Raw genomic sequence first — 144,179 nt, 5'->3', positions numbered from 1 at the left:
TACTATTGGGTGGATGTCTTCTACCACTTGATTAATAGCTCTTAAGCCTTACACAAATCTCTACTCTTGTGTGCCAGGTTTCAGGACTGGGAAGGAGTATATATGGATTAGGTACTATTGGGTGGATGTCTTCTACCACTTGATTAATAGCTCTTAAGCCTTACACAAATCTCTACTCTTGTGTGCCAGGTTTCAGGACTGGAAAGATGGACATGTTAAAATCTGACAAGCTAGGTCTGATTAGGTCCCAACTGAGGAACTTTTTTTTCTTTCTCAAGCACAGATAGCTCATCAATTACAACTACTAAGTTGTTCCTCTAGAGTTCAGAAAGATACATAGGTGAACACAGATTCATTAAATGACATAGAACAGGTCTCCTTATTAATAAAAAGAAGAGAAAAAAAGGCTTAGTAATATTCATACCTGACAAAACCTAGCCCCATATTCTTTTTTTAACTTTAGAATTAATATAGTACTTACTTCGCTTTTGCTACAAAAACATTAAATTATTGTTAACAATAGTCCATAAAATACTTAGTTGTATTTTTCCCATGTACCACGACATTCTTAACACCTTGAAGTAAAATATTCCTGTATTTAAATTATTAAGTACAATCTTCATCTACTTCCAAAATCGTTGCTATACATTCCCAACATTTTCCCCTATGTATTCTCCAGCTAACATGAATCTTCTTAGACTACAGATTTCAGCCACAATCACATCCATAAACCAAGTGTTTGTTACATTCATTATGTGTTACTATCATTTCCAACCAATACATATTTACATTTGACCTTATTAAACATACTACATACATCCAGTATCTTCTCTCCCTTCTTATCCCATTCCATATCTGACCAACCTTCATTTCATAGTCCAACTCCATAAGTCTACACGTTGTATTTAGTTCATTTCAGTGAGACCATGCTATTCCTCTTTTTGAGTCTGCCCTGTTTCTTTTATATAATATCTTCAAGGTTACTCCATATTTTCATGTGCCTTCCCAATTGATTTTTTCTTTGAGTTGAATGATATCCCATCATATGAATACACCACATCTTGTTTATCCATTTATCAGTTGGAGGACACTTAGGTTGTTTCCCTCTTTTAGCAGTTCTGAATAATGCCATATGAATATCAGTGTGCAAATATCTGTTCAAGTCATTGCTTTCAGTTCTTCTGAATATATTCCTAGTAGTGGGATTGCTGGATCATATGACATTTCTATATTTTGTTTCCAGATGAACTACCAGGTCATCTTCCACAGAGGTTGAGCCATTTTATACTCCCATCAACAGTGAAGGAATGTTCCTATTTCTCCACATCCTCTGCAGCACTTGTAGATTTCTGTTCTTTTCTTAAAAAACTGGTGTTTTTTTGTTCTTTTGAATTGAAAATAACTCACAATTCTTACCTTATGATTTTGGCCCATCAGCTTTTGTTCAACTGTATTTTCTTTCCCAATGCATAAATGGAAAAAATACTGTAATGCCATTAGCATTTTTTTAAAATCCAGTTATCATATTTAACCCTTCTTTACATTTCATAGTATCTAATAGGCACTTAAAAACATATGCTGGTGCATGCACCTCCTAATCTCTCCTGCAAAGAAGTGGCTGAGTAGGGTTGCAGTCCTGCTGGACTGGGCAGTTTCCATTGTTTGCAGGGAAGGAGGCGTCTGGATGATGATTTGGTGGAACAGTGACAGAGGAGATTCCTGCAAGAGTGAACTTAGCCAGCAACAAGAAAATAGAGTAAGAAGAACAAAGTGACAAAGAGAAGACATAACACATATGCATGAACAACAACTAATTAATCCCCAAGACTAGACAAAGAAGCTAAGGAACTGATTAAACCCATCAAGATAAAATGATGACCAGACAGCAACAAAAAACTACAAACCAAACCAATAATCAGGAAAACATGGCTGAATCCAATGAACAAACTAAAAACCATGAGGAGAAACAGAACATAGGACAAAGAATTAAAGAACTCAAAACATATATTAGACACCAACTTAATGAAGTAAAGTAAGAGATTAACAATATGAAGAAAATACTTGGAGAGAAAATTGCAGACATACGCAAAAAGATAAAAAGATATGATGGTGATGAATACCACAATTTGAGAAATCAAAAATAGGGGGCAGAGGACTTGGCCCAGTGGTTAGGGCATCCATCTACCACATGGGAGGTCTACAGTTCAAACCCTGGGTCTCCTTGACCCGTATGGAGCTGGCCCATGCACAGTGCTGATGCACGCAAGGAGTGCCATGCCACACAGGGGTGTCCCCCACATAGGGGAGCCCCATGCACAAGGAGTGCACCCCAGAAGGAGAGCCATTACTGTGAAAGAAAGTGCAGCCTGCACAGGAATGGTACCATACACACAGAGAGCTGACACAACAAGACAACTCAACAAAAAGAAACACAGATTCCCATGCCACTGACAACAACAGAAGCAGACAAAGAAGATGCAGCAAATAGATACAGAGAACAGACAACTGGCATGGGGGGGAGGGGTGAAATAAAAGAAATAAAAGAAATAAAAAGTACACTCTCAGCAAATAGCAGCAAATTAGAAGAGGCAGAGGAGAGAATTAGCGACGTGGAAAACAGTACATCTGAAATCAAACAGATAGTAGAACTGATTGATAAAAAGATAGAAAAAATCCAGCTAGGACTTAGGGACCTGAATGACAATGCAAAACACACAAACATGCATATTATAGGCATCCAAGAAGGAGAAGAGAAGGGAAAGGGGACAGAAGGGGTGTTGGAGGAAATAATGGCTGAAAATTTCCCAAATCTACTGAGAGAGATGGATGTACATATCCAGGAAGCACAATGCACCCCAAACACCATAAATTCCAACAGGCCTACCCCAAGACATATACTTATCAAATTATCCAATGCTCAAGACAAAGAGAAAATTCTAAAAGCAGCAAGAGAAAAGAGAACCATCACATACAAGGAAGGCTCCATAATATTAAGTGCTGATTTCTCATCTGAAACCATGCAGGTAAGAAGGCAGTGGTATGATATAGTCAAGGTACTAAAAGAAAAAAATTTCCAACCAAGAATACTCTACCCAGCTAAACTAGCATTCAAAAATGATGGAAAGTACAAAATATTCACAGACAAACAGAAATTAAAAGAGTATGCCAGAGAGGAGAGAGAAGATGGTGGCTGCGTGAGCTTGCCTGGTAGTGTCTCTGCAGGGGGCGGCTGGGCAGCGTTGAAGGCTCTTTGGGACCGCGCTGTTTCGGGGATTTTTGCTGGTTGGAAAGTGTCTGGACGTCAATTCGGTGGGAAGGTAACAGAGAGGATATGTCTATAATATATAAACGGAGGTCCCAGCTGGGCGCGGGAAGTTCACTCCTTGGGTGGGCGGAGACGCGGTAGCGGGCGCTCCGGCAGCTCCGGAGCCGCGGCGGCCAGGGTTTTTGTTTTGTTTTTTGTTTTTTTTTCCTTATTCTAGAGGCTTTGTGGTGCTGAGAAATTCGCGGATACTGGGCTGGCTGGTGAGGGATTGTTGGGACAAGACTCCTTTGCAGATTGATTTGCGGAGACAGACGGTGTTTCCCTGTGAAGCGGGGACGTTTTTGGTCTCCGGACAGGGGGGGAGTAGCGCTTCCGCCTGGAGCCCCATCCCCACAGGTCCGGCTGCCGATCTGCAACGGAATTGGATTTTGGACAATAAGGGGACACAATTGGGAGACTGTTGTAGGGTGCAGTGAGGGAGGAAGACACGTCTAGAAGCTGATTGGGGAATATTTTGCGAAGTTTGGGATTTCGGATCTTAGAGTCTGTTTTCGGCGATTCCAGCTGAAGCCCACCCCACCCGGCGGGGCTTGGGATCTGGGTCATTGAACTGGCCGTGGTGTAGAGGCGCCCTCAAGTGGCTGTTGCGTGGGAGCACAGGGAGGGAGCTGTCCAAAGGCTGATACCCTGAGGAATTAGGTGAATTTCAGAGATCAGACATTCAATATAGAATTCGCCGATCTATCTTCCCCCACGGGGCTGGCACCCAGCTACGGGGATCCCTGAGGGCTGTGTTGCACTGTGGGGCTCCTAAGCTTTCTGTGGACCAGATTTGAGGTTGCCAGGTCTGGGTCCCCTGGACTCTGGCGGTCCACACCCCAGACTCACACCTCTTGAGTCTTCAGTGTCTCAGACTTTCCACCCCCAAATCCATCACGCCCTGGGGTCTACCTGGGGTCCTTGAATGCTCTGGACCTTAACGTTTGCGTTTTATCTTTATTGGTTCATATTGTTTTGTTTTTATTTTCACTTTATCTTATTTTTTACTCTTTTTGACGCCCTGATTGCTAATATTGCATTATCCCCTAGTCTTTTCTCCTAGCGTGCCACCCAAAGTCCCTTTTTTTTTTTTATACAGTTATTTAGGGGTTTTTTGCTTGTTGTTTTAGATAGTGTTGTAATTGTGACACTTGTATACCTGTATCTCTCTTCCCCCTATCTGTTCCCCACCGTGTACCTATCCTCTTTTTCTTTCTTCCTTTCTTCTTGTCTTTCTTTTTTTCTTTATTATAATTAGTGTTTTTTTTTTCGGTTTTCTCTTTCCCTCTTGTCCCTCATTTTCCACTTATTTTATTTTAATTCAAGTACACAATAGGTGCTACAGGGAACACCTCATATTTGCTGGATTTTCCCATCCTCCACTGCCTCATTTCTGTGTGAACTGATTTAGCCTACCTGCACTATCCTCTTTCCCCTACATCTTGATATCCGCCACCATCTACTGGCTCTCCCATATTCCACCTCCCACCTCCCTTTCTTTGATCCATGAAGGGTCTAAGTCTTAATTTCTAATACCTATGTTTTGTTTTCTGTCTGTTATCCACGCTTGAAACTATTACCACTTTTTTTTTCTCTTTCCCTCTCTCACGAAATCAATAGCTTTTTAGCTCATACCATAATCCTCCTATATTCAATCACCTACCTCATAATAGGTACTCTACCTACTGCTATAACTCTACACAATTTACATAAATCTAACCTCCATCCTCCCAGATCTCATATTCTTGCTTTGTTAACATATATCACCAATATTACTTTACACTTTTCCCTTGCTTACACAATTGCCTTCCCCCAACACTAATACTTTCCTTTAAAGTGAACTTAACCAACAACAAGAAACTAGAATAAGAAGAAAAAAGTGACAAAGAGAAGATATAACACCGATGCAAAAATAACAGCTAATTAACCTCCAAGAGCAGACAAAGAAGCTAAGGAACTGATTAAATCCGTCAAGATAAAGAGATGACCAGAAAGCAACAAAAATCTACAAACCAAACCAGTAATCAGGAAAACATGGCTGAATCCAATCAACAAACCAATAATCACGAAGGGGAGCAAAACTTGGCACAAGCAATGAAAGATCTCAGAACATTTATCACCGACAAATTTGACGAAGTAATGAAAGAGGTTAACAACATGAAGACATCACTTGGAGGGGAAATTGCAGACATACGAAAAAACATAATAGATATGATGGGAATGAACACCACAGTTCAAGAAATCAAAAATACACTAGCAGCAAATATCAACAGACTAGAAGAGACAGAGCAGAGAATTAGTGATGTGGAAGACAGTACTTCAGAAATCAAACAGATAGTAGAAGGGGTCAATAAGAAGATAGAAAAAATCCAATTAGGATTTAGGGACCTGAATGACAATGCAAAACGCTCAAACATACGTATTATAGGCATTCCAGAAGGTGAAGAGAAGGGAAAGGGGTCAGAAGGAGTGCTGCAGGAAATAATGGCTGAAAACTTCCCAAATCTACTGAAAGAGACAGATGTACATATCCAAGAAGCACAGCGCACTCCACAAGTCATAAACCCCAACAGGCCCACCCCAAGACATATACTTGTCAAATTATCCAAGGCTCAAGACAAAGAGAAAATCCTAAAAGCAGCAAGAGAAAAGAAAACCATCACATATAAGGGAAGCTCAATTAGATTAAGTGCTGATTTCTCTTCTGAAACCATGGAGGCAAGAAGGCAGTGGTATGATATAGTCAAGGTACTAAAGGAAAGAAATTTCCAACCAAGAATACTCTATCCAGCTAAATTAGCATTCAAACATGATGGAGAGTTCAAAATATTCGCAGACAAACAGAAACTGAAAGAGTATACCAACAAGAAACCTCCCCTTCAAGAAATTCTAAAGGGAGTTCTGCAAGAAGAAAGGAAAAAACAGGAAAGGCAAAGTTGGAGGAGAGTATAAGACCAACAACAACAACAAAAAAGACAAAAAAATATATACAAACAAAATATGACAAACACAAATCCAATCAAAATATGGCTAACACAAATAATTCCTTGATAGTAATAACACTGAATGTCAACGGATTAAACTCACCTATCAAAAGATTCAGACTGGGACATTGGATAAGGAAATATGACCCATCCATATGCTGTCTACAAGAGACACATCTTAGACCCAGAGACGCATGGAGATTGAAAGTGAATGGCTGGAAAACAATCATACAAGCTAACAATAACCAAAAAAAGGCAGGAGTAGCTATATTAATATCAGACAAAATAGACTTTAAATGTGAAACAATTGTGAGAGACAAAGAAGGATACTACATTTTAGTGAAAGGGAAAATCTGGCAAGAAGATCGAACAATCATAAATATCTATGCCCCTAACAAGGGTGCCTCTAAATACGTCAGGCAAACGCTGGAAAAACTAAGTGAAAGAATAGATACATCTACAATTATAGTGGGGGATTTTAATACACCACTATCAACGCTGGACAGAACATCTCAAAAGAGAATCACCAAAGAAACAAAACATCTGAATAGTATATTAGAGGAGCTGGATCTAATAGATATATATAGATCGCTACACCCAAACACAGCAGGATATACATTTTTCTCAAGCGCACATGGATCATTCTCCAAGATAGATCATATGCTAGGCCACAAAGAAAGGCTGAACGAATTCAGAAAGATTGAAATCATACAAAATATTATCTCTGACCACAGTGGAGTCAAGCTGGAGATTTGCAAGGGACAGAAGCCCAGATTTCACCCCACGATTTGGAAATTAAACAGCACACTCTTAGAAAAACAGTGGGTCAAAGAGGAAATCTCAAAAGAAATCAATGACTACCTTGAAACAAATGATAATGATAACACAACATACCAAAATTTATGGGATACAGCAAAAGCAGTACTGAGAGGGAAGTTTATAGCCATAAATTCATATATCAAAAAAGAAGAAAGAGCAAAAATTGAAGAACTAACTGCACATTTGAAGGAATTAGAAAAACAACAACAAAGTGACCCAACAGGAAGAAGAAGGAAGGAAATAACAAAGATAAGAGCAGAACTAAATGAAATAGAAAATAAGAAAGCACTTGAACAGATAAACAAGACCAAGAGCTGGTTTTTTGAGAAGATTAACAAAATTGACAAACCTTTAGCAACACTAACAAAGAAAAAAAGAGAGAAGATGCAAATACACAAAATAAGAAATGAGAAAGGCGATATCACCACTGACCCCACAGAAATAAAGACTATCATAAGAGGATATTTTGAAAAACTATATTCCAACAAAAATGACAATCTAGAGGAAATGGACAAATTCCTAGAAACACATAAGCAGCCCATATTGACGAAAGAAGAAATTGATGATCTTAACAAACTAATCACAAGCAGAGAGATAGAATCAGTTATTAAAAATCTCCCAACTAAGAAGAGCCCAGGGCCAGATGGCTTCACAAGTGAATTCTACAAAACATTCCGGAAAGAACTGACACCAATCCTGCTGAAACTATTCCAAAAAATCGAAACAGAAAGAACATTACCCAACTCCTTCTATGATGCCAACATTACCCTAGTACCAAAGCCAAACAAAGACATCACAAGAAAGGAAAATTACAGACTAATTTCTCTAATGAACCTAGACGCAAAAATACTTAACAAAATACTTGCTAATCGTATTCAACAACACATTAAACGTATTATACACCACGACCAAGTGGGATTCATCCCAGGTATGCAAGGATGGTTTAACATAAGAAAATCAATCAACGTAATACACCATATAAACAGATTGAAGGAAAAAAATCACATGATTATATCTATTGATGCAGAAAAAGCATTTGACAAAATACAGCACCCTTTCTTGATAAAAACACTCCAAAAGATTGGAATACAAGGGAATTTTTTGAACATGATAAAGACTATATATGAAAAACCTAAAGCCAATATTGTTTACAATGGAGAAATCCTAGACTCCTTCCCTCTAAACTCAGGAACAAGACAAGGATGCCCACTGTCTCCGCTCCTATTTAACATTGTCTTAGAAGTACTTGCTCGAGCACTGAGGCAAGAACCAGAAATAAAAGGCATTCAAATTGGAAAGGAAGAAGTCAAAATTTCATTATTTGCAGATGACATGATCCTATACATAGAAAACCCTGAGAGATCTACAACGAAGATTCTAGAACTCATAAATGAGTTTAGTAAAGTCGCAGGTTATAAGATCAATGCGCAAAAATCAGTAGCATTTCTGTACACTAATAATGAGCAAGATCAGGAGGAAATCAAGAAACAAATACCATTCACAATAGTAAATAAAAAAATCAAATACTTAGGAATAAATCTAACTAAAGAGGTAAAGAACTTATACACCGAGAACTATACAAGATTGTTCAAGGAAATCAAAGAAGACCTAAATAAATGGAAGACTATTCCTTGTTCATGGATAGGAAGACTGAATATTATTAAGATGTCTATCCTACCAAAACTGATCTACACATTCAATGCAATCCCAATAAAAATCAATGCAGCCTTCTTTAAGGAACTAGAAAAACTAACTATGAAATTTATTTGGAAAGGAAAGAGACCCCGAATAGCCAAAGACATACTGAAAAAGAAAAACGAAATTGGAGGAATCACACTACCTGACTTCAAAACATACTACAAAGCTACGGTGGTGAAAATAGCATGGTATTGGCATAAGGAGAGACACATAGACCAATGGAATCGAATTGAAAGCTCTGAAATAGAACCTCACATATACAGCCACATAATATTTGATAAAGCCACCAAACCCTCTCAACTGGGAGAGAGTGGCCTATTCAACAAATGGTGTCTGGAGAACTGGATAGCCATATGTAGAAGAATGAAAGAGGATTACCATCTTACACCTTATACAAAGATCAACTCAAGATGGATCAAAGACCTAAATATAAGAGCCAAGACCATAAAAACCTTAGAAAGCAGTGTAGGGAAACATCTACAGGACCTTGTAATAGGAAATGGATTTATGAATATCTCACCAAAAGCACGAGCAGCAAAAGAACTAATAGATAAATGGGACTACCTCAAAATAAAAGCCTTCTGCACCTCAAAGGAGTTTGTCAAGAAAGTAAAAAGGGAGCCCACACAGTGGGAGAAAATATTTGGCAATCATATATCTGATAAGAAACTTATAACGTGCATATATAAAGAACTTCTATATCTTGAAAATAAAAAGATAAACAACCCATTCAAAAAATGGGAAAAAGACTTAAACAGACACTTCTCTGAAGAAGAAATACAAATGGCAAAAAAGCACATGAAAAAATGTTCCAAATCTCTAGCTATCAGGGAAATGCAAATCAAAACTACAATGAGATACCATCTTACACCCATAAGATTGGCAGCTATGAAAAAAGCAGAAGAATACAAGTGCTGGAGAGGATGTGAAGGAAGGGGAACACTCATCCACTGCTGGTGGGAATGCAGAAGGATCCAACCGTTCTGGAAGACAGTATGGCGTTTTCTCAAAAAACTAGCCATAGATTTGCCATATGACCCAGCAATACCACTGCTGGGTATATACCCAGCAGAACTGAAAACAAGGACACAAACAGATATATGTACACCAATGTTCATAGCAGCATTGTTCACTATTGCCAAAAGTTGGAATCAACCCAAATGCCCATCAACAGATGAGTGGATCAATAAAATGTGGTATATACACACAATGGAATACTACTCGGCTGTAAGAACAAACACACTACAAACACATGTGATAACATGGATGAATCTTGAGAATCTTATGTTGAGTGAAGCAACCCAGACATTGAAGGACAAATACTACATGACCTCAATGATATGAAATAAACAAGCTGCCTTAGATAGCAAGAGACTGAACGATAGGCTTACAGGAAATCAGAGGGTGGAGGAAGGATATGAGCCGATGTCTGCAGGGGTGGAATTTAAGACGAGATGGTGGTAAGTATGAACACAAAGAAGAGATAAAAGGGGGGCAAGGGGTTGCCTTTGGTTGGGGCTTTGCGGGTTTGAGGGTGGCTGGGGAGGGACGGATGGGTGACATTGCCCAAAAGTGGGGGGAGGGAGGGGTAGCATACGAACACAGGAGAGGGTTAGGTGTTGGTGGAGAGTAAAATGCCGAGAAAATCATATCAAAATATAATAAAGAGGGTTACCTGTTTAGAATGCTCGGAGGGGAGGGTCTGATGCAGGACGGGCTCCTGGGGAATGTCTAAATGCTCATTCTGCCAGAGTGGGTGTCACCATGGGGTAGAAACCCAAGTAGTGAGAGTGGGGGTGGACCCACATCCTGGGGAGGACTGATGCCACCAAATAGAGGGAACTGTATCCCTCGAGAGAAAGGGTGGCTCCCAGGGCATTGGGGCAGTTGAGCAAGTTAGGCCCTGAACACTATTCCATCTATCTCTGGAAGTGGCTCCTCAGGAAACGGAGGATGGCTGTCACTGTGGGCACCAAGGTGGAAGGGAAAATGGACGTTAAATGTGTGGAACCAAGGTAAATGGGGGGTAAGAGAGGAGTTTCTTGAGAGTACACAAGGATGGATATAAAACATGTAATATTACACCATAACATATAGGAGATGACAGACTGATAATGTAAACCATAATGTAAAACATAGGATAACTAAGAATGTAAAGAACTGTGTATCCTAAAGTATGCACCATAATGTAAGCACAGATGTCACCTTGTTAGAAACCTAATGTCTCAGACTCTGTACATCACGTTAAGTAAATATGATGTGAATAGGGTGTAAGTGGATTGCTCTGGAAGGAAAAAGGTTTTTGTGGGGGATGTATGGGAGTGCTGTATATTATATATATGCATTGCTGTGGTCTAGGACTCCTGTGAAGAGAAGCTGAATAATTAGGGGGGGAAAAAAAAAAAAAAAGATAGGATGTAGAATTTTTTCAAGTCAACATTCTTTATCTAAGTTCTATATCTAACTTTATCCAAGTTCTTTATCTAACCTTTAAATCCCTCGCTATATGCCATTCCCTAGTAAGGGACCATGACATTATATTGGGCTTCAAATTTCGGGGAGTTCTGGATCACAGAGTGTTTCAACAATGGCAATGGAGGGATACTGGTATGGGATACCAATGACAGGTGATATATGGCTGACAGGGAGCTGTACAGAACATATGTCCAGGGTGCATGGTAATGTTTGGATATACTCATAGTGGCAACAATTAAAAACCACAGCAGGGGGGGTACTGGGTTCCTGGCCAGTGGTGCTCTGTCGTGGTCCCTAGGGGAGCAGCAACAGTCTCCCAGGTACAGCGGTGGGGACCGGGAGGGAGTGAGGGTTCAACGGTGAGCCCCTGATGCTAATGACTATGCTTGTGAGCTGATAAGCCTAAAATAAGAACAAGGCCTAGAGCAACATTGTGCCTGGGAATTTCCTCCTGTCAGCCTTCATGTTACTCAAATGTGGCCAGTCTCGAAGCCAAACTCAGCATGTAAATGTAATGCCTTCCCCCCAGCGTGGGACATGACACCCGGGGATGAGCCTCCCTGGCACCGAGGGACCACTATCAACTACCAACTGATGATGCAACTGGAAAATGACCTTATACGGAAGGTTCAATGTGGATCAGCAGAATATCCCTGTCTACATAAAATAACATGACTTTAAAATGCTGTTTGAACTAAAGTAAGGGGGAAATGGAAAAGAGAAATGAGTTTATATGGCTACGAGTTTCTAAAAAAGAGTCTGGAGGCTGGCAGAAGGATTGCCCTCATGCACAACTGAGCAGAGTCAGAGAGAAAGATAAAGCAGATACAACCCCCAGATATCGGTTCCTTCGAGGGCTAAAGAGACCCATGGGAGTTATGGTCATGGCCGATGGGGTTAACTACCAGGTCAGATGGCCCCTTTTTGGAACTGGTGTTTATGTGTGATGAATCTGGACTCAGATGGGATCTTCCTTCATAAGACTTTCATGCTAATGTGCTGGAGGTGCAGTTAACGTTGGGGTTTAAGATATATTTAGGGGATTTGAATCTCTGGACTGACAATGTGATAGCCAGGTCCTGAGCCTCAACAGACTCCAGCACCTACAATATGATTTATTGGACTTACCACACTCAGCTAAGATGGAGTTGAAGAAGGACAACCACCACACCATGGAGCCTAGAGTGATTACAACTGAAAGTGGGAGGATTGCATCCAACATCCATGTGGAATCTGAGCCTCCTCTTGACATAGAGGTGCAATGGACACAACCAATCCAATGTCCACATAGAAGAGGAGGCATTGGATTGGGAAAAGTGGACATGGTGGCTGATGGGTATGGGGAAAGGCAGGAAGAGATGAGAGGTGGAGGCTTTGGGACATGGAGCTGCCCTGGATGGTGCTTCAGAGGCAATCACCGGACATTGGAAATCCTCACAGGGCCCACTGGATGGAATGGAGGAGAATATGGGCCATGATGTGGACCATTGACTATGAGGTGCAGAGGTGCCCAAAGATGTACTTACCAAATCCAATGGATGTGTCATGATGATGGGAACGAGTGTTGCTGGGGGGGGGGGGGAGAGGTGGGGTGGGGGGGTGGGGTTGAATGGGACCTCACATATATATTTTTAATGTAATATTATTACAAAGTCAATAAAATAAATAAATAAATAAATAAATAAATAAATAATAAAAAAAAGAGTATGCCAATAAGAACCCTGCCCATCAAGAAATACTAAAGGGATTTCTGAAGGAGGAAAGAAAAAAACAGGAGAGGCAGAGTTGGAGGAGAGTGTAAGAGCAACAAAAAAGACAAAAAGAGAAGGAAAAAAGAAACACAAATTGACAAACAAAATATGGCTGATATAAATAATTCCTTGAAAGTAATAACACTGAATGTCAATGGATTAAACTCACCTGTCAAAAGATTCAGACTGGAAGACTGGATAAGGATATGTGACCCATCTATATGCTGTCTACAAGAAACACATCTTAGACCCAGAGATTCAAGGAGGTTGAAAGTGAATGGCTGGAAAACACTCTTATAAGCAAACAATAACCAAAAAGGCTATATTATATAAAAGCTGCTATATTAATATTAGACAAAATAGACTTTAAATGTGAAGTGGTTGAGAGAGACAAAGATGGAAACCACATAGTAGTGAAAGGGATAATCTTTAAAGAAGAACAAACAATCATAAATATTTATGCTCTAACAAGGGCGCCTCCAAATACCTGAGGCAAACACTGGGAAAACTAAGTGAAAGAATAGATGCCTCCACAATTATAGTGGGAGACTTTAATACACCACTATCAACTTTGGACAGAACATCTTGAAAGAGACTCAATAAAAAAACACAAACTCTGAACAGTATATTAGAAGAGCTGGACCTAATACACATATACAGATCATTACACCTGAATACAGCAGGATATACATTTTTCTCAAGTGCACATGGATCATTCTCCAAGATAGACCAAATCCTAGGCTACAAAGAAAGGCTCAATGAATTCAGAAAGATCGAAATCATACAAAATAATATCTCTGACCACAGTGGAGGGAAACTGGAAATCTGCAAGGGCCAGAGGCCCAGATTTCACATCAAGATATGGAAATTAAACAGTACACTCTTAGAAAAACAGTAGGTCATAAAATAACATGACTTTAAAATGCTGTTTGACCTAATCTAAGGGGGAAATGGAAAGGAGAAATGAGTTTATACGGCTATGAGTCTCTACAAAAGAGTCTGGAGGCTGTCAGAAGGATTGCCCTTATGCACAACTGAGCAGAGTCTAAGAGACAGATAAAGTAGATACAACCCCCAGGTATTGGTTCCTTTGAGGGCTAAAGAGGCCCATGGGTGCTATGGTCATGGCAGATGGGGTTGACTGCCATGTCAGATGGCCCTTCTTTGGAGCTGGTGTTTATGCGTGATGAATCTGGACTCAGATGGGATCTCTCTTCTTAAGACTTTCATGCTACTGTGCTGGAGTTGTAGTTGGTGTCGGGGTTTAAAATATATTTAGGGGATCTGAATCTCTGGACTGACAATGTGATGGCCAGGCCCTGAGCCTCAACAGACTCCAGCACCTACAATCTGATTTATTGGACTCACCTCACTCAGCTAAGATGGAGTTGAAGAAGGACAACCACCAAACCATGGAGCCTAGAGTGCCTATAACTGAAAGCAGGAGGATTGCATCCAGTAACCATGTGGAATCTGAGCCTCCTCTTGACATAGAGGTGCAACGGACACAACCAATCCAAGGACCACAGAGAAAAGGTGGCATTGGAGTGGGAAAAGTGGACATGGTGGCTGATGGGTATGGGGAAAGGCAGGAAGAGATGAGATGTGGAGGCACCTTTGGGACTTGGAGTTGCCCTGGATGGTGCTTCAGGGGCAATCACCAGACATTGTAAATCCTCCCAGGGCTCCCTGGATGGAATGGGGGAGAGTGTGGGCCATGATGTGGACCAATGACCATGAGGTGCAGAGACACCCAGAGATGTACTTACCAAATGCAATGGATGTGTCATGATGATGGGAGTGAGTGTTGCTGGGGGGGGAGTGGTGGGGTGGGGGTGGTGGGGTTGAAGGGGTCCTCATATATTTTTTAATGTAATATTTTTACAAAATCAATTTTAAAAAATAAATAAATAAAAATCAAAAAAAAGAAAAACAGTAGGTCAAAAAGAAAATCTCAAAAGAAATTCATAACTACCTCAAAAACAATGAAAATGATAACACAACATTCCAAGACCTTTCAGACATAGCAAAAGCAGTAATGAAAAGGAAATTTATAGCCATAAATTCATACATCAAAAAAGAAGAAAGAGCAAAAATTGAAGAACGAACCACACATTTGGAGAAATTAGTAAAAAAAAAACAAACCAAAGTAACCCCACAGGAAGAAGAAGAAAGAAAAAAAAAAGGTAAGAGCAGAACTAAATGAAATAGAAAATAAGAAAGCACTTGAAAAGATAAACAAAACCAAGAGCTGGTTCTTTGAGAAGATCAATAAAATTGACAAACCCTTACATACACTAACAAAGAAAAAAAGAGGGAGGATGCAAATATACAAAATAAGAAATGAGAAAGGAGATATCACCACTGACCCCACAGAAATAAAGACTATCAAAGGAGGATACTTTGAAAAACTACATTCCAACAAAAATGACAATTCACAGGAAATAGACAAATTCCTAGAAACACATAAGCAGCCTATATTGATGAAAGAAGAGATGGACAATCTCAACAAACCAATCACAAGAAAAGAGATAGAATCAGTCATTAAAAACCTCCCAACTAAGAAGAGCCCAGGGCCAGATGGCTTCACAGGTGAATTCTACAAAACATTCCAGAAAGAACTAACGCCAATCTTGCTGAAAGTCTTCCAAAAAAATTTAAACAGAAGGAACATTACCTAACTCATTCTATGATGCGGATATTACCCTAGTACCAAAGCTGAACACACCACAAGAAAGGAAAATATAGAACAATTTCTCTAATGAAACTAGATGCAAAAATCCTAAACAAAATACTTGCTAATGGTAGTCAACAACACATTAAACAAATTATACACCATGACCAAGTGGGATTCATTCCAGGGATGCAAGGATGGTTCAACATAAGAAAATCAATGTAATACACCATATAAATAGATTGTAGGGGAAAAAATCACATGATTATATCTATAGATGCAGAAAAAGCATTTGACAAAAAACAGCACCATTTCTTGATAAAAACACTGCAAAAGATTGGAATACAAGGAAATTTTCTGAACATGATAAAGAGTATATATGAAAAAACCCACAGCCAACATCATTTACAATGGTGAAATCCTAAAATCTCTCCCTCTAAAATCAAGAACAAGACTAGGATGCCCACTCTCACCCCTTCTACTTAACATTGTCTTAGAAGTACTTGCTCGAGCACTGAGGCAAGAACCAGATATAAAAGGCATTCAAATTGGAAAGGAAGAAGTCAAAATTTCATTATTTACAGATGACATGATCCTATACATAGAAAACCCTGAGAGGTCCACAACAAAGCTTCTACAACTCATAAATGAGTTTAGTAAAGTCGCATATTATAAGATCAATGTGCAAAAACCAGTAGCATTTCTGTACACTAATAATGAGCAAGCTCAGGAGGAAATCAAGAAACAAATACCATTTACAATAGTCAATAAAAAACCAAATGCCTAGGAATAAAGTTAACTAAAGATGTAAAAAACTTATACACAGAGAACTACACAACACTTTCCAAGGAAGTCAAAGACCTAAATAAATGGAAGGATATTCCCTGTTCATGGATAGGAAGACTAAATATTATTAAGAGATCTATACTACCAAAACTGATCTACACATTCAATGCAATCCCAATAAAAATCGACACAGCCTTCTTTAAGGAACTAGAAAAACTAACTATGAAATTTATTTCGAAAGGAAAGAGGTCCCGAATAGCCAAAGATATATTGAAAAAGAAAACGAAATTGGAGGAATCACACTACCTGACTTCAAAACATACTACAAAGCTACAGTAGTGAAAACAGCATGGTATTGGCACAAGGAGAGACACACTGACCAATGGAACAGAATTGAGAGTTCTGATATAGATCCTGATATACATAGTCATATAATATTCCATAAAGCCACCAAACCCTCTCAACTGGGAGAGAATGGCATATTCAAAAAATGGTGCCTGGAGAACTGAATATCCATATGTAAAAGAATGAAAAAGGATTACCAACTCACACCTTATGCAAAAATCAACTCAAGATGGATCAAAGACATAAATATAAGAGCCAAGACCAAACAGACTTTGGAAAGCAGTGTAGGGAGGCATCTACAGGACCTTGAAATAGGAAATGGCTTCATGAACTTCACACAAAAAGCACGAGCAGCAAAAGAACAAATGGATATATGGGAATTCATCAAAATTAAAGCCTTCTGCACCTCTAAGGAGTTTGTCAAGAAAGTGAAAAGAGAGCCTACGCAATGGGAGAAAATATTTGGTAACCATATATCTGATAGGAGACTTATAACCTGCATATATAAAGAACTCCTATATCTTGAAAATAAAGAGACAAACAACCCATTTTAAAAATGGGAAAAAGATTTAAACAGACACTTCTCCAAAGAAGAAATACAAATGGCTAAAAAGCACATGAAAAAATGCTCCAAATCTCTAGCTATCAGAGAAATGCAAATCAAAACCACAATGAGATACGATCTTACACCTATAAGATTGGCAGCTATGGAAAAAACAGAAGACTACGAATGCTGTAGAGGATGTGGAGGAATCAGAACACTCATCCACTGCTGGTGGGAATGCAGAAGGACCCAACCATTCTGGAGGACAGTTTGGCGGTTCCTCAAAAAACTAACCAGAGATTTGCCATATGACCAAGCATTCCACTACTAGGTATATATCCAGTAGAACTGAAAACAAGGACACAAACCGATATATGCACACCAACGTTCATAGCAGCATTGTTCACTATTGCCAAAAGTTGGAATCAACCCAAATTCCCATCAACAGATGAATAGATAAATAAAATGTGGTATATACATACAATGGAATACTACTCGGCTTTAAGAACAAATACACTACAAACACACATGATAACATGGATGAATCTTGAGAACCTTATGTTGAGTGAAGCAACTGAGGCATTGAAGGACAAATACTACATGACCTCAATGATATTGAAATAAGTACACCAAGCTGCCTCAGAGAGCTAGAGATTGGATGATAGGGTTACAGGAAATCTTGGGGTAGAGGAAGGATGCAAGCTGACACCTATATGGGTGAAATCTCTGATAAGCTGGAGGTAAGTATTTGTACAAGGAAGAGATAAAATGGGGGAATAGGGTTACCTTTGGGTGGGGCAAAGCAGGCTTGAGGCAGGCTAGGGATGGGAGGATGGGTAATATTGCCCAAGAAATTGGGGGGAGGGTGGGGCAATGTACAAACATAGGAGATTGTCAGGTATTTGGTTGAAAGCTAATGCTGAGAAAAACTTTTCAAAAATATAATAAGAAAAGTTACCCATTTAAGATGCTTAAAGGGGACAATCTGATTCAGGACAGTTTCCTAGGGAATATGTGAATGCTCATTTTGCCATAGTGGGTTATATCATTGGATAGAGACCCATATAATGAGAGTGAAGGTATACCCACATCCTAGGGAGGACTGATGCCATCAAATAGAGGGAACTGTATCTCTCAAGAGAAATGGTGGCTCCCAGGGCATTAGGGCAGTTGACACTGTTGCAAGCCCTTGACACTGTTGCAAGTATCTCTGAACATGGCCCTTCAAGCAATGAAGATTGACTGTCACTGTGGGCCCTAAGGGGAGGGGGAAATAGGTATTGAATAGAGGGAACCAATGTAACTGTGTGGGCAATAGAAGTGTTTCACAAGATTATGCAAAGATGGATATAAAACATGTAAAATTACACCAAAAATATTTAGGGGCTGATAGCCTGAAATTTAAATCATAATGTAAAACATAAGATAACTAAAAATTTAGAAAATTGTATAGTCTAAAATATAAACCACAATGTAAACACAAAATGTTACCTTGTTTGAAAGCCAATGTCACATTATCTGTACATCAGTTTCAGTAAATATAGTGTGAATATGTCAAAAGATTATTGCTGTGGAAGGGAAAAGGTTTTATGTTGGATATATGGGAGTACTGTATATTGTATATATGAATTAATGTGATCTAAGACTCTTGTGAAGATAAGCTTAATAATTAGAAAAAAGAAAAGAAAAAGATAGGATGTAGAAGTTTTCCAAATTAATATGTATTCTATATCTAACCTTAAAGCTCATCGCTATATTCCATTTTACTATTAAGGGAACCTGGCAATATTTTGTGCTTCACTTTTCAGGAAGTTTTGCATCACAGAGAGGTCCAACAAGGGCAGCAGAGGAATACTAGTGTGGGATGTTATTGACAGAGGACACATGGGTGGCAGGGAGTTCTACAGGGCATATATCCAGGGAACATTAAAATGTTTGGATATTTTCATAGTGGAAACAGTTAAAAACAATAACTGAGGGAGATTCTAGCCAGGGGAGCTCTATCACAGTCCCTAAAGGAACAGGAACAATCCCCCAAGTGCAATGGCAAAGACCAAAAAAGAATGAAGGTCCAACAATGAGCCCCTGATGCTAATGGCTATGCTTGTGAGCCTGTGCATCTGACATAAGAACAAGGCCTAGAGCAGCAGGGTGCCTAAGAGTTACCTCCTAAATGAGTTTATATGGCTACGAGTTTCTAAAAAAGAGTCTGGAGGCTGGCAGAAGGTTTGCCCTCATGCACAACTGTGCAGAGTCAGAGAGACAGATAAAGCAGATACAACCCCCAGATATTGGTTCCTTTGAGGGCTAAAGAGACCCACGGGAGTTACGGTCATGGCCGATGGGGTTAACTACCAGGGCAGATGGCCCCTCTTTGGAAATGGTGTTTATGTGTGATGAATCTGGACTCAGATGGGATCTCCCTTCATAAGACATTCATGCCAATGTGCTGGAGGTGCAGTTAATGTTGGGGTTTAAGATATATTTAGGGGATTTGAATCTCTGGACTGACAATGTGATAGCCAGATCCTGAGCCTCAACAGACTCCAGCACCTACAATCTGATTTATTGGACTTACCACACTCAGCTAAGATGGAGTTGAAGAAGGACAACCACCACACCATGGAGCCTAGAGTGATTACAACTGAAAATGGGAGGATTGCATCCAGCATCCAGGTGGAATCTGACCCTCCTCTTGACATAGAGGTGCAATGGACACAACCAATCCAATGTCCACATAGAAGAGGTGGCATTGGAATGGGAAAAGTGGACATAGTGGACGAAGGGTATGGGGAAAGGCAGGAAGAGATGAGAGGTGGAGGCGTCTTTGGGACATGGAGCTGCCCTGGATGGTACTTCAGAGGCAATCACCGGACATTGTAAATCCTCACAGGGCCCACTGGATGGAATGGAGGAGAGTATGGGCTATGATGTGAACCAATGTATATGAGGTGCAGAGGTGCCCAAAGATGTACTTACCAAATCCAATGGATGTGTCATGATGATGAGAACGAGTGTTGTTGGGGGGGGGGAGAGGGGGGGTGGGGGGATGGGGTTGAATGGGACCTCACATATATATTTTTAATGTAATATTATTACAAAGTCAATAAAAAATAAAAAAATAAAAAAAAAAAAAAGAAACACACACACACAAAAAAAAGTTACCTCCTGAGAGCCTCCATGTTGCTCAAATATGGCCAGTCTCAAAGCCAAACTCAGCATGTAAATGCGTTCCCTTCCCCCCAGTGTGGGACATGACTCCCGGGGATGACCCTCCCTGGTGCTGAGGGATCACTACCAAGTACCAACTGATGACATAACTAGAAAATAACTTTGAATAAAAGGTTCAACTTGGACCAGCAGAATATCTCTGTGTACATATAATAACAGAAGTAAAAAATGCTTTTTGACCTAAATCAAGGGGGAAATGGAAAGGACAAATGAGTTTATATGGCTATGAGTCTCTAAAAAAGAGCTGGGAGGTTACCAGAGGGGTTGCCCTTATGCACACCTGAGCAGAGTCTCAGAGACAGATACTAAATAGATACAACCCCAGGTATTGGTTCTTCTGAGGGCTACAGAGACCCACAGGTTTTATGGTCATGGCAGATGTCCCTTCTTTGGAGTTAGTGTTTCTGTGTGATGGAGCTGGACTCAGATGTGATCTCTTTTCACAAGCCTTTCCTGTTACTTTACTAGAATTGTAGTTGGTCCTGGGGTTTAAGATATACCCAGGGGATCTGAATCTCTGGATTGACCATATGATAGCCAGGCCCTGAGCCTCAACAGACTTCAGCTCCTACACTCTGGTTTATTGGACTTACCCCACTCAGCCAACATGGAGTTGAAGAATGTCAACCACCACACCATGGAGCCAAGATTGGCTATAACTGAAAGCAGGAGGATTGCATCCAGCATCCAGGTGGAATCTAAGCCCCCTCTTGACATAGATGTGGAATGGACACAACCAATCCAAAGTCCACAGGATGGACGAATAGAGTATGGATTAGAGTGGACTTACTGATATTCTATTCATCAACTATTGTGATTAGTAGTAATCAAAATGTGGCAATGTTGTGGAGAAAGTGGCCATGGTGGCTGCTGGGGGTAGGGAGTGCGAGGAAGAGATGCGATGTGGGGGCATTTTCAGGGGTTGGAGTTGTCCTGGGTGGTGCTGCAGGGACAGTTACTGGACATTGTATGTCCTCCCATGGCCCACTGGGTGGAATGTGGGAGTGTGTGGTCTATGGTGTGGACCATTGACCATGAGGTGCAGCGGTGCTCAGAGATATATTCACCAAGAGCAATGAATGTCTCATGATGGAGGAGGTTCCTGTTATGGGCAGAGTGGGGTGAGGGGGGTGGGGGATGTATGGGGACCTCATATTTTTTTAATGTAGTATTTAAAAAATAAAGACAAAGAATAAATAAATTTTTTTTAAAATGGAAAAAAAAAAAAAGATGAATACGGTTAAGCAGAAATTATCATTTTCCCAGTTTGGCAGGTAAGGGTGTCTCAGCTTTCTTCATTTTTTAAAGATTTGTTTTATTTATTTATTTATTTATTTCCCTGCATCCCCTCATTGTTTGCACTGGCTTTGTCTCTTTCCCTTCACTGTTTCTTTCATAGGCACTGGGAAACAAACCCTGGAACTCTAATGTGGGAGGGAGGTGCCTAATCACCCCATTCCCTGCTTTGTTGTGTCTCTCATTGTTTTCCTTATTTGTCTCTTCTTGCATCTTCTTGTGTCAGCTTGCCACACCTACCTGTCATTCCAGCTCACTGTCTTCTTTAGGAGGCACCAGGAGCCAAGCAAGGGACCACCTATGTGGTAGGTGGGAGCCCAATTGTTTGAGTCACATCATTTCCCTCAGCTTTCTCCTTTATCCAACCTAGAGTTTGTAATTTTTTACATCATTCCCTCAGTTTTTGTAATAGCTTTCTAAAGCTATCATTGCATTTTAACATTACTACTTTTTAACATATTTGTATTGTTTTTAATAGTTTTCCAGTTTTTCCAAACATTTACTTATTCAGTAACTCTAAGTAACTTAAATCCTTACTATAATTATCAGACAAAGAGAAATGTCAGAATAAGACACAGGAGTTTATTCCATCTTGTGTGTACACTGGTAACTAGGTAAGTAGTACGGATTGCTAGCTCTACAACCCAAAAGATATTTGCCATCTGTCAGAAATGTAATCTTACATTTTCAAAGAAGAGTGGGTATATATCAAATAGAGGTGAAGAACTAAGGTTTGTTTCTTTCCAGCAACTATGCTACAAATATGAGAATAATCCAAAAACAGTCCACCCATCTCACAAACTATCAGTAAATACAGTAATCTCCACTTCTGGCAAGAATATATGGGGGTATTGGTTTAAGTACCAGGCTTATGCACAAGGGCACAGGTGACTCTCACATAAGTTATATACCATAAATTACACAAATTGTGCCCTCAAAAAAGATATCAATATTGCCCTGAGATATAGATTTTGAAATACAAAATTAATTTTCCTACAATCTCATCTATTTGGTTGCAACTTATCCTTATGATAAAGGTATTCTTTGCTCTTCTGTATGAATCCCAGCCATTTAAGTGAAAGGTCCTAGATAGTGTCTTACCCTCAGCTTTCCCTCCCTATCATTTCTGGTTCTGAATTCAGTAAGGGCTTCAATGATATTCAATCTAATGATCTGGGAATCTACTTTAAACCCACGGCACAAGTAACCAAAAGTGCTTCATAAACCAGGATGGGCTGTGAGTAACATTTCTCCAATCACTCAACTTCTGACCTTGTGCTACTAGTCTTTCACCTCTTATTTCTTGTGCCAACTCAACTAAACTTCCCCAAAGGATCTACTCATTTTTTAAATATTTTTTCTTTATTTTTTTCTTGTTTATACAGCATTTTTTGTCTTTATTTTTTTAATATTACATTAAAAAAATATGAGGTCCCCATACACCCCCCGTCCCCCTCACCCCACTCCTCCCACCATAACAACAATCTCCGCCATCATCATGAGACATTCATTGCATTTGGTGAATACATCTCTGAGCACCGCTGCACCTCATGGTCAATGGTCCACATCATAGCCCACACTCTCCCACATTCCACCCAGTGGGCCATGGGAGGACATACAACGTCTGGTAACTGTCCCTGCAGCACCACCCAGGACAACTCCAAGTCCCGAAAATGCCCCCACATCTCATCTCTTCCTCCCATTCCCTACCATTTTCTTTTAAATATTACATTCAAAAAATATGAGGTCTCATATACCCCCCACCCCCACCCACCCGACTCCTCCCACATCAACAACCTCTTCCATCATTGTGGCACATTCACTGCACCTGCTGAATACATTTTGGAGCACTGCTGCACCACATGGACAGAGGTCTACATTGTAGTCTACACTCTCTCCCATTCCACACAGTGGGCCACAGCAGGACACACAATGTCCAGCATCCGTCCCTGCAACACCACCCAGGACAACTCCAAATCATGAAAATGTGCCCACATCACATCTCTTCCTCCCTCTCCCTACCATCAGCAGCCACCGTGGCCACTTTCCCCACAGCAATATTACAATTTCTTCCCTTACTAATTACAACAGGATCTACTCATTTTTAACTATAAAGCTTACTTCCAGGACTTCTCTCTCCAAAACATGACCTTGAGCTGTAAAATTTAACCAATTTGAGCTCTCTGAGAAGAGATCAAAGGCATACAATAATCTTAGTACCATTTTTGCTTCTAAGAAACCTGGAAGTCTGTGGCATCTGATCTGAGTTTGCTCCCATTCACTCTCCCACTCCAGCTTGGTCATTGTAGAAGTGCTATGAAGGCAGGATAGGCAAAGAGACCAGGAGCACCTCTCACACAGTCAAAAAGGACTCATTCAGTGCAGATGAAGCTCAGTGGCTGAGTAACTCCCTCCCATGTTTGAGGTCCCAGTTTCAATCCCTGGTAACTCCTAAAAAAGGGGGGTCTCATTAAATATGGAGTAGGCACACCCATTCCTAGCAGCATAATCAGTTGACATGACAATCTCAGAAGGAAGAAATTGGGGAGGGCCTAGGGATGTGTTGTAGGGAAGTACAGGTTCAGATAGGGCTCCATGCAGGAAAAGTAGAAGGCAGATAGGGCCCTGCAGCAGTTTGATCTAGTTATTAATTCTAAAAATAGATACTGGGTTATATTTGTAAACTGGTCTATACTGAAATTATGACTAGGGTTTTGATTGGGCTACATAAATAGGGTGTTGGGTCCCCACCTATTGGTGGGTGAGGACTCACAGGTAAAAGACATGACAAAGGACAGAGTTAGGGTTTTTCTTTCTCTTTTTTTTAAAGATACATAGATCACAAAAAAGTTACATTAAAAAATATAAAAGGTTTCCACATACCACACACACCTCCCACTACTCCCACATCATCAACCTCTTTCATCATTGTAGCACATTCATTGCATTTGGTGAATACGTTTTGGAGCACTGTTGCACTGCATGGATTATACTTTACATTGTAGTTTACACTCTCCCCCAGTATATTCAGTGGGTTATGGCAGGATATATAAAGTCCGGTATCTGTCCTGCAATATCATGTAGGACAACCAAGTCCCAAAAATGCCCCACCACATCTCTTCTTCCCTCTCCATGCCCTCAGCAACTAACATGGCCACTGTCTCCACATAATGCTACAACTTCTTCCATTGCTAAAGGAACAAAAGATCTATACCAGAATACCAATAAGTCCATTCTAACCCATATTTTATTCCTCCATCCTGTGGACCCTGCAATGTTGATGTCCACTCTACTTCTAAATCGAGAGGGGTCTTAGGCCCCACATGGATGATGGATGTGATTCTCCTGCTTGCAATTGTAGGCACTCTGGGTTCCCTGATGTGGTGGTGGACCATCTTCACCTCCCTGTTAGGTGACCTGGGTAAGTCCAATTAACTGAAGAGTAGTTATTGCAACTCTGCTGAGGCTTAGGGCCCAGCTGGCACATGGCCAGTCCAGGGATTCAAGTCTCCTGAGTATACACCAATCCCAGTGCCAACCACAGGTTCAGTAAAAGGGAGAGAAGAGGCATGTGTAGAAAGGTCATATTTGAGTCCATCTCCATCACACTCAGGAACACAAATTCCAAAGTAGGACTCACTGGCAAGGCACTGAACTCCAGAGCCATCTGCCATGACCATAGAACCTGTGTATCTTTGTAGCCTTTAGGAGCACCAGTACCTGGGGTTGTATCTACTTTGTCTCTGGGATCCTGCTGAGATGTGTGTAAGCACAACCCCTCTGATGACCTCCCAACTTATTCTGAAGTCTCTTAGCCATATAAACTCATTTGTCTTCACCATTTCCCCCCTTTTATTCAAGGCCTTTTTCTAGTTGCATCACCAGCTGGTGATTTAGTAATCCCTCAGTGCCAGGGAGGCTCATCCCCAGGAGTAATGTCCCATGCTGGTGGGAAGGTAATGCATTTATTTACATGCTGAGTTGGGCTTAGAGAGTGGCCACATTTGAGCAACATGGAGGCTCTCAGGAGGTAACTCTTAGGTAACCTGCAGCTCTAATTGAAATTTTAGGCACACAGGCTCATAAGCATAGTGTTCCACAAGATCATTTAATGATGGATATAGGACATGTTAAATTTCACCAAAAATATAGTGAAGTATATAGTCTAAAATGTAAATCATAATGTAAACCATAATGTGACTAAAAATTTAGAAAAGTGTACAGTCTAAAATATAAACCATAATGTAAACAAAAATGGAACCATGTGTGGTAGCTATTTTCTTTATATTTTTATTTTATTTTATTTTTTGGTAGCTATTTTCAATATTGGTACATCAGCTGTAGCAAATATAACATATGAACATATAAAAAGATCGTTGCTGCAGAAGTAGGAAAAAGGTTTGATGTTGGATATATGGGCGTCCCCAAGATTGTATATGTGACTTTACTATGATCTAAAACTTTTTTGAAGACAAAATTTAAAGAGTTCAGGGTTTTGCTGTTGGAGTTTGATACTGAAGTCTTAAGTTGGAGCCCTGGTAAGTAAGCACACAGTAGAAAAAGAAGCAATCCCCAGGAAGAGAGGAACCCTGAATTCAGAGAGAAGCCCTGAGAAGAAAGGAATCCTGGTCCTGGAGAAAAGCAAGACCTGGGAAGAGAGGAACCCAGGAAGCATGAACCCTGCAGATGTCAGCAGCCATCTTGCTCCAACACATGAAAACAGACTTTGGTGAGGGAAGTAAATTATGCTCTATGGCCTGGTGTCTGTAAATTCCTACCCCAATTAAATACCTTTTTAAAAAGCCAACAGACTTCTGATATTTTGCATCAGTACCCTTTGGATGACTAATATAGGCCCCATCATCCATATATAATCCTAGCTGATCCTGAGGCTGCACACATGCACTTAGGAGAACTGAAAGGGCACAGCAGAAAGGAAACATACAGCAGATACAAAAATTTCAGGGAACTTTTTTTTTAACTAGGGCTTCTTAATATAAGGTTTAACCCACATTCAAACACTTCTTGCAAAGTAGTGTTATTGGGTGAACAAAGTATTTTCAAATGTAAATATACTGCTTTAGTACTACATTTTAATTTGAGATAACATTTGTCAGGACATAAAATGGAAATAGGAGCTCAAGAAGAAATAGAAACACACATTTGTTTGATTATGAAAAGTCAGTTTGTGTATTTTTAAACAAATGAAGAGTGATATGAACTCTATATATTTAGATGATAGTATATTCACTTAAAAGAATGATATAGAAGTTTTATTTTAAAACTGCAGTAAATCCTGTCTACATATAATAACAGGAGTTTAAAATGCTGTTTGACCTAAAGTAAGGGGGAAATGGAAAGGACAAATGAGTTCATATGGCTATGAGTCTCTAAAAAAGAATCTGGAGGCTGTCAGAAGGATTGCCCTTATGCACACCTGAGCAGAGCCTCAGAGACAGATAAAGTAGATATAACCCCAGGTATTGGTTCTTTTGAGGGCTAAAGAGACCTACAGGTTCTATGGTCATGGCAGATGGAGTTCACTGCCATTCCAGTTGGCCCTTCTTTGGAGCTGGTGTTTCTGCATGATGGAGCTGGACTCAGATGGGATCTCTTTTCACAAGCCTTTCATGCTACTTTACTGGAATTGTAGTTGGTGCTGGGGTTTAAGACATATCTAGGGGATTTGAATCTCTGGACTGACAATATGATAGCCAGGCCCTGAGCCTCAACAGACTTCGGCTCCTACACTCTGATTTATTGGACTTACCCCACTCAGCTAACGTGGAGTTGAAGAATGTCAACCACCACACCATGGAGCCTAGAGTGCCTACAACTGAAAGCAGGAGGATTGCATTCAGTATCCATGTGGAATCTAAGCCCCCTCTTGACATAGATGTGGAATGGACACAACCAAGCCAAGGTCCACAGGAAGGAGGAATACAGTAAGGATTAGAGTGGACTTAATGATATCCTATTCATCAACTATTGTGGTTAATAATCGAGAAAATGTGGCATTGGTGTGGAAAAAGTGGCCATGGTGGCTGCTGGGTGCGAGGAATGGGAGGAAGAGATGAGATGTGGAGGCATTTTCGGGACTAGGAGTTGTCCTGAGTGGTGCTGCAGGGACAATTGCCAGACATTGTATGTCCTCCCATGGCCCACTGGATGGAACATGGGAGAGTGTGGGCTTTGGTGTGAACCACAGGCCATTGGGTGCAGCAATGCCCAGAGATGTACTCGCAGATGCAATGGATGTGTCATGATGATGAGGGAGAGTGTTACTGTTGGAGGAGTGGTGGGGTTGGGGCGGTGGGGGTGGATGGGGAACTCATATTTTTTGAATGTAATATTTTTTTTAAATGAATAAAATAAAAAATTTTTAAAAACTGCAGTAAATGCAGTGTATTAGATATATCATTTGGAGCTATGTAAATTTATGAGAAAAATGTTAGGAAGTCAAGCTGAAAATGTGCTGGGGTTATAAAACTTTTTAAATGTCTTTTGTAAGTAGAGAAGCAAAATCTTTGGAAATAATTTATATAGCTTATGAAGGATTATTTTCTCCAGTTGTCTCCAAGATAAAGTTTCTGAAACTATCCTAAACTTCTTATTCTCTGTTTCATTAAATTTCATCTTGTACCTGCCTAAGTCAATGGGGGATGTTGAATGACAGATATCATTCTAGACTCATCAATACTATATTAGTTTTCCAGGGATGCTTTAAGAGTACCATATACTGGCTGGCTTAAGCAAGAGGAATTTGCTATCTCAGTTTTGGAGGCTACAGTACTAATCCAAGGTACCAGCAGGCCATACTTTTTCCAAAGTCTGCAGTGTTCTGGTGGTGGCTTGGTGGTAATAAATCTTTGCCTCAATTACATGGTGATCTGCTTACTTATGCCTCCTCCTATTCTTTCTACTACTACTGTGTGGTAGTGTTAAGATCAAGAAGATGAAGATGATCACTTGCAGTATCTGTTATAACTAACTCCAATAACACAGAACTCTCTCTTTCCTATATAACATTTTCATTCTTGGATATCTCAGATTTATTATTGTTTCGGGTTTTTTCACACTTTTTAAATTAAAGCTTCTAGATCACAGAGAATGTAACATTAAAAAACATTTTAAAAAACAAAAAACCTAAGAGGTTCCCACATACCCCACTCCCCAACCCCCCACTCCATCATTTTTGTAAATTGTATTTTTGAAGATATATACATCACAAAAAAAAGTTAAATTAAAAAATATGAGGTTCCTGTATACCCCCGACCTCCCCAACCCATTCCTCCCACACCAACAACCTCCTCCATCATTGTGGCACACTCTTCACACGGTGAACACATTTTGGAGCACTACAGCACTGCATACATAATAGTTTACCCTGTGGTTCACACTCTCCCCTAGTACATTCAGTTGGTTATGGCAGGATATATAAAGTCCTGCAGCTGATCCTGCAATATCATTTAGGACAATTCAAGGTCCCAAAATTACCCCACATCACATCTCCTCTTCCCTCTTCCTGCCCTCAGCAGCCACTGTGGCCACTTTCTCTACCTCAGAGCTACAACTTCTATTACTAGTCACAACAGTTTTATACTAGAATATCAGTGTGTCCACTCTAATCCATATTTTATTCCTCCATTCTGTGGACCCTGGGATGGTGATGTCCACTCCATCTCTAGATCAAGAGGGGGCTTAGATTCCACATAGATGATGGATGCAATTCTCCTGCTTGCAGTTGTTGGCACTCTTGATTCCCCGTGTGGTGGTTGACCATCTTCACCTCCCTGTTAGATGTGGATAAGTCCAATGAGCCACAGAGTAGGAGTCACAACTCTGCTGAGGTTCAGGGCCCAGCTGGCACATGGACAGTCCAGAGAGTCAAGTCCCCTGAGTATGCACCATCCCTAGTGCCAACCACAGGTTCAGCAATAGTGAGAGAAGAGGCATGTGTATGAAGATCACATCTGAGTCCAGCTCCATCACAATTAGGAGCACAAATTCCAAAGTAGGACCCTCTGACATGGCACAGAACTCCAAATCCATCTGCCATGACCATATACCCTGTGGATCTCCATAGCCTTCAGGGGAACCAGCACCTAGGGCTGTATCTACTTTGTCTCTCTCTGGGGTCCTGCTGAAGTGTGCATATGCATGACCCTTCTGATGACCTCCTAACTTTTTGGAAGACTCAGCCATATAAACTCATTTGTCTTTGCCATTTCCCCTTTTATTCAAAGTCAAAAAGCAGTTTTTAACACATGATCCAACATGGAGGCTGAGATATTCTGCTGGTCTGATTGACCCTTTTATTCAAGGTCTCTTTCTAGTTGCATCACCAGTTAGTGATTGGTAGTAATCTCAGGGAACTTTCAATAATTTTCTTCCTATATAGACTGATGCGCAAAGGATTGAAGCCTTAGTGATCCAATGTGGTTAAAAACAATCTCTGCCCATTTATTAGCTGACAGTGAATCTACACAGAAACAGGTACAACCAACAGGCCAGCAAGAATCATGTAATATAGGCTATATAAAATATATTACAAATTTGTGAGTTTATGCATATATACATGCACACATATATCAAGAAGAGACATATATTGCTGTATAGTACAGAGGAGAGAGAAGTCATATAGTCCAAGCAAGACCAAAATAAAAACATTAATTAAAAAATTAGCAACAGCAGCCATAGTAAGCACCATAACAATTAAAAATAAGAATCCAAACATGGTAAAATATTTTAAGTCATCCAGAATGATCAGTTTTCAGAAAATGAAAAGTGTTTCATACACAGGGGGAAATGCAGTGAAGAGGATTGGTTCATAACTATCTCCAGAAGTCTTTTAAATGAAGATATCAAATGGTTATTATAAATACACTCCAAGAACTAAAGAAGATATTCAATGAATGAAAAGAAAGTATGGCTACAATGAAAAAAAAAAAAAGGAATTTCTAAGAGGGAGATAAAAATTATTTTAAAAAGGGAAATTTTAGTGTTGGTGAAACAACTCATGAAAAATTCTGTAGAGGAATGCCACAGATAATTCAAGATGGCAAAAGTATGAATCTTGAACTTATATAATCCCTTCTTCAGAACCCAACTAAAACTTACTGACGGAAAATTATAAATTGTCAGTCATCTGTGAGAAACATCAAATAAACCAACTTCCATGTAATAGGACTCCTAGAAGGAGAGAAGAGAAAGGGGAAGAAAAATATTTGAAAAAATAAAGACCAACAATGACCTAGATTTAATGATAAACAATATTCATACCTAGGAAGTTAAAAACAAACCCTGCTACAATATATACAAAGAGATCCACATATCATAGGGAAACAATGAAAAATACAAGGACCCCTACAGGGAACCAATGTCTAGAAGAGAGACATTAACTCTAAGTTTCAGGACCCTCAGCTCAGCCTATATCAAACTAACAACGGCTCATTTGAAAAGCAGGAATTAAAAATATTCTGTAACGCATTTCACTTGTGGCTGCAGCCAGATGATCACAGCAAGGAAGAAATTATTTCTCAATTGCTCCCGGATGGACACTGCAAAAACTGGCCCACTTTGAGAGGGAACTGGCATTCATGTAGAAGAATCCTGGAGAAACTCATGGAAGATTTGACCAATGATTGCACGAGGCCACCTGATTTTGTTCATGTCCTCATGCAGGGACAGGAAGCCCACTTCTCAGAGAATATGACCTTAAGGGAGGTATTCATCTCATGGAAAAACATGTCAGCAGGAACCCCAAGAGGAGTGAGCATGAGGACACCCTTCCATGGCCCCAAAAACATTCCTTCAAACAGGACAAGCAGAGGAATATCAACAGTTCTGTGATATTCCAATGAAGTAAATAATGGTATTACTAATTGAGTCAATCAATTACCTACCCTGGTTATTATTCAGGAAGATAATAGCCCTAAGCCTGAAGAGGGGTGTGGAACTTGGGAGAACCTGCATAACTCCAGAAGAGCAGAGCTTGGTTCCTCCATATCCCAGAAAGGATCCCTAGGAGGACCATCTTCTCAAGATGTCCCTATGGAGGTGGAACCACAGTTTCTTCCCAGGATAGATCTAGCCAGCTCTAAGCCTGTCCCTACCAACCAAAACAATTATAGAATATCCAGACATGGAATAAATCAAGAAAAGTGTCCATAGTCCCCCAAAATCATACAAGTGTGAGAACTGCCCCAGGATCTTTAGGTACCAGCTCAGCTAGACATCTACCAGAGAAGACACAGAAATGTGAGACCATTTGTTTGTGCCATGTGTCAGAAAGTTTTCTTCCAGACATCAGACGTCAATGTGCATCAGAAGATTCACAAAGTGGAGAAGCCCTTCAAGTGCAGCACATGTGAAAAGTTCTTCAGTCAACAAACTTGTGAGCTCATGAAAGTACTGGAGAAGCTACTGCCAGTCTTCTACATATCTCTGCCATGTGAGGGCCCACGAGAAAATTAATCTCAAAACAGATTCCGCCACATCAAAAGCCTATCCTGCTACTGTCCCCACATAAGATATATTTTTTAATTATCCAGTATGCCTAATCATTCCTGCAAAATATTAATTATTTTAGTAGGTAGATCGTTTAAATATTGGTTACTTGTGTAGAATTATTCTGTCTTCTCCCTTCCTTTATTAATATTACTCAAAATTTAATTCAGAAGAAAAAGAAAATCAAAATCAAGTACAATGAGAAAATCGTGAAAGCAACAAGAGAAAAATAATGCATTACATAAAGTGGAGTATCAATAAAATTAATGGACATTGGTCACAAAGCAGTGGAATGACACTGTCAAAGCACTGCAAGAAAAACATTCAAGCATGAATTCTATATCTAGCAAAATGAAAGTCAAATAAAAGACAATCCAAGATAGACGAATACCAAATATTTAAGTTGTTGGCTTAAATAACAAGAATTATTGACTCACAATTTCAGAAACTAGCCATTTAAAATGAAAATGTCAGCAAGGCTGTGCTTTCTCAAGTCAGTCATTCTGGTGATAGCAGAGCTTTATCACATGATGATGTCTTATATCTATTCCTCTGACTTTCCCCTGCTGGTGTTTGCCAAATTAATTCTGCTTATAAAGTATCCAGTAATAAGATTCTATTTACCAGTAGGTTCATACCCAAATTAATTGAGGTTAAGAAGAACTTGGCATTTCTGAGGACAAATCATTTCAACTACCATACATGCCTTACAAGAAAACTGAAAGAAGTACACCACACTGAAAAGAACTTACTCCATTTGGGAAGCAATGAAGAGCACAAGAAAATGATAAATATGTGGGTTAATATAAAAGCTTCTATAGGTATAAATTTTCTTATTTTTTAATTTATGAGAAGGAAAATTGTATAAATCATTATTACATGGAGCATTTGTAACATAAAAAAATATATATCATAACAACCTAAAGAAAAGGGAAAAGAACTGAAGGTACATTGGAGAAAAGTGTCTGTATTTCTAGATTGATCTGAAGTAGATTGCATAAAATAAGCTGTATTCCAATCTTTCAATTAGAATCTGAAAGGAATAACTAAACTAAATGTTAAAAGTAAACAAATCAATTTAAATGGTTCACTGAATAATAACTTACACAAAGCAGAACAAACAAGAGAGGAGACATAGAAAATAAATTACTAATATAGATTTATAATTCCAGAAATGCCAACAACCCATTGAATGTGAACTGCCTAAACAGCCCAATCAAAGTTAGAGATCATCATACTGGATGAATTTACAAGATCCAACTATGTATTGTCTACAAGAGACCCACATTAGATTAAAGACACAAAGAGAGTGAAAATAAAATGATGGGCAAAGACATATCATTCAAGCAGAAACCAATAGAGAACTGGAGTAATTATATTAGTATTAGACAAAACAGACTTTACAAGAAATATTACTAGAGACAATGATGGATATTTAATAACAAAAGAATCAATACAGGAAGAAAATATAGCTTTAAATATATGCACACTTAATACCTATGCCTCAAAATACCTAAAATAAAACCCTGACACTTACCTCAGAGATAGGAGCTCTGTGAAGAAGGATGGGGCAAGGTAACTGTCTCATGATCTTCCCCAGGTCAGTTCCTCATACTTTATACAGCCAAGTTCATAACATTCAGCCTGATTTTTTTAAGTATATCTTTTCTAATTTGGCTTATGTAGATAATTTTCTCCCTCTGAATGTCCAACCTACACTAGTTTTAGTATATACAGTTGATGTACAGTGTTTTTGCACTAAAAAACAAAGGAGTAAATGAATGAATGGATGGTATCCCACACTGAGATGGAGAAGCAAGGGAGCATAGCATATTCTAGGAACTAAGTTGTTCCAAATGCCTTCAGTAGCATTTTCTAAACTGAACTCCTAAGGATGTTAATGGGTTTTCAATGAAAAACAGGGGTTCAGTACTCAAAATCTACATTCTGTTCTTTTCATGGATATTCTTGGTGCCCATTACTGTGTTTAAACCAATTTCCCCACTTTCACAAATTAAAATTATTTGTTCAGAATTTTATTAATAACTTGTGACTATCTCCTCAGAACCCTTTTTAGAATATCTTGACCTCTAGTGTAACATAACTCTGATGAGATCATAGGGGTGAGCCTGGAGAGATGAACTGTGGTCAGACCATGAGATTTTTGGTAAGAAATGTTGAGGAATTTGGACTTTACTGTGGAGATCACATAAACAAGTGAAAGATTTTTTATAAGGTTGTTATATTTTTAACAGCATCAACATAGAGAATGAATTGGAGAAAGTCCCATCAAGAGGCAGAGCAACTAGTAGAAAACTTGTGATAAAGAGCCAGTCTACAAGTAATGAAGACTTAGGCTAAGTCTATGGCAAGAAAAACAGGGTAGAGGGAAATTAAGAAAATATATTTAGGGAGTAGAGTTGACATATCATCACGAAGTGCATTAATGAGTTGACATATCATCACGAAGTGCATTAATGAATGAGAGAGCAGGACATGTCAAGGAAATCTTCCATCTTCTGGCTTAGAGCATTAGTGGTGACTGCACCCAGACAGGGAAGGGGGGAAGAACATTGAATGAAGAGCTTTAGTTTGAGATGTCCATGAGAGTTCAACTGGAAATTCAGATGTGAGGCTGAGGAGACAGTTCTCATTAGATGTGAAGAGCTGGGTTCAATTGTATTTTGATTCCGATGAATCCATAATCTGGAAGTGATCACTCCAAATTGTATTAGAGTGAGGGGGTATATGGGCAGGAGTTTGAAACTTTGGGCATCAACAGGAAAGGGATAAATGGTGGAAGACTACACTGAGAAGGAAGAAACCAAGGGGTAGGAAGGAAGTTGAAAAGGATGATATGGGTAAGCCAAGGTGGGAGTAGGGAAAAATATAATCAAACCTATAAGGAGAAATCAGGAAGAAATGATCAAGAAGATAAAGAAAGGAATGTGCCCTTTACAGTTGAGAACTTGAATGTAAATGGTCCTTAGAAGAACAGTTTCAGTGGAGTAGTTGGCTGAAATATGACAAAATCACAGTTAGTTGAATTGGAAATGAGTGAGTAGTGTCAAGTAATGACCTAACAAAGCAGATGGAGTTCAATGCCATGTCAGTTGGCCCTTCTTTGGAGTTTGTGTTTCTGTGTGATGGAGCTGGACTCAAATGTGATCTTTTTTCACAAGCCTCTCCTGTTACGTTTACCAGAACTGTAGTTGGTGCTGGGGTTTAATATATACCCAGAGGATCTGAATCTCTGCACTGACCATATAGCCAGGCCCTGAGCCTCAACAGACTTCAGCTCCTACACTCTGGTTTATTGGGCTTAGCCCATTCAGCCAACATGGAGTTGAAGAAAGTCAATCACCACACCATGAAGCCAAGAGTGGCTACAAATGAAAGCAGGAGGATTGCATCCAGCATCCAGGTGGAATCTAAGCTCCCTCTTGATATAGATGTGGAGTGGACACAACCAATCCAAGGTCAACAGGATGGAGGAATAGACTATGGATTAGAGTAGACTGATATTCTAATCATGAACTCTTGTGATTAGTAATCAAAGGAAGTGTGGCATTGGTGTGGAGAAAGTGGCCATGGTGGCTGCTGGGCGTGGGGAATGGGAGGAAGAGATGTGATGTGGAGGCATTTTCGGGACTTGGAGTTGTCCTGGATGGTGCTGCAGGGACAATTACCAGATATTGTGTGTCCTTCCATGGCCCACTGGAAGGAACGTGGGAGAGTGTGGGCTATGATGTGGACCACTGACCATGAGGTGCAGTGGTGCTCAGAGATGTATTCACCAAATGCAATGATGTCTCATGATGATGGAGGAGATTGTTGCTGTGGGGGAAGGAGTGGGGTGAGAGGGGTGGGGAGTATATAGGGACCTCATATTTTCTGAATGTAATAAAGAAATAAATTAATTTGTTAAAAAAAGTAATGACCTAAGAATCATCTAAGAATCTTAGCTCTGAGAGGAGACTGAGGGAGCAGTACTTAAAAATAGTGAAGGCCTTCAGCAAAGCTGATATCTTAGTTTTGGATGAGATATAAAGAGAGGGGAGAGCATGTTTATGTGCCAAGGGAAAGCCAGAGAAAGGGAGGAGAGACATCTGAAGGGATTGAGCAAGGTTGTTGGGGCAAGATGAGAAGAAGTATAGCCAAGGCCACCTGAAATAGACCTATTAATATTTTCTTATTCAAGTATATTGCTCATCAATTGGCATATTTTCCTAGAGCCCAATATTTAGGGTAGATTCAATAAGTTAGGCAGAAATATCTCGGCACACATTTGAGTATTCCTTATCATAATAGGTTAGAACAAATAAGGGTTAATTTGCTCAGAAACATGCCATGTCTTCCTGTTGCTTCTACTTTGCTCCCACCACTCTCCGTACAGATTCCAAAGACCCATGTGATCTGCTTTCTTCTCAGCTCTCTATTGCATTCCCAACCAATTTTCCCCACTCCCTCTTCTGTTCCTTGAACTGGGGAACTTCTTTCCCCATTTAAAGCATTTGCCCTTCCTGTGACTTCTGTCAGGAAAGCTCTTTCCTTAGTACTTTGAATGTCTGCCTCCTTCAAATTCTTCATAACTAATTTTGAAGCTCACTTCATCTCTTTACATGAAAGGATATCTCTGTAACCACCTACTTTATTAGTGATCACAGTAGTCTTTTTTAATTTATTTTTTCTTTAGTGTGATTATGTTTTAACTTTATATTTAGAGATGTTTAGATTCATATTTACAGAAAAATTACAAAATATAGGGAATTCCAATACAACATCCTGGCACCCACACATGGTTACCACTACTACTGACATTGCAGATTAGTGTGGTCCATTTGTTAAAACTGATGAACCAATAGTGAAGCATTGCTATTAATCAAAGTCTATAGATGATAATTCTCTTTTTAATTCCTTCAAATCAGTGCATGAAACACTTGCTATCTTTACTGGCATTTAATTAGGCCCGCTGTGAATAAAGCACTATCAAGGTGACAGTGATTTACCATAATGCCAGTTTTTCAGTGTTTAATGCACAACATTCCAAATTGTGAAATCAGTAAGATCAAACATGTCAAGATTTATTGTCCTCTTCCCTCTGAGTGTTTATTGTCCTCTTCCCTCTGAGTGTATACTCAACACTGAAACAGTAGAGTCACTGCTCTTCTAACCAACTCTGGCCTGAGTAGTAGGCCTGTCTGGGAGATTGGCTATGATTGAATCTTTCCCCCTCCTCTTTTGGTCATTTGTGCTAATAAACTGTTCATTTACTAGAAGATTTCTTGTGCCTGAGTCTATGTTTCCAAGATGCACTACAGATCAACTTGTTCCACTGATTTAGGGAGCTGCAAGCAGAGTACCTTGCAAATTATGGAATGGAATTGGTTGACTTTTTGACAATTATTTTAAACTTTCTTTCATATCTTTTGTATGGTGGTATCTTCAGCAATACAGGACTGAAGCATTTGTGTAGTAAACTGTCTACAGCTGATCACTGATCACAGTTTTTGATTACTGAATTCAGATCACTGAGTAATGGCTCTGGGGGAAGTTATTACTTCAACCTGCTCTGCACAAAGTTGGTGGCAGCCAATGTTTCAACCTTGTCTACAATCCTGGGTAGAGGAAAAGCCCCACATTTCAGGTACCTATGACATGATGTCTACATCCTCTTGAGGAAGAGTTCAATATATGGGACTTTAAGAATCCCCCATGAATACCAGGGAGCTGTCAAACTGGTTTAATCCTGAGATCAATGAGGTTGGGGCTACCAGTAACTGGCTCATGGTTTCTTATATCTCTTTTCATTCTGGAACCAGGATTACAATCTGGTCCCCAAGAATAACACTGTGGTATGAGGCCATTCATTGTTCAGGAGATTATGAGAATTGAAGGTGGAGACCTGGAGGTGAAATCAAAATTATGAGACATTAGAAAGATAACAGAGTAGGGAGTTCCAGTACTCAATCCTTCCACAACAACTATAAAACAGGCAGGGAACAGCTGAAACACCTATTTCAAATGTCCAAGTCCAGTATAACACTGTACAACATCCATGAAGAACAGGAGGAAGAGGCCAATAAACTATCATTTAAAAAACTGTAATTACAGTCTCTGAGCGGTAGCTACTGGTGCCCATCATACAATCTCACAAAAGGCCACACCCATGGGGTACAGACCCAGGCCAGCTGCCACTGGCAGAAAAGTATTTAAAAATCCTCTTCCCCAAGAACAGGAGAGGCACAGCTGATCACTGATCACAGCTTTTGATTACTGAGTTCAGATCAATGGGTAATGGCTCTGGAGGAAGTTATTGTTTCAACCTGCTCTGCACAAAGGTGGTGGCATCTACCAACCTTTCCTGGAAAGAGGCAGAGGCAGTTGTGATTTAAAGAAGCAGTAGTTTCCCAGGGTTGTCAGGGAGAGTAAGCTGAAGTGCTGCATTTGCTTGCCAGGCTAGAAAAGTTCAGCATTAGGAAGGCATTCAAGTTTTGCTGTTCTTACTGTCCTCTTCCACAGGACACACTGGAGGAAGTCTGCAACCCTTCATTACTCCCTGGCTCTGTTATGGCTAGGAAACAATTCATCCCTGGGGTGACCTTCCTACCAGAATTTGCACTCTACACAAAAGCAGCATGAGACAATGAAATGAGTATAAAAACTATAGAAGTGGACAGTCTGAGACAAAGGCCTGCAGCTTCAAATACTCAGGAGAGGGCAATCTATATACCAGGAAAAGAGCAGAAAACCAAACTCCTGTAAACAGTGAAACTCCAAAACAACTAACAAAGCCACAGGACAAGACAGAGGCCCAGAAGGACAAGGAAAACCCTGTACAGTGCATTTGCCTTGACAAGCCTTCCTGATAAGAGGGCTGAAGCCCAAGAAAATCTTTGTCTTCTCACCAGCTGTTTACAAATTTTTAAAAATCCATCCCAGGCATAAATCCAAGAATTGACATTTAAAATATTAACTCATAGAATGTGCAAGAAAAAAAAAAAAAGAACTGAGAAACAGGAAATAATGGTCCATCCAAAGGAAGCATTTAAAAATAAACTCTAAAGAGCGTGAATGAAAGTCCAGGTAAAGAACTAAAGTATATGAGAAAAACAATAAGTGATCCATATAAAAGTTTAAGTAAAGAGAAAAACGTAAGCAATTTAAGTAAAAGTAAGGAAACAATAGTACTGGAGTTAAAGATCACAATAACTGGTATGAGAAATTTTCAGGAGGGTTTCAAGAGTAGATGGGAGCTGGCAGTGATCTTGAATAAAAACATTTGAAGTGAGTTAGGCTGAGGAGGACAAAGAGAAAAGAAATATTGAAAGTGAAAATAGCCTAAAATGCCTATCGTGTACCAATATATCTGGCTCTGCCAGATGGAGAAGATAAAAAGGGCAAGAAGGATATTTAAAAAAATAAGAGAAATTCACAAACTTTTAAGGAGGTGTGAATATGCAAATCTAAGAAGCTCAGTGATCACCAAATGGGATAACCATGAAAAAATATACTCCACCATATATTGATTACACTATCAAATGCAAAGGACAGTGAGAGTTCTGAGAGTTGCAACAGAAAAGTAACATTTTACATACAAGGGAGTCCCAATTAGATTGAGAAGTGATTGATTTCTCACCAGAACTCAATGGAGGCAAGAGGGCAGAGGATTGAAATACTAAAAGTTCTGAAGAAAAACAAATGCCAGACAAAAATTTATATACTGAGTTGCTCTTTAAAAAATGAGGGAAAGGGAAGCAGATGTGGCTCAAGTGACTGAGCTTCCATCTACCAAATGGGAGGACCCAGGTTTGATCCTTGGGGCCTCCTGGTAAAGGCATGCCCATGTGGTGAGCCAGGCCCTTGCAGTGAAACAGGCCCATGTGGCAAGTCACTGACTGTGCAGTGACCTACATGGTGTGTCAGTGCCTGTGTGGCAAGCCAGTGCCTGCATGGTGAGCCAGTGCCCATGTGGCAACCCACGTGGTAAGCCAGTGCCCATGTGATGAGCAAGTGCTCACATAGTGAGCCAGGCAGCAAGATAATGATGCAAAAAAAAAAAAAAAGAGAGATGAAGGGGAGAGTCAAGGCAAGACACAACAGAAACCAGGAACTGGGGTGGAGAAAGTGACAGGGAACCATATCAGAAGTCTCCAGGATCAAATCCCAATGAATCCTAGAGGAGAAAATGAGAAGCAAAAACATAAAAAGAGAAATAGACACAAAAGATCACACAGCAAATGGACACAAACAGCAAAAAGAGCAGGGAGGGAGAAAAATATGAGGGAGAAATTAAGACATTCTCTGTTAAACAAAAGCTGAGAGAATTCATAGTTACTAGACCTGCCTCACAAGCAATGCCAATGGGACTTTTTCATACCGAAATTGAAATAAACTAGATAGTACTTCAAAACAGCCTAAAGAAACAATGGTCTGCAGTACAGGTAACCATTTGGGTCATTGTAAATGCCAGCATTATTGTATTATATTGTTTGGTATGTAACTCCACATCTTGCTTCCTACAAATGCCTAAATGCAAATGTAAAAACGGTAGTGATAAATAAAGCCTTTCATACATTCAACACACAAATATATAAGTGATAAGTAAAAAATAGTGGAGGTTCAGAGGCTTATAGTATACATGCAAGCTACTGAAGTAGTATGGATGACTACAGGAACTACTGAATAGATTTAAAACAGTGTTTATTCACTATGTGACTTTTTGGAATGTTTAAAGGTTAAATGTATGGGTGAAGTCTCTTTCATACCCAAAACTATTATACTGCGAGTTTTTACATTTAAAGTAAGAATATTGACTGACGGCTTTCTCAAATTTTTGGCATTCATAGGGATTCTCTCCAGTTTGATTAATCCCCTCTTGTCCAAGGCTAGAATAATTGTTTTCTCATACATATATTACGATTTCTGTCCAGCATGAATCCTCTCATGTTTCCTGAGGGCAGAACTAAATGTGAAAGTTTTCCCACATAGACAACATTCATAGGGTTTCTCTCCAGTGTGAATTCTCACATGTTGTTGAAGACTACCATACTGACTGAAGGCTTTCCCACAAAAATGACATTCATGGGGTTTCTCTCCAGTGTGAGTTCTCACATGTTGTTGAAGATTACCATATCGACTGAAGGCTTTCCCACAAAGATGACATTCATGGGGTTTCTCTCCAGTGTGATTTCTCACATGTTGTTGAAGAGAGTAATGTTGACTGAAAGCTTTCCCACATAGATGACATTCATGGGGTTTCTCTCCAGTGTGAGTTCTCTCATGTCGTTTTAGGTTAGATAGTTGAATGAAGGCTTTTCCACAAAGATGACATTCATGAGGTTTCTCTCCAGTGTGAGTTCTCACATGTTGCTGAAGATTACCATATAGACTGAAGGCTTTCCCACAAAGATGACATTCATGGGGTTTCTCTCCAGTGTGAGTTCTCACGTGTTGTTGAAGATTAAAATATTGACTGAAGGCTTTCCCACAAAGATGACATTCATGGGGTTTCTCTCCAGTGTGAGTTCTCTCATGTTGTTGAAGGGAGTAATGTTGACTGAAAGCTTTCCCACATAGATGACATTCGTGGGGTTTCTCTCCAGTGTGAGTCCTTTCATGTTGTTTTAAGTTAGACATTTTAATGAAGGCTTTCCCACAAAGATGACATTCATGAGGTTTCTCTCCAGTGTGAGTTCTTACATGTTGTTGAAGATTACCATGTAGACTGAAGGCTTTCCCACAAAGATGACATTCATGGGGTTTCTCTCCAGTGTGAGTTCTCACATGTTGCTGAAGATTAGCATACTGACGGAAGTCTTTCCCACAAACATTACATTCATGGGGTTTCTCTCCAGTGTGAGTTCTCTCATGTTGTTGAAGAGAGAAGTGTTGACTGAAAGCTTTCCCACAAAGATGACATTCATGAGGTTTCTCTCCAGTGTGAGTTCTTTCATGCTGTTTTAGGTTAGATAGTTGAATGAAGGCTTTCCCACAAAGATGACATTCATGGGGTTTCTCCCCAGTGTGAGTTCTCTCATGTTGTTCAAGAGTGTAAAGGCGACTAAAAGCTTTCCCACAAAGATGACATTCATGGGGTTTCTCTCCAGTGTGAGTTCTTTCATGTTGTTTTAGGTTAGACAGTTGAATGAAGGTTTTCCCACAAAGACGACATTCATAAAGTTTCTCTCTAGTGTGAGTTCTCTCATGATATTTAAGGGAAGTATAACGACTATAGGCTTTCCCACACAGATGACATTCATGCAGTTTTCCTCCAGTGTGACATGTCTCATGTTGCTTAAGGGAAGATAAAGTAGTGAAGGCTTTCCCACAGAGATGACATTCATGGGTTTTCCCTCTACTGTGAGTTCTTTCATGTTGCTTGAGGGAAGATGACTGAGTGAAGGCTTTCCCATAAAGATGACATTCTTGCAGTTTTTCTCCAGTGTGACATCTCTCACGCTGTTTAAGGGAAGAGAATATAGTGAAGGCTTTCCCACCTAGAAAGCATTCATGGGTTTTCTCTCCAATGGGAGTTACACTGTATTGCCTGAGGTCAGAACATTGGATACAATTTTTATCACTTTGGTAGCATACATATGATTTGTATGGTGAAGAGGCTTATGTTGTTTAAAATACGAATAGTCACTGAGTACTGCTGGAGGTAGTTTCCTGAAATAGGATTTCTTTGTTATGTGAATCAATGAATATTGGTTCACTATGGATGTGTGAGAGGGATCTTCTTGCAAAGAATTACATTTAAAGGAATTCTTTTGGGTGTGAAAACTATGCTGTGGGTAATTAGATGAAATACTATAAAACTTTTGTCCATTTAGATGAATTTCTGCATTTCCCTATATACGAAACCTAGACTAATCCACTAGCAGTAGTCTCCAATTAAAATATCTGCCATGCTGGTTTCATAGATTTTCTCTATTATAACAATCTAATTGCAGAGGTTTCTGATCAATTTTGAGCTTCATGGTGTTTCAAAGATTACATTCATGAAACCTCCTTATACAATTTGATTTTTATGTGAACTCAGGTTAGAGTCTGTGTTTAGGTTTTTACCAAAAATTCAAACTATCACAAATTTTTGCTGAATTAGCACTTAATCCTAACAATTATAATTTCATGATTTACTGATTTCCTAATTTATTCTATCCTTTGGTATCTATTTGGAACACTGGGGTACACAAAATTGAACTTACCAACGACAAGATTTTAGAAGTGTCTTTCCTACAGGTAGATTGACTGAATATCATTTCTATCATTTCCCATGTTTTAAAGGCACATTTCCTCCCTGTAGTAATTGGAAAAAAGGCAGAATAAATTGTTAGAATAGTATTAGTGGAAGAAAAATTTAGAAAGTTCCAAACATCCCTTTCAGTATGTTTCCCACATTCACAATTAGCTGGGAAAAAATATCAAAGTAATGAATATTTTAGGGATAAGTACTCATAAAGAAGATAATTCTAGGATATTACAGTCAGAAAGGATTTTTGAGACATGGAATGTGAGAAAAAAGTTGGGATGTCAGCAAGGTAAAAAAGTGGAAAAAAATCTTTCAAGAATAGGAACAGGACAAGGATTATTATGTGACAATTACAATAACAAATGAATATCCCTTTCCCAATGCCAATGACACTCAATAAAACTTGAGAAATGCATGGAACAAACACATGTGACTAAAATTTCCCCAATATCTTCAACTACATTTTAGAAATCATAACTCATGTAAAGGAAACTGAAGAAATCATTACACTCTTAAGGAATCCTGAAGTTAAAATATTCAAGCACATACTATATCATGAGACCCCTCTTCTAATGCAGAGGTCTTTAGAGCTCACCTGGATTCTGGTATTGAGGAAAAACTACTCCTTCTCTCGACACCTCCTCCTGACCCAACTGGGAAAGCACATCTCTTTTGCAGACTTGATATCCTATTGGTAAGAAAAAAGTTACTGGACTTTGAGTTACAATAGTAACAGGGCATGATCATGATGTATATCACAAGTTACCAAAGAATAGAGTAAGCACTGAAGGTCAGCAATGCAACAATAACTTGAACTTGGATCACTGACAATATTTCAACAGAAACTGTGACTATTGACATTTTTGCCCATTTCAGTTAGTACCACGGTTTGTTCTTACCCATGTACTAGTAAAAAGAGAGACTGCAGAATTGTTTATATTGTAAATGGTGAGAAATGTTTTCAAAGTGATCAAATATGTTCAAAAATAAGCCAATTGACATGAATTACAAAAAGATAATCTAAATTCTATATGGAAAAGGATATATGCAATATTTCTATTACTGTGTTCTGAAGCCTCAGCATAGCGCTAGGAGAATACTTATTTCAGCACAGCCCTGAGTGTTGGAAATTGAAATTTAAGAAATACATTAAATTGTGGTCAGGAAGATTAAATTCTATTGGGGTGAACCAGATGTAAATAAAAAATTAAGTAACAAATTCATTTAGAGATTTTTAGCACAATATAAATGTATTAAAATTAAAAATATATAATGTAAGAGAAATTTATACAATTTGGAGAAGCTGGTTTAGATATCTGAATTAAAAAATGGAAGATGATTTATGATAAATATATAGGTAGGATAGATGTTAGATAGAAAAAAGATAGGTGGGTGGAGCCACGGCACCGGCGCTGTGGCGGCAATTCCTGGCGGCTATGCGGTACTGGGGAATTCATAAGCCCTGAGCGGGCTATTGGGGGGCTAAGAGGGCACGAGGCCTTTGCAGACTGATTTGGGGAGACAAACAGGAGTTTTATTGTGAGGCGGGAAAGTTTTGATTGTGGACACAAATAATAGTGCTTCCGGCTAGAGCCCTGCCCCCAAGGCCAGCTGTCGATCTGCGTCATTAAATTGGCTGCAGTGTAGAGGCGCCCCCAGGTGACAGTTTCAGGGGCTTACAGGGCGGCAGGTGCCCTGAAGTTGAATTGGTGATACAGCCACAGAAGAGACCCGAGAAGGTGAATGATGGGGTTCTGACACATAGGTCAGAGTTTGCGGATGGGACCTCCCCATAGGCCTGGCACCCAGCTGCGGGGATCCCTGAAGGCTGTGTTGCACTGTGGTGCTCCCACGCTCCCTGTTGACCGGACTTGAGGTTGCCAGGTCTGAGTCCCCTAAACCCTGGTGGCCCACACCCCAGAGACTCTCAAATCTTGAGTCTTCAATATCTCAGACTTTCCATCCCTGAATCCATGATGCCCTGAGGTCCATCTGAGGTCCTTGAATGTCCTAGCCCTCAATGTTTGCATTCTTTTTGGTTTTGTTTTGTTTTTATTTTATCATATTTTTTATTTTTTTAAATGTCCTGATTGCTAACATTGTATTATCTCCTGGTCTTTTCTCCCATCGTATCCGCCAAAGTCTTTTTTTTTTTTTTTTTTTAGTTACTTAGGGGGCTTTTTTGTTGTTGCTGTGGTGGTTGTTCTATAAATTTTTTTCTTTTCCTTACTTTTTCCCCTCCCTTTACCCACCCCCTTTCTCTTTCTTTCTTTCTTCTCTTTTTTTTTTCCCCCTCTCTCAACCCTCATTTTCTTCTTATTTTATTTTATGTTAATTATACAATAGGTGATGCAGGGAACACCTCACATTTGCTGGGTTTCCTCATCCTCCATTGCCTCATTGTGAATTGATTTTGGCTACCTACACTATCCCCTTTCCCCTACATTTTGATATCCTCCATCATCTACTATCTCTCCTATATCCCACCTCCGTATCTTTGATCCACAAAGTGTCTAAATCTTAATTTCTAATACCTTTGTTTTGTTTTCTTTTATCCACTCTTGAAACTATTGCATTTCTTTTCTCTTTCCCTCTCTCACGAAAACACTAGCTTTTTAATTCATAGCATATTCCTCCCATATTCAGTTGACTACCTCATTATAGGTACTATATTTACTGCTATAACTCTACACAACTTACATGAATCTAGTATCCATCCTCCCAGATCTCATATTGTTGTTCTGTTAACATTTATTACCAATACTACTTTACACATTTTCCTTGCTTACACAACTGCCTTTCACTGGCCCTAATACTTTCCTTCAAAGTGAACTCAGCCAACAATAAGAAATTAGAATAAGAAGAACAAAGGGACAAAGAGAAGATATAACACTTACGCAAAAACAACACCTAATTAATCCCCAAGACTAGACAAAGATGCTAAGAAACTGATTGAACCCATTAAGATAAAATGATGTTCAGACAGCAACAAAAATCTACAAACCAAACCAGTAAGCAGGAAAACATGGCTGAATCCAATGAACAAACTAAAAACCAGAAAGGGGAACAGAACGTCGCACAAGGAATTAAAGATCTCAGAACATATATCACAGACAAATTTAATGAAGTAAACGAAGAGGTTAAAAACATGAAGATAACACTTGGAAGGGAAATTGCAGACATACGCAAAAAGATAACAGATATAATGGGAATGAACACCACCGTTCAAGAAATCAAAAATACACACGAACAAATAACAGCAGATTAGAAGAGGCAGAGCAGAGAATTAGTGATGTAGAAGACACTACAACAGAAATCAAACAGACAGTAGAATTGATCGATAAAAAGATAGAAAAAATCCAGCTAGGACTTAGGGACCTGAATGACAATGCAAAACACACAAACATACATATTATAGGCATCCCAGAAGGAGAAGAGAAGGGAAAGGGGTCAGAAGGAGTGCTGAAGGAAATAATGGCTGAAAACTTCCCAAATCTACTGAAAGAGACACATGTACATATCTAAGAAGCACAGGGCACCCCAATCGCCATAAACCCCAACAGGCCCACCCCAAGACATATACTTCTCAAATTATCCAACGCTCGAGACAAAGACAAAATTCTGAAAGCAGCAAGAGAAAAGAAAACCATCACATACAAGGGAAGCTCCATAAGATTAAATGCTGATATCTCATCTGAAACCATGGAGGCAAGAAGGCAGTGATATGATATAGTCAAAGTACTAAAAGAAAAAAATTTCCACCCAGAGTACTCTATCCACCTAAACTAGCATTCAAAAATGATGGAGAGTTCAAAATATTCACAGATAAACAAAAATTGAAAGAGTATGCGAGCAAGAAACTTCCCCTTCAAGAAACTGTAAAGGAAGTTCTGCAGGAAGGAAAAAACAGGACAGGCAGAGTTGAAGGAGAGAGTAAGAGCAACAAAAAAGACAAAGAGAAAAAAAACAATCAAAATATGATTAACATAAATAATTCCTTGAAAGTAATAACACTGAATGTCAACGGATTAAACTCACCTAACAAAAGATTCAGACTGGGACACTGGATAAGGAAATATGACCCATCTAGATGCTGTCTACAACAGACACATTTTCCTCAGAGGTAATCACCGGACATTGTAAATCCTCATAGGGCCCACTGGATGGAATGGAGGAGAGTGGGGGCCATGATGTGGACCATTGTCTATAAGGTGCAGAGGTGCCCAAAGATGTACTTACCAAATCCAATGGATGTGTCATGATGATGGAAACGAGTGTTGTTGGGGGGTGAGAGGGGGGGTGGGGGGGGTGGGGATGAATGGGACCTCACATATATATTTTTAATGTAACATTATTACAAAGTCAATAAAAAAAAAAAATTAATTTAAAAAAAAAAAAAAAAAAAAAAACAGACACATTTTAGACCCAGAGAATCACGGAGGCTGAAAGTGAATGCTTGGAAAACAATCTTACAAGCAAACAATAACCAAAAAAAGGCAGGAGTAGCTATATTAATATCAGACAAAACAGACTTTAAATGCAAAACAATTGTCAGAGACAAAGAAGGATATGACATCTTAGTGAAAGGGACAATCTGTCAAGAAGAAGGAACAATCATAAATATTTATGCTCCTAACAAGGGCACCTCTAAATACGTGAGGCAAACAATGGAAAAACTAAGTGAAAAAATAGATGCATCTACAATTATAGTGGGGGATTTTAATACACCACTAAAAACTCTGAACAGAACATCTCAAAATAGAATCACTAAAGAAACGAAATATTTGAACATTATATTACATGAGCTGGATCTAATAGACATATACAGATCATTACACCCAAACACAGCAGGATATACATTTTTCTCAAGTGCACATGGATCATTCTCCAAGATAGGCCATATGCTAGGCCACAAGGAAAGGCTTAATGAATTCAGAAAATCAAAATCATACAAAATAATATCTCTGACCACACTGGAGTGAAGCTGGATATCAGCAAGGGCCAGAGGCGCAGATTTCACAACAAGATATGGAAATTAAACAGCACACTCTTAGAAAAACATTGGGTCAAAGAGGAAATCTCAAAAGAAATCACCGACTACCTTGAAACAAACAATAATGATAACACAACATAGCAAAATTTATGGGATGCAGCAAAAGCAGTACTGAGAGGCAAATTTATAGCCATAAATTCATACATCAAAAAAGAAGAGCAAAAATTGAAGAACTAACTGCACATTTGGAGGAATTAGAAAAAAAAACAACAAAGTAATCCAACAGGAAGAAGAAGGAAGGAAATAACAAAGATAAGAGCAGAACTAAATGAAATAGAAAATAAGAAAGCACTTGAAAAGATAAACAAAACCAAGACCTGGTCCTTTGAGAAGATCAATAAAATTGACAAACCTTTAGTGAGACTAACAAAGAAAAAAAGACAGAAGACGCAGAAACACAAAATAAGAAATGAGAAAGGAGATATCACCATTGACCCCACAGAAATAAGACTATCATATGAGGATACTTCGAAAAACTATATTCCAACAAAAATGACAATTCAGAGGAAATGGACAAACTCCTAGAAACACATAACCAGCCTATATTGACAAAAGAAGACACTGATGATCTCAACAAACCAATCACAAGTAAAGAGATAGAATCAGTCATTAAAAACCTCCCAACTAAGAAGAGCCCAGGGCCAGATGGCTTCACAGGTGAATTCTACAAAACATTCCGGAAAGAACTGACACCAATCCTGCTGAAACTCTTCCAAAAAATCGAAACAGAAGGAACATTGCCTAACTCCTTCTATGATGCCAACATTACCCTACCAAACCCAAAAAAAGACACCACAAGAAAGGAAAATTACAGGCCAATTTCTCTAATGAACCTAGACACAAAAATACTTAACAAAATACTTGCTAATCGTATTCAACAACACATTAATTATACACCATGACCAAGTGAGATTCATTCCAGGTATGCAAGGATGGTTCAACATAAGAAAATCAATTAATGTAATACACCATATAAACAGATTGAAGGGAAAAAATCACATGATAGTATCTATAGATGCAGAAAAAGCATTTGACAAAATACAGCACCCTTTCTTGATAAAAACACTCCAAAAGATCACAATACAAGGAAATTTTTTGAACATGATAAAGACTATATATGAAAAACCTACAGCTAACATCATTTACAATGGAGAAATCCTAAAATCCTTCCCTCTAAAGTCAGGAACAAGACAAGGATGCCCACTGTGTTCCCTTCTACTTAACATTGTCTTAGAAGTACTTGCTCGAGCACTGAGGCAAGAACCAGATATAAAAGGCATTCAAATTGGAAAGGAAGAAGTCAGAATTTCATTGTTTGCAGATGACATGATCCTACACATAGAAAACCCTGAGAAGTCTAAAACAAGCTTCTAGAACTCATAAATGAGCTTAGTAAAGTCGCAGGTTATAAGATCAATGCACAAAAATCAGTAGCATTTCTGTACACCAATAATGAGCAAGATCAGGAGGAAATCAAGAAACAAACACCATCCACAATAGTAAATTTAAAAATCAAATATTTAGGAATACATTTAATTAAAGATGTAAAAAATCTTATACGCCGAGAACTATACAAGACTGTTCAAGGAAATCAAAGAAGACCTAAATAAATGGAAGAATATTCCCTGTTCATGGACAGGAAGACTAAATATTATTAAGATGTCTATCCTATGAAAAGTGATCTACACATTCAATGCAATCCCAATAAAAATCAATACAGCCTTCTTTAAGGAACTAGAAAAACTAACTATGAAATTTATTTGGAAAGGAAAGAGGCCCCGAATAACCAAAGACATATTGAAAAAGAAAAACGAAATTGGAGGAATCACACTACCTCACTTCAAAATATACTACAAAGCTACAATAGTGAAAACAGCATGGTATTGGCATAAGGAGAGACACACAGACCAATGGAATCGAATTGAAAGTTCTGATATAGAACCTCATATATATAGCCATATAATATTCGATAAAGCCACCAAACCCTCTCAACTGGGAGAGAATGGCCTATTCAACAAATGGTGTCTGGAGAACTGGATAGCCATATGTAGAAGAATGAAAGAGGATTACCATCTTACACCTTATACAAAGATCAACTCAAGATGGATCAAAGACCTAAATATAAGAGCCAAGAACATAAAGACCTTGGACAGCAGTGTAGGGAAACATCTACAAGACCTTGTAATAGGAAATGGCTTCATGAACATCACACTAAAAGCACGAGCAGCAAAAGAACAAATAGATAAATTGGACTTCCTCAAAATTAAAGCCTTCTGCACCTCAAAGGAGTTTGTCAAGAAACTAAAAAGGGAACCTACACAATGGGAGAAAATATTTAGCAATCATATATCCGATAAGAGACTTATAACTTGCATATAAAAAAGAACTCCTATATCTTGAAAATAAAGATAAACAACCCATTTAAAAAATGGGAAAAAGATTTTAAACAGACACTTCTCCAAAGAAGAAATACAAATGGCTAGAAAGCACATGAAAAAATGATCCAAATCTCTAGCTATCAGGGAAATACAAATCAAAAATACAATGAGATACCATATTACTCCCATAGGATTGGCAGCTATGAAAAAAAGAGAATACAAATGCTGGAGAGGATGTGAAGAAAGGGAAACACTCATCCACTACTGGTGGGAATGCAGAAGGATCCAACCCTTCTGGAGGACAGTTTGGCGGTTTCTCAAAAAACTAACCATAGTTTTGCCATATGACCCAGCAATACCACTGCTGGGTATATACCCAGCAGAACTGAAAACAAGGACACAAACCGATATATGCACACCAATGTTCATAGCAGCATTGTTCACTATCGCCAAAAGTTGGAATCAACCCAAATGCCCATCAACAGATGAGTGGATCAATAAAATGTGGTATATACATACAATGGAATACTACTCGGCTTTAAGAACAAATACACTACGAACACACATGATAACATGGATGATTCTTAAGAACCTTATGTTGAGTGAAGCAACCCAGGCATTGAAGGACAAATACTACATGACCTCAATGATATGAAATAAGCAAGCTGCCTCAGAGAGCTAGAGGCTGGAAGATAGGCTTACAGGAAATTGGGGGTTGGAGGAAGGATGTAAGCTGACATCTACATGGGTGAAATCTATGATAACCTGGTGGTAAGTATTTGCACAAGGAAGAGATAAAATGGGGGCATTGGGTTACCTTTGGGTGGGGCTTTGCGGGTTTGAGGGGGGCTAGGGATGGGTGGATGGGTAATATTGCCCAAGAAATTGGGGGGAGGGAGGGGCAACATACGAAAATAGGAGATTGTCAGGTGTTGGTTGAAAGTAAAATGCTGAGAAAACCTTTTCAAAATGTAATTAGGAAAGCTACCTGTTTAAGATACTCAAAGGGGATAATCTGACACAGGACAGACTCCTAGGGAATATCTGAATGCTCATTTTGCCAGAGTGGGTTATACCATTGGGTAGAGACCCATATAATGAGAGTGAAGGTAGACCCACATCCTGGGGAGGACTAATGCCATCAAATAGGGGGAACTGTATCTCTCAAGAGAAAGGGTGGCTCCCAGGGCATTAGGGCAGTTGAGCAAGTGAAGCCCTCAACACTGTTGCAAGTATCTCTGAACATGGCTCCTCAAGAAATGAAGATTGACTGTCACTGTGGGGCCGAAGGGGAGGGGGAAATAGATATTGAAGAGATGGAACCAAAGGAAATGTGAGGGCAAAAGAAGTGTTTCACAAGAGTACACAAGGATGGATATAAAACATGTAATATTACACTAAAAACATATAGGGGACTAATAATGTAAACCATAATGTAAAACATGGGATTACTAAAAAATTTAGAAAACTGTATAGCCTAAAGTATAAACCACAATGTAAACACAAATGTCACCTTGTTTGAAAGCTATTGTCTCAATATCTGTATATCAGTTTCAGTAAACATGATAGGAATAAGTTAAAAGATTATCACTGTGGAAGGGAAAAGGTTTTATAACGGATATGTGGGAGCACTGTATATTGTATAGATGAATTACTATGATCTAAGGCTCTTGTGAAGAGAAGCTCAATAATTAGGGAAAAAAGAAAAAGATAGGATGTAGAATTTATCCAAATCAATATGTATTCTATATCTAACCTTTAAACTCATCGCTATATTCCATTTTACTAGTAAGGGAACCTGACATTATATTGGGCTTCACTTTTCAGGAAGTTTTGGATCACAAAGTAGTTCAACAATGGCAGCAGAGGAATACTGGTATGGGATGTTATTGACAGGGGACATATGGTTCACAGGGAGTTATACAGGATATGTGTCCAGGGTGCATGGAAATGTTTGGATATACTCATAGTGGAAACAATTAAAAACAACAGCGGGGGGGGGGCACTGGGTTGCTGGCCAGGATGGGGCTCTGTCGTGGTCCCTAGGGGAGCAGCAGCAGTCCCCCAGGTGCAACAGTAAGGACCAGGAAGGAATGAGGGTTCATAAGTGAGCCCCTGATACTAATGACTATGCTTGTGAGCCTATACACCTGAAATAAGAACAAGGCCTAGAGCAGCAGGGTGCCTAAGAGTTCCCTCCTGACAGCCTCCGTGTTACTCAAATGTGGCCAGTCTCGAAGCCAAACTCAGCATGTAAATGCAATGCCTTCCCCTCCACCCCCCAGCATGGGACACGACACCCGGGGATGAACCTCCCTGGCACCGAGGGATCACTACCAAGTACCAGCTGATGACGTAACTAGAAAACAACCTTGAATTAAAGGTTCAACGCGGACCAGCAGAATATCCCTGTCTACATATAATAACAGAAGTTAAAAATGCTGTTTGACCTAAAGTAAGGGAGAAATGGAAAGGACAAATGAGTTCATATGGCTATGAGTCTCTAAAAAAGAGTCTGGAGGTTGTCAGAAGGATTGCCCTTATGCACACCTGAGCAGAGTCTCAGAGACAGATAAAGTAGATACAACCCCAGGTATTGGTCCTTTTGAGGGATAAAGAGACCCACAAGTTCTATGGTCATGGCAGATGGGGTTCACTGCCATGTCAGTTGGTCCTTCTTTGGAGCTGGTGTTTCTGCGTGATTGAGCTGGACACAGATGGGATCTCTTTTCACAAGCCTTTCATGCTACTTTACTGGAATTGTAGTTGGTGCTGGGGCTTAAGATATATCTAGGGGATTTGAATCTCTGGACTGACAATATGATAGCCAGGCCCTGAGCCTCAGCAGACTTCAGCTCCTACACTCTGGTTTATTGGACTTACCCCACTCAGCTATCATGGAGTTGAAGAACGTCAATCACCACACCAGGGAGCCTAGAGTGCCTACAACTGAAAGCAGGAGGATTGCATCCAGTATCCATGTGGAATCTAAATGCCCTCTTGACATACATGTGGAATGGACACAATCAAGCCAAGGTTCACAGGAAGGAGGAATACAGTAAGGATTAGAGTGGACTTAATGATATCCTATTCATCAACTATTGTGGTTAATAATTGAGAAAATGTGGCACTGGTGTGGAAAAAGTGGCCATGATGGCTGCTGGGTGTGGGGAATGGGAGGAAGAGATGAGATGTGGAGGCGTTTTCGGGACTTGGAGTTCTCCTGGGTGGTGCTCCAGGGACAAATGCCAGACATTGTATGTCCTCCCATGGCCCACTGGATGGAACGTGGGAGAGTGTGGGCTATGGTGTGGACCACAGGACATGGGGTGCAGTGATGCCCAGAGATGTACTCACCAGATGCAATGGATGTGTCATGATGATGGGGGAGAGTATTACTGTGGGGGGAGTGGTGGGGTGGGGGCGGTGGGGGTGAATGGGGGCCTCATTTTTTTTAATGTAATATTTTTTTAAAAATGAATAAATTGAGTAGAATTTGAGGAAAAAAAATCGATATAGGTGGTAGATAAAGTTTGAGAGTCTCACCTACTGAGACCAGGTTACTGATATTCTCCAGCATCACTTCACTGAACAGTTTTCTTTGGGTTGTGTCTAACAGGTCCCACTCTTCCTGGGTGAAGTCTACAGCCACATCCTTGAAGGTCACTAACTCCTAAAAAAATCACAGAAATTTGTGTTCACACAGGGCTATCCGTACCAATGTCTTGAGTGGGATGTACAAAATAACAGCACTAAAGAAGCAGAAACTGTATATATGAAACTCAAAATGTGTTGGGGTTCTGGTAACATCATTATTAATGCTAAATTTCCATCTGCCTTTCAGATACACTCACAGGCACATGCACACTCTGAACCCACAATACCCCAGTAAAAGAAAATCACATGACATACAGTGTGATATACACCTGGAAATATCCCAATAAACTTTTAATTATGCCTCTTTCTGCTAATTATAAAGTTTTCCTTTGAGCATTAATAACTAAATCAATATTTTTCAACAATTTCAAGTAAATTTACAGATATTATAAGGAAAGCAATATCCATTATATATATGATTTTTAAAAATGGGTATGGTTAGGTTACTCCCCTATACAGATGAGCTAAATTTCCTCTCATTTACAAAATCATTTAAGAATATATTATACATTTTGGCAAATGCAAGTTAATGTATCAATTACTTTCTATCTAAATTCAATTCACAGGTCAATTGTTCATTAAAATGGCAGGGACCCTTAAAGAAATAACCAGAATTCTTCAAAACTGAATAGTTTTCAAATCAGTAAGTCCTGCTTCCCACAGTGCTATATACCTCAGGTATTCATTGTAATGTATAAACACAGATGGTTCAGTGTCATAAGCCTCGCACCCCTGAGTGAGTTGTACTGATAAATGGCCTTACACTAACCATTCCTGTGGGTAGGGGACCTCCCAATTTCAACTTTTCCTGGGGTGTACAAAGACTAGTTTCATTGTCTCACTTTTCTCTTCATCTCTACTGTCTGTGAAAGATTAAAACAATCCTGTTCATTCCCTCTGGCCTCTAATAATCTTTAAAAATTTTCACTGAAACATAAATTTTATTCTATTATACAGTTTCTGAAACCACAGCCACAATGATGGAAAAAATAATTCCTATACATGGCATTCATTTATAAAACTTGAACAAATTTGATTTAGAAAATTGAAGTTGGGAAATTTGAAAAAGAGTGGTAAAGAAAATTGTAGTTTTTAAAAATTTTTTCAAGGAAAGTGCATGTGGCTCAAATATTTGGATTCCTGCCTATCACATGGGAGACCCTGTGTCTGGATCCTGGTGTCCCCCTAGAGAAGATAAGCAAGACAGCAAGCTGTCATTATGGGCTGGCACAGTGTGCTGACACAACAAGATGATGTGATGAAGAGACAATGATGTGATGGCCTGCCATGGCAATCTGATGCAACAAGATGATGCACTGAAGAGACACAAATAGGAAACACGGTGATAGACACAACCAGCAGGAGAAGAGGTGGCGCCAGTCATTGGTTGCCTCCTTCCCACGTGGGAGGTGCTGGGTTCAATTCCTGGTTCCTTTTAAATAGAAGATGACCACACAATGAAAAGACACAGAGAGCAGACAGTGAGTGCAAACAATGAGGGGGAGTTAATAAATATATTTTTTAAATCTTTTTAAAAAGTATTTCAAAATGTACAAATATATTCCATCAAAACTTTAAGAAAATTAAAATTGGAGAAAACAAATACATTATTCCTAATTTCATTTAATTTGCAAAACTTCTCATGTGCTTCTGACAAATATATCTACCCCTACACCCCAGTACCTGTAATGTTGGATTGACTGAATGCACAGCTGAAAACTCAGCATCCCTTCTGACTGGAAACATCTTTTCTTACTCACCTCTGTCACCGCTATTCATCATATGGCCAGGCCAATCTCAGGCACTAACATGATCCATGAATTCATTATTTAGTCAATGAGGCCATGGGATGGATGAGAAAAAGAAAACTTCTGTAATCTTCTCAGAGAATACACAGCCTTAATGGTAGCTTTAATCAACTCTTGGAAGATTACCCATTGATCAATACCTAACTTAAGATAATTAATAAAGAGTCCTATGTAAACTTCAGCTAAGATTCTTGAATAACTCCTGCATACACTTGGAATAGTCACACCAATAGGAGAAATCTTCCCATCTGCTGGCAACAGAGGTGCAAAGAATAATTACCTACTCACATGTGATTGCATTGCCAAAACCTTAGCTGGCATCTGTCTTCCTCCGGATTTTCACTCACAACCAGATAAGCAGAAGGAGAGCAAAGCTGAGAATGGAGAAAAAAGTCTTAAGATTCAAGTCTTAGCCACAATTTTCTAAGCTGCCCCCCCCCACCCCCCATGAATACCAAAACTTTCACCTAGGAGCATCCCTGCTCAAACAAAATGGAACATAAGGTATGCTCAGAAGAAATAAGGAAAGACTCCTTTTCCAGGGTCAAGATGTTGGAGATCTTGTCTTCTCTGACTATTGAAGATATGATTATCTTCATATTATAGATAAGATGAAAATCCATGAATTGCATTTATTAATTAGCCCATGATGTTGAGACTTTTTAAAAATACAATACCAGTTTTACTCCTTTTTTGTTTGTAATGGCTTTTAAAAATACTTAGATCACACAAAATGTTACAATAAAAAATAAGAGGTTCCCAAATACTCCCACTCCCCACCACCCCCACTCCTCCAACATCAACAACCTCTTTCATCAGTGTGACATATTCATTGCATTTGATGAATACATTTTGGAACACTGCTACACAGCATGAATTATATTATATATTGTAGTTTACACTCTCTCCCAGTCCATTCAGTGGGTTATGGAAGGATATATAATGTCTTGCATCTGTCCTTGCAATATCATTCAGAACAATTCCAAGTCCTTAAAATGCCTCCTTATCACACCTCTTCTTCCCTCTCCCTGCCCTTAGCAACTCCCAGTAGCCACTGTCTCCACATCAATGATATACTTTCTTCCATTGCTAGAGTCACAATTCTATAATAGAATACCAGTAAGTGCACTCTAATCCATATTTTATTTCTCCATCCTGAGGACCCTGGGATGGAGATGTCCACTCCACCTCTAAATCAAGAGGGTGCTTAGATCCCACATGGCTGTTGGATTGGATTCTCCTGCTTGCAGTTGTAGACATTCTCAGTTCCCTGGTGTGCTGGTTGACCATCCTCACCTCCCTGTTAGGTGACCTGGGTAAGTCCAACAAACCTGAGAGCAATTACAAATCTGCAGAGGCCAAACTCAGCATGTAAATGCATTACCTTCTCCCCAGCATGGGATATGATTCCCAGGGATAAGCCTCCCTGGTGCCAAGGGATTATTACCAAACACCAGCTGGTGATGCAACTAGAAAAAGACCTTGATTAAAAGAGGGAAATGGTAAAGACAAGTGAGTTTATATAGCTAAGAGACTTTGAATTGAGTCAGAAGGTCATCAGAGGGATCACAGTTATGCACATCTCAGCAGGATCTCAGAGAAAGCCAAAGTAGATACAACCCCAAATAGTGGTGTTCCTGAGAGCTACACTCAGGTCCTATAGTCATGACAGATGGTGTTCAGTGCATTGCCAGTGGGCCCTACTTTGGAACTTGTGCTCCTGAATGTGATGGAGTTGGGCTCATATGTGACCTCTCTACACATGCCTCTTCTGTCAATTACTGAACCTGTGGTAGGTGCTGGGGTTGGTGTATGCTCAGGAGACTTGAATCTTTGGACTGTCAATGTGCCAGCTGGGCCCTGAGCCTCAGCAGAGGTGCAATACCTGCTCTCTGGTTCATTGGAGACTTTTAATTCATTGCTGATTCCAAAATATAGGTATCCCTTACCAAAATCACATCTGGAATTGGGTCTTCACCATAAGAGGAAGCAGACTGGAATCTCTCAGTTATAAATATTACTGGTTTTTTGCAATAGCATTGGTTCTCTCATATGCATTTCTGATTTCTGGATTCTTCCTTCCTGTTCTATCATGAACTGGACCTATTTGTCCTAAAACATCTTTATTCTTCCATATGTATAATGTAGCCCACTCAACACGGAGTTCTACATCCCACCCAAATATATTTGGAAATCAACTAAGAAACTTAAAAATATATATTATTAAAATAAAAGAAAAAAGAAGAGAAAAAAAGAATATATATTATTATGAGGTTGATCAGACCCAAGATTAACTTAATCATTTGTACCTCCATTCCAGGAAGAAAATGATTGAATTCAACATGTTTGAAGAATTATATATTTCTAAAAATTTAATCTTCTCAGTAACCCAACTGATAAAGGCTAATTTACTCATTTAACATGTCCCACATTAAGGTTCAGAGAGGTGAAGTAAAATGACAAATTTATATGGCCACTGAAAGACAAAGCTAGGTTTTGAATTTTGTCTTCCTGTATCCTAATTTCAAATATCTTAAGGGTTATATAACATACCTAGGTAATACATGGAATGTCACCTCTCATTTCAACATCAAGATCCTCACCCTGTTGTCGAAACTTCCTCTTCATAGAGTTACACCCATGAACAGCAAACCTGTTCAAGGAAATCTCCTTTTCATTAAACCTGTTATCAGATTCTCTGTGTCCTTAGCGAGGCTATAAGAAATTAATTTCAAGAGCAAGCTAGGTTAGTCAGGCCAGTAACTTATTAGGGAATGGCCAGAAAAGACATGGGAGAAAATAACAGATCATGGGGCCCAAGTAAAGAGGAAGAGGCTAAAGAGTGATAAAAAGGGTTGACAAGCTACAATTCCCCATTACAGATTACAAATCCCCAGGTTTACTTGTGTATTGATCCAGGGGAAGGGTTAAGAAGACCAGAACAGGGGGCAGAAGGCAAGAACAAGGGTCAAAAGGCAAGAGAGGGTCAACTGGCCTTTGCACTTGCTTTTAGAACCATTATTACACCCCTTTGCTAATGACAGGGGTAGTCCCAGCTGTTTGCTGTTTTGATTCACTCACTCACCAACCATTCCCCGAGGAGGGACCTATGATAAAACCCCTGGAGAGTATCCAGGGCTTCTCCTGGCTTCCAGAGGAAATCTCATTCAGGATGTGATTCTTGCAAGTTTCTCCACCAGCCATCTTGGGAGTACCAATTTCCACATGTTCAATGGCCGTGGTTTTTCTGCCAGGTTCCAGATGTCTATTGATTCCCTAACTTGCCTGCTTCAAACCTACTTCCCAAACATTACCTCCCAACTTATGTTAATATTTACTGTCAGATGTATCCCAAGCATGCATATCTCAGCATATGTTACACGAGAACTTTTTTTTTAATTTTTTAATTTTTTAAAGATATTTAGATCATATAAATGTTACATAAAAATTGTAGGAGGGAAGAAGATTTGGCTCAACTAATAGAGCGTCCGCCTACAACATGGGAAGTCCAGGGTTCAAACCCAGGGCCTCCTGACCCATGTGGTGAGCTGGCCCACATGCAGTGCTGATGCGCGCAAGGAGTGCCATGCCACGCAGGGGCGTCCGCTACTGAAGGGAGCCCCACACACAAGGAATGCACCCCGTAAGGAGAGCTACCCCATGTGAAAAAAAAGCACACCCTACCCAGAAGTGACACCACACACATGAAGAGATGACGCAGCAAGATGATGCAACAAAAAGAGACAGAGAGGGCAGGGCAAGATGGCGTCTGAGTGAGTGCACCTCATAATCTCTCCTGCAAAGAAGCGGTTGATTAGGATTTGAGTCCTGCTGGACCGGGCTGTTTCACGTGTTTGCAGGGCAGAAGGTGTCTGGACGTCGATTTCGTGGGATGGTGACAAAGGAGATTCTTGCAAGAGGTAGAATTTTGGGTCTCTTGCACGGAGGTCAGAAGCTGTGGGCAGGACCCTTCCCCCTGGGGCTGGCAGCCCAGCTGCAGCAATTCCTGAAGGCTTTGCTGTGCTGGGGAGTTCCCAAGCCCTGAATGGGCTGTTTCGGGAGATTGCAGGGCAGGAGGTGTCTGGAAGTCGATTTGGTGAGACAGTGACGGAGGAGATTCTTGCAAGAAGTGGAATTTTGGGTTTCTGACACAGAGGTCAGAGGTTCCGGGTGGAGCCTCTCCCCCTAGGGCTGGCGGCCAAGCCACAGTGATCCCTGGGATTTTTGTTATTCTGCGGAGCTCCCAAACCAAGTGGGCTGTCTTGGGGGTTTGCAGGGCAGGAAGTGTCTGGATGTAGATTTGGTGAGATAGTGATAGAAGAGATTCTTGCAAGAGGTGGAATTTTGGGTTTCAAACACAGAGGTCAGAAGTTGCAGGCGGAACCCCTCCCCCAAGGGCTGGTGGCCCATCCGCGGCGATCCCTGAAATCTCTCTTGTGCTGCGGCGTTCCCAGGCCCTCTGTTAACCGGATGCGTGGTTCCCAGGTCTGTGTCCCCTAAACCCTGGGGGCCCATGCTCCAGAGACTCACACACCTTGAGTCTGCAATATCACAGACTTCCCATCCCTGAATCCACCGTGCTCTGAGGTCCATCTGAGGTCCTTGATAACTCTAGCCCTCAGCGTTTGTGTTGTTTTTTTTCTCTCTCTCTCTCCTTAAACTTGGAGGAGTGTACCAGCTGACTTGAGGAGAGTCTGAGAAGAAAGGACAGGTGAATCTGCTGAGAAAGCTCAATTTACCTAAACGTCCTGGGATAGGAAACTTGGTCTGGGAGAAGGTGGAGTCAGATCATCAATTAGACCTCTCCTAGAACACCTAAGGGGGAGGGACTGTAGGAGGTGATATCTAAACTTCCAGTAGCATATTTGGGGTTTCTGGTGAGGTGTAGGTGATCTCACGCTGGAAATAAAGAGTCATAGTCTTCTGTGTTGAGTTGGTCCAACAAGGACCTACTTGAATCTCCTACCGGATCTCTCAAGAAGCTTTCCTGCTGCCCTAGGAGAGAGAGAAGGGAGGAAAGGAGAAAGGGGGAAGGTCAGATCCCTAAGTGTATTGTTTTACCGCAAAGAGGATTCCTAGCTTAAAAGTTGGTATTTTTTTTTTTGTCTTCGTTACTAATATTGCATTGTCGCCTGGTCTTTTTGCCCATTTTATCCCCGAAGTTCCTTTTTCATTTATTTAGGTTTTTTTTCTCTTTTTATTTTTCTTGCTTGTTTCTCCCCGTTTTCTTTATCCCCCCTTTTTCCCTTCTTTTTTTTCTTTTCTATTTTTCACCTTATTTTATTTTATTTTCTTTATATAATAGGTGCTGCAGGGAGCGCTTCACATTTCCTGTGTTTCCTCATCATCGATTTCCTCTTTTCTGTGTAAATTTACTTTGGCCACCTACACTATCCCCTTTCCCCAACATCTTTCTATCCTCCATCATCTACTGTTTCTCTTACATTCCACCTTCCTTTCTTTGGCCCCCAAATTGTCTGACTTTTTATTTCTAATACCTTTGTTCTGTTTTCTGTCTTTTATCCACTCTTGATATTATTCTCCTTCTTTTCTCTTTCCCTCTCTCATGAAAACACTGGCCTTTTAATTCATACTATATTCCTCCCCATATTCAGATGACTGTCTCATTATAGTACTCTACTTACTGCTAAAAACGTACACAATTTACATGAGTCTAAGATTCATTCTCCCAGATCTCACATTGTTGATCTGTTAACATTTATTACCAATACTACTTTATACATTTTCTTCTCTTACTGATTTTGCTTTCCCTGGCCCTAATTTTGCTTTCCCTGGCCCTAATATTTTCCCTCAATGTGAACTTAGCCAGCAACAAGAAAACAGAGTAAAAAGAACAAATTGACAAAGATGAACAACTAATTAATCCCCAAGACTACACAAAGAAGCTAAGGAACTAATTAAACCCGTCAAGATAAAATGATGACCAGACAGCAACAAAAACCTACAAACCACACCAATAATCAGGAAAGCATGGTTGAATCCAATAAACAAACTAAAAACCAGGAAGGGGAGCAGAACATCAGACAAGTAATTAAAGATCTCAAAACATAGAGACCAACTTAATGAAGTAAAGGAAGAGATTAACAATATGAAGAAAACACTTCGAGAGGAAATTGCAGACATACAGTTCAAGAAACCAAAAATACAGTCTCAGGAAATAGCACCAGATGAGAAGAGGAAGAGGAGAGAATTAGCAACGTGGAAGACAGCATATCTGAAATCAAACAGTAGAACTGATTGATAAAAAGATAGAAAAAATCCAGCTAGGACTTAGGGACCTGAATGACAAAGCAAAACACACAGACATACATACATATTATAGGCATCCCAGAATGAGAAGAGAAGGGAAAGGGGACAGAAGGGGTGTTGGAGGAAATAATGGCTGAAAACTTCCCAAATCTACTGAGAGAAATGGATGTACAGGTCCAGGAAGCACAACGCACCCCAAACACCATAAATGCCAACAGGCCCACCCCAAGACCTATACTTATCAAATTATCCAATGCTCAAGACAAAGAGAAGATTCTAAAAGCAGCAAGAGAAAAGAAAACTATCACAAGGGAGGCTCCATACTATTAAGTGCGGATTTATCATCTGAAACCATGGCGGCAAGAAGGCACTGGTATGATATAGTGAATGTACTAAAACAAAAAATTTTCCACCCAAGAACACTCTACCCAGCTAAACTAGAATTCAAAAATGATAGAGAGTTCAAAATATTCACAGATAAACAGAAATTGAAAGAGTATGCCAAAAGAACCCTGCCCTTCAAGAAATATTAAAGGGAGTTCTGCAGGAAGAAAGGAAAAAACAGGAGAGGCAGAGCTGGAGGAGAGTGTAAGAGCAACTAAAAAGACAAAAAGAGAGGGGAAAAAAACAAAGTATGACAAACACAAATCCAAACAAAATATGGCTAACATAAATAATTCCTTGAAAGTAATAACACTGAATGTCAATGGATGAAATTCACCTGTCAAAAGATTCAGACTGGGACATTGGATAAGGAAATATGACCCATCAATATGCTGTCTACAAGAAACACATCTTAGACCAAGGGATTCATGGAGGTTGAAAGTGAATGGCTGGAAAACAATCTTACAAGCAAACAATAACTAAAAAAAGGCAGGAGCAGCTATATTAATATCACACAAAATAGACTTTATGTGCGAAACAATTGTGAGAGACAAAGAAGGATACTACATATTAGTGAAAGGGACAATCTGTCAAGAAGAAGGAACAATCATAAATATTTATGCTACTAACAAGGGTGCCTCCAATTACATAAGGCAAACACTGGAAAACCTGAATGAAAGAATAGATGCCTCTACAATTATAGTGGGAGACTTTAATACACCACTATCAACTTTGGACAGAACATCTCAAAAGAGAATCAGTAAAGAAAAAAAACTTTGAACACTATATTAGAGGAGCTGGATCTAATAGACATGTACAGATGATTATACCTGAATACAGCAGGATTTACATTTTTCTCAAGTGGACAGGGATCATTCTCCAAGATAGACCATATGCTAGGCCGCAAAGAAAGGCTCAATGAATTCAGAGAGATCAAAATCATACAAAATAATATCGCTGAACACAGTGCAGTGAAGCTGGAAATCTGCAAGGGCCAGAAGTCCAGATTTCACACCAAGATATGGAAATTAAACGGCACACTCTTAGAAAAACAGGGGGTCAAAGAGGAAATCTCAAAAGAAATTAACAACTAACTTGAAACTAATGAAAATGATAACACAACATACCAAAACATATGATATGCAGCAAAAGCAGTACTGGGAGGGAAATTTATTGCCATAAATACATACATTTAAAAAGAAAAAGAGCAAAAATTGAAGAACTGCATATTTGGAGGAATTAGTAAAAAAAACAACAAAGTAACCCCACAGGGAGAAGAAAGAAAGAAATAACAAAGATAAGAGCAGAACTAAATGAAATAGAAAATAAGAAAACACTTGAAAAGATAAAACCAAGAGCAGGTTCTTTGAGAAGATCAATAAAATTGACAAACCCTTAGTGAGACTAACAAAGAAAAAAGGAGAGATGATGCAAATACACAAAATAAGAAATGAAAAGGAGATAATCACCATTGACCCCACAGAAATAAAGACTATCATAAAAGGATACTTTGAAAAACTATATTCCAACAAAAATGACAATTCAGAGGAAATGGACAAATTCCTAGAAACACATAAGCACCCTATATTGATGAAAGAAGAAATTGATGATCTAAACAAACAAATCACAAGTAAAGAGATCGAATCAGTCATGAAAAACCTCCAAACTAAAAAGAGCCCAGGGCCAGACGGCTTCACAGGTGAATTCTACAATATATTCCAGAAATAACCAATACCAATCCTGCTGAAACTCCTTCAAAAAATCAAAATAGAAGGAACATTACCTAACTCATTCTATGACACCAACATTACCCTAGTAACAAAGCCAAAAAAAAAAACACACAAGAAAGAAAAATTACACCCAATTTGCCTAATGAACCTAGACGCAAAAATTCTCAACAAAATACTTGCTAACTGTATTCAACAACACATTAAACAAATTATTCACCATGACGAAGTGGGATTCATTTCGGGTATGCAAGGATGGTTCAACATAAGAAAATCAATCAATGTAATACACGATATAAATAGATTGAAGGAAAAAATCACAGTATTATATCTATAGATGCAGAAAAAGCATTTGGCAAAATAGAGCACACTTTCTTGATAAAAACACTCCAAAAGATCAGAATACAAGGAAATTTTCTGAACATGATAAAGAGTATATATAAAAAACCCACAGCCAACATCATTTACAATGGTGAAATCCTAAAAACCTTCCCTCTAAGATCAGGAACAGGACAAGGATACCCACTCTCACCTCCTCTATTTAACATTGTCTTAGAAGAACTTGCTCAAGCACGGATGCAAGAACCAGATACAAAAGGAATTCAAATTTGAAAGGAAGAAGTCAAAATTTCATTATTTGCAGATGACATGATCCTATACATAGAAAATCCTGAGAGATCTACAACAAAGCTTCTAGAACTCATAAATGAGTTTAGTAAAGTCACAGGTTATAAGATCAATGTGCAAAAATCATAAGAATATCTGTACACCAATAATGAGCAAGCTCAGGAGGAAATCAAGAAACAAATACGATTTACTATAGTGTATAAAAAAATCAAATACCTAAGAATGAATTTAACTAAAGATGTAAAAAACTTATACACACAGAACTACACAACACTGTCCAAGGAAATCAAAGACCTAAATAAATGGAAGGATATTCCCTGTTCATGGATAGGAAGACTAAATATTATTAAGGATGTCTAGCCTACCAAAACTGATCTACACAGTCAATGCAATCCCAATAAAAATCAACACAGCATTCTTTAAGGAACTAGAAAAACTAGCTACGAAATTTATTTGGAAAGGAAACAGCCCCCGAATAGCCAAAGACATATTGAAAAAGAAAAACGAAATTGGAGAAATCACACTACGTGACTTCAAAACATACTACAAAGTTACAGTAGTGAAAACAGCATGATATTGGCAAAAGGAGAGACACATAGAACAATGGAATTGAATTGAAAGTTCTGATATAGATCCTCATATATATATAGTCATATAATATTCCATAAAGCCACCAAACCCTCTCAACTGGGCGAAAAAGGCCTATTCAACAAATGGTGCCTGGAGAACTGGATATCCATATGTAAAAGAATGAAAGAGGATTACCATCTCACACCTTATACAAAAATCAACTCAAGATGGATCAAAGTCCTAAATATAAGAACCAAGACCACATAGACTTTGGAAAGCAGTGCAGGGAAGCATCTACAGAACCTTGTAATAGGAAATGGCTTCATGAACTTCACACCAAAAGCACAAGCAGCAAAAAAACAAATAGATAAATTGGACTTCCTCAAAATTAAAGCCTTCTGCACCTCCAAGGAATTTGTCAAGAAAGTGAAAAGAAAGCCTACCTACACAATGGGAGAAAATATTTGGTAACCATATATCTTACAGGAGACTTATAACCTGCATATATAAAGAACTCCTATATCTTGAAAATAAAAAGACAAACAACTCATTTAAAAAATGGAAAAAAGATTTAAACAGACACTTCTCCAAAGAAGAAATACAAATGACTAAAAAGCACATGAAAAAATGCTCCAAATCTCTAGCTGTCAGGGAAATGCAAAACAAAACTACAATGAGATACCATCTTACTCCCATAAGATTGGCAGCTATGAAAAAAAACAGAAAACTACAAATGCTGGAGAGATGTGGAGGAATGGAAACACTCATCCACTGCTGGTGGGAATGCAGAAGGATCCCGTCATTCTGGAGGATAGTTTAGCGGTTTCTCAAAAAACTAGCCATAGATTTGCCAAATGACCCAGCAATTCCACTGCTGGGTATATACCCAGTAGCACTGAAAACAAGGACACAAAGTGATATATGCACATCAATATTCATAGCAGCATTGTTCACTACTGCCAAAAGTTGGAATCAACCCAAATGCCCATCAACAGATGAATGGATAAATAAAATGTATATACATACAATGGAATACTACTCAGCTTTAAGAACAAATACACTACAAACACACGTGATAACATGGATGAATCTTGAGAATCTTATGTTGAGTGAAGCAACCCAGGCATTGAAGGACAAATACTACATGACCTCAATGATACAAAATAAGTAAACCAAGCTGCCTCAGAGAGCTAGAGACTGGATGATAGGCTTAAAGGAAATTGGGGGGTAGGGGAAGGATGTAAGCGACACCTACATGGATGAAATCTATGATAAGATGGAGGTAAGTATTTGAACAAGGGATAAAATGGGGGCATAGGGTTACCTTTGGGTGGGGCTTTGCGGGCTTGCGGGGGGCTAGGAATGGGAAGATGGGTAATATTGCCCAAGAAATTGGGGGGAATGTGGGGCAACATACAAACATAGGAGAATGTCAGGTACTTGGTTGAGAGTATATTGCTGAGAAAACTTTTTCAAAAATATAATAAGGAAGGTTACCTTAGTTTAAGATGCTTAAAGGGGATAATCTGATGCAAGACAGGCCTCTAGGGAATATGTGAATGCTCATTTTGCCATAGTGGGTTATATCATTGGATAGAGACCCATATAATGAGAGTGAAGGTATACCCACATCCTGGGGAGGACTGATGCTCTCAAATAGAGGGAACTGTATCTCTCAAGAGAAATGGTGGCTCCCAGGGCATTAGGGCAGTTGACACTGTTGCAAGCCCTTGACACTGTTGCAAGTATCTCTGAACATGGCCCTTCAAGCAATGAAGATTGTCACTGTGGGCCCTAAGGGGAGGGGGAAAGAGGTACTGAATAGACGGAACCAATGTAACTCTGCGGGCAATAGAAGTGTTCCACAAGAGTACACAAGGATGGATATAAGACACGTTAAATTATACCAAAAATATATAGGGGCTGATAGGCTAAAATGTAAATCATAATGTAAAACATAAGATAATTAAAAATTTAGAAAACTGTATAATCTAAAATATAAACCACAATGTCAACCCAAATGCTACCTTGTTTGAAACCTATTGTCTCAATATCTGTAAATCAGTTTCAGTAAATATAGTATGAATATGTAAAAAGATTATTGCTGTGGAAGGGAAAAGGGTTTTAAATTGGATATGTGGGAGTACTGTATATTGTATATATTAATTACTGTGATCTAAAACTTTTGAGACGATAAGCTTAATAATAAAAAAAGAAAGAAAAAGATAGGACATAGACACTGAGGTAAAGATGGAAGAAGTTGCCTTGACAATTTGCATACAGCGCAACATTTATTACAGTGATGGAAGGCAAAACATCAAAAACAAAGCTTTTGCATATTTAAATTGTTTGATACCACAATTTATTTTTACCTTAACTTTTCCAAATTAATATGTATTTTATATCTAACCTTTAAACTCATCACTGTATTCCATTTTACTATTAATGGAACCTGGCAATATATTGGGCTTCATTTTTGAAGAAGTTTTGGATCACAGAGTGGTTCAACAATGGCAGGGGAGGAATACTGGTGTGGGATGTTATTGACAGGGGACACATGATTGGCAGGGAGTTCTCCAGATCATATATCCATGGTACACAAAAATGTTTGGATATTTTCATAGTGGATACAATTAAAAACAACAACTGAGGGAGTGCTGAGTTCCTAGCCAGGGGAGCTCTCTCAAAGTCCCTAAAGGAACAGCAACAATCCCCCAAGTACGATGGCAAAGACCAAAAAAGAAGGAAGGTCCAGCAATGAGCCCTTGATACTAATGACTATGCTTGTGAGCCTGTGCACCTGAAATAAGAATAAGGCCTAGAGCTACAGGGTGCCTAATAGTTACCTCCTGAGAGCCTCCATGTTGCTTAAATGTGGCCAGTCTCAAAGCCAACTCAGCATGTTAATGTGTTGCCTTCCCCCTAGCATGGGACATGACTCCCAGGGATAAGCCTCCCTGGCACCGAGGGATTACTACCAAGTACCAGCTGATGATGTAACTAGAAAATAACCTTGAATAAAAGGGTCAATTTGAAGCAGAATATTTCAGTCTACATATAATACCAGGAGTTAAAAATGCTTTTTGACCTGAATCAAAGGGGGAAATGGAAAGGACAAATGAGTTTGTATGGCGATGAGTCTCCAAAAAGAGCCGGGAGATTATCAGAGGTGTTGTCCTTATGCACACCTCAGCAGAGACCCAGAGACAGATAAAGGAGATACAACCCCAGGTATTGGTTCTTCTGAGGGCTACAGAGACCCACACGTTCTATGGTCATGGCAAGTGGAGTTCAGTGCCATGTCAGTTGGCCCTACTTTGGAGTTTGTGTTTCTGTGTGATGCAGCTGGTCTAAGATGTGATCTTTGTTCATAAGCCTCTCCTGTTACTTTTACCAGAACTGTAGTTGGTGCTGGGGTTTAATGTATACCCAGTGGACCTGAATCTCTGGACTGACCATGTGATAGCCAGGCCCTGAGCCTCAACAGACTTCAGCTCCTACACTCTGGCTTATTGGACTTATCCCACTCAGCTAACATGGAGGTGAAAAAGGTCAACCACCACACCAGGGAGCCAAGAGCACCTACAACTGAAAACAGGAGAATTGCTTCCAGCATCCATGTGGAATCTAAGCCCCCTCTTGATATAGATGTGGAGTGAACACAACCATTCCAAGGTCCACAGGATGGAGGAATAGAGTATGGATTAGAGTAGACTTACGGATATTCTATTCATGAACTATTGTGATTAGTAATCAAAGAAAATGTGGCATTGGTGTGGAGAAAGTGGCCATGGTGGCTGCTGGGGGTAGGGAGTGGGAGGAAGAGATGAGATGTGGGGGCATTTTTGGGACTTGGAGTTGTCCTGCACAGTGCTGCAGGGACAGTTACTGGACACTGTATGTCCTCCCATGGCCCACTGGGTGGACTGTGGTAGAGTGTGGGTTATGATGTGGACCACTGACCAGTAGGTACAGCAGTGCTCAGAGATGTATTCACCAAATGCAATGAATGTCTCATGATGATGGAGGAGGTTCTTGTTATGGGTGGAGTGGGGTGAGGGGGGGTGGGGGGTATATGGTGAACTCATATTTTTTTAATGTAATATTAAAAAAATAAGGACAAAAAAATATCTAAAAAAAAAAAAAAGACACAGATTCCCGGTACCACTGACAATACAAGAGGACACAGAACACAGAGCGAATGGACACAGAGGGCAGACAACTGGGCTGGGGGAAGGGGAGAGAAATAAAATAAAAAATAAATCTTTAAAAAAAAAATGTAGGAGATTCCCTTACGCTCCACTTCCTACCCCTCCCACAATTTTCCACATTAACAGCATCCTTCATTAGTGTGGTACATTTGTTGCAATTGATGAGCACACATTGGAGCATTGCCACTAAATGTGGATTATAGTTTACGTTATAGTTTAAATTCTTTCCCACACATTTTTGTAAGTTATCACAAGATACAAAATGGCCTGCATCCATGACTGCAACATCATTTAGAACAATTCTGATGTCCAAAAATGCCACAATATTGCACTTATTGTTTTAAAGATATTTCGGTTACATAAACATTACATTAAAAATATAGGTGATTGCCAAATGTCCTAAACCCCACACATCCCATATTTTCCCACATCAACAAAATCCTTCATTAATGTGGTACATTCATTGCAACTGAGGAACACATTTTGTGGCATTGCCAATAAGCATGGATTAAAGTTTACAATGTAGTTTATTTACACTCTCTCTCACACAATTCTGTAGGTTATGGCAAAATATATAATAGCTTGTTCTGTCATTACAATGTCATTCAGGACAATTCCCAAGTCCCAAAAATGCCCCCAGATTACACCTGTTTTCCCTCTCATCCCTCAGAACCTCCAGTGGCCACTGCCTCCACATCAATGATGTAATTTCTTCCAATGCTAGGATCACAATAGGTCTAAAGTAGAATACCAGTAAATCTACTTTAGTCCATCGTTCATTCCCCAATCCTGAGGATTCTGGGATGGTGATGTCCACTCCACTTCAAATTAAGAGAGGGCTGTGATCCATTAGGGCTGATGAATGGAAATCTCTTGCTTGCAGTTGTAGACTTTCTCGGTGCTTTGGTAGGGAAATTGTCCATTCTCACCTCCTTCTTAGTTGTCCTGGGTGTGACCAATGAACTGGAGAGTAAGTGTTGCAATTCCATTGAGATTCGGGGCCCAGTTGGCACAAGTACAGCCCAAAGATTTAAGTCTCTTGGATGTACATCTACCAACTCAAATACTAATTATAGGTTCAAATACAAGGACAGAAGAGCCAGGTTTAGGGAAAACACAATTGAGTCCAACTCTATCACTTTGGGGAGCATAAATTCCAAAGTAGGGCACACTGGCAAGGCACCAAACTCCTGACTTATCTGACATGACCATAGTGTCTGGATGTCTTCATCGACCTCAGGAGCCCTGCTATTTGGGAAAGTAACTACTTTGGCAGTTAATGAGATCCTGCTGAGACATGCATAATCATAACCTCTGGAATGACCTCCCAACTCACTTAGAAGTCTCTTGGCCATATAAACTCATTTGTCTTTTACATTTTCCCCTTTTTGGGCAAGGTCTTTTTTCAAGAACATTTCTGATGTCACTATATTTACCCGATGTGTCAACGGATAACTTACTATTTTTCATATCTGCCCACATAGGAGGTGACTTTAATTTCCTGTCATATTTATTATGGCATGTGACACAGCATATTAATAAGCTCTTGCTCTATGACTAATAAGGAATCACAACCCCCAGTGCTTTCAAATATATCTGGGAAAAAGACTATATCTTGACAATTAAGTCATTCTTCCATCTTTCATAATCACTTCAAGTCCCATAGTTTGAATACCACATATTCTCACATATCATATTACTTTTACCAGATGACATTACCTCATAACTAGGTGAATGATGTCATTTTAAAAAATCACCTCAATGTAGCACCACAATGTCTACAGTTATTCCTGCATTCATATCCATGAGTTACTCCTTCTCTCTCATTGAAGAGCCTTGGCACCTGTTTAAGTTGAATATCTCCAACTGAATTACAGGCTTTTCTGTTTCTTTTTGAAGTCATTACCAGCAACTGCTCTCTCTTATCACACTCAATCACCTCATCATTTAACCTTATTGTTTCTCTTCTTTTATGAACCCAAATGCCCCTTGTGCCTATTTCATCTCTTGTGCCTGATCTCCCTTTCCTTCTTTCATAATCAATCTACATGAGCACTTCTATGCGTTACACACACACCTTAAAGGATGAGTTAGTAACATGAGAGGCTTCCCCTTAGTAAATCATGCCACCATCTCCAATAAGCTCCCCAAGAATAAATCCAGTGTGTGTGCTTCAGTCTATAACTTACAAGTAAAGGACTGGACCTTTTGGGAACATTCTTTTTCCTAGACTTTTCTGACATCTCAGTCCCAAGTGTATTCCTTCTTCTTGTGTTCTGCATGGCCACACTCAAACAGTATTGTTAGAACATCTCAAGGCTGAACTGTATGTAGCCCCCTTTCTCTCCCACTTCTGAACACTATCATGACAATCACACATCTATTCAATTGCTTCAATTTACTCCACTGTTGGCTCAAAACTGAAGAGTGTACATCTCTATTTTCATAGGTAAAGGCAAAAAATCCAACATAACTCAAGACAATACTACCACCATGAGCCCAGAAACCTAAAATAAATTCTCTTTTTCTGGAGCTAACTCTCTGATTAACCTAGATGTCAATCAAGATGAATATAATCAAGATATGCCACTTTAACAAAGTATTCCCTTCAAATTAAGTAATTTTAATTTAGGACTCCTCCAGGCATCCAAGGATTGAATAAGAATTCATTTCTTAGAAACACTCAAACACATTCATATTAGCTATTATTTCAGCACTGAACACTCTAACCACCCTTCATTTCCGTGGAAATCCCCTCAAAAAACTTCCCACATCATACTCATGTTCTTTTAGTCTTTGTTTTGTCATTTCCTCAGAGATCTCTTCACTGAACCCCAAGCAAAAGTATCCTTTGCCCTTCCTATAGCCTATATCAAAATTCCACTATTCCTTCAGGTCACTCCTATCATTTTTCATTGTACAATTATTCATTTGTTTGTTCATATTTTGCTCTCTCCCCTGGTCCAAATGCATAAAATCCTTCCTTGAGGGGCAATATATCAAACAAGTTTCCCTTGGAAATGAGCAAATAATTATAAATCCAGAAATATTATATATCCACAATAACTTTACCTGACCTCAGATAGCCTTTATCCAACTGCCTGCAGTCAAATTAAATCAACACATTCTGATTAAAAGTAAATCATTTACAAAATAAGTGAGGACTCTCCCACCTGGTTAAAATTCTCCCCCTTATTCATGAGAATCCAAATGGACTAAGAATGCAAGGAACCCAAGTCTTAATGAGGTTGCTTTCATCACAAGTGTAGTTCAGACCTTCTTTCTCTCTAGAAAAACCACCGTTTTGATTGCAAACTCTCTTTTAATGTAGTTGTAACAGCATCAATCCTATAATTCAAAAGACACAATTAGATTAACATAGATGTTAGTTAAGATAAATCTACTCAAGGCATACCTTGTGTCATTCTTCCTTCTAAAACTCTCAAAACGAGCCTTGCTTCTTTTTCAAAGATATGTCACACTTTCATGAATTTTGGTTATCCTGGGCAAGTACTCTAAAGCACGTATATCAAAAAGTTTCTTACTAATCTGTATATGTAAGAGGAATGGAAATCTACCAGTATTTTCTGAGTCACCCATGTGACTATATAAGTAGAAATATTTGTGCTGAAAAAACGAAAATTTTTATTGTTCCAGAGTATATATACTTTACTATTAACCACATACTGACTGAATAAGGCAGCCATCCACAATTTTCTTCCACCAAAAAGGATGAACTCTGTACTCTTACCCAACCCTGCTTTCCATCAGAAGGAAATTCAGTGAACAGGTATAACAGGGGTTCTTAACCATTTCTGTTCCAAGGACGCCTTTGCCAGTCAGGTGAACACCATGGACCCCTACTCAGAATGTAGCAGCACATAATTTTATGACACTCAACATCAGCATGTCTTTAAATTAAAATTTTCAATTCAAACTCACAGGCCCCATGAAAACTTTCCCCTGAAATCTCCACAGACCCTGGTTTACAGCCCCTGATCTAGAGTGATTTCAGCATCCTCTGGAAGCAAAGAAGGTTCCTCACATCTGGTATGCCAGTTGAAAATTGTGGACAAGTAAATTACTCCTTCCTGCCATTTTATTCCCATCTACTGTTGCTATCATTAAGATAAAGGCTTACACAAAAAGGACTGAGCGTGAATATTTTTAAAATGCACTTGCATATTTTCATGCAAAAACAGCCACTAGTAAAACAGGTATAATTATAAACTTAAATTAACACTGTCTAATTAAATGAAGAACCTAGCCTTTACATGCCAAAATTTTACCTTAAGCCCTCTGTTTATTCATAGCATTTATTTTAGGAAATTCAAATTCTCCCCATACCAAATTTTTCCTGGCAGACCTATCTCTGGGAATAAATTAAGAACATTGTCACACAATGACATGATCCAATTTGCAAATCCTTAATGCATTATGCCAAAGATTACCTTCAACAAGTAAAGGATATTTTTCCTGTCCCACATGACACTCTATCAATCATAATCTGATACCAGAATAATGGATGTACTGAAAATGACACATACAAATACAGCCCTAGATCCTGATTACAAAGAACCCTGCCAAGTATTCCTAACTTCTGGTAATGCAAATTAATTACAGGGTGTTGAGCCAGGGGTCCACTTTACTCAAATAAATGTTCTATCAGACCCCTGGACTCATTATGGAGAGTTAAAAACCCAACTAGCCAGGAAGGGAAGTAGACAATGTCACAAAGTAGACTACTTATCCCCAAGGTGACAGATCAAATCCTAGCATAAAGAAGTCCTCACATAGACTCTACTGTATTAAGACTCATAATGCATAAAACCTTTATATTTCATTATGCTTTGCCCTTGCACTGGCTTGGAAAGACATTGTCATTTGTCTGTTTTTACAAGGACCTTTCAAAGGAATGTAACCTTATAGACTGTTTGAATTGTCACCATAAACCCTAATATATGCACATTGCAAGGAACCCCACAGTTCTAACCATAACAAATTTCTTTTTTATCCCAAATGCTTCAGTCTCTTCAGATCAAACTGCACCATTTGTTTCATACCAAATATGAATACTAGGCCCAAGTCTTCTTTACTCTACTTTAAAATTTCTTGGACCTGGAACCTTGCAACCAAGAATTAAGAATTAGCTTAAATTTACAATTACTGAATCATTATACAGATGTTTTTTGCCCTTATTTTTTTACTATATTATAGAATAGTCTGAAGCTCATATCTGAAATTACTGAAACTGGCTAGGTCAAACTCACCTTTCTTTATGGTTATTTCCAATGAGGCACACCCTTGTGTATACATACTATTGTGATGGTTGTTCCAGTCTGATCTTACTTTTGTTTATGGTTATTTGAAAACCGGCTTGTGTATATTTATTATTGCGATTATGACCACTTCACCCTCCCATTTGAAACCATAAAAACCCTAAACTCTTCAACATCAAGGAGACAGATTTTTGGGCCCTCACTAGACCAATGATCTCTTTGCTTGCCTAGCAAATAAACTTTCTAACTTGGAAACCCATTGTCTCAGGAACTGGTCTTTAAAGTGTATTGGACGGAAACAGACTTGGCCCAGTGGTTAGGGCGTCCGCCTACCACATGGGAGGTCCGCGGTTCAAACCCCGGGCCTCCTTGACCCGTGTGGAGCTGGCCTATGTGCAGTGCTGATGAGCACAAGGAGTGCCGTGCCACGCAGGGGTGTCCCCCGCATAGGGGAGCCCCACACGCAAGGAGTGCGCCCCGTAAGGAGAGCCACCCAGTGCGAAAAAAAGTGCAGCCTGCCCAGGAATGGCGCCGCATACATGGAAAGCTGACACAACAAGATGATGCAAAAAAAAGAAACACAGATTCCTGGTGCCACTGATAAGCGTAGAAGCAGTCACAGAAGAACACATAGCAAATGGACACAGAGAGTAGACAACGGGGGGGGGGAAGGGAGAGAAATAAATTTTTAAAAAATAAATCTTAAAAAAAAAAACAAAAAAAGAAAAAATAAAGTGTGTTGGAAGGAAAGAACCTGTTTTTGCTCAGAGAAAATCACATGCAATAGATACAACTGATGGAGAGAATTACAAAGATATCATAGAGGAGTTTGGAAAACTTACCATAATAGTCCACATACCTCCACAAACTACAAGTTACATTAACAATGCATGTGCACTTTCAGGTTTAGGTTACTGGATCTGCAAAACAGTCACAATACAAATAAATTTTAGTAAGCTTTTCATTTATAGTCTCAATAACACAGACCCTTCAATACTAAGGACAAATGATATTTTTCCTACTAATAAATCTATAAACAATATCACATTGACTGTATTTACATTCTGCCAGGCAAAAATTTTTCTAAGATTTATTTTATCTATTTATTTCTCCCCACCCCATTGTCTTGCACTGACTGTCTGCTTTCTGTGTGTTCTTCTATGTCTGCTTATCTTCTCTTTAGGTGGCACTAGGAATTGATCCTGGGACCTTCCGGAGTGGAGAGATGTGCTCAAACTCTTCTGCAAACTCAGCTCCCTGGTCTGCTGCATCTCTTATTGTCTCTCCTCTGGGCCTCTTTCTATTGTATTACCTTGCTGTGCCAGCTCTCTGCATGGGCCAGTTCTCAGCACTCCATTCAGGCCAGCTCACCATTATGGCCAGCTTGCCTTTCAACAGGCAGCCCTGGGAATCAAACCCTGGACCTCCTTTATGACAGATGGGAACCCAACCACTTCAGCCACATCCATTTCCCCAGGCAGTATTTTTGTTTTGGAAATGTTATCAGATACTTGACTGGGTTGTAAATTACCTTTACAGTTGATAAAATGCCTGGGCAATGTGCATTTGGTCACCTCACAGTCCTTTAGGAATTTATAATAAATCTGCAACTTCTCACCGGACTACTCCCCTCAAGCTACAGTCTCAGGGGAAAGAGAATTCACCCAAGGAGGTAATGGTTCTGCGTTTGGTTCTTTAGGCAGATTGCTGCTACCTTAGCTAAGGGCTAACACAAATGAGAACAGGATTAGAATCACAATAGGAGAAATTACTGAATCTACTGCTAAAGTTATAGATGCACAACAAGTCATTATATTTCTTAACTTGTTACTTATTAGCTGAACAAGGAGGCAATTTTTTTATTGCCAACACCACCTGTTGTATTTGGGTAGAACTTCTGTGGAAGTTATGGTAAAGTGAAGGAAATAATTAAATGCACTACATGACTTAAACAGGTAAGGCCTTTCTTTTGATCACTTTGATTTCATTTGGGTCAAAACATGGGAACTGGGCTTAGGCATATACTATTAGGTGGGCATTTGGACTTTTCATCACTCATAGTATTCATTATAATCTCCCTGGTGGACTGTTTTTCCCAAAGATTTTGAATGTGTGTCACCAACCAACTGTGACCCACAAATGATTTCTTTACATCTGGGATGACCTAAAAATTATGAGCATGTTAAAACTGACGTCATGACCATCTATGAGCCCAACATGAAAACAACTAGCAAATATTACCCCAAGGCCTTAGGCAGTAAATGAAAACGGGTTCAACACTCAAATTTTTATCACAAATGTCAATGGCTGAGAGCCAGATCAAACTGGGGTAAGTTAAATAAATTAAGTAAACCCAGATGGAGACCTTTATGCTAAGCCCTACATCAGCAAACTGAAGCGTAACTTAATTCCTATCTCTTATAAGTGCTCCTTTCCCCAGCACAAAAAAAAAACATAACAGCCTGCCATAACTTGCCAGTTTCTCCTCTCTTCCTTCTTCAGGAATCTTGATCTGTTCTCTTTGTTTCTGTGTAGAATTTTGTCCCCTGCTCCTATGATTTGTTTAAAGTCTCTTCCTCACTCAGTCCAATTTCCTTACACTTTTCATTTCTGGAACTCTCCAGTCCAGCAGGTGTTCAGTTTAATCCTCCCTCTCCATTTTCCTCTGTGAGGCTTTTCTGCCTAAAGTTCCTTCCCTGCTAGGTTTTCCTGCCTCGGAGAGTCAGACAGCGTCATTGCAGAAAGGCGGGACCCTCGGAAAGGTCCAGTCTGCATTTAGGAATTCAACGGGCAGAAACTGGATGTGGTGACTGCGCCGCTCAGCCACAGCCAATCTGCTGAGGTTTTATTCCCCAACCCCCCCGAATGGGGGCCCTTTTGCTTCCAGCACCCCGCAGCAAATTGTTTTCAGCACTGGGTCTCTGTGCCTGGATATGCACGGGGTCCCAACTCACTGCTGTTAGTTCCCCGAAAACCTCTTTCCCGGGAGAGAGGGGTCCAGGCCGCTTGCTGCAGAGCCCAGAAGCTTTGCAGGGCCCCCCCTGAGAGGGAAGCGAAGAGCACCAGTGGGTCCCCGGTAGAAGTTTCCTACCTGATATTTTTCACTTTCTTCAATTCGGCGTCTGCGCACCCGTCTCCAGTCTCTACCATCCTCCAGAGCATCCGCAGAGGTGTTTTCAGGGAATGGGTTCCGGCGCTGGTTGATGACGTCACCCCGCCGCCGCTGATTTTTTTTTTTTTCCCCAGAGGTACTAGAGAATGAATTCAGGACCTCCTACGAGGGACGCAAGAACTCACCCACTGAGCTACATCCACCCTCCAATGAGATTGATTTATTTCATTTTTTATTTTGTTTTTAGAAGGTACCAGGGATTGAATCCAGGGCCTCATACATGGGAAGCGGGAAATCAACCACTTGAGCTACATCTACTCCCTCATTGATTTTTTCTAACTTTATCTCAACTTCAAAAAACGAAATAATATACAAAAGGTGTCTTAATAAATTATGAAAGCATTGATCTAAAAATTTCTGTCTGGTCCCATTTATCAGATTTAATCCTAAAAGCAAACTCAGTTATTTCTCCAGGGTTCAGAAACATACATAAATGAGCAGAGATTGGTTAAATGACATGACCTACATCTCCTTCTTAATGAAGGAAATGAAGAAAAAAATGTTTAATCATATCCATCTCTCATAAAACTAAACTATTAATACTGTGTTAAAAATAGATGTGCCACCGAAAGCAGGAGGATTGCATCCAGCATCCATGTGGAATCTAAGCCCCCTCTTTTTTTTTTTTTTTTTTAATATTACAGTCAACAAATATGAGGTCCCATTCAACCCCACCGCCCCCACCCCTCACTCCCCCCACAGCAACACTCTCTCCCATCATCATGACACATCCATTGCACCTGGTAAGTACATCTCTGAGCATCACTGCACCCCATAGTCAATGGTCCACATCATAGCCCACACTCTCCCACGTTCCATCCAGTGGGCCCTGGGGGGATCTACAATGTCCCCTAATTGACCGTGAAGCACCACCCAGGACAACTCCACGTCCCGAAAACGCCTCCCCATCTCATCTCTTCCTCCCATTCCCCACACCCAGCAGCCACCATGGCCACCCTTCCCACGCCCATGCCACATTTTCTCTGTGGACATTGGATTGGTTGTGTCCATTGCACATCTATGTCAAGTGGGGGCTTAGATTCCACACGGATACTGGATGCACTCCTGCTTTCAGTTGTAAACCCCAGCACCAACTACAATTCCAGTAAAGTAGCATGCGAGTCTTGTGAAAAGAGATCCCCTCTGAGTCCAGTTCCATCACGCAGAAACACCAGCTCCAAAGAAGGGCCATCTGACATGGCAGTGAACCCCATCTGCCATGACCACAGAACTGGTGGGTCTCTTTATCCCTCAAAAGAACCAATACCTGGGGTTGTATCTACTTTATCTGTCTCTTAGACTCTGCTCAGTTGTGCATAAGGGCATTCCTTCTGACAACCTCCAGACTCTTTTTTAGAGACTCGTAGCCTTATAAACTCATTTCTCCTTTCCATTTCCCCCTTACATTAGGTCAAACAGCATTTTGAAGTCATGTTATTATATGTAGACAGGGATATTCTGCTGATCTGCATTGAACCTTTAATTCAAGGTCATTTTCTAGTTGCATCTTCAGCTTGTATGTGGTAGCGATCCCTCGGTGCCAGGGAGGCTTATCCCCGGGTGTCATGTCCCACGCTGGGGGGAATGCACTGCATCTACATGATGAGTTTGGCTTTGAGAGTGGCCACATTTGAGTAACATGAAGTCTAAGCCCCCTCTTGACATAGATGTGGAGTGGACACAACCAATCCAAGATCCACAGGATGGAGGAATAGAGTAAGGATTAGAGTGGACTTACTGATATTCTATTCATGAACTATTGTGGTTAGTAATCAAAGAAAATGTGGCATTGGTGTGGAAAAAGTGGCCATGGTGGCTGCTGGGTGCGGGGAATGGGAGGAAGAGATGAGATGTGGAGGCGTTTTCGGGACTTGGAGTTGTCCTGGATGGTGCTGCAGGGACAATTACTGGACATTGTAGATCCTCCCATGGCCCACTGGATGGAACGTGGGAAAGTGTGGGCTAGGATGTGGACCATTGACCATGAGGTGCAGCGATGCTCAGGGATGTATTCACCAAATGCAATGAGTGTGTCATGATGATGGGGGAGAGTGTGCTTTGGGGGGAGTGGTAGGGTGGGGGTGGGTGGGGGGGTACGTGGGGACCTCATATTTTTTAATGTAATATTTTTTAAAAATGAATTTAAAAATAATAAATAAATAAATAAAATAGATGTGCCTATTTTTGTATGGTAATCAAATCACATTTGTTTTATTTTTGCTGGTCAGTGGTTATATTATGTTTATTGTGCCACAATTCATCATGCATACTATGAAAAACAGCCTTAAGTGCTGCCCACTGTAAAGCTGCTTGATGACTCTGCTACCAGAAAGGACATTGTGGTGAAGAAGTCACAAGTGGCTGCGTGCACTGTGCCAAAGTGAGCTCAGCACTCCCCGTCCCATGGCCTGTGCATGAAGCTGGTGGTAGTGGAATGCCACCAGATATGTGGCACATTTATTTGAACTTTGCAGCTTGCACTTAAATATGTATGATGTCTTACTGTTATTCTCTGATTAAAATCAAATTTTAAAATGTCTAACTTTTTTTAAAGGAGAGGATATTAATTTATACTAAGAGAGTGAAAACTATTCAATACATTCTTCAACAAAATATGCTTGCTGTAGCAGTACCATCAAATAGCTAAAACTCGATTTTGAGAGAAAACTAAAACCTTTGTGCCTAAAAGTATTGTGACTTGAGTTAAAGTAGGATGAGCAGGAAGGTGAGTGGTCTTGCTGTTCAAAAGTAATGAATGTGAAGAAGATTCTGAGTGCTAAATTAAATGTCCACAGAGAAATATCTGCTAGCATCTCAGCCTCATTTTCGTGTCACAGAGCTCAAAAACATGAGCCTCATCAATCCAAGTGGGTCTCCTCTGGGAAGGACACCCTGCCCCACATCCCAGATGACTTCATCACAGCCCAGGAGCTCATTGCCACAGATGACATCTCCTCAGACTAAATAGTTCCCCAGCCCAAGAGTTCACAGTTGGAGATCACTCTCCCCTGCAACCTAAATGTTTGTCAGAACTCCCAGCTACACCTGAGCTGGGACAGGCTCACCATCCATGAAAGACCCCAGACACCCTCAAATTTTCAGTGAATAATCACACTGTCAAGTCCTGTTTTTAAAAGCGAGCCCTGCCAGAGTGAGTGATTTTCCAGACAGTGCAGTTTACTTGCCCTGTGACCTAACCTTGCTTGGTGAAACCTGTAAAATTTATAATTTAATGTATGCCTCCTCATGAGGGTAACACTAATTTTACCATGTTAAGTACCTGTGGGTCCTGTCCCAATAAACCCAGACTGAATTCAAAATTAAGGTTCCTACTAATATTATCTCTTGCCTAAAGAGAGGCCTTGTGAGGTATCCATGCTATGTGCTCTCCTTGGTAAAACAGAATTCTCCTGACTTCCTAGAGTGCTCTCTTCATGCCCCTCCACTCTCTTTCCCTCCTGATGGTCATTATTCATCATCCATATTCTTTCCTCAGTCTCTCCTTACCTAACAATGCCTCCACCTCTTACCCTCCAAAAGATTCATTTCAAATTAAATCCAATCCCATCACCCCAGCCCCTTGGATATTTACACAGATGTCCAATCTACACGTACATTAGCTGAACTAGTCTCTTATGCATTGACAAACTGAGACTGCTGGATTTGCTATTGTCCTGCTTCCAAACCTTTATTCAGCTCATATCCGGCCCAGGAATGGAAAATATTGGGAAATTCAAACCTCTTCCAAATAGCCATCTCACCTGAGTCTGATGCCCGTCTCCTCATGGCAACTGGAGATTGTACTCATGTTTCCTCAACACATAGCCCATGTAAGTGACTTAACAGACAACTCACACCATTTTGGTTAGCTTTTATGCACATTCCCAGGCACAGCTGCCATGAGGGAATATGTTTACTTTGCATCCACGTGAGTCAGGAATGATTCTAAACAACAAGTCCTAGCTCCCAGATTTTAGGATCTATAGCAATCACCATTAGGGATACTTACAAGGAAATTCCAATTCACAACTGCACATGTTAGAGATGGACAAAGAAAAGATGGCATGAGTATCATCTAATTTTTGAGCATTAGTTCAGAGGACAGTGTGAAGAATGGAGAGATTTGCCAATTTTTTAATATAAGTGAAAAATGTTCATATTAAGAGAAGCAATTTTATTTTCTATTCATTATAGCGTGCCATTATATTTAAATATCAAATCATAGATGAATTATTTTCCCAAGTAATTTAAGATAAGAAGATAATATAGCTATTTTTCACATCAGTGAAACAGTTCCAATCAATGTACAAACATCTAAGACCAGATGAACACACACCCTACTCCATTTGCTATGGTGGCAAAATGCAAATTCATAAAATCGTAAAAGAAATAATTTACATTGACCTTATTCTTACACAAAATTAAAGTCCATTATTGCCCTATTGTGAAAAGTGGTACCTTCTGCATTTTTAAAAATTAGGAAAAGTAAAGGGAATGCATACAACAATCTTTTATAGTTACACACTTATTATCCTGTCCACTGCTCTTGTTACTATTTGGTGCCATTTCCTTTCACCTGTGGGAGTTTCTCTAGTATTTCTTGCAGGAGAAGTTTTACAGAAAAAAGCTCTCTGTGGTATCTAAAATCTTGGAATGTGTTTGTCACCCTATTTTTTAAAGACAAACTTTCTATTTGAAACAATATTGGATTACAGAAGAATTAGTACACATTGCAAAGATCATACAGCAGCCCCATATTCCCTTCAACCAGCATCCTCTAATATTAACATCTCATATAACCATGATATATGTATCAAAAATGAGTAATCAACATTGTTACATCATTACAATACTATGTAATAAACAATAGAATTATTCAGTTTTCACCAATACTTTCCAATAATGTCTATTTTGTGGTTTTAGTATCCGATCAAGAATGTGGTTTGCATTTATTTTATTTATTTTTTAATTTTTAAAGAAGATTTACATTACATAAATGTTTCATCAAAAATATAAGGGATTTCCATATATTCTACCTCTTCCCCCACACATTTCCACATTAGCAACATCTTTCATGAGTCTAGTTACATCTATCATTAGTCTTTGTTACAATTGATGAACACATATTGAAGCATTGTTACTATCCATGGACTGTAGTTTACATTATACTTTACACTTTGCCCTGCACAATTTGATTGGTTTTGACATGATGTGTAATTGCCTATATCTATCATAGTAATATCATACAGGACAATACCAATGTCCCAAAAATGCCCATGCTACACCTATTCTTTCCCCCTCCCCTCAGAAACCCTGGTGGTCACTGCCTTCATATCAATAATACAAGTTCTTCCATTGCTAGAGTAATAATAAGTCTACTTTAGTCCATAGTTGCTTCCCCCTTGTGTTTGTTCATTCCTCAGTCTTGAGGATTTGGGGATGGTGATGCTCGCTCTGTTTCTGATTGAGAAGGGGCTTAAATCGCATGGGGCAGATGGATGGAACTGTCTTGCTTTCAGTTGTAGATACTCTCTATTTGGGGGGAGAGGCATTGTCCATCATCATCATTTTGTTATTTATCCTGGGTGAGTCCAATGAACTGGAGAGTAGTTATTGAAACTTTGCTGATCTTCAGGGCTGAAACAGCATATGAACAGACTGAAGGTTTAAGTCTCTGGGACATGTAATTATATGGGCAAATACAAGCGGCAGAAGAGCCATGTGTAGGGAAATTATAAAAAACCTAATTCTGTTACACTGGAGGGCACTTATTCCAAATGTAGGCCCACTGACAGGATGCTGAATTCCTGAGATTGTCTAGTTGCCTGTAGTGTCTAGATGTTTCTACTCAATAAGATCCTCTGAGACATGCTTAAGTGTAACCTCTGGAAAGAAACTTACTCTTCAAAAATTGTAATTTAGTGGTTACTATATTTTCTGAGGTGAGGGGGAGTGGTGAAGAGAATAAAATTAGACTAGAATAGAATAGAAGGAATAAAAGGCATTTTTAGAATATTGGAATTGTTCTGCTTGATCTTGCTATGGACAGGCCATTTTAAATTTTGTGAAAACATACAAAAGTATATGGTGCAAAATGTAAACCATTGACCGTGGTTAGTAACAATACTTCAATATTTATTCATTAACTGAACCAAATGTACCATACACATATAAAATGTTATTAATAGAGGAGAGTGATAGAGGGGGAGAGTGTTGGGACATGGGAATCCCCTATATTTTCTATGTGGCTTTTCTGAAATCTCAGACTTCTTTGAAGGGAAAGTGAGAAATAAGACACTGGGAAAATATGGAAGAAATTTTCACTGTACATAAAAGATAATTGATCTTACAGTGATGGAAGACACAACGGAAAACTTTTCATTTTTTATTTTTGTATTTTATTTATTATTTTTAAATATTTTTATTTTATTTGTATATTTTTGGCTTTCTTTTGGGGACAGTTTTGGATTGCAGAAGGGTCACAACTGTGGCAGGAGAGGATCACTGGTTCAGGGTATCAGTGATGGGGTACGTATAGGGAGGGGTGCACCTGGAGCATGCCTCTAAGGCAGATGAATATGTTCAAGTGGTCATGGGGCATTGTGTCAGTGGGTGGAGACCCACACAATAATTGAAAGAACTTTGAATTACCATCCTGGGGGGTCCTGCTACTTTCTCTAATAGAGTGGCAAGAATCCCTCAAGCACATGGGCAGTGCCTAGCAAAGGAGGACAGAATATTGTGTATCCATTTACTTACAATAAATTGCTCATTTAGTCTTTTAATATTTAATGCAATGTTCCTCAGTATCCTGCTCTGCTTTGCTCTTGAGTAAAACGGCAATTGAAACACATCCATGTTCTGTCGTAAGATTTCCCTATTTTAACGAAGGAAGCAATTTAAAAAGCAAGTGCTGTTCATAGGGGTGTGCCATGATGGGGCAGGTCCAGAGTAGAAGAATTCCCTGGCCTTGGGGACAAGGAGATTCCATGTGGAAATGACCACTAGTTGAGACCTTGAGGTCAAGAGGTCGTCCACCAGATGCTTGTGGGTGTGGGAATAGCAAGTGAAAGGCCCAGAGGCAAGAATAAGCACATAATCCTTACGGGAAGAGGGAAGTTCACTGTGCCTGCAGAGGAGAATGTGAGTGGGGGAGTTGTGAAGGCTGATGCAGCGATGGCGCGCAGGGGAAGGACACATGCACTGCAGGCTCTGTGGAGGCTCAGCACGGCTGCCCAGCACGTGAGTGTGGAATAAGGAATGGATGACTATGGCCAACAGAAATTACTTCCCCCTGATTGGCAGGACAGAGAACCCCAATTTCCTTCATTATCAAACCCAGAGTTGCCCCAGTCATCCATAAGCACCTAGCTTAACCTGAGGCTGAGTACATGCACATAGGTGAACTGAAAAGGTCCAGGAGAAAGTTAAAGAAATATTACTACAGACAAAGAGGGACTTTCAATAATTATAAAGGACCAATACGGTAGGAAAATATAACAATTGGAATTATATGCCCACCTAACACCTGAACCTCACAATACCTGAGTAGACATCCAACATTGCACAATAGGGAATGACAGGCTGCATTCCTCCTCCAGAAGCCGCAGGAGGGCAGGTAGGCTTGCCGGGCCTAGGGGAAGCTGTGGGACCATAGTAATGACCAGAGAGGGCAGCTGGGGATGGGTGGCCCAGCTGACTACCAGGGGCATGATGGGAAGCTGGGTGATCAATCCAGTGAATGGGTGCCCAGGAAGTGGCAGACCACGGGGCAATTTGGCCAGTTATGGGATGTCCAGATGGACACAAGGCAATTGGCAGGCTGTGTTGCAATCTTGCCAGGGTAGGGGTGCCCAGACAGGAGCTGAGGAAGTAGCAGGGTATGGGGCAATCAGGCCAGAGAGAGGGTATCCAGATGGGCACTTGAGTAGTGACTGGTGTGGGGCAATCTGGTTAGAAAGGAGGACCTAGCCAGAGGCCAGAGGCCTGAACGGGAGGCCTATTATTTTTTTTCCCTTTCCTCATCTGGGTACCTATGGAGAGGTGGGCCATGGGGTGATTGATTCATGGACATGAGTGGCTGATGAGAAGGAGCCTAGCCAGAAGCATGTGCCTTGAGACAGAGGCATTTGTTTCCCTTTTATTTTTCTTTTTTCTTTCTTTGTTACTTTATCTTTTTTTTCATTCTCTTCTCCTCTTTCTATTTTCATTCTACCGTTTCCTATTTTTCTCCATTTCTGTTTTCTCTTCCTGTTTTCTTATCTTTTGTGCTTTTTTCTTTTTTCTTATTTATTTTCCTTCTTTTTCTGCCCTTTTATTTTTTTTCAGTTAAATACAGGCAACTCTAAAGATTTATATGAAGTGGAACCAAGTGTCCAAGAAGACCCTTAGCACAAAGCCTAACAAAAATAAAACTCTGGGAAAGAGAAAGAAACTGTCCAACAGAATAAACCCAAGATAAACAGATGCCTAGACTTCAGCAAATAATTACAAGCCATACTAAGAAACAGTCAGACATGGCTCGTTCAAATGAACAAATGAAAAAGTTGGAGGAGATGCAGAATGTGGAATAGCTAATCAAAGGGGTCCAAACTAATTTCCTAAATTAATTCAATGAGATGAAGGAAGAGCATATTAAGGAGGCTTAGTAGTTAGTGCAAGAAAGGCTTAGAGCAGGGTTTCTTAACAGGGAGTCCATGAGCTTGAACTGAAATTTTAAAATTTATTCCTGTGCAGACATGTTGGTGAGGGTGTAATATATTTATTAAATATACACAGTATAGTGTGGACATAGTAAAGGATCCATGGTGTTCACCTAACCGGCAAAGGGGTCCATGGAGCAAAAGAGGCTAAGAAGCCCTGGTTTAGAATGAGCTGATACCTAGAGCTTCACCTGAGGTCATCTGAGAACTAATCCAGCTTTTCCCAGAGTAGAGAGAGCATAGTGCTTGCTTTCTTGTTTAATTAACTAATGCATTTATTTATTATGGCAAAAATGTGTTTATTGGATTAAGAAAGGCAGAGGTTATTTTTGACAATTAATGATGAGATTGGAAACCCCATTAAGGGGAGGAGGGGAAATTTGGTTAATAGCAGTGGAGGAACATACAGTTAAGTGAGGACATTCCTTATTTTTAATAGGCATTATATTTGAGCTTGTTACTGTATTGATGAGAAAGATGCAGACCAATCAACATCAATATATATTACCTTGCAGCATAATAAATGAGACACAGTCATTGTGGCATGCTCTCCGTATTAGTCAACCAAGGGGTGCTGATGCAAAGCACCAGAAGTCTGTTGGCTTTTGTAAAGAGTATTTCTTTGGGCTAAAAGCTTACAGTTACAAAGCTCTAAAGAGTCCAACTCAAGGTAAACAATATCATTTCATTCCCTGGGCCCAGGCTGAATGTGCAAGAAGAGTAAAATGAAGGGAGAGAGGAGATGAGATTGGATTCATGAGCAGTTGGTACTTCAACAGGCAGAAGGAAGAAGGATAGATGGAGAGGCAGAGAGTAAGAGAGCAAGGCAACCTTGTCCTGGGAAGTGGTTGCAGCGTAGCGTAGTAGTAAGAGCCAATTTAACCTTTAAATGACTCAGTTCATAAGCTTTGACATTTGTATAGTGTCATGTATCTGTCATGGCAGTACCATACAGAACAATTCCAATACACAAAAAATGCTCTGAAAAAATATAAAACCATACAGCTCAAAGTATAAATCATAATGTAAGATGTCAATAATAGGGGAATTTGTGTAAGTGGGTTTGGGGGTTATATGGGAATCCCCTATACTTTTTTATTTTATTTTATATTTTATTTGATTTTATTTGAAAGCTTTAGATTACATAAATGTTATATTGAAAATATAGGGGAATTCCCACATACCCCATACCCTCCCCCTCCCACAATTTTTCCACTAACAACATCTTTCGTTACTATGGTACATTTGTACAATTGATGAACACATATTGAAGCATTGCTACTAGCTACGGTCTCTAGTTTATATTATAGTTTACATTTCGCCCTGCACAGTTTTACAGGTTTTAACAAAATGTCTCATGGCCTGTATCTATCATTGCAATGTCACCCAGGACAATTCCAGTGTCCCCAAAATTCCCCATGTTACACCTATTATTCAATCTCCCTCCCCTCAGAACCTCTGGTGGCCACTGCTTTATTTCAGTGTTACAAGTTCTTCCATTGTTAGAATAATAATGTCTACTTTAGTCCATAGGTGCATTACCCGTGTTTGTTCTTTCCTCAATCTAGATGATTTTGGAATGGTGATGCCCACTCTTTTTCTAATTGAGAGGACCTTAGATTCCCCAGGGCAGATGGATGGAACTAAACTTTTGATGTAACTTTGATGTAATCTAAAACTTCTCTAAAAACAAAGTTTATTATTGCAAAAATAAAAAAATAAAAGCAAAGCATTAAAAAGGAAAAGAAAATAAAAGAAACTAAGATCTTGGTGCTAGGGGGCTCATAGCTATTATGTTGTCATTGCTTACAGTTCTCAGGCAATATATAAATATTTGTTGTGTATAGGTGTGTATCTATATATACATATATAAGTATGTACTTAAAGACAATTACATCTATATTTCTGTGAGTATATATATATTGAAAATCATAATCCAAGTCCGCTATAATTTACAGGACCCAGTGCAAAATGAAAAGTTGGGCCCCTGTTCTAAACTCAGGAGAAAATGTGCCATTAATCACACTAAAATATGAGGCTTTTTCTTTTCTCCCACAATATCTCTACTTTTCATGGTATTTTTTGTTTCCTACCTAATACCATTTTAAGTAAATTATTTGCATGAATTTTACTGTTCATTAAATTGTGCAGTGTCACTTTTAAATACAAGTATAGAAGTCTTTAATTGTATGTGGGATCAATAAATTACACAATTCCTCATTTCTTTGTGCATGTATTTTGTAATCATTAGAATAGTTCTAATTCTGCAAAAAGTAGTGCAACTGTCTTTATTTTGCTTTTTGATATGTACACATTTGAGCAACACTATCTTTTGCTTAGTGATGGTAAGGAAAGATTGAAGGAAATGAACTATTAGTTGCCTTATTTTTCCCTTTCCTTCTTTCAACGTTTTCACTGTAAGTGCTTGACTAACAGAGGACAACATGAGTAAGAAAGGATATGATAGGGGTTTTTGGTTGTTTTGTGTTTTTAGAAGGTCATTCTCTTCTACCTTGGAGTAAGCTTTAGTTTGAAAGTGTGGCCTCTTGGAGCTGTTAACATCTCCTTTAGACATAGAGGTAACACACTTACCTTTGTAATCACACTGAGACCTTCTGAACTCCCATGCATCATAGGTTCATTGTAATTTTGTGCTGATGGGAAGTTATGGAGGCTCCGTGCTAATGGGTGGCAAGCATATTGTGTGTGTCTCCTCTGCTTCACTGCCCTGTTCAGAATTTCAGGGTCATGAAAGCAGAGTATTAAACAAAGCACAGAGCCCTTCTAAGCATGGGACCAGGAAGCTGGCCTTGGCTCTTACCCCTGAAAACCCAAATAAAATCCAATTAAGAGCTGCCACCAAAGATGCCATGGATTTGGTGAGAAAACCCTGGCATCATAGATGTGCAAGTAGTGATGAATGGAAAAAAAACTGCTATTTGCCTTGTAAATGTGATATATTTAGGTAGGGTATTTACGCATACACAGTTGAGGAAAAGCTCCATATAGGAGGCTTCTAAATTTGTCTGAGTCAAGCCAATTTTAATTCTAAATGAACCGTTCTCCTCTTTCTTACACAAGAGCTTGTTTCATGTCCTACTTCCAAATCCTTTCCTCTGACCTCTTTAGGCTACCGCCATGCCATACCCAGTGTTCAGACACTTTAACGAGGACCTCAGTGGGTGCTGAGAAGCACTGCGTGTGGACGTCACCCATGACGCTACGTATTAATTTTGATTCCTGCACTTCCTTACAAGGAGTTCCTTTCTAAAAGGAGGTAATCAGGTTTGTGCAGGTTATGATTCTCAATTCCTGCCTCATAAATAGTTGAGTTGTTCCTCTCACCTCTTTCGCATCCTGGGAAAGCCCTCTTATTGTTTCACTTGGATGGAATGGTACCTCTTCCCAAGGGTCCAGGAAGAATTGGTCTCTCCCTCTGTGTTCTTCTCTGCTACACTCTGAGTGGAACTTACTGTAATATTGGATTTCTAAGCCTGTTTTCTCCATGAGGATTTTAAATTTCTCCAGGGCAGGAAAGAGTCTTTTTCCTTTCTGTGTCCCTGATGCTTTTCACAGTGTCAAGCACATAGTCAACCTAAAAAGGGAACACTTAAAGCTCTTTATTCTCTGGATATTTTCTTCTCACTTTTTTTTTAAGTTTTATTTTTTATTTATTTCTCTCCCCCACACCCCGTTCCCCTCATTGTCTGCTCTCTGTGCCCATTCACTGTGTGTTCTTCCGTGTCTGCTTCTATTCTCATTAGGTGGCTTCAGGAACTGATCCCAGGACCTTCCCGAGTGGGAGAGAGGCGATTACTCTCTTGCACCACTGCATCTCCCTGTTCTGCTACGTCTTCATATTTTCCCTTCTCTGTGTCTCTTGTGTCATCTTGCTGTGCCAGCTCTCTGCATAGGCCAGCACTCCTGCACGGGGGTAGCCTTCCCGCACTGCACGACATTCCCACGCAGGGCAGCACTCCTGCACAGGACCGCACTTTTGCTCAGGGCCAGCACTCTTGTGTGGGCTACTTCTTACATTTTAGCCCCAAAATTTCTCTCAGTTCAGATGGCATGTTTGTTTAGATGTTGAAAATGAAATGGAAAGCATTATCCCATATAGTTATGAAATGGTTTTATTACCAGCAACTGGGAGTTGTGTGAATAGTTGTCATCAGATGCAACTGGAAAATGACCTTATACGGAAGGTTCAATGCGGATCAGCAGAATATCCCTGTCTACATAAAATAACATGACTTTAAAATGCTGTTTGACCTAATGTAAGGGGGAAATGGAAAGGAGAAATGAGTTTATATGGCTACGAGTCTCTAAAAAAGCGTCTGGAGGCTGTCAGAAGGATTGCCCTTATGCACAACTGAGCAGAGTCTGAGAGACAGATAAAACAGATACAACCCCCAGGTATTGGTTCCTTTGAGGGCTAAAGAGACCCATGAGAGTTATGGTCATGGCCGATGGGGTTAACTACCAGGTCAGATGGCCCCTCTTTGGAAATGGTGTTTATGTGTGATGAATCTGGACTCAGATGGGATCTCTCTTCATAAGACTTTCATGCTAATGTGCTGGAGGTGCAGTTAGTGTTGGGGTTTAAGATATATTTAGGGGATTTGAATCTCTGGACTGACAATGTGATAGCCAGTTCCTGAGCCTCAACAGACTCCAGCACCTACAATCTGATTCATTGGACTCACCACACTCAGCTAAGATGGAGGTGAAGAAGGACAACCACCACAAAATGGAGCCTAGAGTGATTACAACTGAAAGTGGGAGGATTGCATCCAGCATCCATGTGGAATCTGAGCCTCCTCTTGACATAGAGGTGCAATAGACACAACCAATCCAATGTCCACATAGAAAAGGTGGCATTGGATTGGGAAAAGTGGACATGGTGGCTGATGGGTATGGGGAAAGGCAGGAAGAGATGAGAGGTGGAGGCGTCTTTGGGATATGGAGCTGCCCTGGATGGTGCTTCAGGGGCAATCACCGGACATTGTAAATCCTCACAGGGCCCACTGGATGGAATGGGGGAGAGTATGGGCCATGATGTGGACCATTGACCATGAGGTGCAGAGGTGCCCAAAGATGTACTTACCAAATGCAATGGATGTGTCATGATGATGGGAATGAGTGTTGCTGGGGGGGGGAGAGGTGGTGGGGTTGAATGGGACCTCATATATATATTTTTTTTTTTAATGTAATATTATTACAAAGTCAATAAAAAAAATAAAATAAAAAGGAAAAAAAAAATAGTTGTCATCAGAGAGGATAACCTAAGATTGTCTATTTAAAAACTGAAATGTCATTTTAAAGGCCCCTTGCTAACCATTCTTCATAGTCAGCTCAATTAATATAAGCTGCTTTGGAGTTCAAAGGTTTAAAGATAGTTCTGACTCTTAACCAAAGTTTTAAAATATTATCATTATTATTATTTTACTTTAATGACACACATAGAATTTGGTAAAATACATGTAAAGAACTGGCCTAGTGAGAATTAGTATGGAGATCTTTATCCTTAATGACCTCCACCTGGACTCTAGGTGTCCATTTGCCTTTCATTGAAATGGACTTAGAATTGCCCCTTGGAGAAATTAAGGCACTACCTCCAGCTGCTTTCCTGACCATCTCCACATGGAGGCAATGAACTTCTGTCCATGCACATTATAGTTTGTCTTATAAACCATACTTGAATTCAACTCATGACCAAGGGGTGTGAAATGCCCATCTATTGCAACATGATACTTGCACTTTGCATAGACATCAAAGCTAAACCTCAAATGCTCTTCTGACCAATACTTACAAAATCAAGAAATGATGTTTACAGAAGTTGGTCTGAAGCAAGACAGCTTTGCACACTCATGTTAATTCTTCAGTAAATAATAGAATTTCCCTCACTGGCTTTTCCTGCAACTGGAATGGACTTTCAGCTGCCCAGTCAGCCCCACTAACACTAGGGAAGATTTTTCTTTGAAGCTTGTGTGTGGGTGGGTATTATAAAAACAGTTTTATTGTATGTGCCTTTTCCAGTCCTTTGGATAGTAGGGAAGCCTCTTTTTCTGCAGCAGTTGGCTCTGGGTTGTGGGCTTCCCTAGCACACTATTTGGGATATATGGGAGGCACAAGGAACTCACCACCACATTTTCCTCAAGTTCTGAGGTCCTTAGCCAACTCACTTTTTTCTTTCCACCCTTCAGAGTCTTCCTATGTTTGCTGTATTATGCCCACTTTTTCTTGCAGGATGGAGGACTAACAAGGAATGTGGCTTCTCCATCTTAACTGAGCCGTAAGTCTGATAGTTGGATTTATCAGACAAATTGTGTCACCTTTGAGCCTGAAAGAGTGTGCTGTCTAGATGCCTGTGCAACAGGCACAAAACAGAAGGCATGTTTACTACATTCATAATCTTTGTTTGAGGGTAATCTCCACTAGGAATCACTTTGTCACTTTCACCCACATTTCAATGACATTTCCAAAGGCCCAACACTACCAGATGGTGATGAGGTCTTGATTTCTTGTCTTGGCTACTACCTGTGGCATTTTCACTCAACACTAGTCCTTCTCCTCTCTAGTTAAAGGTAATACTGGATGTAGGGAGGGAGGCAGCCCCCAACCTACTAATTTTTCATCACATTTTTTGCTTTGTTGCAAAAGTGTACTGAGATAATAGTCATAAAACACTTTGTACAATTTTAATGATTAAATATTAGCTATCATCAACACTTTTTCAAGGGTTAGAAACCATGATATATGCATATACACATACATTCATATATTCACATGCATATGTAAACTATTATATGTATTTTTCCACTAGTGATTTTTTAAAATTTATGTATTGTTTTATTATCTTTTTAAAGATACATAGGCACACAAAATGTTACATTAAAAAATATAAAAGGTTCCCATATACCCCCACTCTGCACGCCCCGCCCCTTCCCACATCAACAACCTCTTTCATTATTGTGGCACATTCATTGCATTTGGTGAATATATTTTGGAGCACTGCTGCACCACATGGATTATAGTTTACATTGTAGTTTACACTCTCCCCCATATATTCAGTGGATTATGGCAGGATATATAATGTCCAGCATCTGTCCCTGCAATATCATTTAGGACAATACCAAGTCCCGAAAATGTCCCCACATCACATCTCTTCTTTCCTTTCCCTGCCCTCAACAACTACCACAGCCACTGTCTCCACATCAATGCTATGGATTCTTCCATTGCTAGAGTCACAATAGCTCTATAGTAGAATATCAGTAAATCCACTCTAATCCATATTTTATTCCTTCATCCTGTGGACACTGGAATGGTGATGTCCACTCCACCTATAAACTGAGAGAGGGTTTAGATCCCATATAACTGATGGAGGGAATTCTTCAGCTTATAGTTGTAGACTCTCTTGGTTACCTTTCATCACTTTTTTTTTCTTCTTTATTTTCTTTTAAATGTTACATTCAAAAAATGAGGTCCCCATATACCCCATCCTCCTCACCCCACTCCTCCCACATCAACAACCTCTTCCATCATCATGGCACATTCAATGCACCTGGAGAATACTTTTTTTTTTTTGTCTCCCCATCCCTCCCCCCCCCCCCCCCAGCCAGTTGTCTGTTTTCTGTGTCCATTTGCTGCGTGTTCTTGTTTTTGTCCACTTTTGTTGTCAGCAGCACGGGAATCTATGTCTCTTTTTGTTGCATCATCTTGCTGCATCAACTCTCCGTGTTTTCGGCGCCATTCTTGGGCAGGCTGCCCTTTCTTTCACGCTGGACGGCTCTCCTTATAGGGCGCACTCCTTGTGCTTAGGGCTCCCCTAGGCGGGGGACACCCCTGCATGACAGGGCACTCCTTGCGCGCATCAGCACTGCACGTGGCCAGCTCCACACGGGTCAAGGAGGCCTGGGGTTTGAACCGCGGACCTCCGATGTGGTAGACAGACGTCCTATCCACTGGGCCAAGTCCGCTTCCCTGGTGAATACTTTGAAGTGATGTCAGTTGACCTCCCAGGAGTGTTACTAGATCCCAATAGGAGTTTGTGCATCTGTGTCTCCAAGATTCTCTCACCTTGGTGCTCACTTTTTGAGGTAGAGATGATCTCAGCTTCAGTTCTCTTGTGTTTCCAGGGCTCAGAAATACCTCCTAAGGATTTATTTTGCTTACTGCAGAGCCTTGCTCCTTTTGTCAAGTAGTCTCCATGTCCGATATTCTAGGGCCTGCTCCAGGTTGAACCCTGCCTTAATTCTATACAGAGTTACCTACCAGAACCTTTAAACCTGCTGGACCCAGATCAAAAAGGTTATTTGTGTTATTTCTGAAGAGTCCAATTTATAGCTAATTTTTTATCTCAAAGAAGAAGTAAAATGTAGAGATTAGATCCATGGACTCTGATGTCAGAAAGTCTGGGTTTTAATCCCAGCTCTGCCATTTACCTCTGTCTGTCCTAGATTCTTCATCTAAAAAACTACCTGATGGAGCTGAGAAGACTTACAAGTTTATATAACTCTTAGGATAGGGCCTAGTATGAAGTAAGTGATGCTTCTAAGTTAGCTTTTATTATTCATTAGTCATTTGAATGACAAGTTATATTACATGAGTTATTTCACTTTCATCAAATTCAGAAATTTTTTCAGTGATTTTTTATTTATTTTTAAAGAAGTTTTATTTTTTTTATTGATTTTGTAAAAATATTACATTAAAAAAATATGAGGTCTCATTCGACCCCACCACCCCCACCGCACCCCTCCCCCCCCCAGCAACACTCATTCCCATCATCATGACACATCCATTGCATTTGGTAAGTACATCTCTGGGTATCTCTGCACCTCATGGTCATTGGCCGACATCATGGCCCACACTCTCCCCCATTCCATCCAGTGATCCCTGGGAGGATTAACAATGTCCAGTGATTGCCCCTGAAGCACCATCCAGGGCAACTCCAAGTCCCAAAGGCGCCTCGACATCTCATCTCTTCCTGCCATTCCCCATACCCATCAGCCACCATGTCCACTTTTCCCACTCCAATGCCACCTTTTCTCTGAGGTCCTTGGATTGGTTGTGTCCGTTGCACCTCTATGTCAAGAGGAGGCTCAGATTCCACATGGTTACTGGATGCAATCCTCCTGCTTTCAGTTGTAGGCACTCTAGGCTCCATGGTGTGGTGGTTGTCCTTCTTCAACTCCATCTTAGCTGAGAGGTGAGTCCAATAAATCAGATTGTAGGAGCTGAAGTCTGTTGAGGCTCAGGGCCTGGTTATCATATTTTCAGTAAAAAGATTCAATCCCCTAAATATATCTGAAACCCCAATACCAACTACAATTCCAGTAAAGTAGCATGATAGTCTTATGAAAAGAGATCCCCTCTGGGTCCAGTTTCATCACGCAGAAACACCAGCTCCAAAGAAGGGCCATCTGACATGGCAGTGAACCCTATCTGCCATGACCATAGAACCCGTGGGTCCCTTTAACCCTCAAAGGAACCAATACCTGGGGCTTGTATCTACTTTATCTGTCTCTTAGACTCTGCTCAGTTGTGCATAAGGGCAATCCTTCTGACAGCCTCCAGACTCTTTTTTTTTTTAGAGACTCATAGCCATATAAACTCATTTCTCCTTTCTATTTCCCCCTTACATTAGATCAAACAGCATTTTAAAGTCATATTATTCTATGTAGACAGGGATATTCTACTGATCCGCATCGAACCTTCAATTCAAGGTCATTTTCCAGTTGCATTATCAGTTGTTAGTTGATAGTGATCCCTCGGTGCCAGGGAGGCTTATCCCCGGGTGTCATGTCCCACGCTGGGGGGAAGGCATTGCATTTAGATGCTGAGTTAGGCTTCGAGACTGGCCACATTTGAGTAACATGAAGGCTGTCAGGAGGAAATTCCCAGGCACAGTGCTACTCTAGGCCTTGTTCTTATTTCAGGCATATAGGCTCACAAGCATAGTCATTAGTATCAGGGGCTCACTGTTGGACCCTCATTCCTTCTCGGTCCTTGCCGCTGCACTTGGGGGACTGCCGCTGCTCCCCTAGGGACCACGGCACAGCACCCCCGGCCAGGGACCCAGTACCCACCCCCAGCTTTAGTTTTTAATTGTTGCCACTATGAGTATATCCAAACATTACCATGCACCCTGGACATATGCCCTGTATAGCTCCCTGTCAGCCATATATATCCCCTGTCAATAGTATCCTATACCAGTATTCCTCTGCTGCCATTGTTGGACCACTCTGGGATCCAGAACTTCCTGAATATTGAAGCCCCAATATCATGTCAGGATCTCTTACTAGCAAAATGGGATATAGCGATGGGTTTAAAGGTTAGATATAGAATGCGTGTTGACTTGGAAAAATTCTACATCCTATCTTTTTCTTGTCCTTTTTTTTTTCCCCCTAATTATTGAACTTCTCTTCACAAGAGCCCTAGACCACAGCAATAACAGCACTCCCACACATCCACCACAAAACCTTTTCCCTTCCACAGCGATACTCTAACAGCCTATTCACAACATATTTACTTAAAGTGATGTACAGAGTCTGAGACAATAGCTTTCAAACCAGGTGACATCTGTGCTTACATTGTGGTGCATACTTTAGGACATGCAGTTTTCTAACATTTTTAGTTATCCTATGTTTTACATTATGGTTTACATTATCATTCTGTCGTCCCCTATATGTTTATGATGTAATATTACATATTTTATATCCATCCTTGTGTACTCTCACGAAACTCCTCTCTTACCCCACATTTACCTTGGTTACACACATGTAACATCCGTTTTCTCATCCCCTTGGTGCCCACAGTGACAGCCAACCTCCGTTTCCCGAGGAGCCATGTCCAGAGATACTTGCAACAGTGTTCAGGTCCTAAATTGCTCAGCTGCCCAATGCCCTGGGAGCCACCCTTTCTCTCGAGAGATACAATTCCCTCTATTTGATGGCATTAGTCCTCCCCAGGATGTGGGTCCACCCCCCACTCTCACTACTTGGGTCTCTACCCAATGGTATCACCCACTCTGGCAAAATGAGCATTCAGACATTCCCCAGGAGTCTGTCCAGCATCGGACCATCCCTTCCGAGCATCCTAAACAGGTAACCCTCTTAATTATATTTTGATACGATTTTCTCAGCATTTTACTCTCAACCAACACCTAACACTCTCCTGTGTTCGTATGCTACCCCTCCCTCCCCCCACTTTTTGGGCAATATTACCCATCCGCCCATCCCCAGCCCCCCTCAAACCCGCAAAGCCCCACCCAAAGGCAACCCCTTGCCCCCATTTTATCTCTTCTTTGTGTTCATACTTACCGCCAGCTCATCATAAATTGCACCCCTGCAGACATTGGCTCACATCCTTCCTCCACCCCTCCACCCCCTGATTTCCTGTAAGCCTATCGTTCAGTCTCTAGCTCTCTGAGGCAGCTTGTTTATTTCATATCATTGAGGTCATGTAGTATTTGTCCTTCAATGCCTAGGTTGCTTCACTCAACATAAGGTTCTCAAGATTCATCCATGTTATCACGTGTGTTTGTAGTGTATTTGTTCTTACAGCGGCATAGTATTCCATTGTGTGTATATACCACATTTTATTGATCCACTCATCTGTTGATGGGCATTTGGGTTGATTCCAACTTTTGGCGATAGTGAACAATGCTGCTATGAACATTGGTGTACATATATCTGTTTGTGTCCTTGTTTTCAGTTCTGCTGGGTATATACCCAGCAGTGGTATTGCTGGATCATATGGCAAATCTATGGTTAGCTTTTTGAGAAACCGCCAAACTGTCCTCCAGAATGGTTGGATCCTTCTGCATTCCCACCAGCAGTGGATGAGTGTTCCCATTTCTTCACATCCTCTCCAGCATTTGTATTCTTCTGTTTTTTTTATAGCTGCCAATCTTATGGGAGTAAGATGGTATCTCATAGTAGTTTTGATTTGCATTTCCCTGATAGCTGGAGATTTGGAGCATTTTTTCATGTGCTTTTTAGCCATTTGTATTTCTTCTTTGGGAAGTGTCTGTTTAAATCTTTTTCCCATTTTTTAAATGGGTTGTTTATCTTTTTATTTTCAAGATATATGAGTTCTTTATGTATGCAAGTTATAAGTTTCTTATCAGATATATGGTTGCCAAATATTTTCTCCCACTGTGTTGGCTCCCTTTTTACTTTCTTAACAAACTCCTTTGAGGTGCAGAAGGCTTTAATTTTGAGGAATTCCCATTTATCTATTAGTTATTTTGCTGGTCGTGCTTTTGGTGTGATATTCATGAAGCCATTTCCTATTACAAGGTCCTATAGATGTTTCCCTACACTGCTTTCCAAGGTTTTTATGGTCTTGGCTCTTATATTTAGGTCTTTGATCCATCTTGAGTTGATCTTTGTATAAGGTGTGAGATGGTAATCCTCTTTCATTCTTCTACATATGGCTATCCAGTTCTCCAGGCACCATTTGTTGAATAGGCCACTCTCTCCCAGTTGAGAGGGTTTGGTGGCTTTATCGAATATTATATGGCTATATATGTGAGGTTCTATATCAGAGCTTTCAATTCGATTCCATTGGTCTGTGTGTCTCTCCTTATGCCAATACCATGCTGTTTTCACTACTGTAGCTTTGTAGTATGTTTTAAACTCAGGTAGTGTGATTCCTCCAATTTCGTTTTTCTTTTTCAGTATGTCTTTGGCTATTCGGGGTCTCTTTCCTTTCCAAATAAATTTCATAGTTAGTTTTCCTAGTTCCTTAAAGAAGGCTGTGTTGATTTTTATTGGGATTGCATTGAATGTGTAGATCAGTTTTGGTAGGATAGACATCTTGATAATATTCAGTCTTCCTATCCATGAACAAGGAATATTCTTCAATTTATTTAGGTCTTCTTTAATTTCCTTGAACAGTCTTGTATAGTTCTCAGTGTATAAGTTTTGTACCTCTTTAGTTAAATTTATTCCTAAGTATTTGATTTTTTTATTTTCTATTGTGAATGTTATTTGTTTCTTGATTTCCTCCTGATCTTGCTCATTATTGGTGTACAGAAATGCTACTGATTTTTGCACATTGATCTTATAACCTGCGACTTTACTAAACTCATTTATGAGTTCTAGAAGCTTTGTTGTAGATCTCTCAGGGTTTTCTATGTATAGGATCATGTCATCTGCAAATCATGTAATTTTGACTTCTTCCTTTCCAATTTGAATGCCTTTTTTTTTTTTAATTATTTTTTATTTTTAGTTAATTTATATCAAGGTATATCACTCATACATAAACAATAAGTATATAATAATAGTTGTGCACTTACAAAACAAACACTTATAACATCATACAGGACTCTCATAACTCACCCTACCACCAATAACTTGCATTGTTGTTAAATATTTTTAACTGATTGAAGATCATTGTCAAAGTATTACTTTTTTTTTTTATTTTTTTTTTTATTTTTATTGACTTTGTAATAATATTACATTAAAATGAATGTCTTTTATATCTGTTTCTTGCCTTAGTGCTCGAGCAAGTACTTCTAAGACAATGTTAAATAGGAGTGGAGACAATGGGCATCCTTGTCTTGTTCCTGAGTTTAGAGGGAAGGATTTTAGGATTTCTCCATTGTAAACAATGTTGGCTGTAGGTTTTTCGTATACACTCTTTATCATGTTCAAAAAATTTCCTTGTATTCCAATCTTTTGGAGTGTTTTTATCAAGAAAGGGTGCTGTATTTTGTCAAATGCTTTTTCTGCATCTATAGATATAATCATGTGATTTTTTTCCTTCAATCTGTTTATATGGTGTATTACATTGATTGATTTTCTTATGTTGCACCATCCTTGCATACCTGGAATAAATCCCACTTGGCCATGGTGTATAATTCGTTTAATGTGTTGTTGAATACGATTAGCAAGTATTTTGTTAAGTATTTTTGCATCTAGGTTCATTAGAGAAATTGGTCTGTAATTTTCCTTTTCTGTGGTGTCTTTGTTTGGCTTTGGTACTAGGGTAATGTTGGCGTCATAGAAGGAGTTCGGCAATGTTCCATCTGTTTCGATTTTTTGGAATAGTTTCAGCAGGATTGGTGTTAGTTCTTTCCGGAATGTTTTGTAGAATTCACCTGTGAAGCTGTCTGGCCCTGGGCTCCTCTTAGTTGGGAGATTTTTAATGACTGATTCTATCTCTTTGCTTGTGATTGGTTTGTTAAGATCATCAATTTCTTCTTTCGTCAATATGGGTTGCTTATGTGTTTCTAGGAATTTGTCCATTTCCTCTAAATTGTCATTTTTGTTGGAATATAGTTTTTCAAAGTATCCTCTTATGATAGTCTTTATTTCTGTGTGTCAGTGGTGATATCGCCTTTCTCATTTCTTATTTTGTGTATTTGCATCTTCTCTCTTTTTTTCTTTGTTAGTCTCGCTAAAGGTTTGTCAATTTTGTTGATCTTCTCAAAAAACCAGCTCTTGGTCTTGTTTATCTTTTCAAGTGCTTTCTTATTTTCTGTTTCATTTAGTTCTGCTCTTATCTTTGTTATTGCCTTCCTTTTTCTTCCTGTTGGGTCACTTTGTTGTTGTTTTTCTAATTCCTTCAAATGTGCAGTTAATTCTTCAATTTTTGCTCTTTCTTCTTTTTTGATATATGAGTTTATGGCTATAAATTTCCCTCTCAGTACTGCTTTTGCTGTATCCCATAAATTTTGGTATGTTGTGTTATCATTATCATTTGTTTCAAGGTAGTCATTGATTTCTTTTGAGATTTCCTCTTTGACCCACTGTTTTTCTAAGAGTGTACTGTTTAATTTCCAAATCGTGGTGTGAAACCTGGGCCTCTGTCCCTTGCAAATTTCCAGCTTGACTCCACTGTGGTCAGAGATATTGTTTTGTATGATTTCAATCTTTCTGAATTCATTCAGCCTTTCTTTGTGGCCTAGCATATGGTCTATCTTGGAGAATGATCCATGTGCGTCTTGAGAAGAATGTATATCCTGCTGTGTTTGGGTGTAATGATCTATATATGTCTATTAGTTCCAGCTCCTCTAATATACTGTTCAAATGTTTTGTTTCTTTAGTGATTCTCTTTTGAGATGTTCTGTCCAAGGTAGATAGTGGTGTATTAAAATCCCCCACTATGATTGTAGATGCATCTATTGTTTTACTTTGTTTTTCCAGCGTTTGTCTCACGTACTTAGAGGCACCCTTGTTAGGAGCATAACTATTCATGATTGTTCGATCTTCTTGACAGATTTTCCCTTTCACTAAAATGTAGTATCCTTCTTTGTCTCTCACAATTTTTTCACTTTTACAGTCTATTTTGTCTCATATTAATATAGCTACTCCTGCCTTTTTTTGGTTATTGTTTGCTTGTATGATTGTTTTCCAGCCATTCACTTTCAATCTCCATGCGTCTCTGGGTCTAAGATGTGTCTCTTGTAGACAGCATACAGATGGGTCATATTTTCTTATCCAATGTCCCAGTCTGAATCTTTTGATAGGTGAGTTTAATCCATTGACATTCAGTGTTATTACTTTCAAGGAATTATTTGTGTTAGCCATATTTTTATTGGATTTGTGTTTGTCATATTTTGTTTGTATTTTTTCCCCGTCGAGTTTGTCTTTTTTTGTTGCTCTTATACTCTCCTCCAACTCTGCCTTTCCTGTTTTTTCCTTTCTTCCTGCAGAACTCCCTTTAGAACTTCTTGAAGGGGAGGTTTCTTGTTGGTATACTCTTTCAGTTTCTGTTTATCTGCAAATATTTTGAACTCTCCATCATGTTTGAATGTTAGTTTAGCTGGATATAGTATTCTTGGTTGCAAATTTTTTTCCTTTAGTACCTTGACTATATCATACCACTGCCTCCTTGCCTCCATGGTTTCAGATGAGAAATCAGCACTTAATCTTATGGAGTTTCCCTTGTATGTGATGGTTTTTTTTCTCTTGCTGCTTTTAGGATTTTCTCTTTGTGTTGAGCATTGGATAATTTGACGAGTATATGTCTTGGGGTGGGCCTGTTGGGGTTTATGACCAGTGGAGTGCGCTGTGCTTCTTGGATATGTACGTCTGTCTCTTTCAGTAGATTTGGGAAGTTTTCAGCCATTATTTCCTGCAACACTCCTTCTGACCCCTTTCCCTTCTCTTCTCCTTCTGGAATACCTATAATACGTATATTTGAGCGTTTTGCATTGTCATTCAGGTCCCTAAATCCAAGCTGGATTTTTCTATCTTTTTATCGACCCCTTCTATTATCTGTTTGATTTCTGATGTACTGTCTTCCACATCACTAATTCTCTGCTCTGCCTCTTCTAGTCTGTTGATATTTGCTGCAAGTGTATTTTGATTTCTTGAACTGTGGTGTTCATTCCCATCATGTCTGTTATGTTTTTGCATATGTCTGCAATTTCCCCTCCCAGTGTTGTCTTCATGTTGTTAACCTCTTTCATTACTTCATCAAATTTGTTGGTGATAAATGTTCTGAGATCTTTCATTGCTTGTGCGAAGTTCTGCTCCCCTTCCTGATTTTTAGTTTGTTAATTGGATTCAGCCATGTTTTCCTGATTACTGGTTTGGTTTGTAGATTTTTGTTGCTCTCTGGTCATCCTTTTATCTTGACAGGTTTAATCAGTTCCTTAGCTTCTTTGTCTAGTCTTGGAGATTAATTAGCTGTTATTTTTGCACAAGTGTTATATCTTCTTTTTGTCACTTTGTTCTTCTTATTCTAATTTCTTGTTGCTGGTTAAGTTCACTTTAAAGGAAAGTTAGTGCCAGGGAAAGGCAATTGTGTAAGCAAGGAAAAAGTGTAGAGTAGTATTGGTGATATATATTAACAAAGCAAGAATATGAGATCTGGGAGGATGGAGGTTAGATTCATGTAGATTGTGTAGAGTGATAGCTGTAGGTAGAGTACCTATTATGAGGTAGGTGACTGAATATGGGAGGAATATGGTATGAGCTACAAAGCTATTGTTTTCATGAGAGAGGGAAAAAGAAAAGAAAGGTAATAGTTTCAAGAGTGGATATCAGACAGAAACCAAAACAAAGGTATTAGAAATTAAGAGTTAGACACTTTGTGGATCAAAGAACGGGAGGTGGGGGGTGGAATATAGGAGAGACAGTAGATGATAGCAGATATCAAGATGCAGGGGAAGAGGGATAGTGTAGGTAGCCTAAATCAGTTCACACAGAAATGGGGCAGTGGAGGATGGGAAAACCCAGCAAATGTGAGGTGTTCCCTGTAGCACCTATTGTATACTTGAATTAAAATAAAATAAGTGGAAAATGAGGGACAAGAGGGAGAGAGAAAACCGAAAAAGAAAAACTAATAATAATAAAGAAAAAAAGAAAGACAAAAAGAAAGGAAGAAAGAAAAAGAGGGTGGGCAAATGGTGGGGAACAGGTAGGGGGAAGAAAAATACAGGTATACACGAGCCACAATTGCAACACTATCTAAAACCACAACGAAAAAACCCCTAAATAACTGTATGAAAAAAGGACTTTGGGGGACATGCTAGGAGAAAAGACTAGGGGATAATGCAATATTAGCAATCAGGGCATCAAAAAGAGTAAAAAATAAGATAAAATGAAAATAAAAACAAAAAAATATGAACCAATAAAGATAAAACGCAAACGTTAAGGCCCAGGGCACTCAAGGACCCCAGGTAGACCCCAGGGCGTGATGGATTCAGGGGTGGAAAGTCTGAGACACTGAAGACTCAAGAGGTGTGAGTCTGGGGTGTGGACCACCAGAGTCCAGGGGACCCAGACCTGGCAACCTCAAATCTGGTCAACAGGAAGCTTAGGAGCCCTGCAGTGCAACACAGCCCTCAGGGATCCCCGTAGCTGGGTGTCAGCCCCATGGGGGAAGCCAGATCCGCAAACTCTATATTTAATGTCTGAACCCTGCAATTCACCTACTCCTCAGGGTTTCAGCCTTTGTACAGCTCCCTCCCTGTGCTCCCACACAACGGCCACTTGAGGGCGCCTCTACACCACAGCCAGTTCAATGACCCAGACCCCAAGCCCCGCCGGTGGGCTGGGCTTCAGCTGGAAACGCCGAAAACAGACTCCAAAACCGGAAGTCCCAAACTTCGCAAAATATTCCCCAATCGGCTTCCAGACGTGTCCCCCTCCCTCACTGCACCCTACAACAATCTCCCAATTGTGTCCCCTTATTGCCAAAAATCCAATTCCGTTGCAGATCGGCAGCCGGACCTGTGGGGATGGGGCTCCAGGCTGAAGCACTACCACCCCTGTCTGCAACCAAAACGTCCCCCGCTTCACAACAAAACACCGTCTGTCTCCCCAAATCGATCTGCAAAGGAGTCCTGTCTCATCAACCCCTGACCAGCCGGCCCAGTACCCGCAAATTCCTCAGCACCGCAGAGCCTCCAAAAAAAGGAAAAAAACCCTGGCTGCGGCAGCTCCCCGAGCTGCAGCAGCGCCCGATACCGCGGCTCCGCCCACCCAAGGAGGGAACTTTCCGGGCCCAGCTGGGACCTCCGTTTATAAATTATAGACGTATCCTCTCTGTTACCTTCCCACCAAATCGACGTCCAGACACCTTCCAACCAGCAAAAATCCCCGAAACAGCGTGGTCCCAAAGAGCCTTCAACGCTGCCCAGCCACCCCCTGCAGAGACACTACCAGGCAAGTTCACTCAGCCACCACCTTGCCCCAACCTAAAGAAGTTTTAAATTACATAAAACTTACAAAGAAAATATAAGGATTCCCATATACTCCACCTGCTCCCCCTCTCACATTTCCCCCTATTAATAACTTTCTTTTAGTGTGGTACAGTTGTTAAAATTGATGAACAAATACTGAAGCATCACTACTAACCATGGTCTTTAGTTTATATTATGGTTGACACTTGGCACCACACAATTTTATAGGTTTGACAAAATTGTAATGGTGTGTGTCCATCACTGCAATATGGAAAACAATTCCAATATCTCCATGTCACATCTGTTCTTCCCTCTTGCTCCCATCAGGACCTCTAGTGACCACTGTTTTATACCAATATTACAAGTTCTTCCATTACTTGAATAATAATAAGTTTACTTTCATTCATAGTTGCATTCCCCTCTTATGTTTGTTAATTCCTCAATCTTGAGGATTTTGGGATTGTGATGCCCACTCTGCTTCTGATTAAGAAGAGGCTTAGATCCCATGGGGAAGATGGATGGAACAGTCTTGCTTGCAAGACTTGCATGTAGAAATTCCTTCAGAGGGACCTTTTTTTAACAAGTCAGTTTTATTGATTCATATTAATAAAGCATACAATTCATTCAAATTACACAATCTTATTTGGTATAATCACATAGCTGTGTATTCATCACCTCCCTCATTAGAGCATTTTCATTATTTCAAAAATAATAATAAAAACAAACATAAAACTTCTTGGCCCCTCAATCTCTCTATGCTTCCTCTGCTGTACGTAGCTGCTATTTCTGGCTCTTCTTGCACAATTACATTTATTAAGCGGTTTTATTTAGATTTGTCCATATACCATATGATCTATCCAAAGTGTATAATAAATGGCTTTTAGTGTAATAACAATGTCGTCCACACACCATCACAAAAGAATTTATAACAATTTCATTACTCCAAAAAGAAAACTCCACAGCCCTTAGCAGTCCTTTCCCAGTCCTACATAGCAACTAATCTGACTTCGGTTTTATAAATTGATTTACATTTACATTTTATAAAAATGGAATTATACAATATGTAGTACTTTCTGCCTGGTTACTTTCATTTAGTATAAAATTATTTAGTTTGGTATTAAGATCTTATAATGTTAGCATATTGTTCAATTTCAAAGACAAACAGTCTAATATATGCAATTTTACCTATATTCATATTTCACATGTGGTTTTACTATGCTGTACACTTCCATGTTACATATTTTATATTTCTTTTTAGAAATATCCATGACCTTAGACTTTCACTTTAAACTCCTTTCACACCCACACAATAGTACTTACAGTTACAGACATTATGTTCAGCTTTCACCTTTTCTATTCATTTCCAAAGATGAACAAACATCCTTTTTACCAATTCTGCACAAGTTAACCAAATAACTTGTTAACTTTTCTTTCTTTAACCTCATTCTTTTTTCTAGTGACCCATATTCAAGTTATTAATTCCAAGGGATTACACAATGTATTTAGTTCATAGTAGTGCAATCATACAGTATTTGTCCTTTGTGTCTGGTTTGCTTCACTCACGTCCATGTTGTCATATGCTTTATGTCTTCATTTCTTCTTACAACTGCATAATATTCCATCATGTGTATACACCACAATTTGTTTATTCATTCTTCAATTGTTGGACCCCTGGATTGTTTCCATCTTTTGGCAATCATGCATCATGCTGCTATGAACATCATTGTGCAGATGTCTGTTCATGTCACTTCTCTCAGTTCTCGGTATATACTCAGTAGTAGTATTGCCAGTTCACATGGCCAGTCTACATTCAACTTCCGTAGGAATTGCCAAACAGTCCTCCACAATGGTTGTTCCATTCTATATTCCCACAACGGTGAATAAGTTTACCTATCTCACCACTTCATCTCCAGGACTTGTGATTTTTTTGTCTTTTTAAATAGTGGCCAGCCTAATAGGTATGAAATAATATCTCATTGTAGTTTTTTTTTTTTTTGAGGTACCAGGGATTGAGCCTGAGACCTCATGTGTGGGGAGCTGCCGCTCAACCACTGAGTTTCATTGACTCCCATGGGTTGTTCTTCCCATTTGTTTACCTTCTTTTTAAATTTTTATTTTATTTTTTTTTAAGATACTTAGGATACACAAATGTCACATAAAAATTTTAGGGTATTCCCATATGCCCCACTCCCCATACCCCCACACACACATTTTCCCACATTAACAATATCCTTCATTAGTGAGGTACATTCATTGCAATTGATGAACACATTTTGGAGCATTGCCATTAAATGAGGATTAAAGTTTACATTGTAGTTTATACTCTCTTCCACTCAATTCTGTAGGTTTTGGCAAGATATATAAGGGCCAGCATCTGTCATTGCAATGTCACTCAGGACAATTCCCAAGCGCTCCTATATTACAACTATTTTTTCCTCTCCCATCCCTCTGGACCTCCAGTGGCCACTGTCACCACATCAATGATATAATTTCTTCCATTGCTAGAATCACAATAAGTCTATAGTAAATACCAGTAAATCTACTTTAGTCTGTTGTTCATTCCCCAATCTTGGGGATTCTGGGATGGTGATGTCCACTCCACCTATAATTGAGAGGGAACTATGATCCATTAGGGCTGATGGATGGAACTCTCTTGCTTGCAGTTGTAGACTCTCTCAGTTCCTTGGTATATGGTAGTTGCCCATCATCACCTCAATAGTTGTGTTGGGTGAAACTAATGAACTGGAGAGTAGGCGTTACAACTCTGTTGAGATATAGGGACCAGCTGACACTTGGAGAGCCCAAAGATTTGTCTCTTGGATGTACATATACCAACTCTAATACTAATTATAGGTTCAAATACAAGGACAGAAGAGCCATGTGTAAGGAAACCACATCTGAGTCCAACACTGTCACATTCGGGAGCATAAATTCCAAAGTAGGGCCCACTGGCAAGGCACCAAACTCCTGAGCTATCTGTCCTAACTATAGGGTCTGGATGTCTCTGGAGCCCTCAGAAGCCCCGCTTTTTGGGGCAGTATCTACTTTGACAATCAATGAGAACCTGATGAGACATGCATAAGAGTAACCTCTGGAATGACCTCCCAACTCATTTTGAAGTCTCTTAGCCATATAAACTTATTGGTCTTTACATTTTCTCCTTTTTCATCAAGGTCTTTTTCCAGTTGCATTGCTGGTTGGTGTTTGGTAGTTATCCCAGGGAGGTTGATTCCTGGGAGTCAGGTCCCACACTGGGGGGAAGGTAATGTATATATATGCTGATATTAGCTTAGAAAGAGGGCACATTTGAGCAATAAGGAGGCTCCCAGGTGCAAACTCTTAAGCACCCTATAATCTTTCAAGAGTAAAGGCTAATATGCACAGTCACCAATATCAAGTGCCCATCAATGTGTGATGTGGGGGCATTTTCAGGACCTGGATGTGTCCTGGGTAGTACTACAGGGACAGTTACTGGATAGTGTATGTCCTCCCATGGCCCACTGGGTGGGCTGAGGGAGAGTGTAAACTGTAATGTGGACCATTGATCATGTGATGCAGCAGTGCTCAGAGATGTATTCAAGTGCAATGAATGTCCCATGATGATGGAGGAGGTTGTGGTTATGGGAGGAGTGGGGTGAGGGGGGGTATATGGGGACCTCATATTTTTGTAATGTAACATTAAAAATAAATTAATTAATTTTTTTAAAAAAAGGGAAGAGTGAGAGCCAGAGCTTGGAGTGGAGGAACTGCACTTGCATGGGACACCCTGGCTACCTCAATCCAGTTCTCCACAACCCTGGCCCTATCTGGTGTCTTCATGTGCTTGCCCCCAAGGCAGTTGGTGATGATGCAGTTGGTCACATGAACTGGTTGATGATGGTACAAGTGGAGGGTGCCAGGTGCTCATTGCCCTTCTTGTAGTGCTGGAAATAGATGGAGCCCAGACAGTGATATAGCACTACCTTCTTGAACAGCACCTGGGTGGATGGGAGTATCATGCAACAAAGAGTCAGGACACTGAGTGCAATCCCCAAGCCAAGGAATAGTGTTCCATCTGCAGCTCTGCAGGCTGAGGGTGTGGCTTGAGCCTGGTGGTGGTCCCTGGGTTTATTTCTCTGACTCCTCAGCTTGCCCAGTACATGGCAGGGAGGGAAGAGCTGTATGTTCCTCAAGTCCACCCTCCCTCCTGCCATGCACCAGACAGGAGCCCATACCCCACATGATGAGGCTGCACCTTCTGCCCCTCCAGATAGTTCCTCTGGTGAGTGTCTCTTGTTCAGATGCCCATCCCCTAGCTACAACCAACGGCTTCATTTGGATGCCTGCCATCAAGTCCAGTACCCATCAGTGTCTAATACATTTTGAGACTCTGGAGGCCTCCTGTACATATGGGTAGGGGAGTTATGGAACAGGCTGCACCTTTGAAAGCTCTTCTCTGCCTCCCAATGGGCCAGGCTCCTGACAAGCATTCATTTGTTCTATCTATGGTTAGTCTCCTATGATTTATTTTTAATGTGGGGAACATGAGGCCTTCAGAAATAGAAACTTGCCAAAGTCATCAGGTTGGAGAATAGTGGATCTATCATTTAGACTCTGAACATTGGACCCCAGTTCAGGGAATGGCAAATTCGGGAGAGCAAATTCCAGAGAAGACCCCCCCCAGCTCCACCCTGCCTAACCCAGCTGCCCACCACATCCATCAGTGCCATCTGTTCTGCCACCAATGCAGAAGGGAATGTCAGGAAGTGAGACTTCACTCCACTCAGCCCAATCTTTAGAGTCTCAGGTGAAGAGCAAGAAGGCTCTGGAAGTGAAGATAATGCTGGCATGGAATTCAGATGCAGAGGTGGCAGTGGATGTGTAATCAGAGCTACCTCCATTTCTGGCACTGTTACTACTGGTAGTGAAATAACTAGCTTCAGCTCTGTAGTTGGCAGTGACACAACTTCTGGAGGTGACAGTGTAGGTAACAATGGAGCTACCTCCAGCCCTGGATTTGGTGCTTCTTCTGGTAAAGTGAATGGCTCCAGATTAGAATCCTTCAATAACTGAACCTCTGGAGATGGCAGTAGAGGTGGCATCAGAGCTTCTGACAGCTCTGTAAATGATGTTTCAGCTGGTGATGTCACAAGCTCCAACTCTGGAGCCAGCAATGATGCACCATCTGGAAGTAGCACTGGAGGTGGTGCTGGTGTTCCCTGCAGCTCTAGAGGGCATGATGTCTGGTGCCTTGATGGAAATGGCTCTGGAGGTGGCACTGAGGTGGTTTGTAACACTGGGTCTTACTAAGCAGGAAAAGGAAGAAGATGCAACAAAGGGACTTGCTTTCTATGGGCCTTCCCAAATATAGGAATGATTGCATTGTCTGTACCTGTGGTCTAACCCAAACTTGCCACTCCCAGGACATCTTCCCAGATTTCAAGACCCCAGGTTAGTGGTCTGACTTACTCTTTACTCTTTACAAAGGCATCTTCTGAAGGTTCCTCCTTGTGTGATCCAGCCCCATCCCCTTCCCTGCAGGCTAATGTGTATTCAGCCCCAGGGCTCCTCACCTTCTCTGTCCCACTGAGCTCCATGGCTTCCAGCTGAGAAAGGAGAACTTGAGCATGGCTCTCCAGGTCAGACCCAGGCAGGTTGACCCTTGCAAAGGCCACCAGTTGCTTGAGGCATGGAAAGTCCAGGGGCTGGAAGAAATCATCTGGGTATTCATCCAGCCAGGTGCACAGGATGCAGGAGATGGTGCTGAGGGTGGGCAAACAGCAGAGTGAGAATGGCCATGGCTACTGCACTGCTCTCTGATCATTATCCTCCTGTCATACTTCTGTCTGTCTCCATTGAGCCCACACACACTGGACAGGGAGGTATTCTATATGCTTTGCTAGTTGCACAACACTGGCACACACTTTGAGCTTCATAAAAATGTAACTCATGAAGGATAAGAGACTGTCCTCCTGCCACAGCCTGCCCTGGACCTCGTGACCCATCAATCTATTATTATGCACTGAATTAATACCTCTTCCTCTGCAATCCATGTTTGGGGTTCTTCTTGCCCCTGACACAGGCCTCCCAAAGGCATGGGCACAGTGCACCAGACCCCAAGTAGCTAAGTTCACAGGACTGAGTATTGAAGCAGATTTGTGAGCTTCTCTCTCACCACACCTCCAGATCTGGGTCCCTCGCGTGCAGTGGGCTGGATGGGCGAGCAGATCTGGGGTGGAAACTGTAGGCTCAGAGCCTCCAGGGCACCCTCTGAACCCTGTGCACTAGAAACCTTCCACAATTCTCTTTGCATCCTGTCCTACTACAGGGAATTGTCCCCTGGACTCTGTTCTCCAGTAGGAATCATGGGAGCCAGATTCTGCTCCGTTTCTCATGCCACCAGCCCCACACTCCCACATTCTACCTGGGAAGAAGGAGGCAATCAGTCCTCAACCAGACCTCACTCACTTTTTCAGACATTTCTTGCATTCCCCAGCCCTATCACAAAAACTGCTATCATCTCCATATCTGGAGGAGACATGAGGGAGTCACCTATAAATACCTAGATGCATCTCCTGTTGCTATTGTCTAGTGTTACTACCTGACTACCCAACTAGAAATGAAGCCCAGGTGTGCAGGGATTTTTCGAGCTTTGTTCAGTGAAGTCAGCTAAGGGCCTTAGAAAGTGCCTGAACATAGGAGATACTTCCTAGATATTTGCAGAATGAAAGAGAACTAATCTTCTCCATCCCTTAAAAATAATGGGGTCACTGGCTCCTCTGCCAGCTGCCAGTGATCCCAGCTAGGCTATTTCAAATTAGGGACCCACATAGATGGAATCTCAAACCTCCTTCCAATGGGAATTTAGATTTCCAAAGGTCACTTTGAGGCAAAACTTCTTCAAGTGGAGGGCAAATTACTACCCATGGACAAGCCCTCCCTGTCAAACACCCTTTCTGCATAGCAGGCACAAGGAAGCCCCTTCAATGGCTCAACTCGTTTTAGTCTTGATGAGGACCCCAGGAAGTTGTTCTTGCCACCACCCCACTTTTCAGAGAAGCAAACTGAGGCTAGAGGCTGCAGTGATGTTCCCCAGACACAGCTGGTGGGGGGCAGAGCCACACTGTGTAAGAAGAGCAAGCACTCAACTTTTAAACGGTTGCACCAGCACCTGTTTGATGGAGGTGAAACTTGGGTAATTTGTTAGGAAGATGTTTAGGTAGGCTAGGTCACCCTACGTGATGGCAGCCACTAGGGGCTCCATGAGCTTCTGCCAAGTGCCCACCCTGTTGGTGAGCACATGGTTCTTCTGGGCCCTCTTTTCTGCTAACTTGTTTCCACACTGGGTAGGGGAAGAGAAGGAGCACATGTCCAGCATTTGCCCCATGAATCCTAAAAGCTTGGGGAGATTCAAACCATCTTAGCCTAAGCCCTCTATACCTCTAGGCAAGAAGTGAGGCAGGAGTGCCTGCAGAACAAATCCTGGCCTCAAAAGTAGTACTGACATGTGGGAATAATTAAATTATTAGACACTTCCTGTTATTCTTGAGCTGATGAGCAGTAGAACCTCCCTGTTTAACTGCCTGGAAAGACCGTGCTCCCAATGACTTTTTTTTCCTAGACAATTGTTCTTTTATTGGCATATAATTTTACATAATAATATGAGTAATCATATTTAACATATTATCAATTTTGTAAATGTGATGAGCTACTCTGTGCCATTGTCTGATAATAATGCAATAAAATTTTTTGTCTTTTTTTAAAAGATACATAGATCACAAAAACTTTACATTAAAAAATAGAAGAGGTTCCCATATACACCACACCCTACCCCACCCCACTCCTCCCACATCAACAACCTCTGTCATCATTGTGGTATATTCATTGCATTTGGTGAATACAATTTGGAGCACTGCTGCTGGATTATAGTTTACACTCTCTCCCAGTCCATTCAGTGGGTTATGGCAGGATATATAACTCCTGCATCTGTCCTTGCAATATCATTTAGGACAACTCCACATCCTGAAAATACCCCCACATCTCATCTCTTCTTCCCTCTCCCTGCCCTCAGCAACTACCGTATCCACTGTCTCCACATCAAAGATACTTATTAATCATCAAATTCCCAAGTTAAGGAATCCTCAAGTGGCTGCTCAGGGTTACACCAGTCAGAACTCAGAGCCATTCACACTGGGGCCATGTGATAGTCCCTCAGACCTATAGGAGGCATGGTCTGCTCCAAGCATGGAGGGAAAAGGTCTGCTTACATCTCACTCTCCCCACTTTGGATGCAGTATGAGGAGAAATAAAAAATTATGAGAACAACTTTAGTTTCCAAGCAACACGCTAATTTTACTGTCTTTTGAGTTAAAAGGACTTCTGAGAATTTGCAGCCATGGTGATCCTTGCTCCAGGAAATGGGCAATCATCAGGAGTTTCCAGGTGGGAGAGACCCCCACATGGTTGAGGATCTGAACAGCCTCAGAGCAAACCCAAATAGCTGGCTGGTGGGGCTACACCTCTCATGGGACAATTGTAATACAAAGCACCCAAGGGGTGCCATTTTCTCCCTGACACCAGATTGGCAAAAAATGAAAGAAAATGTTAACAGCCAGGCCTGGGGGATGTAGGGAACTGAATAACTGCAGTCCTTTGGAAGTTATATGGCTCAAGTGGTCAAATTTCCCTATGCAGGTATGTGAACCAGCCATAACATTCCTGGAAGTCAATCCTGGCAGGCAGGGAGGGGAACAGATCATTAGGACACATGTAAGATGTTCACTGCAGCTTCGAAGAAATGGTCCCAGAAAGGAATCCCTTAAAGATCTGAGAGCAGGGTGAGGCTGAACCCCTGCTATATGCAGCCTCCCTTCTGGAAAATTATTCCGCTCAGTGAGGTCACTATTAATGGCCTGGAAAATTCAAAGGGGTATGTTATGTGAGTGTGCATTTTGCACATGCACATCATGAAGTGAGTGCCTGTGTATCATAAAATTAGTCCATTTCCTTAAGAGTCAGAAAATGCCCTTGAGACATGAAGATTTGTATGGCTTAGAGAAGGTGTCAATTGTTTCAGGGGACAACTGGGTTCAGGGAGTGACTTTTAAAAAACAACAAAATGCACCCCAGGTATTGGTTTTTCTGAGGGCTACAGAGACCCACAGGTTCTATGGTCATGGCAGATGGAGTTCAGTGCCATGTCAGTTGGCCCTACTTTGGAGTTTGTGTTTCTGTGTGATGGAGCTGGACTCAGATGTGATCTTTGTTCACAAGCCTCTCCTGTTACTCTTACTGGATCTGTAGTTGGCGCTGGGGTTTAGTGTATACCCAGGGGAACTGAATCTCTGGACTGACCATGTGATAGCCAGGCCCTGAGCCTCAACAGACTTTCAACTCCTACACTCTGGTTTATTGGACTTACCCCACTCAGCTAACATGGAGGTGAAGAAGGTCAACCACCACACCAGGGAGCCAAGAGTGCCTGCAACTGAAAACAGGAGAATTGCATCCAGCCTCCATCTGGAATCTAAGTTTCCTCTTGATATAGATGTGGAGTGGACACAACCATTCTAAGGTCCACAGGATGGAGGAATAGAGTATGGATTAGAGTGGACTCACTGATATTCTATTCATGAACTATTGTGATTAGTAATTGAAGAAAATGTGGCATTGGTGTGGAGAAAGTGGTCATGGTGGCTGCTGGGGGAGGGAGTGGGAAGAAGATATGTGATGTGGGGGTGTTTTGGGGACTTGGAGTTGTCCTGGGTGGTGCTGCGGGGACCATTACTGGACATTGTATGTCCTCCCATGGCCCACTGGGTGAACTCTGGGAGAGTGTGGGCTATGGTGTAGACCATTGACCATGAGGTGCAGCAGTGCTCAGAGATGTGTTCACCAAGTGCAATGAATGTCTCATGATGATGGAGGAGGTTGTTGTTATGGGGAGAGGAGTGAAGTGAGCGGGGTGGGGAGTATATGGGGACCTCATTTTTTTTAATGTAACATTTTAAAAAAAGACAAAAAATAAAAATAAATAATTAATTAATTAAAAAAACAACCAAATGCAAAGGTAATCTTGGCTTCAGTGACAATTGAGACAATTTTGGCATCTCTTTTCAGGTGCTCCTACAAATGTGTGAATAGTGATGTAGCAATTGGGCATTGTTTATGAATTCCAAAAATAGATATTGGTTGAGTCCCCAAGAGAGGAGGGACCCACAGAGAAAACTACATGGCAGAAAAGAGAGTTGGGATTTTGAGCTGGGCCCCAGAAAGTAAAGACATGGGAGAGAGCAGAGCAGCTGAGCCCTGAGCAAATCAAGCCCTGGGGAAAGAGACAAAACCTATCGATCCTGATAGTCCATAGCTGACATTGTGGAGAAACCAGAAGAGCTGAGTCCAGAGAGAAATGAGTCCCAGGAGAGAGATGAGGCTTATCCCAGCCTACGCCTGATATTAGAAGAAGCTGGGACCACAGAGCCTTAAGAGGAAGAGGAAGACTGTACCCTTGCAGACATTGCCCATGCTCTTGCATCAACACATGGCAACAGACTCTGGGTGAGGGAAATATCTTAATGTTTTATGGCCTGGTAACTGTAAGCTTCTACCCCAAATAAAAACCCTTCTAATATGATATGATGATATGATATGATATGATATGATGATATATATGATATGATAATTGTTAGAGGCTTGCAATAATTAACAAGCTGTAGCTCAGTTTCCCCTGATATGCACTGGGAAAAGGCTAATCCCATTCCCCATAAGCCTATGTGTCCAAGGGCATGGCACTTCCCCACAGGTTAAACAAAGAAACCAAATAGAGATGGGAGTAAAGGGAAATGGAAACCTTCACTATCTGCATATCAGAGGGAGATAAAGAAACCTTTAATCCCTACAGATCAAAGAAACATCTGCTCCTGCAGCATTCCAAGAAACCATAACTCCCTAACCCACTATCCTCTGGTCATTATCAGGGAAAATTTTCACCTCTAGGGCTTCCTATTGGTCTCTGCACCTCACAAGGACCCTCAACTCCCTCCCACCTATCATCATTTCCCCACCTAGGAAAGTTCTGTATAAATTCAAATTCCCCCCTTCCAGGAGTGGGCTGAAGTCTCTCTTCAGACCCCCATCATGCTGGTGGGGGGCTGAAGTCTGTTCTTCAGACCCCCTCTGTTGGGAGAGCTTCTCAAAAAAACGTTCTCTGCCTGTGGTCATATCACTCTCTGTGTCCCAGTGAATGCCATTTTTCTCCAACAATAATATAATATATATAATATAATATAATATAATAAATATAAGATATGATATGTTATGACATAATGTAATGTGATGTGATAATGATGATATGATAAAGGCCAACAAATTTCTCTTATTTGCATCAGCACCCATTTGGCTGACCAATACAAGTGACTTTCTGCCTGGCCATGAGCAGGGCTTCCGGTGGTGGTGGATGGGTTAGGGATGGAGGCTCAGAAGCCTTTGGAGAGTGGGACTGTGGGCAACACAGATGACAAATCTATGAGAGGGCTCCAGAGGAAGGGGCCAGGTAGGATATGGGCCCTCTGGCCTTCCCCATGTGTCTCAACCCTGGTGAGGAGATGCCATCCCACATGCTCTCACCCAGATTCAGCACTCCAAGGAACCTAGAGATGCTCCTTTCCAAACTACTGTGGGGAACTCTGTAAAGACAGTGCCTAGTGGCAGGTAAGAGGTTTCAAAAGACTGCTTGGCAATTGCCACAGGGTGAGCACCCCAAAATACCTGTGTGATCCCGATTGGGCACAGAAGGAAGTCTGAATGCACCACCACCCCACTTGTAATGGGCCCCAGGCCTAACATTAATAATGACAATTGCCTACTCCACCACCACTTGCCTCCCCACCATTCACTCTTGAACTGAGATGTGGACCCAAAGGGCCTGCCATGTTTCCATACCCTGACAAACTGCTCCTGCCCAAGATGGTTCTGTTCCTCGTGCCTCCTGCACACTGAAAGGAGGGAGGATTGGGGGCTGCCCACATAGGATGAAAGTGGTGGCTTGACTTGAATTGGATGACCCTGGGCCACACTAAGTTACCTTTGGAAACCTCCTGATCAGTGGCCAGTGCCTTCCTGGTTGAGGACTGGGCCAACATCCACATTGATGCAAAAAGGTCTTGTTCCAAATATTTCTGAGGCCAGTATTTCTGGACCTAGGAACACAGCAGTAGAGTATCTTATTCTCTCAAGCACCTCAGGCTAAGTAAGCTGGGTAGTATGTTGTCTGTGAACTCTTGGTGCCTAGTTATCAGGGTTCCAAGTTCTATTGAGCTCTATCTCCAAGGTAGTGATGTCACCTTCAATGCAGTGAGGTCCCCACCCTTACCTGACAGCACTTAACAGACAAGACCTACATGATGGCCTCTCAGGACTACTGCCTACTCATTCTCCTCAGCCAAGTCATCCTGTAAACTGGACAGAGTTTCATAAACTTATTCCTCCCAACACCTTCCTGGAAAGAGCTGGGTAAAGACAGGACTCCTGACATGAGGTAAAGCTGTACTCAAACCTGACTACTACACCTTATCAGTTTTTTTACCCTGCTCTTGTTATTTTACCTCTCAGCCCCTCCAAAGTCTCCCTACCTGCACAATTAGGAGCATTCTAGCTTCTTATTTCTGGGTCATCCAATATATATGAGATAATAGTTGTAAATATCATGGCTGGTCACCATAGGTAAAAGAAACTCATAGAGGGAAGAATTATAAGAAGCAGTAATTCATAGAATGGAATCCCACACACAACGGGTCTGGGTGCTGGTTGGACAATCTTGAAAAGAAATTCTTTCTTGATCTCATTTCTCATTCTGCAACATGAAGAGGTTGAACTTAAATGAAAGTCAGACATGACCACTTCCTGGCATGAAAGCTTTCAATGACTTCCCATTATAATTAGAATCAGAGTCAAGTAGTTCAAATTAACTGATATTGTGAATAGTCTTGGTTAAGCTGACTCCACAATTTGAGCATTGTAGGTGACTCCAAGGAGTTATTTTTTGGGCACAATCTTGAAGACAAATCCAACATAGGTGGATTTGTTAAGAGAAGATCAATGAACTATAGAACTGCCATATGATCCAGCAATCCCACTGATGGTTATTTACCCAGAAAAATTGAAAGCAAGAACATAAACAGATACATACACACCAATGTTCATAGTGACATTATTCACTAGTCACATAATGACACTGGAAACAAACCAACAGTCCATCAATAGATGAATGGATAAACAAATTGTGGTATATACATAAAATGGAATATTGCTCAACTGTAAGAAGGAATACAGTATTAAAACACAGGATACATGAATGAACCTTGTAGTCCTTATGTTGAGTGAAGCAAGCCAGGTACTGAAGGACAACTATTACATGACCTCACTGATATGAATTAAGCAAAATTGAGCAGACTCACAGAGCTAGAATCTGGAAGATAGATTTACAGGAGACAAAGGGAAAGGCAGGTTTTAAGCCAATGCCCATATGGACAAAATCTGTGATAAAGAGGAAATTTGCAGTTGTGCAGTGGATGGGCATGACAGTGGTGTGGTGATATTATTGTGTTGGGTAGTGCTGAACTATGAGGGGATTAGTGTGGGGAGGGTGGGTTGGACAGTCCTTAGAACAGGAAGAAGGATTGGGGGAGGGAACAGGTGAACTCTGGAGATTTGCAGGTATGTGGTTGAAACTACAATGTTGGGAATGTTCTTTTGGTAAATATGGCAGGGAGAGTTATTGGTATCAGGTGTTGGATGTCAGGGGCAAGCAGGGCACATCTAGGGTAGACTTCTAGGGAGTATTTGTGTGTTCATCTTGTTATAGTGTATTGTGTCAGTGGCTGTGGAAGTCCCTTCCCTGGGCATCCTCCTATGTTCTCAATTAGAGGAACGGGAGTCTTTTTAGAGCATAGACAGTGCCTAATAGGGGAGGGTGGGCCAGTATGCCAAGCCCTCAATGTTGCAGCAACTAACTGTGAATATTGTTCTTCAAGGAATTTTTTGGTGGTTTTTGTGGGTCCCAAGGGGAGGGGGAGAGAGGAATAGAATAGAAGGGGTATGGGGCATTTTAGGGGCAGTGGGGTTGTTCTACATGATCTTGCAATGATGAATACAGGCCGTGTTAAATTTCATCAAAATTTATAAAAGTGCACGGTCTGAAAGGCAAACCATAATGTAAATCATTGACCATGGCTACTAGAATTTTTTCAATATTTGTACATCAACTGTAACAAATGTACCATCCACATACAAAGTATTATTAGGGGAAAGAGAAAAAGGTGGATGGTGGTGGGTATATGGAAATCCCCTATATTGTATAAGTGACTTTTCTGTAACCTAAAGCTACTTTAAAGACAAAATGGAGAGGTGGGGCAAGATGGCCTCAAAGTAAGAGCATGCATATCATTGCTCCTACAAAAAAAAAAAATGGCTAAGCAGGGACAAAATCCTGCCGGAGTGAACTGTTTTGGAAACCCACAAAGCAGGAGGCTGCTGGACATCAATCCAAGAGAGCACAGCAAGAAGAGTGACAGCTCAAGGTAAAACCACGGGTTTCTGCCCATCCCAGGGGTAAGAAGCCCCAGCTTTCCCTGAACCTGGCCAATCACACAGCCGCAGGAGAAAAACAGCTGGAGAAGAAAAACTCTGAGTGTGGGAGTGTGGGAGGGTTCTGGTGAGTGTGAGAGGGGGTCCCAAGAGTGCATGTTCAATTGTCCTGACACCCCCTTTTGAGCTTTGAGGAGGATACCAGCTGGCTTGAGAAGAAACCAGGAAGAGAGGAGACCAAATCTGCTGAGGCAGCATGATTTACCTAAACTCTGTGGTTCTGTCTAGGAGAAGGTGGAGCCAGGCAATTAAGTAGTCCTGTGCAACACACCTAAGGGAAGAGGAATGTACGAAGTGCTTGGTAGGCTTCCAAGAGCATATTTAGGGCTCCTGGCAAGGTGTGGGTGCTCTCCCTCAAGGAGACTGAGAGTCATTGTTTTCCATGGTGATTTGGTTCGCCTGGGCCCCTCTTGAATTTTGGAAGGGAACTTTCACATGAGCTATAGTGTACAAAACATCATGGTATTCAGGGGATCTGAACCTCTGGACTGACCATGTGATAGCCAGGCCCTGAGCCTCAATAGACTTGCAACTCCTACACTCTGGTTTATTGGACTTACCCCACTCAGCTAACATGGAGGTGAAGAAGGTCAACCACCACACCAGGGAGCCAAGAGTGCCTACAACTGAAAACAGGAGAATTGCATCCAGCCTCCATCTGGAATCTAAGTTTCCTCTTGATATAGATGTGGAGTGGACACAACCATTCTAAGGTCCACAGGATGGAGGAATAGAGTATGGATTAGAGTGGACTTATTGTTATTCTATTCATGAACTATTATGATTAGTAATCAAAGAAAATGTGGCATTGGTGTGGAGAAAGTGGCTGCTGGGAATAGGGAGTGGGAGGAAGAGCTGAGATGTGGGTGTTTTGGGGACTTGGAGTTGTCCAGGGTGGTGCTGCAGGGACAGTTACCAGACATTGTATGTCCTCCCACGGTCCACTGGGTGGAATGTGGGAGAGTGTGGCCTATGATGTAGACCATTGACCATGAGGTGCAGTGGTGCTCAGAGATGTATTCACCAAATGCAATGAATGTCACATGATGATGGAGGAGATTGTTGTTATGGGGGGAGGAATAGGGTGAGGGAGGTGGGGAGTATATGGGGACCTCATTTTTTTTAATGTAATAGTAAAAGAATAAAGACAAAAATAAAAATAAAAAAACATCATGATATTGACACAAGGGTAGACATATTGACCAATGGAAATGAATTGAGAGTTCTGATATAGATCCACATATATACAGTCATCTGATATCTGATAAGGCCTCTACTCAACTGGGAGAAAATGACTTCTTCAAAAAATGTTGCTTGGAGAAATGGATATCCATATGTAAAAGAATGAGAGAAGAATACTGTATTAGTTAGCCAAAGGGGTGCTGATGCAAAATACCAGAAATTGGTTGGTTTTTATAAAGGGTGCTTACTTGGAGTAGGAGTTTACAGATACCAGTCCATAAAGCGTAAGTTACTTCCCTCACAAAAGTCTATTTGGAGCAAGACGGCTGATGACGTCTGTGAGGGTTCAGGCTTCCTGGGTTCCTACATTCCTGGGGTTTGCTTTTCTCTGGGTTCAAGGTTACTTCCTTTCTGGTGCTGGCTTCTCTTTCCTCTGGGTGCTGACTTCCTGGGTCTTCAGCATCAAACTCTAATATCAGAAATCCCCAAATCTGTTCTTCACCATGCCTTTTATCTGAAAGTACCCACCCACCAAGGGATGGGGACACAATGCCCTAATCATAACTCAATTATGCCCAGGTGCAGATCAGATTACAAACATAATCCAATATTTCTTTTTGGAATTCATCAATTATATCAAACTGCTATACTACACCCTCTGAATTCCAAAAAGTCATCACGATATTCAAAAAAGCCTTAAATCAGCTACAACGCAAGTACTAAATCATATCAAAATCAATTTAAAGAAGTACAGTTTGTCTTGGGGCAAAGCCCCATCTGCTAAAGGCCTCTAAAACTTACAAAACAATTTATCTGCTTCCAGTACACAAATGGATAGAAAAAGAATAAACATTTTCATTACAATAAAGAGAAATTGGGAGGGAAACATGAGTTACAGTTTCTCTGCAATTCGGTAGTCCTACAGGGCATCATCTATTAGATTTCAAAGTCTGAGAGTCATTCTTAAGATGATGGTTTCTTCTCCTTGGGGTCTTATGGGAACCCACCATTTCCACATGCTTGACCAATGGCCATTTTCTTGATTCCATCCTCATCAAGCATCTGGGTGTCCACCAAGCTCCAGACCTCTCATTCCAAGAGTGTTGGGGTGATTGCCATACTTTACCCAATCTGTGGGTTAGAGTCTCAACCCCCACTAGTAAAATGATGTGAAGACAACATTCCCTCTAACCTTTGGCATACAGGCTCAAACCTCTCAGAGCAACAGGTTGACCACCTGATCTTCCCTTACCTTTGGGGGACAGGTCCACCCCACCCAGTTCTGTGAGGTGCTAACCTTAACTGCCCTAATCCTTGGGGAATGTGCCCCACCCTCTCTGTACCCTGAGACAGCAAAACTCTCCCAGAACATTGGACAGGAATACCCACCTCTTCAACTGCTGGGGCAAACTCATCCTCTCTGTAAACATGGGTGAGGTTCCTCTCTTGGCCCAGGATGATGTCTGAATTCCAGATCTCAGCTTCCATGGTTTTTCTCTTAAAGCTGTTTCTTCTTCAATCTCTCCTTTCCATGTCCTTTTTATTCCAGGCTGACACTGGTTTTGTTCACACAGCTCTCTCAAAAACCTTGTTGGTTTAGCATGCAGAAAGCAGAGGTCAAAGCCATGAGACAGTAAGACTTACCACAAGTCTTTCTGACATAACTGTATCTTCAATCCTGATTTCCAAGTTCCAAGTTAAGACCACCAATTGGGCACTTTCATCTGGGAGCCTGATTTTGAGAGGCTTGGAATTTTCAGAATCAGTTTCTGTTTTCTTTGTGCCCAACAATTCAGTTCTCAGCTTATCTCGCTTGTCTAGCATTTTGCTATAAGCTACAAACAGAAGCCAACTCACATTCTCTGGAATCTTTTGGAAATTTCTTCAGCTAAATGCCCAGGCTCACCATTTTTAAATTCTGCCTTCCATAAAACACCAGGAGTTAATCTTGCTAAATTCTCTGCAACTTTAAAACATGGATCGCCTTTCCTCCAGTTTCCAATAATAGTTTCATCATTTACTTCTAAGGCATCATAAAAAGTCTTTTTAGCATCCACATTGTTATTAACAGTCTCTTCAAAGTGATCTAGGCCTTTTCCATTAAGAATCTCTAAATTCCTCCAAAAGATACCCCTTACCCATTTATATAACTGTTACAGCATTTTGGCAGTTGCAAAATCACTTCCCCACTCCACGGTACCAAATTCTGTATTAATCAGCATGCAAAATACCAGAAACTGGTTATAAAAGATATTTACTTGGGGTAGGAGCTTACAGATACCAGTCCATAAAGCATAAGTTACTTCCCTCACAAAATTCTATTTGGAGCAGGACAGCTGACGATGTCTGCAAGGGTTCAGGCTTCCTGTGTTCTGCATTCCTGGGGTTTGCTTTTCTCTGGGTTCAAGGTTCCTTCCTTCCTGGTGCTGGCTTCTCTTTCCTCTGGGTGCTGACTTCCTGGGTCTTCAGCATCAAACTCTAACATCAGAAATCCTCAACTCTGTTCTTCACCATGCCTCTTATCTGTGAGTACTCACCCACCAAGGGGTGGGGATGCAACACCCTAATCATAACTCAATTATGCCCAGGTACAGATCAGATTACAAGCATAATCCAATATTTCTTTTTGGAATTCATCAATTATATCAAAGTGCTACAAATACTACCTCACACCTTATACAAAAATCAACTCAAGACAGATCAAAGATGTAAATATAAGAGCCAAGACCATAAAGACTTTGGATGAAAATGTAGGGAAGCATCTACAGGACATTGTAATAAGAAACAACTTCATGAACTTCACACCCAAAGCACAAGCAAGAAAAGGAAAAATAGATAAATGGGACCTCCTCAAAATTAAAGCTTTTTGCACCTCAAAGGAGTTTGTTGGGGAACGGACTTTGGCCCAGTGGTTAGGGTGTCCGTCTACCATATGGGAGGTCCGCGGTTCAAACCCCGGGCCTCCTTGACCCGTGTGGAACTGGCCATGCGCAGTGCTGATGCGCGCAAGGAGTGCCGTGCCACTCAAGGGTGTCCCCCGCGTGGGGGAGCCCCACGCACAAGGAGTGCACCTGTGAGGAAAGCCCAGCGTGAAAAGAAAGTGCAGCCTGCCCAGGAATGGTGCCGCCCACACTTCCCGTGCCGCTGACGACAACAGAAGCGGACAAAGAAACAAGACGCAGCAAATAGACACCAAGAACAGACAACCAGGGGAGGGGGTGAAATTAAATAAATAAATAAATCTTTTTTTTAAAAAAAAAAAAGGAGTTTGTAAAGAAAGTGAAGACAGCCTAACCAATGGAAGAAAATATTTGGTAACCATATATCTGATAGGAGCCTAATTTCCAACATATATAAAGAAATTCTATATCTTGAAAATAAAAAGACAAACCCATTTAAAAAACAGGCAAGAGATTTGAACAGGTGCCTCTCCAAAGAAGAAACACAAATGGCTAAAAATCACATGAAAGGAAGCTCAACATCACTAGCTATTAGGGAAATGCAAATCAAAACTACAATGAGATACCATCTTACACCCATTAGGCTGGCAGCTATTTAAAAAAAAACAGATGACTGCTAGTGTTGGAGAGGATGTGGAGGAATGGGAACACTCATCCACTGCTGGTGAGAATATAAAAGGATCCAGCCATTGTGGAGGACAATTTGGCAATTCCTCAAAAAACTAGCTATAGATTCCATTGCTGGGTATATACCCAGAAGAACTGAAAACAGGACAAGAACCAATATATGCACACCAATGCTCATAGGGACATTACTCATAATTGACAAAAGTTGGAATCAACTCAAATTTTCATCAACAGAAAAATGCATAAGCAAAATTGGGTATATACATACAATGGAATACTACTCAGCTGTAAGAAGAAATACAGTACTAACACATGAGATAACATGGATGTATCTTGAGGACTTTATGTTGAGTGAAGCAAGCCAGGCATTGAAGGACAAATACTACATGACCTCTCTGATATCAATTAAGCAAATCAAGCTGTCTCAGAGAGCTAGAGACTGGGCAATAGGCTTACAGGAAATATGGGGGAAGAGGAAGTTTGAGATGACACCTACACTGTCAAAATCTATGATACAGTGGAGGTAAGTAGTTGTGCAGTGAGGGGTAAGATGGGGGAATAGGGATACTATTGGGTGGGGCTTTGCAGGCTTGAGGGGGCTAGGGATGGGAAGATGGACCAGATGGTACATGGAATTGGGTGGAGGGTTAGGGTGGAGTGGGTGAGCATGGAAGATTGTCAGGTACATTGTTGAAATTATAGTGTTGAGAAGACTCTTTATAAAATAAATAAGGAAGGGTTACTTGTTCAAGGTGTTTGACAGGGGACATCTGGCACAGAGTGCACCTGGAGCAGGCTTCTAGGGAGTGTGTGAGTGCTCATCTTGTCATATTGTGTTACATCAGAGGGTGGAGACATATACAATGTATGGGAAAATGTTGTACCCCCATCCTGGGGAGGCCTGATGTTCTCAAACAGAGGATAGGATGTTTGTTGAGAGCAATGGGGAAGGACAGGCTAGAGTGTCAAGCCCTCAGCATTGTTGTAAATATCTATGAATCTTGCCTTTCCAGCAGTGAAGCTTGGTTGTCACTGTGGGCCTTGAGGGGAAGGGGAGAGAAGGATAGAATAGATGGAAGAAGGGGTAACTGGGGGGCAATGGAAGTGTGCCATAAGATAGTGCAACGATGGATACAAAGCATGTTAAATTTCACCAAAAATTTATAAAAGTGTGTAGTCTAAAGTGTAAACAATAATGTAAACCATAATGTAACCAAAAATTTAGACAAGTGTACAGTCCAAAATATAAACCATAATGTAAGTCATAATGGAACCATGGTTAGTAGCTATATTTCAAAATCTGTATATCAGCTGTAGCAAATATAACATCCACATGTGTAAAGATCATTGCTGGAGGGAAGCAGGTATGGTTCAATCAGTTGGGCTCCCATCTACCATATGAGAGGCCCTGGGTATCACATCCTGGGGCCTTCTTGTGAAGGCAGGCTCTCCTGCTTGCCACAGAGAGCTGCTGGCCCATGCACTGCAGAGTGCCACCCAGCCTGCAGTGCCATGGAGTGCCACCTGATCCACAAAGTGCCATAGATCGTGCCAGCACTGCAGAGAACTGACTCAACAAAGTGATGCAACAAAAAGGGAGACAAGAAAAAAAAGAAAAACACAGAAGATCATGCAGTGAATGGACACAGAGAGCAGACAGCAAGCAAGTTGCAAGGGGGGGATAAATAAAAAATAAATACAGACAAAGAAGAGTGTGCAGTAAATGGACACAGAGAGCAGACATCAAGCAAGACACAAGGAGGGGAAGGTATAAAAAAAGATCATTGCTGGGAAAGAAGGAAAAGTGATTAATGTTGGGTACATGGGAGTTCTCTATATTATATATGTGAATTTACTGTGACCTAAAACTTTTTAGAAGACAAAATTAAAATTTTTAAAAAATGATGCAGACAGTGAGAAAGGAATGGAAGAGATTGCTTGGCCACTGTACATGCAGGACAACACCTATTACTGTGATGAAAGGCAAAACCTCAAAAACAAAGTTTTAGGATATTTTTCATTTTTAATTACCCAATTTATTTTTCACTTTATTTTTGTTTTTCTAAATTATTGTGCTTTCTACTTCTAATCTTTAAACCAATCAATACTATTTGATTTTCCTACTAATTGAATTTGACTATATATTAGACTTCATTTTTTAAGAAGTTTTGGATCACAGAGGAGTTCAACTATGGCAGGGGAGGAGCACTGGTGTGGTGCGTCATTGATGGAGGATGCATGGGTTGCAGGGAGTTCTCCAGGAACATGCATATGGGGTATATAGATATGTTCAGATGTTTGTTAGGTATTGTTATAGTGGATAGAGTTACACATGACAACTCAGGGAGTACTGAGTTCCCTTTTTGGGGAGCTCTGTCACATTCCCCAATGGAACAGCAACAAGTGTAAGGGCAAAGCCTAGTGAAGAAGGATGGAGCAGTGATGGGACCTTGATATTGATGTCTATGCATATGAGCCTGTATGTTTGAAATTTCATCTATGCCTAGAGCAGCAGGGTGCCTAAGAGTTACCTCCTGAGCACCTCCATGTTGCTCAAATATGACTAGTCTCTAAGCCAAACTCAGCATCGCATTACCTTCCTCTCAGCATGGGATGTGACTCCCAGGGAGAAGCCTCCCTGGTGCCAAGGGATTACTACCTAGCACCAGCTGGTGATGAAACTCAAGAAATACCTAGAATAAGATGGGAAATAGGAAAGACAAATGAATGTATATTGCTAAAAGACTTCAAAATGAGTCAAGAGGTCACCAGAGAGGTCGTACCTATGCATGTCTCAGCAGGATTCCAGAGACAGCCAAAGTAGATACAACCCCAGGTGATGGTACTCCTGAGGTCTATGGAGATACCCAGGTCCTATAGTCATGGCAGATGGCTCTGGAGTTCAGTGACTTGCAAATGGGTCCCACTTTGGAATTTGCCCCTGAGTGTAATGGAGTTGGATTCAGATGTGACCTCTCTACCATTGCCTCTTCTGTCACTTATACTGAACCTGTGGTTGGCAGTGTGGTTGGTGTATGCTTAGAATACGTGAATCTCTGGATTGCCCATGTGCCAACTAGGTCCTGAGCCTCAGCAGAGTTGCACCACCTACTCTCTGGTTCATTGAACTTATACATGTCAATAACAGGGAGGTGAGAATGGTCAACAAACACACCAGGGAACTGAGAGATTCTACAACTGCAAGCAAGAGAATCCCATCCATCAGCCATTTGGGTTCTAAGCCTCTTTCAATTTAAAGGTGGAGTGGACATTGCCATCCCAGGATCCTCAGGATGGAGGAATAAAATATGTATTAGAGTGGACTTAATGGTATTCTACTATAGAATTATTGTCACTCCAGCAATGGAAGAAATTGTAGCATTGATGTGGAGACAGTGGCCACAGTGGTTGCTGAGGGCAGGGAGAGGGAAGAAGAGGTGTGATGTGGGGGCATTTTGGGGACTTGGAATTGTTCTGAATAATATTGCAGGGACAGATGCAGGACATTATATATCATTCCATAATCCACTAAATGGACTGGGAGAGAGTATAAATTACAATGTAAAGTATAATCCATATGGAGTAGTATTGCTCCAAAATGAATTCATCAAATGCAATGAATATGCCACATTGATGAGATTGTTGAGGTTGGAGGAGTTGGGGGAATGGGAGTGGAGTATATAGGAACCTCATATTTTTTAATGTAACATTGTGTATGGTCTATGTACCTTTTAAAAAAGACAATATAATAAGAAAAAATATATTTTAAAAAAGAATTTTAAAAAATAAACAAAATTAAAGAAGGAGTACAGACAGAACAAGATTATAAGCATCCTTATGCCAACAAATTTTTAAATTTTGGTAAAATGGACAAAATGAAAAAATTGAACAGACATAGTAACTAAAATAAGGCAGTTACAAAAGAGAGTGTATAGTAAAACTCCAATACTGAAGAATGCAAAAAAGCCACAAAAGTTTTACTTTATGTAAGTCAAAAGGTGACTTTCATCGAAGTATTGATGAAAAAATGTTAATAGAATTTACTTGGATGGTGGAGATATTGCATAGCTTGATATAAGTGCTGTTTCTGTGGATATAGTCACTTAGCTGTACACACATGTTATAATCTATGTATTTCATATCTCAATAAAAAGGTGAAAAATTAATTCCTCCATGCAATCTAGGACTTTGAAACCTCTCTGTCCTCCATATATATTTGTCAGAATAATTGTTCTTTTGCAAGTTACATTAAACAATAGTTTGCTAATATATTTTATTTCCTCTACAATTTTTATTTACTTACCTAGAATTCTGTGGTGAGGTCTTAATGTTCTTGATGTTTCTTCTTTTTGTTTCTACTTTTTCCCCTTGATTAGGTTAGAAGGAAAATTACTCTCTACTATTATATTGTTGATTAACTACAAAAAAGTAGCTAAAAATTATTTTACTATCCTTGTTTTCTAATTGCTAATTACCATGTTATTCTTTATTAATTCCTTTCACTTTCTTTCATTATATTCTGTCATTGTTTTTTGTCTAGCATTGTAGTATTACTGAAAAAAATAAAGTTACATGTTTTGTTTTGTCTTTGAGTTTTCCTTAACCTGTGTTACATAGAATCCACTATATATTTTATCAGTGTTTTTAGACTTTTGTCAATTTAATAATAGATTTTTAAATCCAAATTGGAATGATCTATTTTGTTTTAATTTCATGATTAAATTTTATTTGATAACATTTTAACAGCATGCTTACTCTATTATTTACTCTTTTTTCCTTTCTTCATGTATTCTTTGAAGCTTCCTTTGCCTATTCTTTTGTTTTGAAGCTTATTGCCTAATTACATTAGAGTGGTCATAGTGAAGATAGTGTAGAATTGAATTTGCATTTCTGATTAGACATAATAACATATTGTATCAGATTAACTAAGGCATTTTAAATTTACTGCCAAATAAGACATATTTGGTTAAATATCTCTCATAATTTCATATTATTTTATATATATTAAATATTCTATAATACTGTAATCTATGTATTAAATGATTTTTAGGTTTCCTTTACTTTTAAAATAAAGATGTGCATTTATTTTGAATAACTTTTCAGAAACTGAGCACATCTTTGTAATTAGCCTTCAGATCAAGCAATGCATTATTAGCCTTGCTGTTTCATAATTTCTGCTAGTTTTTGCTTCCAGTCACTAACACCCACCCTGCATGGCCCCTTCCAGGGACTACTCTCCTAATTTCTAATTGCATATATTATTTTGTCATTTTCTTAATTTTATACTCATGTAATCACACAGTCTCCACTATTTGTCTAGGACAGAAGAGACTAGTCAATCATCACAAGGAATGCTGCAGAGCTGGCAATGACTTGGAAAAGGCACCCAATTTACAGAACTTTTCTGGGAAATAGGCTGAGTCCATAGAACTTTAAATTTATTGTTTGATATATTAAACTGGTTTCTTGAGATGACCTTAGGATATTTATCCCATTTAATGTTAATATGTAATCTATCCTTATTATACAAAATAATTTTCAAAAGTTAAATATAATAAAACTTTCGTTCCTTAAATAAACCAAAATTTCTTCCTTAAATATTTAAAAGTGTTATTGGTGATTCCATCCTTCCATGAATTTTTCTTTATACTGGCTAATTTCTATAATTTCCAAATTTTCAATTAATTAAATAAATACTACTAAGCATATTTTTTAGTTTTTCTTCTATCAGTTTTGTTAGGTTTTGTTTTCTAGGAGTTTGTTGATTTAATATAAAGCATAATATTTGTTGTGATAAAATGTAACATTATATCTTCTTATATTATATGTTGTTTGTAATTTTTCTTCATTCCCAATAGGTTATTTGTTTCAAAAGTTTTATAAATATCACTTGTTATAAAACGGTCATTTTTAAGGATTAATTTTTAGCATTTTTGAAATTCTAATTTTTAGGGTAGGCAAGAGAGTAATGAGTTTATGAAGAAAAAAGAAATCTAGAAATGAGTAAGTACCCAACCTAGACATGGGTTGGGGGCTACAGGATGAGACATGCATGTGGGGTCCCAGGTTAGGTCTTTCAAAGGCCTTCCCTCCTTCACCTTCCTAATATTGGAGTAGCACCCCAGCTGTCTTTTTCTGATTCATTGCATTATAATCCCTGCCTGTTAGATCTCAAGAGCACAGTGTGGAGGCCTTTTGTTTGGAGGTATCTGGGGTTTCCCCTTGACCCTGGAAAGAGTTCCCAATGGGAGCTGATGGCCAGTGTTAGATGGGACTCACAAGTCTTTGGTGGGTGTCGGGGAACATTACTTGCCTCTTACTCCTGGCTTGGCTCACCAAATATGTTAGCAGAATACTCTGGGTTCTGGGCTTCTAGGCAATTTGCTAAGTCACATAAAAGACTTCAAGGACATGCCATAGGGTAGGCAATAGAGTAAAAGTTTATTAAGAAACAAGAAAACTAGGCTTACACAGTATGGCCGGCGACATTAGCTAGCGCTCGCTCTACTCTCTGTAACGGGGAAGCAGCGGACTACAAGAGACTGAACTGTATCTGCCTCTTATTTCCAACAGACTCACGTTTCAACTTTCGCTCACACACACAAAAAAAAAGCCGGGGAAAATTTGTTAATCCTTTTTTTAAAAAAAGTTAATATAAAATTATAGCAAAAAAAAAAAAAAGGAACCTGAACTTTAGTAACACAGCTGGAACAATCCGCAGCGGCGGGAGAAAAGATTTAATTTAGTTGATTTTCTGTGGTTGTTGGTTGTTCGCTAGTCTCACGGTGAGGGAAGCTGCACATTTTTTCGAAGGCACCGAGAAGCTGCTGGAGGTTTGGTTCTCCCGGCAGCAGCCCGACGCAAAACAAGGATCTGGGGATCTCCGCACCATCCCAAGATCTGAGTGGGACATACTTTTGAAGGATGTGCAATGTTCAATCATAAGTGTGACAAAAACTGACAAGCAGGAAGCTTATGTACTCAGTGAGAGTAGCATGTTTGTCTCCAAGAGACGTTTCATTTTGAAGACATGTGGTCCCACCCTCTTACTGAAAGCACTGGTTCCCCTGTTGAAGCTTGCTAGGGATTACAATGGGTTTGACTCAATTCAAAGCTTCTTTTATTCTTGTAAGAATTTCATGAAGCCTTCTCACCAAGGGTACCCACACCGGAATTTCCAGGAAGAAATCGAGTTTCTTAATGCAATTTTCCCAAATGGAGCAGCATATTGTATGGGACGGATGAATTCTGACTGTTGGTACTTGTATACTCTGGATTTCCCAGAGACTCGTGTAATCAGTCAGCCAGATCAAACCCTGGAAATTCTGATGAGTGAGCTTGACCCAGCAGTTATGGACCAGTTCTACATGAAAGATGGTGTTACTGCAAAGGATGTCACTCGTGAGAGTGGAATTCGTGACCTGATACCAGGTTCTGTCATTGATGCCACACTGTTCAATCCTTGTGGGTATTCAATGAATGGAATGAAATCGGATGGAACTTATTGGACTATTCACATCACTCCAGAACCAGAATTTTCTTATGTTAGCTTTGAAACAAACTTAAGTCTGACCTCCTATGATGACCTGATCAGGAAAGTTGTGGAAGTCTTCAAGCCTGGAAAATTTGTGACCACGTTGTTTGTAAATCAGAGTTCTAAATGTCGCACAGTGCTTTCTTCACCCCAGAAGATAGAAGGTTTCAAACGTCTTGATTGCCAGAGTGCTATGTTCAATGATTACAACTTTGTTTTTACCAGCTTTGCCAAGAATCAGCAACAACAGCAGAGTTGATTAAGAAAAATGAAGAAAAAACGAAAAAAGAGAACACACATAGAAGAAGGTGGTGGCCACTTCCTAGATATTGATACCGGGAGCCATGCTTTCCATAACCACCACCTTGTAGTTGCAGAAAGCCCTAGTTGTAATCATAGTGTAATCACTTCGAATTGTTGTATGCATTATTATATCAAGGAATTAGATATCTTGCATGAACGCTCTCTTCTGTGTTTAGGTATTCTATGCCACTCTTGCTGTGAAACTGAAGTGCATGTAGAAAAAACCTTTTACTGTATGAAACTTTACAACACTTGTGAAAACAATTCAATTTGGTTTATGCATAGTATAACATTTCTCCAGGTATCATCTAAAATTCCCCACAGACAAGGCTTTCGTCCTCATTAGGTGTTGGCCTCAGCCAAACCATCTGGGACTGTTCTATTAAATTGCTGCCTGAATTTTACATCCAGTTACCTCCAGTTTCTAGAACATATTCTCTACTAATGTTATTGAAACCAATTTCTACTTCATACAGATGTTTTTTGCAACAGCAATTAAAGTGTTTTTTTTTTCCCAAGTCAAGTCCTCTTAAGAGAATGACTGCAGTTATTTCATCTTGTGAATTATTTTAACATTGCTACATTTGTAGTCCTCACCATAGAGTTCCTTCCCCTCAGCCCCCCAAATAAAGCAATACTCTTACACAGTGGGTTTATACTAAATCTCATTCCCTAAAGGGGCAAGGGGAGTGGATCCTGGTTCCAACTTTCCTTTAAAGTCAAGTGAATTTGGTCTCCCTTTTTTATTGGCAGATGGTGACAAAAATAAACAGAGTACTGTAGTTTGAGAATAGGGTGCTTGGGCTGAACTACATGGAAATCATAGACCATGCTGTGTTCTCTAATAGAAAAGTAAATGAGATTAGGTTATCATGAGCACCATGCCTTTACTAACTTGCTAAGTGTAGTATTAATGGTGTTTATCACAAAATTTATTAGGGCGATTTAGATTAAAGGTACTGGATTCAGTAAGTCAGCTTGGATCATTCACTTCACCTTTTACTTTAGCAGCCATTACCACTAATTTCCATTAATAACAGTACCCTGAAAGCTTTGGTTCAAAGCAGAATCAATGTCTTTGCTAACCTATCCTGAGACTTAAAGTTCTGTGACTTTGTAATTTGTGATGCATGTGACAGTGTTCTGACTTCATTTGTTTCCTTTCACTATGATTTGATAGGATGAATGAAGTGACTGCTGAGAGTGAGAGCTATCCAGGTTAGTCAGGTGTCACAGTGAAGCAGAATGCTATTCATAAAACATAACATGAAATTCCAAAATAGTCACTTAATGGGAAATGACAAATATATGCAGTCAAGAGTAGGCATCTTTTAGCTATATTTGCATATTCTGTGGGATTTAAGCAGCTGAGAGAACAGTAAAGCTAATTAAATTTTATATTTATTCTTGTCCTCAATATTTTTTATTCTTTCTGGATTGGTACCGTGATGTTTTGTTCCTTCCGTATTGATAAATGAAACACCTTTTTTTAGTGTTTCTAAACAAAAACTCTACTTGGTTTGAAATCAAGTGGTTGGAACACTGTTTTGACTTATTTTAAGCACATTGTTGAAAGTTTCATTGAAGAAGCATTCAATCAATGTGTAATCAGTTTGTGATTCTGTAAGTAGCATAGCACCTAATGTTTGGGGCTCTGGTTTTTTGAGGACTAATACTCAAAGTGGATTTTGTTCCTGAACAGTATCCCAGCAGATTTGATAACATTTATTGGCTTGAGGTCTGTTTGGTTTTTTTTTTCCTTGTTTTTTTAATTTTTTTTATTTTTTTAATGTAGAATTCTACCTAATGTTGATAAAGTGCACAAATTTGTATGGGAAAAGCCTAGGAAAATGAAAACTGTAGATTGGATAGTAATCTAAATCTTAGTGTGATAGAGAAGGGGACGTTTTGGTGCCATAAATTCTCCCTTCTTGGTGTTGAAATCAGTTGAAATGTATTTCTGTACACAATTTATGTGCTTCAATAAAAGTTTGCTTAATTCATTGTAATATAAAAAAAAAAAAGAAAACTAAAAATGAGATAAGTACACAACCTGAGACATCAGTTGCAGGCATGCTACAGGATGAGATGCTGAAACTGCTATAGATTTATTTTCTATTTTGGTAATTTATGTATTTGCTTTTATTTCTTTATTTGTATTTTGTGTTTCCTTTATTTGTAGTTTGTTGCTTTTTTCTCACATTTGAGATAAAACTTTACATTACTAATTTTCAGCTTTTCTTCTTATCTGTTCTGTAATATTGGGGTCTACATAATTTCCTCTAAGCAAGGCTTTTGCTGCATCATGCCAATTTTTTTTGAGGTACAGGGGCCAGGGATTGAACCCAGGACCTTGTATGTGGGAAGCCAGTGCTCAGCCACTGAGTTACACGGACAAACTCCGGTTATTTTTTCATCTGTTTTCTTGTTTGTTTGGGGGTTTTTTGTTTGTTTGTTTTCTTTTTAGGAGGCACCAGGAGCTGAACCCAGGACCTTCCATGTGGGAAGCAGATGCTCAACCACTAGAGCCATATCCACTCCCTATATCTTTCCAGTTTTGACATGCTATATTGCATTAGCTCAAATTTTCTTCTAATTTTAATTTCAATTTGTTTTTTATTTTTTTTCTCTATTTTTTTAAATGTTACATTCAAAAAAATATAAGGTGGTGGACTTGGACCAGTGGTTAGGGCATCCATCTACCACATGGGAAGTCTGCAGTTCAAACCCTGGGCCTCCTTGACCCATGTGGAGCTGACCCATGTGCAGTGCTGATGCGCACAAGGAGTGCCGTGCCATGCAGTGGTGTCCCCCGCATAGGGGAGCCCCACATGCAAGGGGTGCACCCCATAAGGAGAGCCACCCAGTGCTAAAGAAAGTACAGCCTGCCCAGGAATGGTGCCGCACACACGGAGAGCTGACACAACAAGATGACGCAACAAAAAGAAACACAGATTCCCATGCCACTGACAACAACAGAAGCGGACAAAGAAGACGCAGCAAATAGACACAGAGAACAGACAGCGGGGTGAGGGGGGGAAGGTGAGAGAAATAAATTAATTAAAATATATATATATATACGCCATATACGCCCACCCCCTCACCCCTCTCCTCCCATATCAACAACCTCTTTCATCATCGTGGGACATTCACTGCATTTCGTGAATACATTTTGGAGCACTGCTGCATCACATGGATAATGATTTACATTGTAGTTTACACTCTTCCCCAGTCCACCCAGTGAGCCATGGCAGGACATACAATGTCCAGCATCTGTCCCTGCAGTACTATCCAGGACAACTCCAAGTCCTGAAAATGCCCCCTCACTGTATCTCTTCTTCCCTCTCCCTATCCTCAGCAGGTACCATGGCCACTTTCTTCACATCAATGCTACAATTTCTTCCATTACTAATCACAATAGTTCCATAGTAGAATATCAGTAAGTCCACTCTAATCCATACTCTATTCCTCCATCCTGTGGACCCTGGGATGGTGAAGCCCACTCCACCTCTATATTGAGAGGGAGCTTAGATTCCACATGGATGATGGATGCAATTCTCCTGCTTGAAGTTGTAGGTGGCTACAACTGCAAGCAGGAGAATTGCATCAATTTGTTTTTGAACATGAGTTATTATAATATGAATGACTAAACACATAAACATTTATATATTTTCTACTTATCCTTTTAAAAACTTAACTCCATTTTGACCACAGGACATACAGTATATGTTCTATGATATTTGTAGGGCAGTCTACATTTGAAAACAAAGTTTCTCCGCCAAGGCCTTCTTGCCATTTTAGAATAGACCATTCTGTGATACGGGGGTCAGTCCTGGATGTTGTAACATGTTGCAGTGGCTTGAAGCTATGGACCCCAGAACAAAAATGTTCTTAAACTTATTCCTGTGGATGTGAACTCATTGTAAAGATAATATTTTGGTGAGATTACTTCAAATAAGGAGTGGTCCAACAGAATGAGGATAATACTTAATCTTGTTACTGGATTCCTTTATTGGCTGAGTGAAATCCTTACACATGGGGAGAAAGCCACAGGGAGCCACCAATAGGTGGAAATCAGTGGGACCCAGAGAATCCAGGGGAGGACTCCATGTGCTTGCCATGTGACAGAAAAGCCAAGGAGCAAGGATTTCCACAAGCCAGCCCCAGAACACCACAGTCCTCTGCAAGAAATCATTGCTTTGATGATACCTTGATTTTGGAATTCTCCTACCCACAAAACTATGAACTGATACATTCCAGTTGTTTAAGCCAACAGATTGAATCTTTTGCATCTATGCAGAGATACCTATAGCATATCCTTCTCCTAATCACCACAGTGAAGGTAGTCTCCAAAATTGTCAAATATTCCCCAGAGCACAACTTTGGCTGGGGTTACGAAACACTAGTTTAGCTCATGATTTCTCATAGAAGATCTATAAGTTTTTCTATAAATTCTCTGTGCACTAATGTTAAATCTGGCATTTTCATATTTGGTATTCTATATATGACAATAGCTCAATTTTGTATGTCATGCTGTTAAAATTTTTATATCATTTCAAATATGAATTATTGACTAAATTTTTTAAATCTTTATTGAATTATAATTATGGACTTTACCATTTGTTTTTATTAACATTTGCTTATATAATTTGATGGTATCTTATTAGATTTATCTGAATTTGTAATAGTAATGTTTTCAAGATAGATTAGCTCTTAGTCTTTCTACATGAATTTTACTTTTGGATGTATTCTGGTTGACTTTAACTTCTTACCTTTTTTTAGTCATCTCACCCATTCTTCCTTCTCACTCTTTTCCTATACTATTTTTTTTTTAATTGAACTGCTTCTTTAAGGAATGATTATGAGAACAGATACCAAATAGGGATGTTAAAAATAAATAACAATAGATAAGAAGCTAAAACTCCTCTCCATAACCCTGTGCTATGCCTTCAATGTCTAAATCACAATTTCCAGGATTCTCTCCTTCTCTGAAATGAACAAGACACTAAATATTAAAATATTGTTATTTTCTTAGTGAAACTTTCTTCCTTCTCTCCAATTCCATCCCAAAATGAAAGATCTAAGATAAAAGATTTGATACTGTGAAACAAAAAGGTTATGATTTCCCAGACCAGATACATAAAGAGGATTTCAACCCTAAATTTTTTACTAATAGAATATTGGACAAGACCTAATATGATAAGGTATCAAGTATACACAGCACCCAAAAGAATGGATGAAAAGCCAAATTCAAGCTTTAATATATTGTTTTATTTTCTCTGGAATCATAGATTTCACATAACATACCCAATTTTCTCCACTAATTTAGAACTAAAATGTCATATAGGGTTTCAAATCTTTTTTTTTTTTAAGATTTATGTATTTATTTAATTCCCCCCCCTCCCCCGGTTGTCTGTTCCCTGTGTCTATTTGCTGCGTCTTGTTTCTTTGTCCCCTTCTGTTGTCGTCAGCGGCACCGGAAGTGTGGGCGGCTCCATTCCTGGGCAGGCTGCACTCTCCTTCACGCTGGGCGGCTCTCCTTATGGGTGCACTCCTTGCGCGTGGGGCTCCTCTACATGGGGGACACCCCTGAGTGGCATGGTACTCCTTGCGTGCATCAGCGCTGCTCATGGGCCAGCTGCACACGGGTCAAGGAGGCCCGGGGTTTGAACCGGGGACCTCCCATGTGGTAGACGGACGCCTTAACCACTGGGCCAAGTCCGTTTCCCGGGTTTCAAATCTTACTGTAAAATTAAATGGAAATTTATTCTCTATTATATACTTTCTAGAGGGTGTTCAAGGCAAATATGTAAGTATGTATAATTAGACACCATTATATTTGCAAGCTTTTTAAAACTATTTAAATTTGAATAACCATTCGCTATGTATAAAGTCTTTCACTAAATTAATATTGAGATTAAGTGCTCCAAGCAAGGACTTCTGGGTAGATGGCATCAGAATAACTATACAGGGAAGTGGTTTTGGCTCAGTGGATAGAGCATCTGCCTACCACATGAGAGGTCGAGGGTTCAAACCCAGGGCATCCTGACCCATGTGGTGAGCTGGCCCACATGCAGTGCAGATGCATGCAAGGAGTGCCGTGCCATGCAGGGGTGTCCCCTGCATAGGTGAGCCCCACATGCAAGGAGTGTGCCTGATAAGGAGAGCCACTCCACATGAAAAAATGCAGCCTGCCCAGGAGTTGTGTTGTGCACAAGGAGAGCTGATGCAGAAAGAAGATGAAACAAAAAGAGACACAGATTCCCAGTGCTGCTGACAAGAAAGCAAGTGGACACAGAAGAACACAAAATGAATGGACACTGAGCAGACAACTGGGGGGAGGGGGGAGAAATAAATAAAAAATACATCTTTAAAAAAAAAGAATAGCTAGATAGGCCTCAACTGTCTCACAAAAACAATGGGAGAAGGGGAAAGGTTATCTGAGGGACTAGCTGTGGGGATCTACAGATAAGGAGCATGATGCACATCATCCAGGAGGAAAAGGGACAGAGAGATAAAGAGTCCAAATGAGGGAAGCAGACTTGGCCCAATGGATAGGGCATCTGGCTACCACATGGGAGGACTGCAGTTCAAACCCGGGCCTCCTTGACCCATGTGGAGCTAGCCCATGTGCAGTGCTGATGTACACAAGGAGTGCCCTGCCACGCAGAGGTGTCCCCCATGTAGGGGAGCCCCATGCACAAGGAGCGTGCCCCATAAGGAGAGCAGCCCAAGATGAAAGAAAATGCAGCCTGCCTAAGAATGGTGCCGCACACACGGAGAGCTGATGCAGCAAGATGATGCAACAAAAAGAAACACAAATTCCTGGTGCTGCTGATATGGATAGAAGCGGTCACAGAAGAATGCACAATGAATGGACAGAGAGAGCAGACACCTGGTGGTGGGGGAGGGGGGAATAAATAAAAAATAAATCTTTTAAAAAAAAAGAGTCCGAATGAAAACTGAAAACATAGACAACTACAAGGGCATAGAATAAGTAGAAACAAGTGTCAAAGAGGAACCTTAACACAAAACAAAACAAAATAAAGCCCTAGTGTAGAAAGAGAAGCTAACCATCTGAATAAGCTCATCAAGATAATGAGATGGCCTAGGCACCAGCAAAAAATTACAAGTCATACTATGAAATAGGAAGACATGGCCCAATCTAATGAATGAACTAAAAATCAAGAGGAGATGAAGAATGTGGAGCAACTAATCAAAGATATGTGATTATCATGAATCAGCTTAATGAAGAGAAGAAAGAGATTAAAAAAATATTAAGACATTGGATTAATATACAGAAGAAACCATAAACATACACAAAACTATAATAGAGTTGATGGTGATGAAAGCAAGAAATAAAAAATATGTTGGAAGAACATTACAGCAGATTTGAACATAGGAAAGAAATAATGACATCAAATATTGTATTTCTGAAATTGCACAGATAATAGAACAGATAAAAAAAAGATATAAAAATTTCAGCAGTCTCAGGGAATTGAAGGACAATGTGAAATATAAAAAATATGCTTTATAGGCATCCCAGAGAGAGAGAACAGAAAAAAACAGGGCAAAAGGAGAGTGGCATTGGGTAGAGATCCATATAATGAGAGTGAAGGTATACCCACATCCTGGAGAGGACTGGTGGCCTCAAATAGATGGAATTGTATCTCTCAAGAGAAATGGTGGCTCCCAGTGCATTAGGGCAGTTGAGCAAGTCAAGCCCTCAACACTGTTGCAAGTAGCTCTGAACATGGCTCTTCAAGAAATGAAGATTGACTGTCACTGTGGGCCCTAAGGGGAGGGGGAAAGAGGTATTGAATAGATGGAACCAATGTAACTGTGTGGGCAATAGAAGTGTTTCACAAGAGTACCCAAGGATGGATATAAGATATGTAAAATTACACCAAAAATATATAGGGGCTGATAGGCTAAAATGTAAATCATAATGTAAAACATAAGATAACTAAAAATTTAAAAAATAGCATAGTCTAAAATATAAACAACAATGTAAACACAAATGTTACCTTGTTTGAAAGCTATTGTCTCAATATCTGTACATCAGTTTCAGTAAATATGGTATGAATATGTTAAAAGATTATTGCTGTGGAAGGGAAAAGGGTTTTATGTTGGGTATGTGGGAGTACTGTATATTGTATATATGAATTACTGTGATCTAAAACTCTTGTGATGTGGCATTGGTGTGGAAAAAGTGGCCATGGTGGTTGCTGGGTGCAGGGAATGGGAGGAAGAGATGAGATGTGGAGGCATTTTCAGGACTTGAAGTTGTGCTGGGTGGTGCTACAGGGACAATTACCGGACATTGTAGATCCTCCCATGGCCCACTGGATGGAACGTGGGAGAGTGCGGGCTATGATGTGGACCATTGACCATGAGGTGCAGCGATGCCCAGAGATGTATTCATCAAATGCAATGGATGTGTCATGATGATGGGGGAAAGTATTGCTGTGGGGAGAATGGTGGGGTGGGGGCGGTGGGGGGGGTGAATGGGGACCTCATATTTTTGAATGTAATATTTTTTAAAATTGAATTTTAAAAAATAAATTAAATTAAAAAAACAAAAATAAAAAATAAAACTCTTGTGAAGATAAGCTTAATAATTAGAAAAAAGAAAAGAAAAAGATAGGATGTAGAAGTTTTCCAAATTAATATGTATTCTATATCTAACCTTTAAACTCATCACTATATTCCATTTTAGTATTAATGGAACCTGGCAATATATTGGGCTTCACTTTTCAGGAAGTTTTGGATCACATAGAGGTTCTACAATGGCAGGGGAGGAATACTGGTGTGGGATGTTATTGACAGCAGACACATGGTTGGCAGGGAGTTCTACAGGGCATATATCCAGGGTACATAAAAATGTTTGGATATTTTCATAGTGGATACAATTAAAAACAACTGAGGGAGTGCTGAGTTCCTAGCCAGGAGAGCTCTATTGCAGTCTCTAAAGGAACAGCAACAATCCCCAAAGTGCAATGGCAAAGACCAGAAAAGAATGAAGGCCCAACAATGAGCCCCTGGTACTAATGACTATGCTTGTGAGCCTGGGCACCTGAAATAAGAACAAGGCCTAGAGCTTTAGGGTGCCTAAGAGTTACCTCCTGAGAGCCTCTGTGTTGCTCAAATGTGGCCAGTCTCGAAGCCAAACTCAGCGTGTAAAGTCGTTGCCTTCCCCCCAGTGTGGAACATGACTTCCGGGGATGAGCGTCCCTGTCACTGAGGGATTACTACCAAGTACCAGCTGATGATGTACCTAGAAAATAACCTTGAATAAAATGTTCAACTTGGACCAGCAGAATATCTCTGTCTACATATAATAACAGGAGTTAAAAATGCTTTTTGACCTAAATCAAGGGGGAAATGGAAAGGACAAATGAGTTTATATGGCTATGAGTCTCTAAAAAAGAGCTGGGAGGTTATCAAAGGGGTTGCCCTTATACACACCTGAGCAGAGTCCCAGAGACAGAGAAAGTAGATACAACCCCAGGTATTGGTTCTTCTGAGGGCTACAGAGACCCACAGGTTTTATGGTCATGGCAGATGGAGTTCAGTGCCATGTCAGTTGGCCCTTCTTTGGAGTTGGTATTTCTGTGTGATGGAGCTGGACTCAGATGTGATCTCTTTTCACAAGCCTTTCCTGTTACTTTACCAGAATTGTAGTTGGTGCTGGGGTTTAAGATAAACCCAGGGGATCTGAATCTCTGGACTGACAATATGATAGCCAGGCCCTGAGCCTCAACAGACTTCAGCTCCTACACTCTGGTTTATTGGACTTACCCCACTCAGCTAACATGGAAGTGAAGAAGGTCAACCACCACACCATGGAGCCAAGAGTGCCTACAACTGAAAGCAGGAGGATTGCATCCATCATCCATGTGGAATCTAAGCCCCCTCTTGATCTAGAGGTGGAGTGGACATCACCATTCCAGGGTCCACAGAATGAAGGAATAAAATATGGATTAGAGTGGACTTACTGATATTCCACTATAAAACTATTGTGACTAGTAATAGAAGAAATTGTAGCATTGAAGTGGAGAAAGTGGCCACAGTAGTTGCTGAGGGCAAGGAGAGGGAAGAAGGGATGTGATGTGGGCACATTTTTGGGACTTGAGTTGTCCTAAATGAAACTGTAGGATCAGATGCTGGAACTTTATATATCCTGCCATAACTCACTGAATGTACTGGGAGAGAGTGTGAACTACAGGTAAACTATTATCTATGTGGTGCAGCTGTACTCCAAAATGTGTTCGCCGAGGGTAATGAGTGTGCCACAATGATGGGGAGACTGTTGGTGTGGGAGGAGTGGGGTGGAGAGGTGGGGGGTATATGGGAACCTCTTATGTTTCTTAAAGTAACATTTTTTTGTGATGTATATATCTTCAAAAAAATACAATTTACAAAAATGATGGGGGTGGGAAGTGAACTTGGCCCAGTGATTAGGGCATCCATCTACCACATGGGAGGTCCGCGGTTCAAACCCCGGGCCTCCTTGACCTGTGTGGAGCAGACCCACGCACAGTGCTGATGCGCACAAGGAGTGCCGAGCCACGCAAGGGTGTCCCTGCGTAGGGGAGTGCACCCTGTAAGGAGAGCTGCCCAGCGCAAAAGAAAGTGCAGCCTGCCCAGGAATGGCACCACTCACATGGAGAGTTGATGCAGCAAAATGATGCAACAAAAAGAGACACAGATTCCCATGCCACTGACAACAGAAGCGGACAAAGAAGATGCAACAAATAGACAAAGAGAACAGACAACCGCGGTGGGGGGCTGGGGGGG

The 144,179-nt window shown here is 40.2% G+C and overlaps 2 protein-coding genes and 1 long non-coding RNA gene across 7 annotated transcripts; 2 read left to right on the top strand and 1 right to left on the bottom strand.

The window, feature by feature from the left end:
* Positions 1-37,809: 37,809 nt before the first annotated feature.
* LOC101419421 (zinc finger protein 709-like) lies at positions 37,810-78,859 on the bottom strand. 5 transcript variants are annotated; one of them, XM_058285637.2, is made up of 8 exons: positions 78,726-78,859; positions 76,477-76,554; positions 73,529-73,703; positions 56,855-56,940; positions 54,648-54,774; positions 44,266-44,358; positions 43,627-43,718; positions 37,810-42,877 (listed from the first exon to the last, which is right to left on the bottom strand). In XM_058285637.2, the coding sequence occupies exons 4-8, from the start codon at positions 56,885-56,887 to the stop codon at positions 41,333-41,335; spliced, it is 1,890 nt and encodes a 629-aa protein (XP_058141620.1). In that variant the 5' UTR covers positions 56,888-56,940; positions 73,529-73,703; positions 76,477-76,554; positions 78,726-78,859; the 3' UTR covers positions 37,810-41,332. The 5 variants fall into 5 exon arrangements, 4 of the variants coding, with proteins under 4 accessions (XP_058141620.1, XP_058141621.1, XP_058141623.1 ...); XM_058285638.2 differs by having other exon boundaries at positions 76,494-76,554; positions 78,726-78,836; XM_058285640.2 differs by lacking the exon at positions 73,529-73,703 and having other exon boundaries at positions 76,494-76,554.
* A 39,666-nt stretch (positions 78,860-118,525) lies between these two features.
* On the top strand, positions 118,526-131,017 carry LOC139437443 (uncharacterized). The gene is made up of 2 exons (XR_011647247.1): positions 118,526-118,665; positions 130,863-131,017. It is a non-coding gene; the product is annotated as an uncharacterized lncRNA (long non-coding RNA).
* A 1,010-nt stretch (positions 131,018-132,027) lies between these two features.
* On the top strand, positions 132,028-135,382 carry LOC101420459 (S-adenosylmethionine decarboxylase proenzyme 1-like). The gene has a single exon (XM_004469428.5). The coding sequence runs from the start codon at positions 132,538-132,540 to the stop codon at positions 133,333-133,335; it is 798 nt and encodes a 265-aa protein (XP_004469485.2). The 5' UTR covers positions 132,028-132,537; the 3' UTR covers positions 133,336-135,382.
* Positions 135,383-144,179: the final 8,797 nt, after the last annotated feature.

The sequence above is a fragment of the Dasypus novemcinctus genome, chromosome 23, assembly GCF_030445035.2.
Source record: "Dasypus novemcinctus isolate mDasNov1 chromosome 23, mDasNov1.1.hap2, whole genome shotgun sequence".
NCBI lineage: Eukaryota > Metazoa > Chordata > Mammalia > Cingulata > Dasypodidae > Dasypus > Dasypus novemcinctus.
The sequence above is the reverse complement of the archived record's forward strand: the minus strand, read 5'-3'. Positions and strand labels throughout refer to the sequence as shown.

Coding starts and splice junctions, on each gene's coding strand:
- LOC101420459 (XM_004469428.5), top strand. CDS start 132,538: ATGTTTGTCTCCAAGAGACGTTTCATTTTGAAGACATGTGGTCCCACC.
- LOC101419421 (XM_058285637.2), bottom strand. CDS start 56,887: ATGCCAGCTAAGGTTTTGGCAATGCAATCACAT. Junction 43,719..44,265: donor TCCTCAATACCAGAATCCAG/GTGAGCTCTAAA, acceptor CAATTACTACAG/GGAGGAAATGTGCCTTTAAA. Junction 42,878..43,626: donor CTTCTAAAATCTTGTCGTTG/GTAAGTTCAATT, acceptor TCCCTTAAACAG/CGTGAGAGATGTCACACTGG.